Consider the following 144179-nt stretch of genomic DNA (forward strand, 5'->3'; position numbering starts at 1 on the left):
ATTGTCTCGCTTAGATTGGCGGCGAATGTATCTTGCCGAGATTTCATCTGTTTAAACGCGAGATATTTACTCTGCGAGGGGTAACGTCGAAAAATACCCCACGCTCTGATTCGTTTGTTTCTCGATTCAGTGCACTCTTCATTCCACCACGGCTTGGGTCTCCGAGGGAGATGCGTGGAAGTCATAGGAATAGCAAGAGACGCGGCATAGAGAATAGACTCAATTAACAGTTCTGTAACTGGGTCCACCGAGATTTTATCAAATGATGTACATGCAAGCTGCGTTGCCTCGGTAAAAAACAGACCAATCTGCTTCCTCGAACTTCCAACGGGCAGTCTGCATCGGCACGGACTTAGGGGGAAAGTTGTTTTTCAAGAAATTTGGAAAGTGATCGCTTCCATGCGGGGTAGTATCTGCGACCCATGTAAAAGAAGTAAAAATGGAAGCGCTACCGATGGAAAGATCAATACACGAGGATGATAATGAGGATGGGCTAAAATAGGTTGGTTCACCCGTATTAAAATTGCAAAGTGAGTGAGACGTTAAAATTGATTCTATCATTCGACCACGGGCGTCAACGTGGTCGCTACCCCATAGACAGTTGTGGGCATTAAAATCTCCAAGTAAAAGAAAGGGCTCCGGGAGTTGGAGTAAAAGATCATTAAGATCATTTGTCGAAAAGTAAAAGAAGGAGGAATGTACAAGGAACAAACAGTCACTACTTTGTGAAGGAGGAGACGCACCGATACTGCCTGTAGCGCAGTATTAAGAGCGATTTGGGAACAGGGAGGTACTTTGGGACAACCACTGCAACTCCTCCTGCAGAAATACACGCATCCTCTCGGTCTTCTCTAAAAATATGGTAGCGTCTAAGAAAGTTAGTATGCTTTGAACTGAGATGCGTTTCTTGAAAACATAAAGCATGTGGGCGGTGTTGCTCCAGGAGGATCTCGATATCATCGAAGTTCCTCAGTAGACCTCGGCAATTCCACTGGATGATCGCCGTCATTCTTTATAGAAATTTAACTATTAGAGGAGCGATGGAAAAAAAAGGGGTGATGTATGTGATGCTTTATTTAGAAGGGAAAACTGGTGTTTTTCCTTTATGTTTTGGTTTCAGGGTCTGCCACTCGATATCCTCTGGATCTGGCTCTGGGGCAGAAAGGTCGCCTGCCTCTGCAGTTTTTTCTGGTTCTAGGGACTTCTTGGCAGGCCTACCGGAGGCCTTAGAGTTGTCTAGGTATCGTAGGGGCAACCCACGGCCCCTGCATTCACCTCATGGGGCAGCGGTCGACGTGCTAGGTCGACCCACAGTCTCGCCGGTATCGTCTGTTGCACGTGGGACGTGCTGCCTCATAGACGGGGAAGTTCTCCCCAGGGAGGAGGAGCGAGACACTCGCTCCGTTGCCTGAGAGGAGGGACCAGGAGGCAGGGACGAAGGCGTAACCTCCGTCGCTGCTGCGGCACCTATGTGCTTGGTGCGACTAGGTGGATCTGCTGCTTTCGCAGCTGAGATAGAATGCCCAGAAAGCGCAAGCTTCAGCCTAAGCGTAGAGGACTGCAGTGGCTTCCCGTGGTCTGAAAAAGACACCTGGGTTGCCACCGATACCTTAGACTGTGGCGGTCCTCTGCTAGACACAGCCTCGGCAAAGGATCCTCTCTAGAAAGCAGAGAGGCGGCGCTTTGCATCCTGGTAGAAAACGTTTTCTTTCACCTTGAGAGCAAGTATTTCTTTTTCCTGTTTAAAGTGGTTACATGATCGAGAGTAGGCAGGATGGCCGGCGTTGCAGTTTGCCCATTTATAGTCGAGGTTGCAGTCGTCAGCAGTATGGTCAGTGCCGCTGCACCTGGGACAGGTTTCACGACAACGGCAAGCTCGTGAGCCGTGACCGTACCGTTGGCAGCGAAAGCAGCGAAGCGGGTTCGGGACATATGGCCGCACTTTGCAGTTAATGTAACCCGCCTTTACGGTAGGGGGCAACGAGTTTTTCTCGAATGTCAGTATGACATGTTTTGTAGGTCGTTCCTCGCCATCCTTACGGACTTCAATTCATTTTGCGGCCACAACGCCTTGACCGCTTAGACCCTCCACGATTTCCTCTTCGGAATTGGCTATGAGATCATCCTCCGATATCAAACCGCGAATAGTGTTCAGCGTCCGGTGTGCAGATACGGTCACTTCGAGATCATGTGTCATATTCAGATTGAGGAGGGCAGTTGCTTGATACCTTTCATAAATCTCGAGAACAAGGTCGCCGGAAAAAAGCTTTTTCGCTTCATATTTTGCCCCGAGTGTGTTTTGAAGAACTTTAGCAACAAGGAACGGAGACAGTCTTGAGAGCGGCATAGAAGAGTCGTCGGAGTGTAGAACAAAAATCTTGTAAAGTGATCGTTTGAGTTGTCTTGTTTCAGAAATGTGGAAAGTGCTTCGGTCCGGCCTCTCTTCGGAGGCCGATCAGGTTGTTTTTGCTTGGAACCCATAAGGGGGGAATGGTTTTTGGAAACTGTGGTGCACCGCCCACCACCGAGCCCAATAAGCGAATAGGTAGCACTTCATAACAAGAATGGCTTGGCTGACGACGTTACTCTATTAGTGCTGCCCAGTTTCTATAACCGAGTGTGGTTCTGGACAAGGGGTCTGTCGCCACCCAAGGTTAGCCCTTGCCGCCAAAGGAGTTGAAGAAGGAAAAAAGAGAAATGAGAAGAGTGAAAAGAAGGAGAAGACAAAGGTAAAAGATGAGAGGGGATAGTAGAGGAAAAGGCGACTAGACTCTATCATCCTGGCCGGGCCTTGCCAGGACTCCCGTCTACGAGAAGCGGGGGCCGAAGTGGTGTATTGCCTCACCCGGGGGGCCCCGAAGGGTCCAAACCTACCCCGGGCTCGGCTCAACCACCAGGATGCCCTTTTCCCCGGACACGGGAAAGCCACGCACAGCCAGACGTGGGCGGGCGAACCCGCATGGCTCGGGGTCCGTGGAGACGCCACTCCCCAAACACCTGCTTTCACAGGTGCCCCCTGCGGGACCGATAGAGTGCGAAGTGCACCAAAGCGCACAAAAACCTTTTGTGACGTGTGTTTCGTCTGTGGTGTAGCATAAGATACCTTTGTCATGTAACAGGTGCTACATGGGGCAAACAGAAAGATGTTTAAATAATAGATTACGAGAACATTTATATTCGCTCAGAGCCGTGGTTGGCGGGCTTTTGCTAATTCTTGCAGGGGCTGCAAACGCCAGCCTAACATTGGCAGAGTCACACTCCTGGGCGCAAAAAAAGGATAGGATGACGAGAGGGATTATAGAGGCTTTCCACAATTTGTGTCATGGTCATTCATGTGTTAATGAACCATCATTGGCGCCGTCAGCGAAAAAGATAACCTTCATGCGAGGAAAAATGATTCACATAGCGAACGGGTATTTTATTGACACCCTTCACGTCTGGCGAGAGTGGTCCTTTGATTGTAAGCAATATTTCGAGAAACAATGTAGGTTTTTTTTTTCTGTCATCGGTTCCTTTATTAAAATTCTTCAGTCGCGAGTACAACATTGTACTACCGTGTATGTTCCTCTTCATAGTCCCTGTTTTCTGAGCTGTTTTCCCCATCATCTATAATGCCAACCAACTGGCCCAGTTCCCTACATTATTTCACTAATTGTCTTTGCTCGATGAGATTTTTCTTTGTGTGCATGATTTATAATATTTTTTCAGGAATTCAACTATCATGTTTTCTTCAAATGTCACGTTCCTTTCGTATAACAGGCAATTTTTCGGACTGTCAATTTAGCAGTACATTTGAGACTGGTGAGCTGAAGAGGAGGGCCAGCTCTTGATCTATAATTTGTAAATAATATGAAGGGAATATGGCCACTTTCATAACTACATATTTATATGCCGCACACATGGTAGGTCTAGAAACATTGTTTTTTTGTTTTTTTTTTAAATCAACTTAAAAATAAAGGTGTAAGCGTAAATGGCGAGCTTTCTAATAAGTTGTTGGAGGTGTAAGGGTAAGCAATTGATTGCATAAACCTTCTTAATATTTTAATAATTTCATTAATCACAATAAATACTCTAACCTCGATCGGTTGAGTTCCGACTTAGGACAACTCGGATAAGCAAAGAAATGGTAAAAGCCTGGGCCTGCTTGTTAGAAGCAGACTCACAGCTGAGTGTGGTGTAAAGAAAGCACTGTCAGAGACAGCGCACGAGCTGAGCGGAACTCAAAACGCTTCTCCAGACCCTCGGTCGCCCCAGTCTTGTCAATGCTTTTAGAGCGCAGCTCTTAGGGGCCCGTTCCCGACTTGAGCGGCGTCGGCGTCGCCGTCGCCGTCGGCGTAACCAAGGTCATCCCAAGGTCACTTGACCCCCTTGGTCAAGTGACCCCAAGATCACCCTAAGGTCACGTGACCCCTCCCCAAGGGTCACGTGACCCCAAGCTCACGTGACACCCAAGGTCACGTGACCCCTCCCCCAGGGTCGCGTGACCCCTCCCCCAGGGTCGCGTGACCCCTCCCCCAGGGTCACGTGACCCCCAAGGTCACGTGACACCCAAAGTCACGTGGCTCCCCAAGTCACGTGACCCCCGATGACGTCATCAATGACGTCACTGATTACGTCGCCGGCATCCGCATCGTTAGCGTCATCATCACTGATGACGTCATCAGTGAGGTCACTAATGACGTCACCAGCATCCGCATCGTCATCGTCATCATCACTGATGACGTAACCGGCATCCGCATCGTCATTTTCATCATCACTGATGACGTCATCAGTGACGTCACTGATGACGTCACGGGCATCCGCATCGTCATCGTCATCACCACCATCCGCATCGTTATCGTCATCATCGCTGATGACGTCATCAGTGACGTAACTGATTACGTCATCAGTGACGTCACCGGCATCGTCATTGTCACCATCACTGATAACGTCATCAGTGACGTCACTGATGACGTCATCGGTATCCGCACCGTCATCGTTACTGATGACGTCATCGGCATCGTCATCGTCACGTGACCCCCCTAGGTCACGTGACCCCCCCCCCCAGTACCCTTCCCTCCTCCTCCTCAAGAGCTGCGCTCTAATTCGGCGTTACAGGGAGTTGTAAACGGCTTTCACTTTTTTTTTCGCCCAGTTTCCGCTAAGTCGCTGATTCTAGCAAGCCGGACCACGACCGACTTGCTAGAGTCATCGTCGTAACTTAGACCAATACGACAGTCTCTCCTCAGCCCGCCCAGCTATATTTCTGCAAGAGTGGACCATTCATGCAAGATCGCCCGTCTTAAGACCCCTTCAGCAGCCCATCAACATTCGCTCATACCAGAAGCTATTGTGGACCGGAATGGCCTTCCCGATGAGATCGTCACCATCACCGATAACGCGAAATTTAGAACTGTACTAACCAACCACTCCCCTCTATAATGTCCCTTGGGGCCTTGAAGGTGATTGTAAATACAAAAAAAAAAAAAAAAAAAAGAAAGCCTGCCCAACCTGAAGCGCGCGAGCACGTGAGGTTCAACTTCAGGTGCCTCTTCCCTCGAGCTCTTGCTAATGCAGTGTTTATTCTTTCACTCAGTCTCAGCTAAGTCGCTCATACGGTAGTTATTTTCAGCTTAAGTCCAGACGCAGTCGATGATAAAAGCCCGAGCTCTAGGCTTTCAGCGTCCTTGCCAAGCTCAGGCACTCGTGCAGTTTACGAACTCTTCAGGGCCACATGCTCACGCTCGTAGCATCGGCTGCGTCTGTAATTAAGCTAAAACGAAGCATCGCAAGCCGACACAGGTGTCATACCTGCGCCTCTATTGATTATATTTCGCAATATTGTTGTGCCCTAAAATACTAACATTTATTAGATACAAAATAATTAACAAATATTTTGGTGGAAAAGAAATCGTCTAAGTCCTAGCCCTCTACTGGTGAGCGCCATTATTTAAAATGAAAAACACTGTAAAAAAGTTGGTAATCCTTGCTGTGATTAAAGGTTGGAGAGGAAGTGGACCGATCAATCAATATTTATATAGAGGGCCATGAATATTTTAGTTTTGATATTCATAATGGACAAGGGTAAGAGAAAACTGACAGTGACTGAAGTTGAAAAGGTAAGGGAATATAGCAAAGTACAGTGGTATGAGAATGGCCCAGCTAAATTCCAGCACCCGCTTCTCTCTCTTTCAGAACCCTGTGCCCTGCCTCCTACATGGCAACCCGTCTCGGTCGTGCCCGGTTCACAGCTTGCAGTGATAGATCCTGGCGCTCATTTTTGATTTTAACTTTCTTCAATGTATTTTTAATGTATTGACTGTACCATTTACATCGCATACTTTTATATTTACCTGCATGTAATGTTGACTTACGAAGTTTCACATTGATTGGGGCTAGTCCACTGCAGTTTTTGTTTCAGATGTATTTATAGTGTTCTCCTGAGCACTATAAATACATCTGAACTGAAAGCTGCATTCCCGTCAGAATGGCCGCTAAGATGGCTGCCGAAAATAGCACAGCCCGCGGTGAAATCAGATGCCGAAATTAAAAAAGCAAGGATACAAGATTGGAAGCCAATATTTTATTGGCCGATAACTAAACTTTCAAGCAAATATTGGTAATAAGAACTACCGGGTGATTCAAGGAGACGGCAAGCTTTTCAAATCGACCGGAAAATTCGGTTTCTTAACCTATCGCGCTACGACTTTGTGCAGCGTTGCCCGCAGATGATGCTTTTTTTTTTTTGTAAATTTAGCAAAGAGTGAACCTACCTGAGAAAAAGTAAAGAAAGAAAAAGGCTTAGCTCCTATGGAAACGCAGCGACGCCACCGGTCTGCAAACAACACGGCGCCGTTTCGCACGGGATACAAGAGATGGCGCAAGCGGTCGCGACACCAACTGCCGCCAACGAACGAGCAGACGACGCCGAGAGCCGGCGTATTTAGCAGACAGGGAACTGCAGTTCCTTGTTGTTACCGCGCCTGTTCTTGTTTCTGCGACTTCCGCCGCCCGCGGAACGCGCTCCGCTTTTGAGTCGAAAAGATTGTCTGCTAAAGACGCTGGCTCTCGGCGCCGTATGATCGTTCGTTAGCGGCGTTCGTTGCGTCATCTCTTGTGTCCCGTGCGAAACGGCGCCGTGTTCTTGAAGACCAGTAGCGTCGCTGCGTTTCCATAGGAGCTAAGCCTTTTTTTTTCTCACTTTTTCCTCAGGTTAGTTCGCTCTTTGCAAATATTACAAAAAAATGCACCATCTGTGGGCAACGCTGCACAAAGTCGTAGCGCGGTAGGTTAGGAAACCGAATTTCCCGGTCGATTTAAAGTGCCTGCCGTCTCCTTGAATCACTCGGTACAACCAACAAGGTGTCCAAAGATGCCTTAGGTATCGCGTCATTTGGGGTCCGACGTTGACTTAGATGTCCGTGAAAACGCGGTTAAACGATGACATGAATGATGGTTCATTTTTTTTTATTAAACATTGGTTGAATAGTGTTCCAAAATTGGCAATAGGAAATGGATCAACGTGGGATCGGGTAGTACTTTTGAGAAAAGCTTCATTAGGTTAATATTGAAGCCAATTTTCGCCAGTGGTGTTTCGATGGTGGTACATATATGTTGTGCTGCTTGGGTAGTATATTCTAGCTTTTTGCGATATACATTTGGAAAGTACTAGAAGAGCCCAAAATATTAATAAATCTGTTTTAGCGGTTCCTCTGCTCTATACCTTTTTGATCGCAGTCAGAGCACGGTCCGAAGCGGAAGATTAAATGTCAATACGAAAAGACATATGCGTAGTTTAAAGGAGCAAAGATGGAAACGCACGCTGTACGCTTGATTTAACTAGCCTTTAATAACACACATACAAAAAAGGTTTAGGAATGTCATGCAATTTGTCTTCAGCACTGCTTGATTGGCCCTTCAATTCGTAGCGCCAGATGCACTTTGACTTTAGTGAATCGTAATATGAGGGTATTCACTAAACACCTTGATTAGTGTGCGCTGTTAGAATCGCGTTTTCGGAACGAGGAGTGATTAATGGGCTTCCAAGGTCCGCAGTGTCGATAGGGTAGACTTCTCGTTGCAAACGATCTGTGTGAGCTCGCCGTCATCACGCGCTCAGCACTGGCACACACAGCTGTGGCCGCCAAGTATTCCTACCGATGCCGAGAGTAATCTATCTGCTTCTCGCGAATTGGTTGTTGTGACATCAGAACGAGCCGAGTTCTGATTGGTTTCGATTGGAAGGATTATGGGTAGACCTCAATACTCGATGCCTTGCGGTCTACGGCTACTTTTTTTTTCAATCAGGCAATAGGAGTTCGCCGTTCTGGCGTCATCGCAACCCATGTGCAAGAAGGAGACGAACTGGCACTTCGCATAGATGTGAAATGAAAATTACCACATTATGCGGAAGTATTTTTTTTTTAATTTTGAATTCGCGTAATGTTACTTCAAGAAAACGAATTTACATTACGAATAAAACATTAGTGTAAATTTACTACACAATTGTGATTGCATGTTGTGAAAATATTTTTTTTTAGTAATGAGTATGTCAAGTAATATAAAGTGGCGATATAAAAAGTGCCCCCCCCCCCCCAAAAAAAAAAAAGAGAAACAACACATGTACATGGTATTATATCGTTAATATAACCTACATATCGCTGAACGCTTTTTCTGCGCACAAATGTAAAGCTATCGTTCGAAATCAGATGCCAAAGTTTCATAACATAAGCTAATCTTACGGAAACGACACTGTAACCGACATCGTAGCTACACATTTTGAAATTGTCCTCGGACTGCTACGACGTACATACTGGCGGTGGCTGTGCTGAGGCACGTGTTCACGGAGCAAATATTGCGCCTATGCGTGAACCACTCATGCTCCTCTTATTCTTTTATTAAAAGTATTTTGCATATTTATCTTCAACTGATTCGTGAAGAATATATGCCATTATTCTTTAAATTTATCTTGTCATAATAAAAGGTACGTGGTTTTATCGTTTCCTACTCTGACGAAATACATTTGTAGACTGTTGGTAGAAGCATATTAAACTTTTATATGGACGAACATTTTACTGTCTAAATAAGGCTCATAAGAGCAGCATGTAAGCATCCACTTACGTAGCCTAAAGTTTGTGACGCGGCGAGAATAATGCATGCAATATTTGAGGCGCGGCACAAGCAGACGTTAAATCTATGCCGAAATACTTGAATAGAGGAATTTCCTCAACAGGATGAATTTTTGAAAACAAATTTTCTATTTGAAACAGTGTACTTACTGGTGAATATTGTTCTTAAAAACAACATATAAGCCAAACGGCCATTATCTTCGACGCTCTGCACTAAACAATTATTTCTTGAACTGTGTTATCAATTAATGAAACGCGTCTGCTTTCTCTTCAAGTTATTTAATAAAACTTACGACTTAGTTTATCTCTATTCTTGCCCAAATGACTGCCGACCAATGCTGACTTCCGTCGTCTGCTTTCTGAGTTTTAAAACGCTGACGGAGGGTAAATGCTTTCTGGGTCTCTTGCCTGCTCACATACCAAAACAAAAATGGAACGTTGTAGCTCGTCAACGAAGGAACTCTATAATGGTGACATGACTTCAACTGCAACGAAATGGTATTGAATGATCATATTGCGATTAATGCAAAGGCGCAAGCGAGTTGGAGAATAATGACAATACAAATCTAAGGAGAACGGGATCAAAGGGGACAGAGTACAAACACAAATCTCCAAAGGTTCAAAGTTACTGGTGTGCGACCGAAAAAACAATTTCTCTCCTCCCGGTATCGAACAAGTGGCCTCTCAATTTCCAGTGGTGCGCTCAACCAGCTGAGGTAACCAAGAGTTAGAAGGCAGTAGAGCTCTATTGAGGGCTACCCTGGTTAGCTTTGTTGATAAAGGGGGACTATGTTTCTTGCACTTGCACCCCTAAGTCATAGAATGGCTGGCTCCGATGGAGCAGTGATAATGGCGGATGATTACCGTGTAATCATCCGCCATTATCAGCCCTGCCATCAGCCCTGCCATTTAAGCCCTGCCATCAGGAATCTTCGCTGCTAACACAGACTTCCTTCAATGCGACGTTACCGGTGTTCCTTACCGGGTGGAACATTTCGGGGCCCAATTGAACGCTTGGGTGTCATGAAGGAGACTGCTGCGATAGGCGCCTACCTTTTGAATTATCTGTGGAATTTGCCACTTCACTCAGCGGCGGCCATGAAGAGACTATAGTCCAAGCACGAGAGATTACGGTGAAAGACGAAAAATGTATCTTGTGATCGACCCAGACAAGACCGAAGTCAGTCGGAAGTTGCACTGAATGCCATTCGTGGTCCCCGACGACGCCCTGCGCAGGGTCTTCGAACAGTACGGAATACTCCAGGTAACCCGAAACACCTGAAGGGAAGATGGCTCTCAAGCAATGCAATCATCCACCAGGATGGTTCGTCTCGACCTGAAGCGCAGTGTCACCATCGACATCCTTCCACACCATTTCAAGGTATGCGGCGGTATCGTCTTGATCGTGGCTCCCGGGCGTGCACCGCTGTGCTTACGGTGCAAAAGACTGGCCACATCCGAAGGATTGCAAAACACCCCGGTGTCATCAGTGCCGCATATTCGGGCATGTGACCGAAGACTGCGTCCGCACGTATGCCGCCGTCACGGAAGTTACCCATTGAGACGAATCGCAAGACTTCTAGTTGAATGAATACGAGACAGATGCTACGGCACGTAGCGAAGGGCGCGAGGAAGCAGAAGCTCCAACTGGCGACCCGCAGGAGAGCTAAGAAGCCCGCACTGATACCGAGCCGGCCGAAGCCAAGGTTTTGCTCGAGCTACTCCCGGACATCTTGGAGCGAAGAACCAGAGACACGGCACCCGATGCAACTGTCGAATCCCCAGAAGGAGCAACGGAGAACTTCGGCACCGTATCCGCGAACCAGGCTTCACAAGAAGCAAGTGCCCTCGACACCTTGGATCTGTAAAATACGCAAGAACTCCCAGAATTTGCACCCCTTGGCCCCTCTCCTCGGACGGACCCTCAGGGCAAGCCACGCAAAACTGACCAGAATTGGAAGGGAGGACTCTGTAAAATAGGGCCCTTGAGTCCTGTGCCCGCATTCCCACAGACGACCGGCGGCGCCCAGACCCCTCGTAGCCGAAGACCGGAGGATGCACTCCTGGAATGCCAAGTCTCTTACGCATCACCGTGAACTTGACTTCATTGTACTTTCTAATTTTATTTCACCATGTTCTCAAATATGCAGCAAGCTAAAGTTGCACCGTTCAGCTCGGTTAGCTTAATTTCAAGAATAAGAAATCAGTGTCTGTTAAATTTGCTTCTGAAAGAGAACGCGGGCATAGTTTGCTTGCAGGAAACTGAACTTTCTTCCGATGCCCATGCAAATGACATGCAACCTTTCTTTGATAGACACTTATTTTCTTATCATGCGAGGGCGGTGGGGCACAGCAGCTGTATATACGTAAATACGTAAAGACAGAAGCTTCACAGTGTATTCCGAGTGGGAATCTGACAAGAACGAGCGAGTTTACTTGGTGGAAGTTATCTGGCGGCGTGAGTCGTTAAAGTGATATCAGTACACGCCTCCAACAAAGCGTTGGATCGCAATTTTCTTTTCACCAATCTCCTTCACTGTTGGAACACGCCGGTTCAAACAATCGTTGCGGGGTCTTTAACTGCCTTTTTAATACACAGGATTGTTCACGCGGCTCGCAATTTGACTGAAGCCTCGCGAAACTTAAGATATAATTGCCTAACTTCAATCTCGTCGACACAACCTACCGGTGTAAGGGTCTTCTTCCTAAATACACGCATTGGCAAGGTGATTGTCACGCACGACCAGACCGTGTAAATGTGTCCGGTGAGGGAAGCAACTGCGAAAAAAGAAGTTGACGTGATAGTGTGGGAAGCGGTCAAGGAAGCAATAAAACCGCTATGTCTCGAATACAAAAAAAAAAAAAAACAGACCAAAACAGGGCACAATACAAAGTATGCTCACCTACAAGCCCTCGAAACGCTAATTGCCGAAGACAACCTCTGGAGTCTTTAGGGAAAATATACGGTACTTGATAAAGCGTCTGCTTTTCCTAATGGAAAGCGACTTCAAAGGCGCAACGAACAGGTGCCGGCTCCGAGCACCGGAAAGGGAGGAAGATCGTTGCCCAATTTTAAATACCATAGAAAGAACGCAGCCGCAGCGTAGCAGGATAGATTCACCCAGTGTCGACGACAAAGTGCTAACAAAACAATGGGTCATTGTGCATGAACTTGTAAGAGTGTTTCGACAACAATTTCCTAGGAAGGACGTGCCGTGAGACATCCCACTGGATGAGTGATTCAAAGTGATTCCGAAGAGCCCTTCAAGTGTAGGGAAACGCATGAACAAAAATATCACGAAAGCTTTAATTAAAAGGGCTATAAACAATCTACCAACGCGGAAATTCCCCGGGGTGGATGGTCTAGCCTTTGTCTTCTATAAAACGTTTTCTGATATTTTAGCCCCAATGTTATATGACGTGCTTGCAGACATACTTTAAAAAAGAAACCTACGTCCCCCTACTATCCGACAGGCACTAACGCTCCTTATTTAAAAAAAAAAACAACAAAAAAACCCCATGAACTCCGACTCTCTCACATCGAACAATTTAATGCCAATGAGTCTCCTCGCTCTTGATTAGAAGCTATTGGCGAGAATACTAGCCAAGCCTATGGAGATGGGTCTTAAGCTTGTTTTAGGTGACCACCAGGCCTATGGTTTTAAAGGAAGGTCCATCACCTCTAATGTTCACAAATGCGTATACTCACCAAAACCGCTGAAACGACACGTTTATTCGTAGCAGTGATACAAATTGCTTTAAGTTAAGCCTTCAACAGGGTTTCGCATTATTTTCTTTTCAGTATACTCTAGGCCTGTGGTGTCGGGAAAACTATAGCCAAATATATATTAAGCTGAGCTGTAAAGATATATCCACGCGATTATTGATCAATGGAATAGTAACTGAAAATCTAAGAATTCATGCCCCTGTTAAACAAGGCCACACCCTCTCGCCGATACTTTTCTCACTCTATCTTGAGCCTGTGTGCAGAGGAATTATTAACGATAATAGAATTCAGGTAGTCTCCCTTGCCAGAAATGCCACGAACATATTAACATACTCAGACGACGTGACTGTTGTTGCTTCATCCAGACATGAAGTTGTCCTCGCCGTACAACACGTCGATGATTTCTGTTATGTGTCTGGGGCTCTAATAAATCCCGAGAAATCTACAGGCGCGCGGCTAGGAAGTTTTGATGAGAAGCCAGAGCGTTTTATTAATATTACCTGGTGCCATTCTAGGGCACCATGACAAAACAGCACACGACAAACCAGCACGCGACTAAACAGCACGGCCAAAACAGCGCGTGTCAAAACAGCAAGGCCTCTAAAGAGCACAGCGACAGAACAGCATGAGTCAAAACAGCAAGCGTCAAAACAGCACGGCGTCAAAACAGCACCTCGACAGGAGAGCACGTCCCAGAACAGCACAGCGTCAAAACAGCACGTGAGTAAGTGCCTGCTGGTATTCGGTGCTGTTATATCCTGTTACCTATAATGTAAAGCCTTCCAACCCCATGCCAACGGAGCTGAATCCCTTGTCGTTTTCTTGCGATTGATTGTTAGTTCCTTGAAGTTAGCTTATAACTAAAGTTTCGTATTTGCGGTACTTAATTTTCTGCACAATCGGGCGTTATTTCTCTATGTTAAATTTTTGGACCGAATTCGGTGTTTTTTCGGTGTCTATTTCTAATATTACTAATAGACGCGGACCCGCAAATTGGGGTTTTTACCGTATGAGCCCCGATAAACTCACAAAACGGCGTTTATCGGGGCTCATATGGTAGGAGCAAAGGTATATCTGGCGCGCTCTACAAAACATGACGTTATATGCGTTATGTATTACTAAATAAAGAACATAGAAAAAACAATTTCCGAAGAAACGAGCAGCGTCGCTTGCAGTTGAGATCCGCCGGTGCTTAGGTTTGTGGGGACCCGCTCTGCCGCCGCCTGATTGTTACCAGACGCCGGCGCCCGAGGGCGGCTGAAGGGCGAGCCGTCGGCACCCTCCGTGGCCGATCGGAGCTTGTCGTGGCAGGCTGGTGGCGGCGGTGGACGTCCTCGCCCCCCCCCCCCCCCCCCCCCATCTTCAAAGGAGCTCGACCCCCGAGGGCCTGGACGGCGTGATTGGGGAGCCGGCAAGACACCCACGTCGGGATGAAGGCACCCGTCGGCCTAACGCAGGGAAACAAGGGGTGCGAGGGAAAGACCGGCGGTGCTCGCAGGGTCGGTGGGGACGGGGGAGTGGTGCGACGGACTGCAGAGGGGACGAACCTGTGGATATTGTGAGGTATGACTGGTACGGAACTCATGAACGTGAGTCAATTAATGTTTATACCGAGAGTGGTGTTATGTCACTAGGGGTGGAAGGAGCTGGACATGGATAGCCCCACTGTTTGGACACAAAGAAAGGTATTTATAAAAGCTTCCTGCCGTAAAACTGCGGTTTTTCTTTTTCAAAGCAAGCTTAAATGGAATGTTTTTCTGATTTTAACGATTTAAGAAAAAACCGTCTGGAGTTATTTTTCGGTGATTATTGGCATAGGAATAGACTACGGGGGGGGGGGGGGCAGAGCCCGCCCCCCCCCCCCCCCCGTGGTTATGTAACGAGATTCTAGTAGTGGCATGTAACCAAAATAACACCCACGTTGCCTTTATTGACAAAATACATGGGAAAAGGAATCCCAGTGCGCTTTCGTTAGCGTCAATTTCCAGTTCTAGCGAGAAGGTAACGCGGCATCGATCACATTTACGTCTGGTTGGTCTGCTTCCACAGCAGCCTGCTATTTTGCGATGTCCCACCAGAAAAAAATAAATAAATAAAACAACCGGATGTTCATATAGAGGGCGCCTACTCCATCCGGAGCTGTTCCAAAAGTCCGGTTAGTAGCGACTCCGACGGCGTTAGCCGACCCGGAGACGTCGAATCACAACTTAACGCATCCAATAAAGCAATAGATGATTCAGTCGTCCGCGAAGAGCTGCATGCGTCAGAAATATTAGTTGGCGAGTCGTTAATAAAAATTAGAAAAAGAAATGGACCAAGAGCACTGCTGTAACGATGATAGCAGAAGATATGCATACGCTGTAAAATGTACCCCCGAAAATAAACCACTCATAATTGCCGGTGCAAAAAAAAAATTGAGCAAAAAAGCCCCCCCTCCCTCCCCCCCCCCCCCCCCCCTCTGGAGAGTTTCTGACCCTGCCCTGCCCTGCATTCACCCCCCCCCCCCCCCTCCCCCCGCCCTTCCCCCCGAGAAAAGAAAATGAAAAGTCTACGCTGCTGATTATCGGGATATACCGAAAAAGCGGAACCCCATTTATAACCATACAAATGCGGCGCCGTATTTCCCGACTGCAACTGAGAGAAATATTAAAAATCGCAATAGACGAAATTAAAGGAAAACTTGAGAGCGGATTATTTGTCATGCGCTCTTGTTTTACGTAATCTTACACTGAGTAAAAAGACCGACAGCCCAGAAGCGTGTCGATGAGGGGCTGTCGCTCGTGTTGCACGAAGAAGTCTCAATCGCTTACTGTCGAGGTGTTGCGTCTCCAAGTGTCGAGGATGGGCAGCAACTCAATGAAGTGGGGACATCTTGGTAGTGCAAAGGGAATGGTTTTTATGTTTTTGTATTTTATGTCTATATTTCACATACGCAAGAAATTTTATTGAATGGTAATTTTTATTAAAAAAAGAGCACGCCTGCCTTGAACAAGGATTGTTTTAAGTCGCAAAATAGTACGTTTAATAATCTCTATTAAATGGGCAAATTTTAACATGCGCTGAATACCTGCCACGGAACCAAGATATTCGAATGATGTATGTTTATTATATTCACTATATCTATAATGTAGCTTAATCAATTAAATGTAGTATAAAAGAGTTGCAGTGTCCCGTGAGTAAAAAAAAAGTATGTAGATTAATACGTTAATTTATTCAAGTGCATAGGCAATCGAGGGCAGCATCAGCAATCTGCCAAAGATGAAAACGTATGTAGCAGCTTCTCTCATGTAAACAGTAAAGATGACATCTGCCATGTCCAGCGTCAACAATTGAAGAATCAATCGCAAGCAAAGGGCAAGGGATTAAATTCCATTGGAAGGGGGTGGGAAGGTTTTATAGTAATTGGTAGCAAAATATAACGACACCGAAAACCAGCAGGCACTTACGTACGTGATGTTTTGACGTGGTGCTATTTTGGCACGTGCTCTTTTGTCGCTGTGTTGCTTTGACGCCGTGCTGGTTTGACGCGTTCTGTTTGACTTGTGCGGCTCTGTCACTCTGGTGTTTTGACGCCACGCTGTTCTGACGCGCGCTGTTTTGACCATGCTGTTTGGTCGCGTGCTGTTTTGGCGTGTGCTGTTCTGTCACGTTGCCTTATCCTAGAACCTCATTATTTGTGTACTGAAAAGATAGGTGTTCATATCAAGAGTTTGAGGGCTAAAGCGCTCGACTGGCGCGGCAGAAGCCTTTATCTGCTTAACCGTGCCTCTGTGTGAAACTCCGTTTTTTTCTCTGCCATGTGGTATGTGGGTAAAGATCTGCCGTGTCATGCAAGTGAAGTTCATAAGATGCGTCGTTTTTGTGCTAGCTTCGTTTCGAATTCGCTTTGAGCGCATGCGACGCACAAAATTATTCATTACTCAAGCCAAAGTAGGTTGCGGACGACGAAAATAATCCCTGTTGAAGGGGAACAAAAAGTACAAAGGACAAACACATATCTTGTTCTTGTCCAGGTCGCTTGCTACTTTGCATTTATTTGCATTTTAATCCAGGTTTCCGAGTCGTCAATCTTGAGATAAAGCGGACATTTCAAAGGTTTTTATTTTTTCGTGGCCAGCGCAACTCAGTCATAGTGCGATCATTCGTAAAACATGGCGGACGGCTTCTAGCTCCCTGGCTTGGTGCAACCCTAGAAGGAGCGACGTCAGGTGCAGTACTTAGGTTCTATAAATAAAGTGCTGATGCCAAAAACTGTTTTGAAGCGCGCGTCTCACAGCCATACATGAGCAAGTTAAAAAAAAAAAAAAAACGCTCTTGGCCTCGAGATTGACCAAGAGGTGGCGCCACGGTCGCGCTATCACCATCAAAGCGGGGATAGGACAACGGTCGCCCCATAGGCTCTCCACGTTCGCGCGCGAGACGGCGTATATTCTTGCGTTTATTTTGTCGCATACTATAGGTGGGAAAACAATTCTAGCGGAAAAGGATGCGGTACTGTTCGGTGCTTCAGTGAAGATCGAATCGTGTTGCAAGCGTGCGGCCTAAATTTATATAATCGCTTCTTTGGGTGCGTCGTCTGCTCTAGGCAGACGTTGGAAAGCATGGATCACCACGACTGATGCCTGTCTCCGGCTGAACTGGAATATTTATGCTAAATAGTTGTGTTTTTTTTTTCTTAAATGTATGTATTGGTTCATCAACATGGCAATAAAAAAAAACAATAATTCCAACCCAGATAACACAATACTGGTACTGTGGGTTGTGAAATCGCAGTTTCTATGCTTTTTTTTTAACTTCTAGCTTTTGCAGTAATATAAATATTTAGAATGAAGATAAGTTAGCGCTGTATTGGAAATTACCATGCTATTGAGTTCCTCTGCCCTGAGGTTGGTCCAACATTGGCATTCTGGCCAAGCGCAACTTCTTCCAACGTCGGCCCAGCCATTGGCACCAACGTTCGGCCATCGTTCAACCAATGTTCCGGCATCATTGGCACCAACGTTGGGCCATCGTTCAACCAATGTTCCAGCCATCATTGGCACCAACGTTGGGCCATCGTTCAACCAATGTTCCAGTCATCATTGGCACCAACGTTGGGCCATCGTTCAACCAATGTTCCAGCCATCATTGGCACCACTTTTGGGCCGTCGTTAAACCAATATTTCAGCCACCATTGGCATCCACACTATGTCATTGGCTATGCCGACTTTGGTTTTCACACGAATTCAATGGCTATCCCATCACTGGCATACAAGTTCATTCATTGAATAGGCCGTTATTGGCAGTCCACCTAATTCATTGCCATGTCCCAACGCTAATGCCACATCTTTAATGTTGCCTATGCAATGATGGCAATGCGTTTAAATCCTCGTTATTCCAACATTGGGTTTTAGGAACCCCTGGCCTGTTTCGTATTTGCAGCCCACTGCAAAAAAGCATTCTGGGCACAAATGGCAAGGTCCTTCTATGCTTTGTCTATGCACTATTTTATTTGGCATTCAGTTAACTACTTCAAGATCAATTAATACTTTTTTTCGAACTTTTATTGAACGGGTCTAGGGAAGAGGCTCAGCGGGGAGCCAATGCCTGATCCTTGGGAGGGTCCTGGGGAGGGTCCTTGGGAGGGTCCTGGGGCGAGTCCTGGGGCTGGGGGGCCATTACGGCTTCCGAGCGCCTCTTCCTGCCGCCTCTCTTGTCGCAAGACCCTGGCAGCCACTTCACCCCCATTTTTTAAGCTGCCGTTTCTTCCATTTTGAGCTTCGCACTGATGGCATCTACGAAAAGATCCAAAGGTGAAGATCAACGCATTCAAATCCACATTGGTCTTAGTAAAGCACACTCCCAAGCGGCGCGTTGTGAATGGGCCAAGGCTCTACATAAGTTCACTTGGTTCGGTTAGAGTCCCTTCATGTGCGCTTCGCGTAGGGTGATGCCAACTGCCTGTTTCCCTTTCCCACACTCTCTTCCACTGCCATTTTCTTTCTCTCATTGTTTCCCCGTGCGCCGGAAAGTGGCCTTTGTGTCCACCGGTAATCCCATCCGAGGGGGAAAACGCTAATCCTCCCTCCGTGGATTCCACAACGCTGCTCCGAACTTCTGAGATAAGGTGCTTGTTTCCGGGAGGGTTATGAGCCCCACGGATTATCACCGAGGAACAAAATAGCTGCTGGTTTGTCGGCGAGTGGTATTACAAAGGGTGGCATCACTCTAGCAAAGCGCACATGAAGGCTCCCTAGGTTCGGTAGCATCGCGATATTCTGAAGAGCTTGGCTCACAATGGACTAAAAGTTCTTCCGCAACCTCAACCAAGTCGTCGTAAAGTCAAGGATGACTGGCCACCATTAGCTCTTTCTGAACTATGTAACTGAATATATCATGCACAAGCAAATGAACAGACGCGATCAAGCCAGGAAAGGCAGTGCTGGCTCACTTGCTCTAGCAGAAGCCTAACCGCGGCATCCCTCCGCTGGCAGATGCTTGCTGAAATGAATCGCTGTCGAGCAAGCATCTGGCACCCATGCCAATTATTTGTTATCTCTGAATGGGTATCGTCTGGAAGGTTGGATCTCTCAAACTTATTTAAAACGTCCCGAACTGAATTAACCTATATAATACACGAAGGAAACGCATAAAAAAAGTACTTGCGTATGAGTTTGTAAAAGGCAGCAAAACAAACAAAAAATGTTCTCTTCAAATCCCTAGAAGTTTATTATACACAGCATGTTCCGTAGAGAAGTACAAACGTGCAAGCGATCAGCGAAATGTAAAGAGGTACTGCTAAGCTTTTATACAGCTGAAGATCGTGAAGCAAACAGAACCGGGGTAATTCAAGGCCATATTGTGTGTTCTCCCGGCAGCTGTAAAAATATTTTCCCCTAAATTCTCCTGACAGACGCCTATCATTGGCGGTGACATCATTTCATCGAATGACGTTTCATTGAGAGATCGTTTTATTGACACGCAGTTTCATCAGCAGATTGTTTTACAAAATATTATGATTTGCTCTTTTTCTGGTAACAAGTTACCCCAAATTGTCGCCGCTAATGGCATGCAGGCTGGAACACGTGGGTTAACATTCTTGTCATGAACCGTCGCAGAACGTCGCCGCGAAGCTGCGTGGACGGGTCTGCCGGCCGGTGACACACCCGCGAAAAAAGAAAGTGGACATTCTGCCGCCGGCACAATAGCCCGGGGAAAAATGCCGGCAGGCCCCCTATTTGGTCTCGTATAAAACGAATTGTGAAAAAACTCTTTGAGGCTGTAGGGTAACTCCCTGGTAAGATGTCCGTCCCTTATGCGGCGGGACCCTGGTTTAATCGTCAGTTTAGGGTTACTTTTTTTTCTTCTAGGCATTTGGCGATGCCTACGACATTTATCTTTTACAATTAACACTGTAAAAACATTTATGTTTTCAACGAAACTTCGCTGAATTAAATGGTATGAGACTCCCTTTCGGGAGGTGAATGGAGGACAGCGAAGCTTGGACCGCCGGCGGGCCGCTGGGAAGCGGCGTGTACAGGTGGGACAATTGGGTTAATATTTTTCTAATGAACAGCCGCAGACTGTGATACCCGCGCCGTCCGAAACTGGCGGCATTTCGTTTCCCCGGGCTATGTCCTCCGTTCACCCCCGGGAAGGGCGCAGTCCCATACCATTTACTTCAGCGAAGTTTCGTGACCAACATTCGTTTTGTTTTCAGTGTTAATCGTAAAAAAATGATGTTGCAAATATCGTCAAATGCTTATTAAATGTTCGAGAAAAAAAAAATAAGACCACACTGGTGGATTGACTCAGGGTCCCGCTGTGTATGAGATTCGTTTTATACGAGACCCAAAAGGGGACAACTGCCGGCTTTCTTTTCCCGGGCTCCCGGCTGATTATCCACTTCCGCGAGAAAACTTCCCCGCAGCGTGCGATTCGTGTAGAGAGCGCCGGTGATATGTTAGTGTCGACGAAACGTGTCCATGAAACGTGTGTTCATGAAAATTTGTCAATGAAACGTGTTTCCACGAACAGCCGGAAGGACAAGAAAGTCAGTATTCCACCTGGAGTTGCATGATTTCATGCATGCAGCTGGTGGGAGGGGATTCTGGGTAAAATTTGGGACAAATTATTGTCCGGGCTGCCGGGAGAATAGACACTGCCTAATTCTATAGATAATCTGGAAGGGTACCCGTAGAACAGCGATCACTCGTTGCCAACAAGCAGGTTACCGTGCACTTACCGAGGAATTAGCGGACTTGAAAGATGTATTCCGAGATATTTGTCCATATGGGCACTGGAGAACAACCACCTACACACACGGACGAGATGGTAGGGCTCTGTGAAGATTCAACACGATGCGGTATAAGCTGTCATTTGCCGACCTAAACCACATCACGAGAATTTCTGACTTCTTCAAAGAAATCGCTTTTTGCAGATATACGCGTAGGACTTCTCAAACACTGAGCCACACAGGCCGCAGCTAAGACTTCAGTCAGGGCCAGAGAAAGGAATGCGGGCAGGGTGAAGCAGATGGGTTGCTGGAGAGGTGAGGAGGAAACATTCCCGTCCCTCCAGCATTTCGCCTGCATCCTGTTTTTTCAAGGTCCCCAGGCGGGTGCACCCACAAAAGGTTCATCTTCGAGGGTCATCCGAACAATAAACACAGCTAGAGGATTTGTCAGTGGATACTTTTGTGTGTTCGTCCCAAAGTTGATAGCGCAATGGATGCTATGTGAGTCGTCTAGCAAGCAGTGTCCTTCAGGCAGGTGCCGTGCACTGCCTTGTGACCCGCTTGGAGACTATAGTCACGTGAGCGTAACCGGAGACACGCTTGACCTAAAATACGCCTAGAGTCTACTCTGCTGTCAATACCAAGTGAACGGGAAAGCAGCACGACGGCTACTCGGCGACAACTTTTCTTGGCAGTGCAGTGGAAGATACAGGCCCGCGCTCCCTCTCCCAGTTTGAGCGCTGATTAAAGCTGTGCGCGGCTCTCCTCCCCAGGCAGCACACCAATGTTGGACCTACATTAGGCCAACGATGGCAAACATGGGCTCCAGAAGTTGGTCCAACATTGGCATTCTGGCCGAGCGCAACGTCTTCCAATGTTGGCCCAGCCATTGGCACCAACGTTGAGCCATCGTTCAACCAATGTTCCAGCCATCATCGGTACCAACGTTGGGCCATCGTTTAACCAATGTTCCAGCCATCATTGACACCAAAGTTGGGCCATCGTTCAACCAATGTTCCAGCCATCATTGGCACCAACGTTGCGCCATCGTTCTACCAATTTTCTAGCCATCATTGGCATCAATGTAAGGCCATCCTCTAACCAACTTTTCAGCCATCATTGGCATCCACAATTGCCATTGGCTATGCCAATTTTGATTTTCACACTAATCGATGGCTATGCCATCATTGGCATACAAGTTCATTCATTGAAAAGGCCGTGATTGGCAGTCAATCTAATTCATTGCCATGTCCCAATGCTAATACCACATTTTTAATGCTGGCTATGCAATGATGGCAATGCGTTTAAAACCTCGTTATTCTAGCATTGGGTTTTAAAAACCCCTGAACTGTTTTGTATTAGAAGCCCACTGCAAAAAAACATTCTGGGCACAAATGGCAAGGTCCTCCTATGCTTTGTCTGTGCACTATCTTATCTGGCGAGCAAATGACTAATTCAAGATCAATTAATACTTTTTTCGGAACTTTATTGAAAGGGGCAAAGGAGGAGGCTCAGCGGGGGGCCTATGCCTGGTCCTGTGAGGTTTCTGGGGAGGGTCCTGGGGCTGGGGTACCATTACGGCTTCCGAACGCCTCTTCCTGCCGCCTCCGCTGTCGCAAGACCCTGGCAGCCACTTCAGCATCATTTTCTAAGCTTCCGATTCTTCAAATTTTGGCTTCGCACTGATAGCCTCTACGAAAAGATCCAAAGGACGGAAATCAACGCTTTAAAACCCACATTGGTATTAGTAAAGCACACTCCCAAGCAGCGCGTTCTGAATGGGCCAAGGCTCTACATAAGTTCACTTGTTTCTGTAGCATCGCGATGTTCTGAAGAGCTTGGCTCACAATCAGACTTGTACCGTACGCATTACAAGTAATCAAATTACTTGTAATCGATTACTTTTTGGAGTAATTTTGTAATCAGTTGATTACTTTTATTAGGCAGTAATCACAAGAGTAATCTGATTACTTTTTAAAGTAATAAAATTACTTGTAACCGTTACAATTTGTCCACGGGACCCCCCCCCCCCCCCCCCGGGCACACGCCTTTTTTTTTTTATGAAATGACAAAAATAAAATTTGCTTTTTTTTTTCGAACGGAAAAAATAAAGATTTTTGCGGCATTGTAGGAAATGAGGTCAATCTCTTTCTATGTACAGTTTCTGTGGAATGTCCGTTTTTTTTTTTTCTTTCGAGCTGGGACTGGGAGTGGGAAGCCCCAGGAAAGCCACAGTGTGTGACAAAGGTCATTCAGGGCGAAGCTTGAGGAAGCAGAATGTAGCTTTGTGAGTTCTTCGTTCAAACTAGCCCCCTCACGCACCCACACACAGAAATAAAAAAATTAAAAAATCCTGCTTAGGGTACCTACTCGCAGCCCGTAGGAGAACCAGAACCGAAGAATGCCTAAAGCGGATGCAAAATATAACAAAGGCAGTTGAAATATTTTCCCATTTCCCCTACGTGGTCTTTGTGACAAGCAATGTTTCGAGTTGAGAAGTGGTCGGGGCGATCTCTTCCGCTAATGGATACTACACATGATCCGTTTCAAATCCTGGAGCTGCTGCTCTTTTGTATAACATGCGAGCTCATCCACATGTGAATAATACAATGAGCGACGCAAACTTTGAGCGACAACCCTTGCTCAAGCTTAACAAGATCTAGAACCCTCCCCGCTCCCCTCCGCTTCCCCCTCCCCCCCCCTCTCCTCTCCCTCCCCCCCCCCTCCCCCCCCCCACACACACACACTGGCGAACGCCCAAATCATTGAACGTCTTCAAACGAATTCTATGCTTGTGCCCGCATTGTGAAGGTGCAACGACCACGAAGAGGGAGCCAGTTTTTCTTCTTCAATACTTGTGCAAATGTGAAATATAGGTTCGAAGTATAGTTCATTGTTATGAGCGCTAAAGATGTGTCTTCACACAATAAAGTAATCGGAAAAGTAACGATTACTTCTTTAAGTAATGTCCAATTACTTTTGCCGTCGAGTAATCAAGTAATCTAATCGAATACTTTTTAGCCAAGAGTAATAGTAATTGTAATCGATTACTTTTTTTTAGTAACGTGTACAAGACTGCTCACAATGGACTAAAAGTTCTTCCGCAACCTCAACCAAGTCGACGTGAAGTCAAGGATGACTGGCTACCATTAGCTCTTTCTGAACTATGTAACTGACGATAATATGCACAAGCGAATGAACAGCCGCGATCAAGCCACCAAAGGTAGTGCTGGCTCACTTGCTCTAGCAGAAGCCTAGCCGCGGCATCCCTTCGCTGACAAATGCATGCTGAAATGAATCGTTCTCGAGCAAGCATCTGGCACCCATGCGAGTTATTCGTTATCTCTGAATGAGTATCGTCTAGAAGGTTGGATACCTCAAACTTATTTTAAACGTCCCGAACTGAATTACCTATAAAATAAATGAAGGAAAAGTATAAAGAAAAAGTGCTCGCACATGAGTTTGTAAACAGGCAGCAAAACAGACACAAAATATTCTCTTAAAATCTTATAGAAGTTTATTACACAGAGCATGTTCCGCAGAGAAGTATAAACGTGCAAACGATCTGCGAAATGTACCGAGGTACTGCTAAGCTTTGATACGACGGAAAAGATTGCAAAGCAAACTAAACCGGGGTAATTCTAGGCCATATTGTCTGTTCTCCTGGCAGCTGGAAAAATATTTTCCCCGAAGTTCTCCTGATATACGCCTCTCATTGGCGGTGTCAATCATTTCATCGGATGAAGTTTCATTGACAGATCGTTTTATTGACCCGCTGCTTCATTAGCAGATTGTTTTACAAAATAATATGATTAGCTTTTTTTTTTCTTTTTTCCGGGTAACAAATTACCCCAAATTGTCGCCGCAAATGGCATGTAGGGGGGGGGGGGGGAGGGGGACGCGTGGGTTATCGATCTTGTAATGAGCCGTCACAAAACGTCGCCGCGAAGCACAATAGCCCGGGGAAACAAATGCCGGCAGTTGGCCCCTATTGGGTCTCGTATAAAACGAATTGTGAAAACAACTATTTGAAGCTCTGAAGTAACTCTGTGGTAAGGTGTCCGTCTTTTATGCGGCGGAAATCTGGTTTAATCGTCAGTGTGGGATTACTTTTTTTTCTAGGCATATGGCGATACCTACGGCATTTCTTTTTTACGATTAACACTGAAAAAAAAATGTTGTCAAGGAAACTTCGCTCAATGAAATGGTAGGAGACTCCATTTCGGGGTGTGAATTGAGGACAGGGAGGCTCGGGCCGCGGGCAGGCCGCTGGGAATCGGAGTGTACAGGTGGGACAATTGGGTTAATATTTTTCTAATGAGCAGCCGCAGACTGTGATGCACGCGCCGTCCAAGACTGGTGGAATATGTTTTCCCCGGACTATGTCCTCCATTCACTCCCAGGAAGGGCGCAGTCCCATACCATTTAATTCAGCAAAGTTTCGTTCACAGCATTCGTTTTTTTCAGTGTTAATCATTAAAAAAAAAACATGTAAATATCGTCAAATGCTTAAAAAAGTAAGACAAACACCTTACCAGTGAGCTACTCCACAGCTTCAAATAGCTATTTTCACAATTCGTTTCATAGGATACCCAATAGGGGACAACTGCTGGCATTTTTTTCCCAGGCCGGCGGCAGAATATCCACTTCCGCGAAAACCTTTCTACGCAACGTGCGATTCGCGTAGTGAGTGTCAGTGATATGTTAGTGTCAGCGAAACGTGTCCATGAAACGTGTGTCCATAAAAGTTATCTATGAAACGCGTTTCCAAGAACAGCCGGGAGAACAAGAAAGTCAGTATTCCACCTGGAGTTGGATGATTTCAGGCAGCTCATGGGAGGCGACTCTCCGTAGAATTTCGGAAAAAATTATTGTCCCGGCTGCCGGGAGAATAGACACTGCCTAATTTTATAGATAATCTGGAAGAATACCCGTAGAACAGCGGCCACTCGTTGCCAACAAGCAGGTTGCCGTGCACTTACCAAAAAATTAGCGGACTTCAAAGATGTATTCCGAGATATTTGTCGATATGGGCACTGGAGAAGAACCACGTACACACACGAACAAGATGGTAGGACTCCGTGAAGATTCAACACGATGCAGTACAAGTTGTCATTGGCCGAAACAAACCACATCACGAGACTTTTTGTGACTTCTTCGAAGAAATCGCTCGTTGTCGATACACGCGTAGGACTTTTCAAACTTTGAGCCACACAGGCCGCAGCTAAGAGTTCAGTCAGGGCCTGGGAAAGGAGTTCTGGTAGGGGAAGCAGATGGGTTGCTGTAGAGGTGAGGAGGAAACATTCCCCTCCCTCCAGCATTTCGCCTGCATACTGCTTCTGCAATGCCCACAGGCGGGTGCGCCCACATAGGGCTTATCTTCGAGGGTCATTCGAACGTTGAACGCAGCGAGAGGATTTGTCAGTGGATACTTTTGTGAATTCGTCCCAAAGTTGATAGTGCAGTGGATGCTATGTGAGTGGTCTACCAAGCAGTGTCCGTCTGGAACGTGCCGTGCTCTGCCTTGTGACCCGCTTGGAGACTATAGTCACGTGACTGTAACCGGAGACACGCTTGGCCTAAAATACGCATAGAGTGTACTCTGCTGTCAACACCGAGTGAACGGGACAGCAGCACGACGGCTACTTGGCGACAACTTTCTTGGCAATGCAGTGGAAGGCACAGGCCCGCGCTCCCTCACCCATTTTGAGCGCTGAATAAAGCTGTGCGCGGGCTCTCCTCCTTTCCACTGCATTGCCAAGAAAAATTCTTGCCGGGATAGTTTCTGGAGTAGCAAAGCAACTGCCCTTCCCAAATATTAACCAAAAACGGGAGGTATGAAGATGCTATGTTGTACGTCGTAAAACACGCACTCTAAACTAAAATAAAAAAAAAAAACGCGTCGTCTTTCTGCGCACGATGTCCCCAAATAAACTGAAATTACAAAGAAATATATATTACTCAGAAATAAGCTATGCATTATATTTCGCAGCACGCTAATAACAGATCTTTTGTTTCGCGAGCGTTGTGCGCATGTAACAAAAACTGTACCAGTTCTTAGACCGACTGCAACACAGATGCAAAGATCCCCAAGCTGAAGTTACAAAAAAAAAAAAAAAAACGAAAAACGTGAATCTAACAAAACAATGACAACACATGGACGGGTTCTGGGCTCGAAAGTACTAACGACTTATCATATCGCTGAATAATAAGAAAAAAAATATATCAGCAATAGCGTCCGCATATTTGAGGAATCTGCAGCACAGTGAGGTAATAGGATTTCTCTAAGGTGGCAAAAAGTTCACAATTAAGTAATTAAACATTTGTTTCGGGTGTTAAAAAGTGTTTTAATGTATATTTCGTCGTTCTCACCGTGGGCGTCGACGGACATAGCGCCGCTGCTTGCGCCCCTGTCGAGGCGACGACTATTTTTCACACGTTCTAACGACACTATATCGCGCTATAGACTCGTATATTTGGCCCGCATGCAGCCTCAAGCGAGCTGTTTCGAATGTTGAAGCAGCATCGCCACCGTTTTGGCGCCTGATAGGCCAAGAGAGCCCGTAGCATGTGCTGCTGTTCATTCTAGGTTGAAGCAGAGTAGCTGCGAAGTACGTGAACCGTTGCGACTATGCGTGATGTTGAAAAATAAAGAAAGAGAAATTATCTCGCAGGTTTTTCCAGTTTCAGATGTGGCGATTTGAGACATGAATGCTTTAAATATCATGGATGGATCAATTTGTTGACACTATTATTGCGTTCATTCGGCTCGTACTCTACACTAATAAACTGATCTTTTGATTTTCGAGACTTGCGCTTTTCTAGAGAGCTTCGTGACAACGCCAGTCGTTCCTTGGCGCACCGAAACCTGCAAAGGCCAATAAACTACACCCAAAACCACTCCGTTGTAGTTTGGTGGAACCCTGGGGCCAGTGAATACAGTGAAGCGCCACAATATTTTTATATTTTGCTGGCTGCACGCCTGTCTACCCTGGTCGGCTCGGACCAAAAAGAGACAAAAGGCGCTAAGAAAATTCCTTCCCTGGCAGTTCCGTGTAATTCCGGTGCCCGGGAAATGCAGTGAGCCGCCATGCTGGCAGTTCACCAAATTTTATGGGCAGTCCTGCTCCAGTCTACTACGGCCAAGGCCCAATCTTGGCCCCATAGCTACTCTAACCAAGTGTGCTGCCTGGGGTGAACAATGTTGTAAACTCCTTCATTAAGAATCTATTCAAAATACAACTTTCCAATTGACACCTTTGCCCTCAAATATGTATTTATTAAAGTTTTCCAATTAGTTTTAATTCTTGATTAACTTATTTATTTACAGCGTCTTCCTACCAGTCTTTTTGTCAAGACGCCTTCCTACAACAGTGATTTTCATTGCCTAGTGTACCTCATTTGTTTTTAAAGCTCGGTTCCAGAAAACGAGGCACCTTGATACCTTGCGCAACACATTTTAAATGTTGGTATCCCATTGGCTAAGACTGGCCAACGTTGGTCAGCATAAGCCAATCGATTACCAATGATGGGGAGCCATTGGCTAAGACAGGCCACTGTTGGCCAGACTAAGCCAATTAATTACCAACGTTAGTATTCCACTGGCTAAGACAGGCAAATAGTGGCCAGCTTCAACCAATCGATTGCCAACATTGGAAACCCATTGGCTCTATTACAGTTTATATTTCTGCGGGCGTTGTCACTACCGTAGTCATTATTGCAGTGGTCTTGTTTTGTACGCACTATGAAGTCCTTTTGGGGCAAGCAGACATAATGCCCCAGCTTCTCCTGTTATAAGTGGCGTGATAACCGTTCTTTGCAGATTGAAATGTGCATCAACTTATGGCACCTCCAAACTCAGACATAGGGTGTTCGAGATCTTAATTCAACGTGATTTTTTATTCGTGAAGACATGTAATTGCTTAATCAATCACTGGATATTTGTTTAAAGGTTTTATTTTTGATAGAAAATATTAGTGATTTTTATTTATATTTAATTTTGTCCGATTCAGTCTGAATTATAGGCCATGTTTTGCGGCTCACCAAAGCGTGTTGCTTTGAGATTTTCAAGATCACATACACCTGATAATACACCCTGTCGCAGGTACTGGGGAAGCGGGTGGAGCGTTCGGGGTTGAACCCTAACTTCCCCTCCCCCCCTCCCTTCCCCTTGGAAAGGTTTCCCGCTGCGTCGCAAAATGGGCATAAGAGAAGAGGCACTATGCTTTTTGCCGCATAAACCCAGACAGCACACGACGTCGGGCCAACATTGGTACTTAATTGGCAAACAATGGTCCAATATTGGGCTACTGTTGCCAGTGTAGAACCAATATTGGTGGTACACTGGAATATACTGGCCAACGTTGGCCTGACTTGACCCACGGCTCACCAACGTTCGTAATCGATTGGCTTAGGATGGCCAACATTGGCCTACCTCAGCCAATGGCTTACCAACGTTGGCAATCGATTGGTTTAGGCTGGCCAACCTCAGCCAACGGCTTAGCAACGTTGGCATTTGGTTGGCTTAGGTTGGCCAACATTGGCCTGTCTTAGCCAATTGGTTACGAGCATTGGTAATCAATTGGCTTAGGCTGGCCAACATTGGTTTATGTTAGCCTATGAGTTGCCATCACTGGTAATCGATTGGCTAAGACAGGCCAATGTTGGCCAGCTTAAGCCAATCAATTACCGACATTGGGAATCGATTGACTTAGGCTGGGCAACATTGGCCTGTCTTAGCCGGTGGCTTACCAATGTTATATATAATTGGTTTAGTTCTTTTAATGTGCTGATCGTGCACGCTGAGAACAATCTCTAGCTATGCCTCCGGGGGGAACGATTCTTCTGTTTTCACACGCAGAGCAAGTTAGCAACTGAATTAGAACGCTGTATGCATTGCGAGCTTACCGCTCAGTCACACTGGAAGCGGATCCGCGTTCGCAAAGCGGTTGCAAACGCGGTTGTATAAAGATTCATTGCAATTGCACGCGCACTCGATGACATCAGGTGCGCGCGCAATTGTACTGGATCTTTATAAAACCGCGTTCGCAACCGCTTTGCGAACGCGGATCCCCTTCCAGTGTGAATGAGCGGTTAGTCTGGTGTGACGAGCGATCCCGCGACCAGCCGAAGAGGACGAGAAAGAAGAAGACGAGGTGGGGGCATGCGAGGAGCGCGAGAGGGGATTCGGGCGGTTATCAAAGGACGGTGCAGACGCGACCAGGCCGGACCTCCGTCGGCGTGACCAGACGTCAAGAGGCCCGACCCACAACCCACTTCTCACGCAGTCCTGGCGCCAACCTTCCGGAGGTAGACAAGACTGCATGCGTGGCGCAGTTGAACACCCGCTGCCACTCCGTGCCACAGACGTTCTGGGCCTGACTCAAGCCTTCGGCCAACGCCCAACTGCCTCGTCGCTACGTCCTTCGGCCCAGACCTTGGCGGACACCTGGTCATAGGCTGCCACCGGCGTATGGGGCCTGATTCAAGCCTTCGGCCATCGGTCAACCGCCTCGTCACTACGTCCGGACCTCGGCCCTGACGTCGTAGACCCCTGATCATCGGCTACACCGGGTGCTACGCCGCAAGGACTGAAAAGTCGTGAGCGAGGGACTTTTTAGGGGACACTCAAACCTTAACATTTGTTGAAGTGCTGCTTGGGAGTGTGCTTTACTAAGACCAATGTGGGTTTGAAAGCGTTGATCTTTGACCTTTGGATCTTTTCGTAGATGCCGTCAGTGCGAAGCTAACAATTGAAGAATCGGCAGCTTAAAAATGGTGCTGAAGTGGCTGTCAGGGTCTTGCGACAAAGGAGGCTGCAGGAAGAGGCGTTCGGAAGCCGTAATGGCTGCCCAGCCCCAGGACTCGCCCCAGGACCTTCCCCAGGACCAGGCATAGGCTCCCCGCTGAGCTTCGTCCCTAGCCGCTTTCAATAAAAGTTCCGAAAAAGTATTAATTGATCTTGAATTAGTCATTTGCTCGCCAGATAAAATAGTGCACAGACAAAGCATAGGAGGACCTTGCCATTTGTGCCCAGAATATTTTTCTTGCAGTGGGCTGCTAATAAGAAACAGGCCAGGGGTCCTTAAAACCTAATGTTGGAATAACCAGGATTTAAACACATTGGCATCATTGCATAGCCAGCATTAAAGATATGGCATTAACACTGGGACATGCCAATGAATCAGCTTGACTGCCGATAACGGTCTATTCAATGATTGAACTTGTATACCAATGATGGCATAGCCATTGAATTAGTGTAAAAGCCAAAATTGGCATATCCAATGACATAGTGTGGATGCCAATGATGGCTGAAATATTGGTTTAACGATGGCCTAAAAAAGGTGCCAATGATGGCTGGATCATTGGTTGAACGATGGCCCAACGTTGGCGCCAATGACGGCTGGAAGGTTGGTTGAACGATGGCCCAACGTTGGTGCCAATGATGGCTGGAACATTGGTTGAACGATGGCCCAACGTTGGTGCCAATGGCTGGGCCAACATTGGAAGAAGTTGCGCTCGGCCAGAATACCAATGTTGGACAAACCTCCGGAGCCAGCGTTTGCCATTGTTGGCCCAATGTAGGTCCAACATTGGTGTGCTGCCTGGGAACATACACACAAATCGAAGGAAGCGTGCATTTTGTATTTAGTGTGGAATTTACTGAGGATAACTATCAGTTTTAGGATAACGCGCTTTGGTTATAGTCGGTGACAGGTGGTAAAAGCTCCTCGCATCTCTTTCCACTTTTGCAGAGCGAAGGATCGGGAGGAGGCGACCTCCTCCTCAGGGTTTACCTTTAACCTGTCACCGACTACGGCGTTTTTCTTCGTGGACGTTCAAAAATGCTACAGCTCGCAATACATACAGCGTTCTAATTCAGTTGCTAACTTGCTGTGCGAGTGAAAACAGAAGAATCGTTCCCCCAACGCAATAGCTACAAAATGTACTCAGCCTACGCGATCAGGACATTAAAAAAACTAAGCCAATTTACTTATGGCGTTGGTAAGCCGCACCAAGCCAGGCCAATGTTTCCCAGCCTAAGTCAATCGATTACCATTGTTGGTAACACATTGGCTCAGACAGGCCAATGTTGGCCAGCCTAAGCCAGCCGATTACCAATGTTGGCAACTGATTGGCTAACGTAGACCAATGTTGGCCAGACTAAGCCAATTGATACCAAGGTTAGTAACCAGCTGGCTAAGACAGGCCAATGTTGGCCACCCTAAACCAACCGATTGCCAACGTTGGTAAGCCATTGGCTGAGATTGGCCAATATTGGCTGGTCTAAGCCAATCGAGTGCTAACGTTGGTAAGCCATTGCCTGAGATAGGCCAATGTCGGCCAAAATAAGCCAATTGATTGCCAACGTTGGTAAGCCGTTGGTCAAATCAGGCCAATGATCGCCAGTATATACCAGTGTAACACCAACATTGGTAGTACGATGGCCACATTGGTCCAACATTGGACCATTGTTTGCCAATTAATTACCAATGTTGGCCCGACGTCTTGTGCTCTCTGGGTCCTTTCCACTGCATTGCCAAGAAAAGTTCTCGCCGAGATAGTTTTTCGAGTGCCAAAGAAACTGCCCTTCCCAAATGTTAACCAAGAACGTTAGGTATGAAGATGCTATGTTTTACGCCGTAAAACCCAGACTCGTAACTAAACTGCAAAAATAACTGCGTCTTCTTTCCGCGCACGATGTCCCCAAATAAACTGAAATCACAAGGAAAAAAAATTACTCAGAAATAAGCTGTGCCTTATATTTCGCAGCACGCTAATAACAGATTTTTGTGTTTCGCGAGGGTTGGGTAAATGTAACAAAAACTCTACCATTTCTTAAACCATGTATTCATAACTTCAACACGGATGCAAAGATCCCCAAAGTTGAAGTTAAAAAGAAAAAACGCGAACCTAACAAAAGGATGACAACGCATGGAGGGGTTCTGGGCTCGAAAGCGCTAACGACTTATCATATCGCAGAATAGTAAAAAAGAAAAATATCAGGAATAGCGTCTGCATATTTGAGGAGTTTGCTGTACAGTGAGATAATAGGACGTCCCTAAGGTGGCAAAATATTCACGATTAAGTAATTAAATATTTGTTTCGTGTGTTAAAAAGTGTTTTAAATGTATATTTCGACGTTTTCGACGTGGGCGTCGACGGACATAGCGCCGCTGCTTGCGCCTCTGTCGAGGTGAGCACTACTGTTTACACGTTGTAGCGACACTATATCGCGCTATAGACTGGCATATTTGGCCCGCATGCAACCTCGAGCAAGCTGTTTCGAATGTTGGTGCAAGCCAGAGCAACCAAACTGATCTTTTGATTTTCGAGACTTGCAGTTTTCTAGAAAGCTTCGTGACAACGCCTGTTGTTCCTTGGCGCACTGAACCCTGCAAGGCCAATAAACTACACCCAAAACCACTCCGTTGTAGATCTGTGGAATTCTGGGGCCAGTGAATACAGTGAAGCGCCACAAAAGTCATTAATGTCGGTGGCCGCCCGCCTGTCTACTCTGGTCGGCTTGCTCCAAAAAGAGACAAAAGGCGCCAAGAAAATCCCTTTCCTGGCAGTTCCGTGTAATTCCGGTGCCCGGAATATACAGTGAGACGCCATGCTGGCAGTTCTCCGAATTCACTGGGCAGTCCCGGTCCAGATCTACTACGGCCAAGGCCCAATCTTGGCCCCATAGCTAGTCTAAGCAAGTGTGCTACCTGGTGTGTACCATGCTGTAAACGCCTTCATCAAGATTCTACTCAAAATACGACTTTCCGATTGACACCTTTGCCCTCAAATAAGTATTTAATAAAGATTGCCATTTATATTTAATTCATGAATAACTTATTCAATTACATTATCTTTCTAGAAGCCTTTTTATCAAGACGCCTTCTTACAACAGTGATTTTCATTGCCTAGTGTACCTCATTCAATTTTAAAGCTCGGTTCCAGAAAACGAGGTACCCTGATATCTTGCGCCAAAATATTTTCAATGTTTGTAACCCATTTGCTAAGACAGGCCAACGTTGGTCAGCCTAAGCGAATCGATTACCAATGATGGTGAGCCATTGGCTAAGACAGGCCACTGTTGGCCAGACTAAGCCAATCAATTACCAACGTTGTTAAGCCACTGGGGAAAACTGGCAAATGGTGGCCAGCTTAAACCAATCGACTGCTAACGTTGGTAACCCATTGGCTTTATTACAGTTTATATTTCTGCGGGCGTTGTCACTACCGTGGTCATTACTGCAGTCGTCGTATTTTGTACGCACTTTGAAGTCATTTTTTGGCAAGCAGACATATAATGCCCCAGCTTCTTCTGTTATATGTTGCGTGATAACCTTTGTTTACAGATTGAAATGCGCATCAACTTATGTCACCTCCTACCTCAAACATAGGGTGTTCGAGATGTTAATTTAACGTGATTTTTTATTTGTGAAGACGTGTAATTGCTTAACCAGTCACTGGATATTTGACTTAAGGTTGTATTTTTTGCTAAAAAATATTAGTGCTTTTTATTTATTTTCAATCTTGTCCGGTTTGGTCAGAATTATAGGCCGTCTTCTACGGCTCAGCAAAGCGGGTTGCTTTGAGATATTCAAGATCACATACGGCTGACAAAGCACCCGTGTCGTAGATACTGGGGAGGCGCGTGGAGCTTTCGGGGTCGCACCCTGCGTCCCCCCCTACCCGCCCTTGGAAACGTTTCCTGGCTGCGTCGCTAAATGGGCTAAACAGAAGAAGCACTATGCTTTTTTTCTTATAAACATACACACAAATCGAAGGAAGCGTGCGTTTTGTATTTTGTGCGGAATTTGCTGAGCATGACTTTCAGTTTTGGGATGACACGTGTTAGTTATAGTCGGTGACAGGTGGTAAAGGCCCCTCCTATCTCTTTTCACTTTTGCAGAGCGAAGGATCTGCAGGGGGCGATCTCCTTCCCAGCGTTTACTTTTAACCTGTCACCGACTACGGCGTTTTCTTTCGTGGACGTTCAAAATTGCTACAGCTCGCAATGCATACATCGTTCTAATTCAGGCGCTAACTTGCTGTGCGTGTGAAAACAGAAGAATCGTTCCCCCCCAAGGAGCCACATCTACAGACTGTTCTCAGCGCGCGCGATCAGCACATTAAAAAAAACGAAGCCAAATGATTATAACGCTGGTAAGCCACTGGCTAAGACAGCCCAATGTTGGCCAGCCTAAGCCAATCGACTACCAATGCTGGCTACTCATTGGCTAACACAGGCCAATGGCCAACCTAAGCCAATATATTACCAATGTTTGTAACAAATTGGCCAAGACATGCCAATATTGGCCAGCCTAAGCCAACCGATTGCCAAGGTTTGTAAGTCATTGACTGAGATTGTCCAATGTTGGCCAGCCTAAGCCAATCGATTGTCAAAGTTGGTAAGACATTGGCTGAGAGCGGTCAATGTTGGCCAGCCTGAGCCAATCAATTGCCAACGGTGGGAAGTCATTGGTGAAGACAGGCCAATGTTGGCCCGTATATACCAGTGTACCACCAACGTTGGTAGCGCGATGGCCACATTGGCCCAACATTGGACCATTGGTCGCCAATTAAATACCTATGTTGGCCCGACGTCGTGTGCTGCCTGGGTGGCTTGCACGGTAAACCACTTCAGCGTGCTTGTCATTCCACCGAGGGTGATTATACTGTTTAAATAATAAGAAGGCTTCCCGTGGTCATATTTATGTAGGACTCACAACGTGAAGTTTAGAATGGGAATGCAATATGCCACTTATGACAGTAAAACCGGCAAAATATGTGTAGTTTTAACGTTTTTCACGCAATATGACCTGCGAAAAATCAACATACGGATTTATTGATTGATTGGTCCATTAAAGGAAACCGATCAGTCGAGTTAATTTTCTAATCAAACCACAGACCCAGTCAACATTCAATGCTTTATGAAAGCCACAGTTTGTTCGAGAAAAAAAATACGTGGGACCCGCGATTGTATACAAACCAACACACTAAGATTATGGAAGCTTCCGACTTATTAATAATCGCTTTGCTGAATTTCTACGCATGGGAAACGCTACAACACAACCTTTAGTAAGAAGAAACGGCAAGAAAAACAAAACATTTAATAAGGAATGTCAAGCTCAGCCTGAAACGGGCTTGCTTCGTCGAGATCCATGCTTCTAAACGCGCGCCCGTAGCAGACGACGCACGGCGGTATCCCCGCTTTCGCGCGTTTCCAATTTCGGCCGCACGGTGGCAACACGGTTCGATCTCGATGCGAATAATGGGAAACAATAGAAACTGTCTTTCCAGCTTCACTTTACCGCTCCTTCCAAGGTACCAGTAAAGATTCCACAGTCTTTAAGCGCCCCCGGAGTTATCCCATCCAAAAAGCCATAATAGACTTCTGTATTTATTTTCACACCGAGGTACTGACAGTCAAGGCGTGGTAGGAGAAAAAAAAATTTTTGTTCCGTTGAATTTGAACGGCGCACTGTGTCCAACGCTAGAGACTCTCCAGCGTGTCTTATTTTTTTAGCAAATGCAGAACAGTTCTGGGCGGACTTACGCTCTAAAGTGCAACTGGGCTTGTATTTGAGCTTACACAGTGCAGTGTTTTTCGAATTCGGCACTGGCCCTGACAGTAAATGTTATAAAGTATTTACTCTGATCGGGTTGCATGCAATATAGAAATGCAGCACATATCCCCTCTTGATTCTTGAAGGGGGCAAGCCGGCTTGGTGCCACTTTGGAGAATCTTTACGATTACGATCAGACTCCTTGATGCAGTGAATTACTCTGAATAAGATGGAGGGTCTGATTTGGCAGCGCGTCTCAAGGGGCCGAGATCACTTCGAATTCAGAGGTGATGGGTGCTGTTTTGTATCATGTACATGTCAAGTGCGAACGCTGAGCACTGCATGTGTAACTATGTATTTTAACCATGTACATAGCGCCCATTTTATGTGAAAAAAAAAAAAAAGCCGGCAAAACAATTGCTGGTTTGTTGAGTGCTCCACTGGAAATGGAGAGGTCCCTGGTTCGATACCAGGAGCAGGCAGATTTTTTTCGGCCGCGCACCTGTCAGGTAGCTGCGTTTGGATTTTGGTGTTTGTCCCTTTCCCCCATTCTTCTACTTTTCCAGGGATTATTATTATTAAGTTATATAAGTAGGTACCGTATATAAGTAAATTGAAAATTAAATTCTGGAAAATCTGAAAAAGCAATCTTTTCAGTGCAATGTATTTGTGCAATGCCGGTGAAAATGTTATAACGCAGTACGTGTATTTTGAGGACGTTTATGAGAGAATATATGCTGTAAATTATTGAGTGTCTCTGCCTTGTGCGGCATTGCGTATTGTTCATTCCTTTATTCCCGGTGCCTTGGAAGCTTCAATGAAGATTCTCTGCTGAAGTTAATATTCACCCTATTGAAAAAACCAGCAAAAGCTGGTCCCAGCATCCCAGCTTCATGCTGGGTTATCGCTCCAGCATGCCCAGCTTGCCGTGCTGGTCCCAGCACAAGCTGGTCCCAGCACAAGGTGGTCCCAGCATCCCGGCTTCATGCTCGGTTATTGCTCCAGCATGCCCAGCTTGCCGTGCTGGGTGAATGCTGGGCAAATGCTGGGTCATGCTGGGTGAACTACCCATGCTGGTTAGGCTGGTGTACTTCCCCACCATTTTAACCAGTTTAAATGATTACACAGAATAAACAAGCCAAACTCTTCAGAAAAGTCAGCTTGGAATCTAATTTATTATTTTTGTATTCGCGGTCTGCTCGCATGAGCTCAGACGCTACACATCCACTGCGCTGACACAGTACTAACCGGCGGGCAGCTAGTGGTTCTTGGTGCAAAACAAGCAATGCTATTAAAACTAGATTGCTCATCTCTCAAGACGAAAAATACTAGACACCCGCCGAAAAACAGGCAAAAACAATAAAAATACTACACGGATGAGAGAAGCGAACCTGGGTCCCGCCAGTGATGGGGGCGAAGCGGCGTCTTGCGTGGTCGTCAGAGGCGAGGAAATCTGTGTGGCTTGGATGGCATTGGCGATACTCCTCGGCACCACCGTCATTCACGAGCACACACATGTTCGAAGACACGAAATGACTCCTAAGTCAGAGCATTCAACTTCTTTCCGCGCTGAACGGACTGCCGCTCGCTATCTCCTTAAATCCCGCTTCACTTGCACCGCCGTTCAAGTAGTGCCAAACAACGCGCACGCAGCCGTCCCTTCGAAAATCTGCCCAAAGATAGCCAAACGCGTCTCAAATTCTCTGTTCCTACCACTTACTCTCTCTCTTTTCTCGCACGCAAAGGAAGCTCGCAGCGTGGCTGAAGCGCCCGGTCGTCTACCAAAAACGAGAGGACAAAGAAGAGGACGTGGCATCGTCCCCACCCCAGCCCACCTTGGCGCGCGCGCTCCCGGCAATGCCAGTTTGACAAGTTCTCGCCGACCTTGGCGTGCGCGATCCCAGCAAGACCAGCTTGAACCAGCTTGGGTTAGATTCAGAACCAGCTCGAACCAGCATGACAAACTTGAACCAGCTGAAGCACCAGCTTTCCCAACTGCAGTGCCAGCTCGAACCAGCTTGAACCAGCTTGACATGCTTGAACCAGCGTCAGTACCAGCTCGAACCAGCTTGCCCAGCTGCAGTGCCAGCTCGAACCAGCTTGAACAAGCTTGATTATTACCTATACCAGCTCGAACCAGCTCGAACCAACTCGAACCAGCTTAAAAAATTGCTAAACCAGCTTGCCCAGCTTGATATCCTTGCTGGTTTTTTCAATAGGGCAACTAGAAATATCAAGATATATATATCGCAAGTGAAAAAAAGACTTGTTCAAAAATTGCTTAGACGCGTTTGTAACAAGGCGCCCATAAGAATGCACGAGTAATTCATTCACTCATGTTCAATCTGGTGATCAGTTTATTTTAGACTTATTTCTCGAGCACTTTCGCAATTGCCTTCACGTGCTAATATATAAAACTATATAATCTGAAATATTAATATAGACAGAATTACGTGCATATTTAGACTATTCTGATCTCTAAGTTGACCACTAATGATCATGGGACGTTTCCTAACAGGTTTGCTCCTTTTTTTTAATAGCCGTGTATCTGGATTGGCCCATGGTCCACTGACATAAATCAGGTATTCAGCAACTGGCATTGTATTTGACATTCGAATACTTTACAATTAGACAAACAGATTGGTTTTTTATCACAATTATCAACAATTTTTCTGTTTTTGGGGTTATACATATGAGGTTTATATGAAAAAAGAATTATGAAGAAATGTAAACATTTCCGCAGAACTCCACTTGGTGAGGTAAGCAATATTGAAGGGGTATTTAGTAGACACTAACCAATTTCTTCTACGTGCCCGACGTCTCGAAGCCGAATCGGCTCGTTTACAGGTGAATGTATGTGACACCGAAATGTTGCAATTTTCCGTTATCGTCAGTATCGTTTCTTCTTCTTTTTGTCTCTGGGGCATCGTAGTCCATGTATAGAGCTGCCTGGCAGCGTTCCGGTGGATCGGTTCAGGTTGTTGCGCCTATTTGGTATGTTCCAGGATTCCAGAAATAGCCGTTTCTTCCAGTTTCTTTCTCCGTGAATCATAGAACTGCTGTTGAAGGCTATGATGTGGCAATTCTTCTCAGCATATTCCTCCAGCGCGTTGCCTTTAATTACTGTCTTCGCGGCGCGCCGCCAGAACATGCCGAGCAGACCGGCGACGTCATCGCCTCCGGCAGCAGTACCATCCACTACAAAGAAATAAACTGGAGGAAATGGCTCCTCCTAAAATCCCTGGCGCATGTAAATTGCATTCAACAACCTCAACCGACACGGCGGAACGCTGCTAAGACAGTCATTAAAGGCAACGCGCTGGAGGAATATGCTGAGAATAGCCACCTGGGTTACGATGCGCGACCTACAAGAAGCCTTGGTACACTCGAATGCGTTGTCGCGGACGAAATCTCCGGCAGCCCCGCTCTTCACAGCACAGAACACAAAAAACTATGCCGGGATTCAGACATTCCGGGATTTGAAAGATCTACTAAGTCATCCGTGAAACCTTTACCACGTGATCACGCTACTGCCATTACCCGCGCCGACTGCGGCGTCAAGGGATGAAAAGACTCCGATTCATTGGTCCGGCGACCGCGGACCTTCTTCCGCGCTTTCAGCTTAGGGAAAGAAAGAAAAAGAGAGGAATAGGAAAATAGCAGCTCCTTCAAGGCCAAAAGGGGGGTGCCCTCGCTAAGGTTTATCTTCAGGGTTATCCCAACAATGAACACAACGAGAGAATTCGTTCCTTATATTCTCTTGAATGTTCGAAGTTGGACGTCATCAGCGTCGCTGATGACGTCCAACTTGTCATCGTCTACAGCAATGCGGAAGGATGAATAATGTCACACTTACTTCACAGCCTGGTGCACACAAAGCAGGTGACCTTGGTAACTGACGCCAACAGTTCACAAACATTTTCAGATGATGTATCCGGGTGAAGGCGTGTTACAAACAGAGAATTCCGCGGGCGACGAGCACTTGAGATGCTCGACGACTTGCATTTGCCGGCTCTCATGGTGCTCTTCTTCCGTCTAACCTCTTGGAATCCATCGTTGGCTTCACCTGTCGTAGCATCGTTGATTTCGCTCTGTCGGCCCTTCTTGTTGTGGGATGTAGTACTGGCACTGGGAGTCAAAGCTGTCATCGTACCGCTTCCTTGCGCCACGGTCCGTTGTGCAGTACTGGCAAACTCGCCCGGTTCTGCCGATTTTTGCAGAGCGCCGGCGAACGTAGCCTGTTGTTTCTCAGGTGCGGTCACGGTGGGGGGATTTTCGAGCACAGCACGAAGTTGGTTCACGGCGTCCAACGACTTGCTCGTCCTGGCTCGTAGCTCTCCATTTTGATCTCGGAGCGCAGCAATCCCCTGCCCCTGAGATGACACCACCGCTGACAGCTTGTCTTCTCTTGCGAGCAGCAATTCCACGAGGCCGAGAAGCTTGTTCTCGGTATCCGCGTTGTAGGCCACCGCTGGTACCGCTGGTTCCTTGGCGCCAACTTCTTTCGTAAAACGGGGCGTGTCGCTTATCGATTTTCGCCGCCGAGTGCAAGGTTACATTTATATTTGCTCCGTCCACTCGCCATTAGCACATCGTAATCTTCCGCGGTTACGTTGATACATTTACAATGAAACCGTTGGCCACAGTCGCCGCAGCCATCGAGGTTCTGCTGCCTACCGAAGATTTTCCCGGAGAAGTCGGCACACACGTCCTCCGCATTCGCCAAGAAGGGAGGAATCAAAAATATTATTATAGACAGAATTACGTGCATATTTACACTATTCTCATCTCTAAGTTGACTACTAATGATCATAGGACGTTTCCTAACACGTTTGCACCGTTTGCACCAACCGGCCCATGGTCCACTGACTCAAATCAGTTATTTAGCAACTGACATCTTATTGGACATTCGAATACTTTACAATTAGACAAACAGATTGGATTGTTATCACAATTATCAAAACTTTTTCTTTGTTTTTTAGGTTATACATATCAGGTTTATATAAAACAGAATCATGAAGAAATGTAAACATTTCCGCAGAACTCCACCTGGTTAGGTAAGCAATATTGAAGGGGTATATAGACTCTAACCAATTTCTTCGTGCCCGACGTCTCGAAGCCGACTCGGCTCGTTGTTCACAGGTGCATGTCAGTAATATTTCTTCTTCTTATTGTCTCTCGGGGATCGTAGTCCGTGTATAGAGCTGCCAGGCAGCGTTTCGGTGGATCGGTTAAGGTTGTTGCGCCTATTTGGTATGTGCAAGGATTCCAGAAAGAGCCGTTTCTTCCAGTTTCTTCCTCCGTCGATTATAGAACTGCTGTTGAATACTATGATGTGGCAATTCTTCTCAGCATATTCCTCCAGCGCGTTGGCTTTAATGACTTTCTTCGCAGCGCGCCTCCTGAACATGCTGAGAAGACCGGCCACGCCATCGCCTCCGACACCTGGAGGAAATGGCTCCTCCTAGAATCCCTGGCACATATAAATTGCATTCAACATCCTCAACCGATCCGGCGGAACGCTGCTAAGCAGATATATACCCGGGTTACGATGCGCCACACACAAGAAGAAGGAGGAAACAATACTCACATGAAGAAGATAACGACAGATTGCAACTTTGGGCCAACATACAGTCACCCGCGAACAAAAAGCCAAGCCGGCTTCGAAACGTTGGGCACGAAGAAGAAATTGTTTAGCATCTCGTAAGTACACTCTAAAAAACAGGGTGTACTCGGTACGCCAACAGGGGGTGTATGTGCTGCCACGTATACAGCACCCACAAAGGTATAAAAGTACACCCCCAAGACTAGATGCATATATAAACCCTTTTAAAGGGTGCATATGTGCACCCTTTTATACACCTTCAGCATTCGAGGGTGCACAGATACACCCCATATTTGGGTGTGTCACTACTCTTTTCGTTTCACTACTCCTACTGTCGTTTCGGTGTGTATGTACACCCGAATTTGAGGCGTACAAGCATTCTCTTCTCTACACCCACGCATTTTTTGGGGGGAGTAACCATACACCCACCAAGAGGGTTTTCGATTACACCCTTGTTTACACCCACCCCGCTCATAGCGAACAGAGATGCACCTCATTCAATGGTGTATCATTACACCTGTTTGTGCACCCACCTCTAGGAAACCCGTAAAAAATGTACACACCCAGGTGGTTGCAAAAAGGCAGGTAAACAGATAGAAGGGATTGTTTTTAAATCTCCTGGAAGTTTATTAGACAGCCTATTCTGTAAACAAGTACAAGCGTGCAAGCAATCCGTGATATGTGAAGATGTACAACGAAGCTGTTACACAACTAAGAAGATTACTGAGAAAACAAGAACCGCGGTGATTCTTAGGTAGTGTCTATTCTCCCAACAGCCGGCAGAATTATTTACCCAAAATTCTGCCGGCAGTCGCCACTCATTGGCGATACGATCACTTCACGGACACGCGATGTTTCATATATTAGCTCATTTCATTTTTTTTTGTAATGAGTCGCCCCAGATTACATGTGCGAGGTGACATGTACGGGTGGCACAAGTGGGGAAATATTTTTGTAATGAGCCGCCGCAGAGTGTCCCCACGAAGCGACGTGAACGCAAGCGCCTCAGAGACACGCGCGCGACGAAATGTCCCTACAGCGTGCAATTCGAGTTACGAGTGACGATGAAACGTTAGTGTCGACGAAACGTGTATGAACGAAATGGTGTCCATGAAGGGCGTTTTCACAAAACGCCGATAGAATAAGAAAGTCAGTATTTTACCTGCAGCTAACACATGATTGCAGACAGCTAATCGCAGGCGACTGCCGATAGCATTTCGAGGAAATTATACTCCGGGCTCCCAGGAAATTGACACTGCCTAATTTTAGGGGGTAATCCGGAACAAAACAGTTAACTGCTGCAAAGGAGTTTGTAGAACGGACTTAGATGAAAATACCGGACTTGAAATATGTAATCCGAGATATATGCCGACACGGGCACTACAGAATAGCCACACAAAACAAAAACGAAAAAAAGGGGTCTGTGAAGATTCAACATGATGTGAAAGAATCAGTGATTTTCCAAACTGAACACTAAACTCATCACTGAATTCCTTGGGCTTTCTAAAAAAAATCGCTTGTTGCCGATCTACGCGTACTTTTCAAACACTGGAAGCCTTGGTACACTCAAATACGTTCTCGCGGACAAAATCTCCGGCAGCCCCGCTGTTCACAGCACAGCACGCAAGAAACTAGGCCGGGAATCAGACATTCCGGGATCGGAAAGAGCTACTAAGTCATCCGTGAAACCTTTACCACATGATCACGCTACTTCCATTACCCGCGCCGTCTGCGGAGCCAAAAGATAAAAAAGGCTCCGGTTCATTGGTCCGGCGACTGCGCACCTCCTTCGCCGCATTCAGCTTAGGGAAAGAAAGAAAAAGAGAGGAGTAGGAAAATAACAGCTCCTTCAAGGCCAAAAGGGGGGTGCCCTCGCAAAGCTTTATCTTCAGGGTTACCCGAACAATGAACACAACGAGATAATTCGTTCCTTACATCCTCTTGAAAGTTCGAACCAAAGTTAATAGTGCAGTGGATGCTACCCGTAGCCTTGGCCTTCAGGCAGGTGCCGTGCTCTGCCTTATCTCTAGCTTGGAGGCAGTAGTCAAGTGATCCTACCGGGAAACCCGATTAGCCTACAAAGAGCATAGCGTCTACCCTACTGTCAATACTGAGTGGACAGAACAGCTCCATACTTCCTAAGAAACTGCCCAACCCAAAAAGTGACCCCCAAGGGGGAATCCATGCACAACCTTATCGGGGCGGGTGGCTGGCGTGGCGGTGCACTGATACACCGAGAGGTTTTTAAGGGAAAGGAGGGTGTTCATAGTCGGTGTACAAGTACCCTGGCTGGGCAACGGAAGGTGCATCTTTCAGGAAAATGGTGCATGTGCGCCTGATACACCCGACTACACTCTTTTTTTCTTAGAGTGTAGCAATTCCAAACAACAACGAAGAATAGCAATACCTACTTTGCGATTTAAGGTTTCGGGGCAGTACGCCCTGGCCTCTGATCCTATAACCTCTATATTCATTGGAACTCAATGAAAAAAGAGAGACCCAATACATTCAAGGAGCTCAAAGCGAGTAAATCTTTACAACGCCCGGCATCTTACACAATAAACAAAAGGGCCACTCTGCAGTTCACAGAGTGCTAGTTCCAAACCTCATAACCTCATAAGGAACTCCAAAATTCCATACCTGCAGTATAGTTGATCAATATTACGTATCAGCTTCAGGCCTTCTCTGAGGTAGCGGTCAGAAGACGTGCAACGCATAACGTACCTAGGCAGAAGCTCAAGCCAAGGAGCTGTGAAGAGCGCGCAACTGCCCCGTCTATTTCCAAGTAACAGTCCTGTCGTTCCGAATAGTTCCGAATAAAACATTTATTTTATACATTAAAACTTCGCAAGCAAGGTCCCTCCAAGTGTTTATCTTTCTTTTCTGTGACGGAAGGCAATAAAATTTCACATTTTAGAAATTGATAGGCGACTCGGGGCTCATATAAACGAGCCGAAAAAGGCTTTGACATAACTAATCGTAATACTTTCCATAGGTAATAAATTTGGGTTGTGTGGCTTTATTGCTTATATTTATTCTCCGGCCGTCTCGTTCCCCATCCAATTTTTACTGCAATCGTTAAGTGTTACGAGCTGAGGCACGCTGCGTTCCTTGTGGGTTTTAAGTTCACGGTGACATTTATATGTTTTACTTCTGGAGGAGTGCGTGACAGTTCTAAAAGAATACTTTTTACAAGAATGATTCGGTCTGGCGCAACATCAATCTAGAAAGTTGACATGTTTCTTCCACGCTTTAAACATTCTAAGGGTACCTCAAGGGCATCAAGAAACTTTGGCGAACGTCTGAAATCCCTTAGACCTTTAAAGGGTACGTCAAAACAATCGTCAAATTTTGATGCACGTTTGTTTAGATAGCCGCTTGAACTTTAGAATTAAACTTGAACACGAAGAAAGGAATGGAGAGGAGAAACAGCAGGCTCCTGACGGTGTTTTTTTTTTTGTAAACTTCTTCCTTGCGCGTTTACTGCGTCATTTAGAGTCAAAAGTAGAGCACGCCCTACTGAAAAAAAAATGGAAATTCAAACTGGTCGACCCGCTTGAAGTAAACGGGTGGCAAACTTGTCGATCTGTTAAGATTAAACGGGATTATGAGATACGGGTACCCGTCTGAAACGGCACCCGTTTAATACGGGTGCCCGTTCGACCAGCCACGTGACCGCACATTTGAACGCGCCATTCGGAGAGGCAAATTATTTGCTAACCCTAAATGGGTACCGTCCGGAAGGTTGGTTATCTTAAACTTATTTAAGACATCCCGAAACTCACAAGCCTATTTATATCAGGGAGGAAACACTTAGAAAAAATGTGCTCGCGCTGGTGCCTTCAATAGGGCAGGACAACAGTCACAAAAAAATGATTTCATTTCTCATAAAAGTGTATTACAGCCTATTCTGTAGACAAGTACAAACGTGCGAGCGACCTGTAAGATGTGAATAGGTATCTAAGATTTTATTCAACTGAGCAGATTGCAAAGCAAACAAGAACCGAAGAATTCTAGACTATAATGGCAGACTTTCGGAAAAATTACACTCCCGGCTGCCGCGAGAGCAGACGGTGCATATTTCTATAGAAAATCTCGGCGTATTCCCGTAGAAGAACGGCCAATCGTTGCCAACAACTAGATAGGAATGCACTTACCATAATAACAGCGGACTTGAAAGATGTAATCCAAGAGAAATGTCGACATGGTCAAAGCAGGACGAGCACACAAACAGTAAAACGAGAAAGAAGGCTCTTTGAAGTTTCAACACGATGCAGCGCACAAGCAGTCATATGCCGGTCCCAGCCAAACCGCAAGAATTCCTGACTTATTTGAAGAATCGCTTGTTGCCGATATACACGTAGGACTTTTCGAACATTTGGTGTACATCCCATACGTTGTCCAGAGACATCCTAATGACCGCAGGGAAAGGCGGCAGATCGAAGCCGGCAGGACAAACGAAGTTGCAACGGACAACAAGTAGACAAGAAAAAAGCGACTGCCAATGCGCGCGCCGCCGGATTTGACTGTGCTTACCAGGATGGATGGATGGATGAATACGGCTGAGCCCTTTGGATCGGGCGGTAGCTTACGCCACCTAGCCATTTTGTTTTACCATTTAAGCTTAAAATATTTAAATGTGAAATCTATATTCACTCCGTGAATATAGAAAGTGAGGCTATGAAACCCCCTTGCCATCAGTGGATAAGAAAATACCTAGTTTTCTCTCGATTTCTGCCACCATTCACTTAATCTTTGCTTGGTAATCTCTACAGTCTTGAAATCCACTCTCCCTTCGCTGTCTCTAAAACCCAATGACTTTATTAAATCTATGTTGTCTTCGGTAGGCATAGGGTGAAGCCCTTTACAGTAGAGTATCAAGTGCTCAGCCGTCTCGTCCTCCTCTCCACAAGCAGTACACACTGTATCAATTTCCTGGTACTTCACTCTGTATGTGTAACGTGGGCACGTTACACCAGCGTGTAGCGTGCCCTCCCCTCTCTCGGGTCACGTGACAGAACTGACCAGAGTGGAGGAAAGGGGCGACGGCGAGGTCAAGGTGCAGGACACCGGGACCTCCCCCCAACCTCTCCTCATCCATTCTATAAAAAAACAAAAAGGAAACTTGCGGTTGATTTTTTTTTGGCAATGCAGTCAATGCTTGGGGAGAGGGTGCACCAACCGCTTTACACGCGGTTTCTCCTATTTTCGAAATGCCACAGCGCGTCACGTCTGCAGCCTCGGAAAGCAGGCCAAACGCTCGCGTTTCAGCACGCTCGAACGCTGGAAATGGCGTCGGTCAGAAGCTCGGCTTGCCTATGAGCCAGAAAAGCAACCAGCGCGAGCTCGTAATTTGAGTGCTGCAACGTCGGGCTTGCTCTCGCAATGCTCGATGTTCTTGCAGTTACTTTGTTCGCGCGGTGTCTTCGTTGAGTCTTGAATTGAGGTGAGATGGAGTCGAGAAATATATTCTTTCACGCGGTCGCGTCCTCTGCGCGAGAGATTCGAGCTGAATAATTAAATTGAGGCAACAAAGAAGGCCACATTTTTTAAGTTTTCTCAAACATAACGGCTCGCCTACGTTGCACGTTTACGTTTTAAAAGAGTCGCTTATTGCTGTTGCAGTATAAGCGACCATCAGCGCAATCAAAATATAAATTTCTTTACTTGCATTACTCGGACGATTCTAAACCAATTACCCGGCGCTCCCGCGGCTTTCCGGAAACAGGCTGCAACGGCTGAAATAGGCGCGTCCATGCAGCCGATCGGTACTTTCAGTATCAAGCTGGCTCGGGAGAGCCCGCTCAGGGCTTTGCTTAAATATTTGTTGATATTTGTTGATGATGCTTAAATATTTGTTGTTGATGCCTGAAACTTCTGAAGTGAACTACAGAGAACAGATTTTGCCTGGATACCCTAGTTTTTATTTTTTTATTTTTAAATAAAAACATTTTCAGGTTTTTTCCGCCTCTTAACTCGTTCATCGTTTTGCGGGTCACGTGTGCCGTGACGTTGATGGGGTAGGCGCGGGGTTCCGGTAAAGTTCTCTCTTTAGAGCCACCAGTGAGCAGCGAGAACTCATCCGCTCCTGACCACGTGACCACGTGCTGGCGGGCGCCGCGCGAACAATATGGTGAAAGTAGGCTAGTCTCATTAGGATCCGGCCATACCCGTCCGGACCTGTCCCCTCCCCCTCCAGCTTTTGGCGGCTGTTCGCGGTGGCAGATCATAGAGTTATTATAATGTACGCTAGAGGTTCAACTGGCGCTAGTGTCTATGCGACTTCCGGGAAGCAAATTGAAGCAGACAGCAACCAGTCAACATTTGCGGCGCTCCTGTGCATTCCTATGGGAAAACGCGCGTGAATTTTGTCCCTTTGCCGGAAAATAACATAAATAACTTTTATTATTTCGGTTGTACCGGATAGTATGTACCTTTATTATTATTGTAAAAGTGTAATTGCTTTAATTACAACATCTTTCTTTACCATTGAACGATGTTACGCTTCGCAGTATTTCAGGCCCAAACCTCTGTTCCATGGCAGGTAAGTAAAAACGAGCGACGATTCTGAGCTAACTAACGATCGAAAGGAATGTAGAGTGTGTTCAAGGTTCGCTAGCATTCCGGTGGCGCTTATATATTGCTGATATTCCCGTCCTGTCACTCTATGAAAATGACTCCGTCGTGCATCTATACGTTCGGTTAAAGAACGTTCGAATGTAAAAAAAAATAAATAAAGTACGTGGGCCACGAAAGGTGTGTCTTTTTATTATTTCCTATGTCAGGCAGTTTTTATCGGGCACCTGTTCTCTGACTTCTTCCTATTTGTAAAGATTTGGAGCGTGATGTTGATAATTTGAACCCAGAATATGCATCTTCGCACATATTCACGGGCAGAAAAAATAAAGCAGTATTGCAAATCGGACTATATTACGTGGCTTTCAATTTATTTTGATTGCCCGCATGCACAAAAAAGTTATTTATCCAGTGTTACTGCGTAGTTTTTGTCGTCTCTCTTGGTTTTCCACATGTCCTTCGTTTGTCTGACATCCCCCATGGCGGAAAGAGCCGACGCCGTGTTCGCGCTAAAAGTGTCCCACAGTGCACACAAATACATGTACGAAACGGTTTTAGCACCGTTTTTCATGCCACGAATTTCAAGTAAAAATGCCGTAACTGACCAATTATTTCGTCTGCGTGACTAAGAAATGTTCCAATGTGCCTAGTTCGTACAAAATATTCGTGATATTTGCTCTTGTAATCGAGCTCAGCGAGAAAATGCACCCGCTTTTTCCCATAGAAAAGCATTAACGGAAGTCAATTTCCGAATGGTTGCTGTCTGCTTCAATTTGCAGGAGCACACTAGCGCCAGTTGAACCTCTTGCGTACATTATAATAACTCTATGTGGCAGATAGAGCTGACGGTTTTGTGGACCTAGGATAGATGGCGCCTGCAAAACTCTGTATAATAAAAGTTTTGTCGATGATACCAGGTTTTTGATGCATTTATAAATATGTTGGAACGACAATATTTAGAGAAAAGTCACCTTTTATCAAGCAGGTGTTCGCACAACTTGCTATCTTTCTACAAGATTCCCCATTGACATCATGCCGCGTGTTTTTCAAGGCCGCCGCTCGCGGCTGCAGGTCGGGGAATATTCTTAAGTTTTGCCTCGCTATTACGCGGCGCAATTGCAACATTTTCATGAAAGGACGCGTGCTTTCTGTCATTCGTGACAAGATGAGCAATATCAAAAGCAGAAGATGCCAATTCTTTCAACGTTAAAATTGTTGCACAGCTCCTTTAGACCGGTACAGTTTGCCGGTCACCGGTCACCCGTCTGTGCAACACGGTCGCCGGTTTGAGCAAACGTGCGCCGACTTTGCTCAAACGAGTGGCCCATTTGACCAGGCAAGTGACTCCTTTGCCAAAGGAGGGACCTGTTTGCCCAAATAGGTGACCGTTATGGCTCATACCGGGAACCCCTTTGAGCCATACGGGGGACCCCTTTAACAAACTGGTGACCGGTATAGCTAAACTGTTACCGGTATGAACCCGTTTACTTTCGTATAGGCAGCAAATGTTGTTTCTTTTTTTTTAAGTAGGACTTTAAACCTATTACATAAATAAACATATTGCACTAACAAATGTCACTATTGATGTTTACACTTATAAAAATTATACAAAACAATTACAGAGAATTCCCTAAAAATATTGTTTTTAAACTAAACCGCGACAAGTTCGTGCTGTTGTTGTTCAGAGCATGACATTTCATAGGTATTGTCTTACTTTTTTGTGAACGGTGATTGATGGGGTGCTGACGCAAACTTTCGTGCGTTCCTCGATGGCGATCGCCTCGAGCATCTTACGTGAATTATGATTTTCGTTACAGACAAGAATGCTAGTACTGTTAAATTGGTTGTGTTGTTAAAAACGGTTGGGCTGTTAAAATGGCTGTATTGTGCTCTCTTGTCCTCTCTTTCATCGTGTTCAAATTTATTTCTAAAGTTCAAGCTGATACATTTCCAAGTATGTGCCAACAAGCTCACCTCTTAACCGTTATTCAGTTCCTGCTGCGCCCCGTGGACGTTGTAACACGATAGCATTTAGGAGCTCGTGTTACGGAAGATGCGGCGTCGGTGGGACCAAAACATATCATGATGGAGCGCGCGGAGCCACGTGTGATGTCAAGGAGGGAAAGTCACATTTGGCTTTGCCGGCATAAACCCATCGACTCACTACGTTTGGCGGGATCATCTTTGGCTAAATTTAGCGGAAAATGTTCTTCCATATTTAGCGCTAATGTTTTCTGCCAGGCTACATGCAGTGCATCTGCGCTCCGAATTTAGCGGAAGATGTTTTCGCAAAAGTTAGTGAGTCAATAGGGTTGTGACGTCGCAGCCACATGTGACGCCATGCGTCACGTGACTTTACGTAACACGTGATGTCATGGCGGTCACGTGACACATGACGCTGCCGACTTGACCACGTGAACAAGCTTGCAAGGATAGGGCCAGCTTAAACTCGGGAAACAAAAAAAGGTTGTTTCTTCTCTCAAGTTCAAGCTGGCCCTATCCGAGTAATTCACGAACTAGCTCAACTCAGTTCCGTAACGCGAGCAAGGCTTGGGAACAAGCGTGGGTTTGTATGAGAAGACTTTCCGAATGGGGCCCGATAACGCTATCGCGTTCTATATTCAAAGGCGAAACTTAAGCGTCTCCTAAGTTTTTAAATGGGGTTCGCACAAGGTTTTGCAGAGGATTCAGTCTTGTACAATTCGCTGAGGTCATTCAATAATCAGAAATTGATGCAGAAGTCAGGAATCACCAAACTAAACGCTGAAAAGAAAACAGATAAACTATATACTAATTGACGCACCTTCACATCCCAATTATTGATTAAGAGGGGATACGGCTGGTAGTAGCCCATACCTAAAAAATGATAAATGCAGTATGCTTGCATTGTATAAAGTGCTTGAGAGTTCCCAGATAATGTCTATATAATCAAACAAGTACGAAATTTTGGAAACGAAAACTCAGTCGGCTCACCTAAAGTTTTTTTTAACTCAGCCCAAATGAAATGTTTAAAACAAAAGAGCCATACCTCACTTCATGTACCGCATGTAGGCTCAAAAAATCTAATTTAATACAATATCTAAAAATTTTCCCCGTTTAATTTAGGTGGTAGTTCAACTCCCACTCATATAAACACTGAGTGAAACAACAGCCGAGCCTCTTCGATATAATACTGGGTACTTGAAATGTGCTGAGCTAGTACTACACAAATTTACTGCGAAAAAATGCAATAAAAACAGGCAGAAAGGTACTAATTCCCACGTGGATCGCGGCTTACACCTTAATTTTATTTGAAAAACAACCAAGGATATTACCCTATTGAAAATGTTTCTAAAGGGACCGTTAGCCTTGAAGGATTATGGGACCTCACAGGCCTTCAAAGCCCTTCAAAAATACCCTACAGAAAAACCCTTCAAGAATACCCCATAGAAAAACCCTCTAGCCCCACAGCCCTTCAACCCGTTAGACCCTTTAGCCCATCAACCCTTTAGACGCCCAAATGACAGTGAACCATAGACGAAAATGCAGTTCAAAACATTATTGAAAATTTATTGCCGACATTTAATTTTACATGCATATTATAACTCAAGAAGGTGATAAAAAGCAACGCTTGTTCAAACCCGGCGCAAGGAGCTGTAGACGAAAGAGATCACATCAAACAGGGACAACTGACTTCTTTATCACAAAGAAAAATATTTTTAAAAGTACTCACAATGCCGCTGGGTATATTCCTGATGTACGGTGGTTCAGCTAATAAAACCGAGCAGGTGCACCTCACGGACATATACAAAGTCTCAGTAAGCACGTTTAGCGAAAACCACGAACTCGTAAGCAGCACCCGCCGCAGTTGAGAAATCCCGAGCACAGTCACGGTTTCGTCCATGATGACACCGCGCCGGCGTCTTAGGCGTGTTTTTCGCTCAGTGGTCTGAAGTCGGACAGACGAGGAGGCGCAAGGAACAAGTCCGGACAGCGGCCGTCATCCACCGTCTCCACACCCACAGTGCCATAATCCCGGTGCGCAGGCACAACATGCGGTGGGACGCTGACCCCGACTGCCAGGCTTTGCAGCGAGTAGGCCGACACCGGCCACCATCTTCTTGAATGCGCTGAACACGATGGCGCTCGAGCGGTGCTGGAGGCGGCCTGCACCGAACTATGGTTCACCTGCGGTTTTCACAAAACGCCAAGAGAATAAGTAAGTCAGTATTCTACCTGCAGCTAACAGATGATTGCAGACAGCTAATGGCAGGCGACTGCCAATAGCATTTCGAGGAAATTATTCTCCCGGCTCCTAGGAAATTGACTCTGCCTAATTTTAGGGGGTAATCCGGAACAAAACAGTCAACTGCTGGAAGGGAGTAGGTAGCAGCGAACTTACGATGAAAATACCGACCTTCAAATATGTATTCCGAGATATATGCCGACATGGGCACTACAGAATAACCACACAAAACAAAAACGAAAAGAAAGGGGTCTGTGAAGATTCAACACGATGTGAAAAAAGCTGTGATTTTCCAAACCGAACACTAAACTCATCACATGAATCCCTTGGGCTTTCTCAAAGAAATCGCTTGTTCCCGATCTACGCGTACTTTTCAAACACTGGAAGCCTTGGTACACTCGAATACGTTGTCGCGGACAAAATCTCCGGCAGCCCCGCTGGTCACAGCACAGCACGCAATAAACTAGGCCGAGAATTACACATTTCGGGATTGGAAAGGGCTACTAAGTCATCCGTGAAACCTTCACCACATGATCACGCTACTGCCATTACCCGCGCCGACTGCGGAGCCAAAGGATAAAAAAGGCTCCGGTTTATTGGTCCGGCGACTGCGCACCTTCTTTCACGCTTTCAGCTTAGGGAAAGAAAGGAAAAGAGTTGAATAGGAAAATAGCAGCGCCTTCAAGGCCAAAAGCCGGGTGCCCTCGCAAAGCCTTAACTTCAGGGTTACCCAAACAATGAACACAACGAGAGAATTCGTTCCTTACATCCTCTTGAAAGTTCGAACCAAAGTTAATAGTGCAGTGGATGCTACCCGTGGCCTTGGCCTTCAGGCAGGTGCCGTGCTCTGCCTTATCTCTAGCTTGGAGGCTGTAGTCAAGTGATCCTACCCGGGACCCGATTGACCTAAAAAGAGCATAGCGTCTACTCTACTGTCAATACCGAGTGAACAGAACAGCTCCATACTTCCGAAGCATCTGCCCAACCCAAAAGTGACCCACAAGTGGGAATACAAGCACAAGCTTATCGGGGCGCGTGGCTGGCGTGGTGGTGCACTGATACACCTAGAGGTTTTTAAGGGAAAGGAGGATGCTCATTGTCGGTGTACAAGTGCACTGGCTTGTCAACGGAAGGTGCATCTTTCAGGAAAAGGGTGCATTTGCGCCTGATACACCCGACTACACCCTTTTTTTCCTAGAGTGTACCCCTTCTAATCAACTAGGAAGAAGAGCAATACTATCAGTGCGATTTAAGGTTTCGGGGCAGTACGCCCTGGACTCTGATCCTATAACATCTACATTTATCGGAACTCCATGAAAATAGAGAGACCCAATACATTCAAGGAGCTCAAAGCAAGTAAATCCTTATTACGCCACCCATCTTACACAATCAACAAAAGGGGCCACTCTGCAGCTCGCAGAGCGCCAGTTCGAACTCTCATGACCCATTACCTTAAACAGTACTTCAGCGGTGCAGAAGGAACTCCAAAATACCATACCTGCAGTATAGTTGATCAATATTACGTATGAGCTTCAGGTCTTCTTTGAGGTAGCGGTCAGAAAACGTGCAACAGAGAAAGTATCCCGGCAGAAGCTCAAGCCAAGGAGCTGCGAAGAGCGCGCCACTGCCCCCCCCCCCCCCCCCCCCCCATTTCAAAGTAATAGTCCTGTCGGTCTTTGTTAAAGATGGCGAATAAGTGTTTGGAAATGAGATATGAAGACTCAGGACGTATTTTAGTTCCGAATAAAACCTTTATTTTATACATCAAACTTCGCAAGCAAGGTCCCTCCAAGTGTTTATCTTTGTTTTCTTTGACCGGAACGCAATAAAATTTCGCATTTTCAAAATAGATAGGCGACTCGGAGCTCATATAAACGAACCAAAAAAGGCTTTGAGATAACTAATCGTAATATTTTCGATAGGTAATAAATTTGGGTTGTGTGGCTTTATTTCTTATATTTATTCTCCGGCCATCTCGTTTCCTATCCAGTTTTTACTGCCTTTGTTAAATGTTACGAGCTGAGGCACGCGGCGTACTTGTAGGTTTTAAGTTCATGGTGACATTGATATGTTTACTTCTGAAGGTGTACGTGACGGGGCTAAAAGAATTCTTGTTACAAGAATGATTCGGACTGACGCAACAACAATCTAGAAAGTTGACATGTTTCTTGCACACTTTAAACTATTCTAAGGGTACGTCAAGGGCATCAGAAAACTTTGACGAACGTCTGAAATCCCTTAGACCTTTAAAGGGTACGTCAAAACAATTCTCGAATTCTGATGTACCTTTGTTTAGATATCCGCTTGAACTTTAGAATTAAACTCGAGCACGCAGAGGGACTGGAGAGAACAGACAGCAGGCTCCTGGTGGTGTTTTTTGTAAACTTCTTCCTTGCGCGTTTGCTGCTTCATTTAGAGCCTTCAGTAAAGCACGCCCTACTGAAAAAAAAAATTTGAAATTCAAACTGGTAACATGCTGGTCGACCCGTTTGAAGTAAACGGGTGGCAAACTTGTCGATCTGATTGGATCAAACGGGATTATGGGATACGGGTACCCGTCTGAAACGGCACCCGTTTTATACGGGCGCCCGTTCAACCAGCCACGTGACCACACATTTGAAAGCGCCATTCGGATAGGCAAGTTATTGGCTAGCCCTAAATGGGTATCGTCCGGAAGGTTGGTTATCTTAAACTTATTTAAGACATCCCGAAACTCACAAGCCTATTTATATCAGGGAGGAAACACGTAGAAAAATGTGTTCGCGCAGGTGCTTGCAAATGGGCAGGAAAAAACACTCAAAAAATTGATTTCAATTCTCATAAATGTTTATTACAGCCTATTCTGTAGACAAGCACCAACGTGCAAGCGATTTGCAAGATGCGAAGTGGCACTCTAAGATTTTATTCAACTGAGCAGATTGCAAAGCAAACAAGAACCGAAAAATTCTAGACTATAATGGCAGACTTTCGGAAAAATTACACTCCAGGCTGCCGCGAGAGCCCAGACGTTGCATAATTCTATAGATAATCTTGACGTGTACCCGTAGAAGAACAGCCAATCGTTGCCAACAGTAGGTTGGAATGCACTTACCATAATAACAGCGGACTTGAAAGATGTAATCCAAGATAAATGTCGACACGGTCAAAGCAGGACGACCACACAAACATTAAAACGAGAAGGAAGGCTCTTTGAAGTTTCAACACGATTCAGCGCACAAGCTGTCATTTGCCGAACCCTGCCAAACCGGAAGAATTCCTGACTTATTTGAAGAGTCGCTCCTGTTGGTGTACACTCCATACGGTACACATTTGGTGTACATCCCATACTTTGCCCAGAGACATCCAAATGACCGCAGGGAAAGGCAGCAGATCGAAGCCGGCAGGAAAAACGAAGTTGCAATGGACAACAAGCAGACGAAAAAAAAGCGACTGCCAATGCGCGCGCCGCCGGATTTGACTATGCTTATCAGCGTGTAGCGTGCCCTCTCCTCTCTCGGGTCACGTGACAGAACTGACCAGAGTGGAGGAAGGGGGCGACGGCGAGGTCAAGGTGCAGGACACCGGGACCTCCCCCCAACCCTCTCCTCATGTATTCTATAAAAAAGAAAAAGAAAACTTGCGGTTGGTTTTTTTTGGTAATGCAGTCAATGCTTGGGGAGAGGATGCACCAACCGCTGTACACGCGGTTTCTCCTATCTTCGAAATGCCGCAGCGCGTCACGGTTGCAGCCTTGGAAAGCAGGCCAAACGCGCGCATTTCAGCACGCTGCAACGCTGGAAATGGCGTGGGCCGGAAGCTCGGCTTGCGCCCGAGCCAGAAAAGCAACCAGCGCGAGCTGGTAATTTGAGTGCTGCAACGTCGGGCTTGCTCTCGCAATGCTTGATGTTCTTGCAGTCACTTTGTTCGCGCGGTGTCTTCGTTGAGTTTTGAATTGAGGTGAGATGGAGTCGAGAAATATACTCTTTCACGCGGTCGCGTCCTCTGCGCGAGAGATTTGAGCTGAATAATTCAATTGAGGCAACAAAGAACGCCACATTTTTAAAGTCTTGTCAAAAATATCGGCACGCCAACGTCGCACGTTTACGCTTTAAAAGAGTCGCTTATTGCTGTTGCAGTATAAGCGACCATTAGCGCAATCAAAATATAAATTTCTTTACTTGCATTACTCGGACGATTCTAAACCAATTAACCGGCGCTCCCGCGGCTTTCCGGAAACAGGCTGCAACGGCTGAAATAGGCGCGTCCATGCCGCCGATCGCTACGTTCAGTATCAAGCTGGCTCCGGAGAGCTCGCTCAGGACTTTGCTTAAATATTTGTTTGAGTTGAATTCTGAAGCTTCTGAAGTGAACTACAGAGAACAGATTTTGCCTGGATACCATTTTTTTATTTTTTTTAAATAAAAAAAATCCAGGTTTTTGCAGCCTCTCAACTCGTTCATCGTCTTCCGGGTCCCGTGTGCAGTGACGTTGATAGGGTAGGCCCAGGGTTCCGGTAAAGTTCTCTCTTTAGAGCCACCAGTGAGCAGCGAGAACTCATCCGCTCGCGACCACGTGACCACGTGCTGGCGGGCGCCGCGCGAACAATATGGTGAAAGTAGGAACGTCTCATCCGGGACCGGCCATACCCGTCCGGCCCTGTCCCCTCCAGCTTCTGGCAGCTGTTCGCGGTGGCAGATAGAGCTGGCGGTTCTGTGGACCTAGGATAGATGGCGCCACTAAAACTTTGTATAATAAAAGTTATGTCCATGATACCAGGTTTTTGATGCATTTATAGATATGTTGGAACGACAATATTTAGAGGAAAGTCACCTTTTATCACGCAGGTATTCGCACAACTTGCTATCTTTCTACAAGATTCCCCATTGACATCATGCCGCGTGTTTGTCAAGGCCGCCGCTCGCGGCTGCAGGTCGGGGAATATTCTTAAGTTTTGCCTCGCTATTGCGCGGCGCAATTGCAACATTTCCATGAAAGAACGCGTACTTTCTGTCATTCGTGACAAGATGAGCAATATCAAAAGCAGAAGATGCCAATTCTTTCAACGTTAAAATCGTTGCACAGCTCCTATAGACCGGTACAGTTTGCCGGACACCGGTCACCCGTCTGTGCAACACGGTCGCCGGTTTGAGCAAACGTGCGCCAACTTTGCTCAAACAAGTGGCCCATTTGGCCAGACGAGTGACCCGTTTGCCAAAGGAGTGAGCTGTCTGCCCAAATAGGTGACCGTTATGGCTCATACAGGGGACCGCTTTGAGCCATACAGGGGACCCCTTTGACAAACTGGTGACCGGTATAGCTAAACTGTTACCGGTATGAACCCGTTTACTTTCATATAGGCACCATATGTTGTTTCTTTTTTAGAGCGCAGCTCTTAGGGGCCCGTTTTCAGCCTGAGCGGCGTCGGCGTAACCGGGGGGTGTTCACGTGACCCCCCCCCCCCCGCGAGCTCACGTGACCCCTCCCAGGTAGATGACCCCCCCCCCCCCCGAGGTCACGTGACCCCCCGAGGTCACGTGACCTACCCCGAGGTCACGTGACCCCCCTCCCCCGAGATCACGTGACTACCCGCAGGTGACGTGACCCCCCTCAGTACCCTTCCCTACTCCTCCTCAAGAGCTGCGCTCCATTTCGGCGTTACAGGGATTTGTAAACGGCTTTCATTTTTTTAAGTAGGACGATAAACCTATTACATAAATAAACATATTGCACTAAGAAATGTCACTATTGATGTTTACACTTATACAAATTATACAAAACAATTACACAGAATTCCCTAAAAATATTGTTTTTAAACTAAACCGCGACAAGTTCATGCGGTTGTTGTTCAGAGCATGACATTTCGTAGGTATTGTGTTACATTTTTGTGAACGGTGATTGATAGGGTGCTGACGCAAACTTTCGTGTGTTCCTCGATGGCGATCGCCTCGAGCATCTTACGTGAACTATGTTTTGCCTTACAGGCAAGAATGCTAGTACTGTTAAATTGGTTGTGTCGTTAAAAACGGTTTGGCTGTTAAAATGGCTCTGTTGTGCACCCTTGTCCTCTCTTTCATCGTGTTCAAATTTATTTCTAAAGTTCAAGCTGATATATTTCCAAGTATGTGCCAACAAGCTCAGCTCTTAAGCGTTATTCAGTTCCTGCTGCGCCCCATAGACGTTGTAACACGATAGCGTTTAGGAGCTCGTGTTACGGAAGAAGCGGCGTCGGTGGGAAAAAAACATATGATGGAGCGCGCGGAGCCACGTGTGACGTCAAGGAGGGAAAGTCACATGTGGCTTTGCCGTCATAAACCTATCGACTCGATAAGTTTGGCGGGATCATCTTTCGCTAAATTTAGCGGAAAATGTTCTTCCATATTTAGCGCAAATATGTTCTGCCAGGCTAAGCAATGCATCTGCGCGCCAAATTTAGCGGAAGATGTTTTTGCAAAATTTAGTGAGTCAATAAGGTTGTGACGTCGCAGCCACATGTGACGTCATGTGTCACGTGACTTTACGTAACACGTGATGTAATGGCGCTCACGCGACACATGACGCTGCCGACTTGACCACGTGAACAAGCTTGCAAGTATAGGGCCAGCTTTAACTCGGGAAACGAAAAAATGTATTTCTTCTCTCAAGTCCAAGCTGGCCCTATCCTAGTAATTCACGAACTAGCTCAACTCAGTTCCGTAACGCGAGCAAGGCTTGGGAACAAGCGTGGGTTTGTTTGAGAAGGCTGTCCGAATGGGGCCCGATAACGCTATCGTGTTCTATATTCAAAGGCAAAACTTAAGCGTCTCCCAAATTTTTAAATGGGGTTCCCACAAGGTTTTGCAGAGGATTCAGTCTTGTACAATTCGCTGAGCTCATTCAATAATCAGACATTGCTACAGAAGTCAGGAATCACCAAACTAAACGCTTAAAAGAAAACAGATAAACTATATACTAATTCACGCACCTTCAGATCCCAATTATTGATTAAGAGGGGATACGGCTGGTAGTAGCCCATACCTAAAAAATGATAAATGCAGTATGCTTGCATTGTATAAAGTGCTTGAGAGTTCCCAGATAATGTCTATGTAATTAACCAGGTACGAAATTTTCGAAACGAAAAATCAGTCGGCTTACCTAAAGTTTTTTGACTCAGCCCAAATGAAATGTTTAAAACAAAAGAGCCATACCTCACTTCATGTACCGCATGTAGGCTCAAAAAATCTAATTTAATACAATATCTAAAAATTTTCACCATTTAATTTAGCTGGTAGCTCAACTCACACTCATACAAACACTGAGTGAAACAACAGCCGAACCTCTTCGATATAATACTGGGTACTGGAAATGTGCTGAGATTTACTGCGATTTACTGCGAAAAACGAACAGATTTACTGCGATTTACTGCGAACAGATTTACTGCGAAAAAATGTAACCAAAAGATTCAGAAAGGTACAAATTCCCACATGGATTGCGGCTGACACCTCAATTTTATTTGAAAAACAACCAAGGTTATTATGGAAACTGCATTATCACTAACTTGAAATTAATCTGAATATGATTTGTGATAAAACGAGGGACTACGCACTGATGAAAATCCCAAGATTTTTTTTTATTTAGTACAGGATCACACATACACATTCACAGTTCCTGAAGGAGGCCACTTTACAAAAACTCATGCTCTCGCACATTTTTATTCATGCTTCTACCTTTCTGCACTCTGTATAATCACCCGGAATCGTAGACTACCAACAGTGTGCAACATACATATTGTGGGTGTGTATGTTTGGTGCACACCATGTTCTTGCACCAATTCGTGTTTACTCGGGTATAATCTAGGTAGTTTTTATTGGGCTTTAAACTCAACGGGAACAACAATGTGACTGGCAATCTTTTGAATATCGTGTGTGAATCAAATAATACAGGAGAATACATACACATGGCATTAAGAAAGATTCATAAATGAGAGAGTGCGAGAGCATCACCTTTCTGTTACGCGGTCTCCTCTTGGGAACTTCCCTCTCCACTGTGCACGTATCTTTGTTATCTTGTGCTAAATAAAACACACATTTTAGGCATGTATATAACTAATATTCGAGTGCACTAATTTAGCGAACAGAACACCACCTTAGCGATTTCGCTGCCATAACATAGCTAAGTTTATAGCGCACCCTATCGAGTGCGTAGCATTTGCATCAGTCGAACTGACCAATGGAGCCAGTGTGTTTAGAAGAATCATTTTTTTCACGGACCGGAGCTCAGTACAATCAGAAATTGGAATTCCTTGAAGCAACCTATGTTTACTTCGAAATAAGAGAAAGAACAGAACGCGCAATTATGCACCGAGCTTAACTATTTGGGCAGAGCACAAAAGTCGAGGTCACTTGAAAAGTAACAACAAATTGACTAGCTGAAAAAAACGCACTAATTATTCAGGGGAAATTTTCGCATAAGGAGGAGCAGGAAGAGGGGCGGAGGAGGGGAGGAAGAAAGTAGGTGTAGGAGGAGGAAAGAAGGGGAGGAACGGGAGGAACGGGAGGAGGAAAGGAGGAGTGTAGGTTACCGAGGAGGGAAGGATGAGGATAGGAGGAAACTTAGGGGAGGAGAAGGCTAGAATGAATGAGCGGAGGGACACACAGAGAACGTGGGTTCGCGTGAAACGGGGCCACATTACAAGTGAAGGAATAGGAGACGACGTGGGCGGTCTTCTCAATTTCCAACTCACGCAACCACGTACTGAATGCGAGAAGATGCAGAAAGAGCTGTTTTCTCCAAGGGAAAATAATGAGAAGATCGACAAGCCCAACTGAGGACACCGTGGTGACAATTTTTAGTTGTTTTGAGTGCATTTGATTGCTTACCGGATTGGGTATATTGGGCGAAGCAGCTCGCTATCTCCCACACCCACGCTTCTACTACTGGAACCGGCAAGAACGGTGGTCCTCGACCTCCAATCGCCAACAGCGCATTTCGTTTTAGTACCAAGTGCGACCTTCGACATGCGGATTGCCAAGGCGATGGCTATTTGGTCGGCAGCACCTACGTAGCTGTGATCGTCCTCTGTTCGAGCATACGTGTGAATACTCGCTTCGACTGACAGAAAACAAGACGGACCACTTCCTCTTCCATGTGATTGACAGGGAGCGAAACTATTGACCAGCGGAACGGGGTGTTCTCGCTACGCAATGCACCTTTCGTCGTGATCCGCTGAGTTTGGACCGTGTAGAACCTTGGATTAGGAATCGCCGTCAATGTCATCGTGTACGCCATGGCGGTCGGCCTGAAACGCGTTGTACAGCGCTATTGGTAAGGGGTTTTTATTCTAAAAGGCTATGGGAGACGTGCTGATCGCTTAGTTTTGTGTTCAAAACCATTCAAATTAACTTTACTTCTTCAGATAGGGTGTCTTCTTGGCGGGAGATATGTGGTCTTGTTAAGTCTTCCAAGTATGACTAAAGCCGAATACAACAAAAATTCCGAGTAGTGGTTATTTTTCAATATTCTTTTTTTGGGTGGGAGTGAAGTGTCAACTCTGTTTCCGCGTTATGTGAGTGTTCTTGCAATTGTCTTTGCTCGACAATCTTTTTTCTTCTTTGCGTCAAATCTTCTTTTCTTTATGAATTCAAGTGTGATGTTCTCTTCAACTATTAAGTTCCTTCCGTATAAAACGAAATTAATTGTAGTGTTCATTTAGCAGTATACTTCACACTGTTGAGCTGAAGAGGTAGGCCAGTTCTTTGATTTATGACTTGTAAATAATAATGTAAAGGCAATATGGGCACATTTATAACTACATATTTTTGTGCAGCGAACACGGTAGGTCTTGAAACAGGTCGTTGTTCAAATTAATGTAGGAATTTAGGTGTGAACATAAATGGCGAGTTTGTATCTTACGTGTTGCTCTCGAAAAACAAAGCCATTGATTGAAAAAAAAAACTTTCTACTATTTAGTTACTTTCTTTATACACTATCAGTAGTTTTACCTCATCGGTTGAGTTTTGAGTTAGGACAAGTCGGGTTAACAAAGAAACAATTAACGCCAGGCCGGCTTGCCAGAAGTAGACTCTTAGCTAAGAGTGTTGGAAAGAAAGCCCTACCAAAGACAGCGCACGAGCTGAGCGGGACCAAAACGCTTCTGCAAACCCACGATCGCCCCAGCCTTGGCAATGCTTACTTTCGCCCAGTTCCCGGTAAGCCGCTGATTCTAGCAAGCCGGACCACCACTGAATTGCTAGAATCATCGTCGTAACTTAGACTGTAAAAAAAAAACCTGCCCAGCCTGATGCGCGCGAGCACTTGAGGTTCGATTTCAGGTGCCTCTTCCCTCGTGCTCTGGCTAATGCAGTGTTTATTCTTTCACTCAGTCTCAGCTAACCCGCTCATTCGGTAGTTCTTTTAGCTTAAGTCCAGACGCAGCCGAAGATAAAAGCGCGAGCTCTAGGCTTTCAGCGTCCTTGCCAAGCACACGCACTCGTACAGTTTACGAACTCTTCAGGGCCACATGCTCACGCTCGTAGCATCGGCTGCGCCTGTACTTAAGCTAAAACGAAGCATCGCAAGCCCGACACAAGTGTCATACCCGCGCCTTTATTGATTTTATTTCGCAATATTGTTGTTTCCTAGAATCCTAAAATGTATTAGATACAAAATCGGCAACATATATTTTGGTGGAAAAGAAATCGTCTAAATTCCTAGCCCTCTATTGGTGGAGCACCATTATTTAAAAGAAAATACTAAACAAATTTGGTAGTCCTTGCTGTGACTTAAACTTGGAGAGGAAGTGGACTGATCAATCAATATTTATATAGAGGGCGATGAATCTTTATTTTATTTTGACATTCATTATGGAGAAGCGTAAGACAGCTGACAGTGACTGAAGATGAAGAGGTAGCGGGATATAGCAAAGTACATTGGCATGGAGAGGGCATAGCGAAATTCTGGCTTCCGCTTCTCTCTCTATCAGAAGCCTGTGTCCTGCGCCCTCCATCGCAACCCGTCACGGGCGTGCCCGGTTCACAGCTTGCAGTGATAGATCCTGGCGCTGATTTTTTATTTCTATTTTTTTCGATATATTTTTCGTAAATGTATTGACTGTACAATTTACAACGCATACTTTTATATTTACCTGCATGTAATATTGACTTACGAAGTTTGACATTGAATGGAGGTAGTTCACTGTAGTTTTTGTTCCAGATGTATTAATACTGTTACCCTGAGCACTATAAATACATCTGAAGTGAAAGCTGCATTGCCGTCAAAATGATCGCTAAGATGGCTGCCGAAAACAGTAGCGCCCACGGTGAAATCAGATGCCGAAATTGAAAAAAGCCAGAGGACTAGATTGGAAGCCGATATTTTATTCGCCGATGACTAAACTTTAAAGCAAATATTGGTAGTAAGAACTACAACCAACAGGTTGTCCAATGATGACTTAGGAATCGGATCATTTGGGGCCCAACGTTGGCTTAGATGTCCGTGAAAACGCGGTTAAACGATGTCATAAATGATGCTTGATTTTTTTTATTAGACATTGGTTGAATAGTGGTCCGAAATTGGCAATAGGAAATGTTCGAACGTGGGATCGGGTAGTACTTTCGAGAAAACCTTCATTAGCTTAATACTGAAGCCAATTTTTGCCAGTGGTGTTTCGATAATGGTACATATATGATGTGCTGCTTGAGTAGTATATTCCAGCTCTTCATGATATACATTTGGAAAGAACTAGAAGAGCCCAAAATATTAATATATCTGTTTTTGAACTTCCTCTGCTGTATACCCTTTATCCGCAGTTAGAACGCGGGGCGAAGCAGAAGCTTAAATGTCAATACGAAAAGACATACGCGTAGTTTAAAAGAGCAAAGATGGAAACGCACGCTCTACGCTTGATTTAACTGGCCTTTAATAACATACATACAAAAAAGGTTTGTTTTTAGCACTGCTTGATTGGCCCTTCAGTTCGTAGCGTCAGATGGACTTTGACTTTACTCAATCGTAATATGAGGGTATTCACTGGACGCCTTAATTATTGTGCACAGTTATAATCGCGTTCTCGGGACGAAGAGTGATTAATGGGCTTCTGAGGTCCGCAGTCTCGATAGAGTAGACTTCACGTTACAAAAGATCTGTGTGAGCTCGCCGTCCTCACGCGCTCAGCACTGGCACACATAGCTATGGCCGCCAAGTATTACTACCAATGAGGAGAGCAAGTTGCCTGCTTCTCGCGAAGTGATTACGGTGACGTCAGAACATCGCCGAGTTCTGATAGGTTTCGATTCGAAGGATTATGGGTAGACCTCAATGCTCGATGACTTGCGTCTACCGACTAGTTTTCTTTTTTTTTTTTTTTAATCAGGCAACAGGAGTTTGGCGTTCTCGCATCATCGCAACCCTTGTGCAAGAAGGACAAGAACTGGCACTTCGCCTTTGTGTGGAATGAAAATTGCAGCATTATACGGATGTATTTTTTTTAATTTTTAATCCGCTTGATGTTTCTCTAAGTAAATGAATTTATATTACGAATAAAATAGTATTGTAAATTCACTATATATTTGTGATTGCATGTTGTGAAATGTTTCTTTTTAGTAGTGAGTATGTCAAGTAATATAAATACGTCAATTGCCATATAAAACAAAACAACCCCCCCCCCCCCCACACACACACACAAAGAAACAAAACAACACGAGACAACAACATATGTACATGGTTTTTATCGTTAATATAACCTACATATAACTGAACGCTCTTTCTGCGCACAAATGTAAATCTATCGTTCGAAACCACATGTCAAAGTTTCATAACATACACTAATCTTACGAAAACGACCCTGTAACCGGCTTCGTAGCTATAGATATTGAAGTGGTCCTCGGACTGCTGCGACGTAAATATTGCCGGTGGCTGTGCTGAGGCACGTGTTCACGGTGCAAGTATTGTGCCTATGCGTGAACCACTCATGCTGCTCTTATTTTTTTATTAAGAGTATTTTGCCAATTTATCTTCTGTTCATTCATGAAGAATATATGCCCTATTTTTTAAACTTATCTTGTAATATAAAAGGGTACGTGGTTCCCGAATCTGACGAAATCCGGTTCCAGACTGATCGTACAAACATAATGAAGTTTTATAGGGACGAACATTTTACAGTATAAATAAGGCTCAGAAGAGCAGTATGTAAGCATCTACTTACGCAGCCTAAAATTTGTGACGCAGCGAGAATACTGCATGCAATAATTGAGGCGCGGCACAAGTCAAACGTTAAATCTACGCCGAAATACATGAATAGAGGAATATCCTCAACAAGATGAATATTAAAACGAATTTTCTATGTAACAAAAACTTACGTCTTAGTTTATCTCTATTCTTGCCCAAATGACTGCCAACCAAGACATACTTCCGTCGTCTGTTTTCTGAGTTTTAAAAAGCTGACGGAGGGTAAATGCTTTTTGGCTCTCTTGTCTGCTCACATACCAAAACAAAAATAGAATGTGGAAGCTGGTCAACAAAGGAATTTTATAATGGTGACATGACTTCAACTGCAACGACAAGGTATTTGATGACTATAATGCGATTAATACAAAGGCGCAAGCGAGCTGGACAATAATCACAATACAAATCTGTGGAGAAAGAGATCAAAGGGGACAGTGTACAAGCACAAAGCTCCAAAGGTACAAAGTGACTGCTGGACGACCGAAAAAAAAAATTTCTCTCTTCCCGGTATCGAACCATTGGCCTCTCCATTTCCAGTCGTGCGCTCAACCATCTGAGGTAACCAAGAGTTAGACTGCAGTAGAGCTCTATTAAAGGATACCCTGGTTAGCTTTGTTGATAGAGGGGGATTATGCTACTTGCACTTGCACCCCTAAGTCATAGAATGGCTGGCACCGATGGAGCAGTGAAAACGGCCAGCTCTGGCTGCGGCCTATTTCTGTTTTCGTCGACGGATGACTAACGTGTAGTTTTTCCAGCCCTGCCATCAGAAATCTTCGCCGCCAAAACAGACTTCCTTGAATGCGACGTTACCGGTCGTCCTTATCAGGTGGAACATTCCAGGGCCGAATCGAACGCTTGAGCTTCATGAAGGAGACTCCTGCGACAGGCGCCTACCTCTTGAATCATCTGTGGAATTCGTCACTTCACTCAGCGGCGGCCATGAAGAGACTAGTCGAAGCACAAGAGATTACGGTGAAAGACAAAACAAAAAAAGTGAAAGCCGTTTACAGCTTCCTGTAACGCCGAATTGGAGTGCAGCTCTTGAGGAGGAGGAGGGAAGGGTACTGAGGGGAGGGTAGACACCTCCTCCTCCTCCTCCTCCTTCTCCTCCTCGTCTTCTCATTCTTGAATATGATCCGGGGGGTCACCTGACCTCGGGGGGACGGGGTCACGTGACCTTGGGGAGGGAGGTCACGTGACCCCCGGGGGGTGGTCACGTGACTTGGGGAGTCACGTGACCTTGAGGGGTCACGTGACCATGGGGGAGGGGTCACGCGCCCTTGGGGGGTCACGTTGGCGTGACCTTGGGGGGTCACGTGACCTCGCGGTTACGCCGACGCCGACGCCGCTCAAGCCGGAAACGGGCGCCTTAGAGCTGCGCTCTAAAAGTATCTTGTGATCGACCCAGACAAGACCGAAATCAGTCGGAAGTTGCACTGAATGCCTCTCGTGGTCCCCGACGACGCCCTGCGCAGGATCTTCGAACAGTGCGGAATAGTGCAGGCAGGACACCTGAAGGGAAGATGGCTTTCAAGGAATACAATCATCCACCAGGATGGTTCGTCTCGACCTGAAGCACAATGTCACCATCGACATCCTTCCATACCATCTCAAGGTATGCGGCGGTAGCGTCTTGATCGTGGCTCCCGGGCGTGCACCGCTGTGCCTACGGTGCAAAAGACTGGCCACATCCGGAGGATCGCAGAACACCCCGGTGTCAGCAATGCCGCATATTCGGGCATGTGACCGAAGACTTCTTCCGCACGTATGCCGCCGTCACGAATGTTACCCATCGAGACGAATCGCAAGACTTCGAGATGAATGGATATCAGACAGAAGCCACGGCACGTAGCGAAGGGCGCGAGGAAACAGAAGCTCCAACTGGCGACCCGCAGGAGAGCTAAGAAGCCCGCCCTGATAAGGAGCCGGCCGAAGCCAAGGTTTTGCCCGAGGTACTCCCGGTCATCTTGGAGCGAAGAACCCAAGACACGAAGACAACTCTTGAATCCGCAGAAGAAGCGGCGGAGAGCTCCGGAACAGTATCCGTGAACTAGGCTCCACAAGAATTAACTGCCGTCGATTCCTTCGATCTGTAAACGACGCACGAACTCCCAGAATTCGCACTCCTTGGCCCCTATCCTCGGACGGACCCTCAGGGCAAGCCACACAAAGCATACCAGGAGTGTAAGGGAGGACTGTAAAATAGGGCGCTTGAGTCCTTTGCCCGCATTCCCACAGACGACCGGCGGCGTCAAGATCCCTCGTAGCCGAAGGCCAGAGGATGCACTCCTGGAATGCTAAGTCTCTCTCGCATAACGGTGAACTTGACTTCATTCTACTTTACAATTTTATTTCATCATGTTCTGAAATATAAAGCGAGCTATAGTTGCACCATTCAGCTCGGTTAGCTTAATTTCGAGAATGAGAAATCAGTGTCTGTTAAAGTTGCTTCTGGAAGGAACGCGGACATAGTTTGCTCGCAGGAAACTAAACCTTCTTCTGGTGCCCATGCAAATGACGTGCAGCTTTTATTTGATAGACACTTATTTTGCTATCATGCGAGGACGGTGGGGCACAGCAGCTGTATCCATATCTTGATACGTAAAGACAGAAGCTTACAGTGTATTCCGAATGGGAATCTGACAAAAACGGGCGAGTTTACTTGGTGGAAGTTATATGGCGGCGTGAGTCGTTAAAGTGATATCAGTATACGCCCCCAGCAAAGCGTTGGATCGCAATTTTATTTTCACCTATCTCCTTCACTATTGGGACAAGCCGGTTAAAACAATCGTTGCGGGGTCTTTTACTGCTTCTTAAATACACAGGATTGTTCACGCGGCTCGCAATTTGAGTGAAGCCTCGCGCAACTTACGAAATTATTCTCTACTTTCAATCTCGTCGATACAACCTACGGGTGTAAAGGTTTTCTTCCTGGATACACGCATTGGCAAGGTGATTGTCACGCACGACGAGACCTTGTAAATGTGTCCGGTGAGGAAAACAACCGCGAAAAAAAAAAAGTTGACGTGGTAGTGCGGGAAGCGGTCAAGGAAACAATTATACCGCTATGTCTCGAATACGGAAAAACACAGACCAAAACAGGGTACAAAACAAAGTATGCTCAACTACAAGCCCTCAAAACGCTAATTGCCGAAGAAGACAACCCCTGGAGTGTTTAGGGAAAATATACGGTACTGCAAAAAGCGTCCATTGAAAGAACGCAACCACAGCGTAGCAGGATAGACGCACCCAGTGTCGACGACAAAGTGCTAAACACAATATAAGTCATTGTGCACGAACTTGTAAGAGTGTTCCGACCACAATTTCCTAAGAAGGACGTGCCGTCAGACATCCCGCCGGATGAGTGATTCAAAGTAATTCCATAGAGCCCTTCAAGTGTAGGGAAACGCATGAACAAAAAGATCACGAAAACTGAAATTAAAAGGGCTATAAACCATCTACCAACACGAAAATTCTTCTTGGTGGATGGTCTAGCCTTAGTCTTCTTAAAAAATGTTCTGATGTTTTAGCCCCAATGTTATGTGACGTGTTTGAAGACATACATTAAAGGAACCTAGTTCCCCCTACTGTCCGACAGGCACTAACGGTTCTTATTTCAAAACAACATGGCATCCGACTCTCTCACATCGAGCAATTTAATGGCAATGAGTCTCCTCACCATTGATTCCAAGCTACTGGCGAGAATAATAGCCAAGCTCATGGATATGGGTCTTAAGCTTGTTTTAGGTGACCACCAGGCCTATAGTTTTAATAGAAGGTCTATCACCTCTAATGTTCACGCTGTAGCAGTGCTACAGTGTGAGCATGTGGTAGCAGTGCTGAAAATCGCTTTAAGTTAAGCTTTCAACAGGGTTTCGCATTGTCTTCTGTTCAGTATACTCGAGGCCCGTGGTGTCGGTACAACTATACACAAATATATTAAACTGTGCTATAAAGATGTATCCACACGAATACTGATCAATGGAATGGTAGCTGAAAAGGCCGCAGTTCATGCCCCTGTTAGGCAAGGCCACCCCCTCTCCCCGATACTTTTCTCACTCTATCTTGAGCCTGTGTGCAGAAGAATTATTAACGATAATAGAATTCATGGAGTCTCCCTTGCCAGAAATGCCAGAAATATTAGCATACGCAGATCACGTGACTGTTGTTGCTTCATCCAGACATGAGGTTGTCCTCCCCGTACAAGTACGCGCTGATTTCTGTCAAGTGTCTGGAGCGCAAATGAATCCCGAGAAATATACAGGCGCGCGGCTAGGAAGTTTTGATGTAAAGCCAGTTCGTTTTATAAATATTACCTGGAGCTCAAGAATTCAAAACTGGATTGGTGTTATCCTAGGACCTCACTGTTTGAGTACTGGCAAGAGTGGAGTTCGTCTTAACAGTTGGAGGGCCAAAACGCTCGACTGGCTTGGAAGAAGCCTTTATCTGCTTAACCGTGTTTTAGAGCGCAGCTCTTAGGGGCCCGTTTCCGGCTTGAGCGGCGTCGCCGTCGGCGTCGCCGTCGGCGTAACCGCGCGGTGCATCATGGGAAATGTCCCATAATGCACCGCGCGAGCCCCCCACCGGGGTCACGTGACCTCGTGGGGGGTCACGTGACCCCCCGAAGTCACGTGACCCCCTCCTCGAGGTCACGTGACCCCCCGAGGTCACGTGACCCCCGCCGATGTCGCGTGACCCCCCGATGACGTCATCGTCACTGATGACGTCACCGGCATCCACATCGTCATCGTCATCATCACTGATGACGTCATCGGCATCCACATCGTCATCGTCATCATCACTGATGACGTCACCGGCATTCACATTGTCATCGTCATCATCACTGATGACGTCACCGGCATCCGCATTGTCATCGTCATCATCACTGATGACGTCACCGGCATCCACATCGTCATCGTCATCATCACTGATGACGTCACCGGCATCCACATCGTCATCGTCATCATCACTAATAACGTCACCGGCACCCACATCGTCATCGTCATCATCACTGATGACGTCACCGGCATCCACATCGTCATCGTCATCATCACTGATGACGTCACCGGCATCCACATCGTCATCGTCATCATCACTGATGACGTCACCGGCATCCACATCGTCATCGTCATCATCACTGATGACGTCACCGGCATCCACATCGTCATCGTCATCATCACTGATGACGTCACCGGCATCCGCATCGTCATCGTCATCATCACTGATGACGTTACCGACATCTGCATCGTCATCGTCATCATCACTGATGACGTCATCAGTGACGTCACTGATGTCGTCACCGGCATCCGCATCGTCATCGTCATCATCACTGATGACGTCATCAGCGACGTCACTGATGACGTCACCGACAATCGCATCGTCATCGTCACTGGTGAAGTCATCAGTGACGTCACTAATGACGTCATCGGTACCCGCATCGTCATCGTCACTGATGACGTCATCAGTGACGTCAGTGATGACATCGTCGGTACCCGCATCGTCATCGTCACTGATGACGTCATCAGTGACGTCAGTGATGACATCATCGGCATTGGGGGTCACGTGACCCCCAAGGTCACGTGACCCCCCCCCCCCCCCGTTGGTTAGTTTAACCCCCCCCCCCCCCCAGTGGCCTTCCCTCCTCCTCCTCAAGAGCTGCGCTCCAATTCGGCGTTACAGGGAGTTGTAAGCGGCTTTCATTTTTTTCTTCTGAAACTCCGTTTTTTTCTTTCTCTGCCGTATGGACTGTGGCTTTAGCTATGCCGTGTCATCCAAGTGAAGTTCGTGAGATGCATGTTTTTTTTTAAATCTTCGTTTCGAACTCTAGTTTTGAGCGGTTGCGACCCACAAACGTATTTATTACTCAAGCCAAGGTAGGTTTCGGACGACGAAAATAATCCCTGTAGAAGGGGAACAAGAAGGACAAAGACAAACACAAATCTTGCTCTTTTCCAGTTCGCTTGCTGCTTTGCACCAAACTGCAGTTTAATCCAGGTTTCGAAGTCGTCAATCTTGAGATAATGCGGACATTTCAAAGGCTTTTATTTTTTCCTGACCAACGCAACTCAGTCATAGTGCGATCATTCGTAAAACCTGGCGGACAGCTTCTAGCCCCCTGGCTTGGTGCAGACCTAGAAGAAGCGACGTCAGGTGCGGTACTGAGGTTCTATAAATAAATCGCTGATGCCATAAACTGTTTTGAAGCGCGCTTCTCTGCGCTATACATGAGGAAGGTAAAGAAAGGGATATTTTTTGGGGGGACGGGACACTACAGAAACTGTCTTTCCACCGTCACTTTATCCCTCCTTTCCAGGTACCAGTAGATAATCTACAGTCTTTAAGCGCCCCTTGAATTATCCTATCCGAAAAGCCGCCATGGATTCTCTACTTCCTTTCACACCGAGGTACTGACAGTGAAGACGTGGCAGGAGAACAATTTTTTTTGTCCCTTTGAATTGGAACGTCGCGCTGTCTCCAACGTCTGATTTTTTGCGCAAATGCAGAACTGTTCTTGGCGGACTTATGCTCTAATCTGCAACTAGATTTGTACATGGACTGACACAGTGCAAGGTTTTTCGAATTCGGCACTGTTCCTGACAGTAAATGTTATGAAGAATTTACTTTGATCGGGTTGCATGCAATATAGATATCCAGCACATATCACCTCTTGATTCTTGAAGGGATAGAGCCGGCATGGTGCCAATTTGAAGAAGCTCAATTACTACGACCAGACTCCTTGATGCAGTGAATTACTCTGAATAAGATGGAGGGTCTGATTTGGCAGCGCGTCTCAAAGCGCCGAGATCACTTCGATGTCAGAGGTGGTGGGTGCTGTTTTGTATCATGTATATGTCAAGTGCGAACGCTGAGCACTGCATCTGTAACTATGTATTTTAACCAAGTACATAGCGCCCATTTTACGCAAATAAAAAAGAAAAATCGGCAAAAAAATGCTGGTTTGTTGAGCGCTCCACTGGATATGGAGGGGTCCCTTGTTCGATACCTGAAGCAGGCAGATTTTTTTCGGTGGCGCAACTGTCACATAGTTGCGTTTGGATTTTTGTGATTAGCACTTGCCCCTATTGTTCTACTTTTCCAGTGATTATTATCGTTAAGGTATATAAGTAGGTATTATATATATGTAAATTGAAAATTAAATTGTGGAAAATCTTAAAAAGAAACTTTTCAATGCAATATTTTTGTGCAATGCCAGTCAAGCTGTTATAACGCAGAACGTGTATATTGAGGACGCTTATGAGAGAATATATGCTGTAAATTAATGAGTGTCTCTGCCTTGTGCGGCATTGCGTGTTGTTCATTTGTTCATTCCCGGTTACTTCGAAGCTTCAATGAAGATTCTCGGCTGAAATTAATATTCAACTAGAAATATCAATATATATATATATCGTAACTTAAAAAAAATCTCTTTCAAAAATTGCTTAGACGGGTTTGTAACAAGGTGCCCTAAAAATGCACGAGTAATTCTTTCACACATGTTGAATCTGGTGATCAGTTTATTTTAGCCTTATTTAGACTATTCTCATCTCTAAGTTGACTACTAATGATCATAGGACATTTCCTAACACGTTTGCACCTTTTTTATACCCGTCTTTCTGGATCGGCCCATATATTAGCATTCATATATGGATATGATGGATTCATAATATTTATATATTAGCTCATTTCTTTCTTTTTTTTGTAATGAGTCGCCCCAGATTATGTGCGAGGTGACATGTACAGGTGGCACAAGTGGGGAAATATTTTTGTAATGAGCCGCCGCAGACTGTCCCCACGAAGCGACGTGAACACACGCGCCTCAGAGACACGCGGGCGATGAAATGTCCCTACAGCGTGCATTTCGCATTACGAGTCACGATGAAACGTTAGTGTCGACGAAACGTGTATGAAAAAAATGGTGTCCATGAAGCGCGTTTTCACAAAACGCCGAGAGAATAAGTAAGTCAGTATTCTACCTGCAGCTAACACATGAGTGCAGACAGCTAATGGCAGGCGGCTACCGATAGCATTTCGAGGAAATTATTCTCCCGGCTCCTAGGAAATTGACACTGCCTAATTTTAGGGGGTAATCCGGAACAAAACAGTTAACTTCTGCAGAGGAGTAGGTAACAGCGGACTTACGATGAAAATACCGGACTTGAAAAATGTAATCCGAGATATATGCCGACACGGGCACTACAGAATAACCACACAAAACAAGAACGAAAAGAAAGGGGTCTGTGAAGATTCAACACGATGCGAAAAAAAAACAGTTATTTTCCAAACCGAACACTAAACTCATCACATGAATCCCTTGGGCTTTCTCAAAGAAATCGCTTGTTCCCGATCTACGCGTACTTTTCAAACACAGGAAGCCTTGGCACACTCGAATACGTTGTCGCGGACAAAATCTCCGGCAGCCCCGCTAGTCACAGCACAGCACGCCAGAAAATAGGCAGGGAATCAGACCTTCCGGGATTGGAAAGGGCTACTAAGTCATCCGTGAAACCTTCACCACATGATCACGCTACTGCCATTACCCGCGCCGACTGCGGAGCCAAAGGATAAAAAAGGCTCCGGTTTATTGGTCCGGCGACTGCGCACCTTCTTTCACGCTTTCAGCTTAGGGAAAGAAAGGAAAAGAGTTGAATAGGAAAATAGCAGCGCCTTCAATGCCAAAAGCGGGGTGCCCTCGCAAAGCCTTAAAGGGGCACTGACACATCAAAATCATATTTTTTTTTATTATCCGAAACGATTGAAAACGATGCCGGGACATTACCCTCGAAATTTAAGATTTGGGAATTCAGTATTCGTGAAGTAAAAAAACAATTTCCAAATGCCGAATTCGAAGTTCCCGCGCGATCGGCACCGGTGCCTTGACGTCAAAAATTGAGGAGACCTGAGAGTCCACTGTCCTGTCACCACTCCCTGCTGTTGCCATGGCGACCCAAAGCGAGGAGGATAGGAGCGAGCGCCGGCTAGCGCCGGCGTTGCGGCGGACCGGTTTTGAGCGGTGTCGCCTGTTTTCCGTTGGAGGATACAAATCCAGGAGACGGCACCACAACGAACTCCCGATTTTTGGTATTTCAAAAAGAAGGGCCGTAGTGCGTTCGCAATTGCGTTAAAAAACATGTTTTAAGATTGCCGTAATTAAATGTTATAGAGATGTCGCCTACAAAGCTTCTAAATTTCCTGATTTTTGACGTCACCGATCAAAGGAGCGAGGAGGCGAGAGGCGGGAAAATCAAACGCCAAAAATAAAAAGGCGCGCGCGCGCGCGGGAAAATTTTTTTTCGCGATGCGTTTTTTTTTTGCGTGTCTATGACTACAACTTGCATCGTTTTAGACAATAAAAATAAATACGACCTTTGGGGTGTCAGTGCCCCTTTAAGAGGATATCTCAGTAGAATTTCATCTCCGATAGGAACTTTTTCAGAATCCAGATGGCTCTGGGGAGGACGCCCTTCCACTCAACTGCTTACGCGATATAATGCTGCTTCCAAATAAAAATGAAGAAAAAGCTCGACTTTTTGTTCCGGGTTTCAGCGGACGGCTTGACCCTGAAAGCCCCCCACCCCACCCATCCTGTCCCACCACCCTGCGAGCTGCGAGAATGGCTTTGTTTTTTTGTCGGAGTGTTGTGGGCCTCCGAGGCCATCGCCAAGGGGGCCCTTTGTCCTATTCTTACCGGATTAGGAAGAAGAAGAAAAAAAAAAAACGCTGTTAGAGAACGCCTCATTTAGCTGCCTGATACTTTGGATTCATTTGGCTCGGTTCTTCGCGTTCCGAGATTTTTCGTACGATACAATTTCCATATCATATGTAAACTGTCGATATCGTCATTACGAAACGAAATGCGCCATGTGTCGTGTCATAATTTTGCGAAATAGTCTACCACAAGTCAGAATGGCGTTGCGTCCTAAATAGCGGCCCCTCAGAGCCTTCTTTTCATTACTGCGAAGCAGTGCTTAGAAAAATAAAGCTACTTACTCTAAAACGTGTCTGATCGCCTTGTGTGAAAAAAGAAACGAAATGAACCAGTTCCCGATACCATCAGTAGCCATTAGAGTCCCAACGTTTTTTCTAGAGCACCGGATTTCAGCGGTCACCCCGATTCCTAAATCGGTGTGCATTTTCGAAGTGGCACGGTATCAGAACTATGTTGTACTGCCGAAATGCCAAAAAAATTAATAACCACAAGTTTAGATAGTGTTGTGTCTAATATCCGTACTGATCAAAGCGTAGTTCTAGAGTCACAAAGCTTTGCTCTAAAAAAATATTAAAACAATAACTTCCATGATTACGTGTTCCGATTAATCACTTCGCAAAAGTGAATTGCCACTAAGGCTCTAGCATGTTTTATCGAGCACCGCACTCGTTCTTGTTTTGTTTTGTTCGCCTGGACAAAACGCCGCCACCGCAAATCACTCAAATAAGTAAACGTTGTTGCACACAGTAAAAGAGTGAAAGTGCGCTGGTTGATTTTCGAGTCATGTGATTATATTTTTTACAAAATTATAAATATATATATATATATATTTTTTTTTTTTTGAAATGAGCCAATTCTATGTCAAGCGAAACTGAGATAAAGTCGAATGTTTGCGTATCAGTGAGCCATGTACTGCGGCCACCTCCGCAGTGGTCTTCGTCGCATACTATGACCCATTCAAGTTTAAAAACATGAGATCGGTGCACCGACGGGTATAGTTTTTGTTTCAGCAGAAGATACCTTATTTCGGTTCCTAGATTCACCCAATTTAGAAGAAAATAGAAGGTCGGCGTCGCAGGCGTCGATGTCGGCGAAACAGCAGGATAGGGACTGACTCCGGCTCTCCACGCGGAGCTCGTTACGTACACGCGTGGGCTTCTGGAACAACCGGCGTAGAAGGTTCGGCGCGCAGAACGTTCTAACCTCGAATAAGCAACAGGGTTCTGGAATTCACCAGAACGCAACATTACAGAATCAATAAAAAAAAGGTGTATCCGCGGCTAGGCATCGAACCTCGGCTACTTGCGTGGAAGATAAGCACGGTAACCGTTAGGCCACGGGCGCGCTGCCCAGTTGGCGAGCCGCGCACGCGGTAATATTATGTTCTTTTTTTTTCTTTTGCTTTGTAGTAAACAATGACTTCCTTCGGTTACGAGGCCTAAGACGAACTTGATACCTTTTGGGGGCCAGGAGTCGTTGGGTGCCGAGACGGGGGTCACATTGTTTCGGAAATTAAAAACAGCGCGGTAAGACGAGGACCAGACAAAGAAGTGACACGGACGTAGCGCTGACTTACAACTGAGTTTATTGAACGCAAACTCGCAATATTTATTTGCGGTGTCACGAACAAAAGAACATAAAAAATTCAGCCCATGTGATGTGTAACCAATAAAAATAAAACAATGATAAAAACATTGAAAAAACATTGAAAAATAATAATGAAAAACGTCATGACACAGCCGTACAGAGTATGTGCTAAAAATCTTGCAAGTCACGGAACCAGAAAATTCATCTCTTTGCCTGATAGGGCCACAGAAGGACTGCTTACACATGCTGCACCCAACCTCGCTATCTCAACAGCCTCTAGAATTTTCCGAGTAAGCTGGTCCCTATGACGCTTAACAACCTCACACCGTTGGAAGTCGGGTTGTTAAGGTTGTTAAGCGTCATAGGGACCAGCTTACTCGGGAAATTCTAGAGGCTGTTGAGATAGCGAGGTTGGGTGCAGCATGTGTAAGCAGTCCTTCTGTGGCCCTATCAGGCAAAGAGATGAATTTTCTGGTTCCGTGACTTGCAAGATTTTTAGCACATACTCTGTACGGCTGTGTCATGGCGCTTTTCATTATTATTTTTTCAATGTTTTTTCAATGTTTTTATCATTGTTTTATTTTTATTGGTGACACATCACATGGGCTGAATTTTTTATGTTCTTTTGTTCGTGACACCGCAAATAAATATTGCGAGTTTGCGTTCAATAAACTCAGTTGTAAGTCAGCGCTACGTCCGTGTCACTTCTTTGTCTGGTCCTCGTCTTTCCGCGCTGTTTTTAATTTCCGAAGTATGTACCAACTCGCCCAAGCCTCAACTTTAGCGTCACATTGTTGCTTTTCGTAGTACACAACTTTGAGGCAATGTCCTATCTCCACGTAAAAGTTATAAAAAAAAAAAAAGCGTTCCCCACTTTTTCACGCGTTCGCATTCTGCAAAACTGTAGATTCGTCTGCCTCTTCCCCATTTTTCTTAGAAAATAAGTTGTTCTTGTGGGGCTGAACGAGAACACTTGGTTTTACAAATATACGAACGCGCAAAAAGCGGGCGAGCGCTGAGCAAAGTGCGGACGTGAGTTTTAAATATAAACACCGCAGTGCGAACAGTAATAAAATATTTCGTAAATGAGCTTTTCTTTGCATTTGTCGATTTTACAGTGAGCATTTCACTAGTGAGCTTCTCTCCGGTGAGCTTGTCTCCGCCGCCCGTTGTCCGGTGAGATATTTTGTCCGCCGCTCAATAGTAACAGCCGACCAAGGGCTCATCGCAGCGAAAACAGTGCAATCGACGAACACCATAATAAAAGGCTTGCGGGTTCTAGTCTAATACATTTGCCTCTATTTCATAAAATACTGAATCAAGAGTGTGTTGGTTCGAGTCAAACAAAGAATCTTCAGCGCGACTTTCACAACTTCCAATTTGCAACATGTCACGCCTACTTCCAAAATGCTTGTTCTGTTTTAGCCTCACTGAATTTGTTTCGTAATGTTTGTTTTCTTTGGGTAGAAATCCGCCTCCACAAGCTGACATGCAAAGCGAATATCGACAAACTCACGTATGTCTCTTCCACATTTAAAATGGGTAAACATTTTAAATGCATCTCTGCAGAATATTTGAAATCGCCAGATCAAATCACCTATCCTATTTCGAACAGAAAGAAGTGGTAAGACAGTATCTACTCTTTGACCCTTCGGTAGCTTTTGTCTGCCGCATTTGCTAACTTCAGTTTTCATGCAAGAACCGCTTGAAGCGTGAAATCTTTCACTCCCATTTTCTTGACCCAAAATGCCAACAAAGAATGGAACATCCTCCCAATAACGCGCTTTGGCGATTGAAAACTGATGACTCTCGAGTCTCACCCACCCGCTAAATATCTCCGCCGCCAAACAAAAAAAAAAAAAGAAAAGAGAACAACAAGAAACTTTTTACTTCCATTTGTGCGACCCCAAAACACCAACAAAGAACGGAACATGCTCCCAAGGACGCACCCGGGTGATGTACAACCTATTACTCACTATCGCGATAACCCGCAACATATCTTCGCCCCCCAAACAAAAAAGAAAAAAAAAGAAAAAAAAAAAAGAAACAAAGAAAAGAAAAACAAATCTGTTTTGAGAGGCACTCTTCCTCAAAATCCCGACTGTCAACCCAAGGACCTTGAAGATGCAAGTAGTCCGGGGCGCAATAACACATTGTGCATTTTCAAGAGCAAGTTTCGCGGACTCACTCATAGATGGCGCCACCTGACAGCTGAATTTTTTGTCGTTTTGATAGGCTACAAACTTAGTTGAAATTTATTACAACGATAATCTCTGGAAAAAATATCTTGTAAGAGATATATTCAGAAAGTCCTGGTCTTGAATATTGTGGAGCTTAAATTTGTATTTAGGTCGCGGTTTATTTTTAAATGTGTATGAAGCACGGAACGAGAAAAAAAGGTTTTTTCAGTCATCTTTAAGTTCCTGTAAAACACTTTAAGTTTAAAAATCGAAAAATGTAGCGCCACAGTATTACTCAGTTTTTTATTATCTTTCTAATAAAACCAATCCCAAGCCAATCCGTTCGGTGGTTCTTGAGAAAAAATACTAACAATTTTCCATTGGAATTGCATAGGGCTCGGTAGGTGCGATATCCTCTTAACTTCAGGGTTACCCCAACAATGAACACAACGAGAGAATTCGTTCCTTACATCATCTTGAAAGTTCGAACCAAAGTTAATAGTGCAGTAGATGCTTCCCGTGGCCTTGGCCTTCAGGCAGGTGCCGTGCTCTGCCTTATCTCTAGCTTGGAGGCTGTAGTCAAGTGATCCTACCCGGAGACCCGATTGGCCTACAAAGAGCATAGCGTCTACCCTACTGTCAATACCAAGTGAACAGAACAGCTCCATACTTCCTAAGAAACTGCCCAACCCAAAAAGTGACCCCAAGGGGGAATCCATGCACTAGCTCATCGGGGCGGGTGGCTGGCGTGGCGGTGCTCTGATACACCTAGAGGTATTTAAGGGAAAGGAGGATGCTCATTGTCTGTGTACAAGTACCCTTGCTGGGCAACGGAAGGAGAAGCTTTCAGGAAATTGGTGCATGTGCGCTTATACACCCGACTACACTCTTTTTTTCTTAGAGTGTAGCACTTCCAAACAACAAGGAAGAATAGCAATACCTACTGTGCGATTTAAGGTTTCGGGGCAGTACACCCTGGCCTTTGATCCTATAACCTCTAAATTCATTGGAACTCTATGAAAAAAGAGAGACCCAATACAATCATGGAGCTCAAAGCGAGTAAATCTTTACTACGCCCGGCATCTTACACAATAAACAAAAGGGCCACTCTGCAGTTCACAGAGTGCTAGTTCCAAACCTCATAACCTCATAAGGAACTCCAAAATTCCATACCTGCAGTATAGTTGATCAATATTACGTATCAGCTTCAGGTCTCCTCTGAGGTAGCGGTCAGAAGACGTGCAACGCAGAGACTACCTAGGCAGAAGCTCAAGCCAAGGAGCTGCGAAGAGCGCGCCACCAGGGTGTCGAACCGAAATTTTTATCGGTTCGGTTCCGGTTCGGGTTCACGGCTTTCGGTTCGGTTCCGGTTCAGTTCCGGGGAACCAAAGATAACGGTTCAAACCGGTTCGAACCGGTTCGAACCGGTGTGAACCGCTAAATTGAGAACATATTTTCCGCGTTCTTTTCGCAATATACACTATTTTCGTTGTGAAACGATTAACTATATAGTTTCTTCGATCGTCCGTGCAATTTACTTTTGTTCTTAGGTACCAAAAATATTAAATTCATTTATTTAATTTTGACGCAAGAGTAGAAGAAAATCTACATTAACATACATAACGTCGTGTTCATACGACTGAATATCTATTTGTTTACGAGTAAAATATATTTTGCCTGAGTAAAAATGTTTAAGTACAAGAGTAAAGAGTTGAGCTTGTTGGTACATACCTGTAAATAGATCAGCTTCTAATTTAGAACTATACTGTATTTTCTTGTCCTTTCTTCGTGTTAAAGCAAAATTCTAAAGGTCAAGCTGATCTATTTACATGGTATAAAACGTTGTCGCGAAGTGTGGTAGGTCGTCTAAAATAACCGTGATTGGTACAACTTTGCGTACGTCAGTATTAAAAGTGAAATCGTGTCATTGAACTAAGCAATTCATTACATCACATAAAAATATGAAATGAGCATGCACCTCGCGGCCATATATCATGAAATAAGGTTTACGAAATACACTTTACAATATATAAATATATATATATATATGATGACGACGACCCAACTGAGCTAAAAGCAATGAAATTTTCGAAATGTAACAAAGTTTTAGGATAACTCCTTTCAGTCTATCTTTTATAGAAACACCGAGCGGCAATCCAAATGCCTGTTGTTCTAACCAAACATTGTTTACTCTCAGCACCGCACGCATGCGACTAATCGTGGAGCAAGGAGTAATTGCAAATGTTCACTCTAATATATACGTACCTTCGCACTCAGGGCGAATCTGGCCCAAAATAGCACTTGTCTAAGTGAACATTTTCTTAAACAGAATAAGCTGGCATAGCCTGGCTGTTGAGGTTTGTTGTTGACAAGATGCCGGACAATTTAATTTGCAAATGAGCATCACCCTTGCTAATTGATGATTTTAACACGATAGCGTTAACGAGCTCATGTCGCAGAAAAACCGATGTCGGTAGCGTGACTGGAAAATCCTGATGGGTCATGACATCAGAGCTACATAGCCTAGCGCAAGAATTTCAAACAACCCACAATGCTTACGTGAAACGTGATATCACGCGTGGAATGAGGGTGATTAGAACATGATATCTATGCGAAATAAAGGTCACCGTATGTTTCAAATTATTTCACTTTTGAAAGTAATTCCTTTGCCTTAAAGAAAAAATTAAATATTTTAGGCAGGATTCGAACCCACAACCCTTTAGTTGCGAGTCAGACGCTTTTCACTAGACCACGCGAGGCACGCTTGCGCGGCAAATGAGAATGCGATGCAAACGAGGCCCGTTGACGCGATCGCGTTCCACTTTTAAAGGCGAAGCTTAAGCGTCCTTCATACTTCTTTTTTGTTTATGTAAACGAAGTAGTATTTCACGTTCTACTCGACAAGGCAGCTACTTAATTGGACACTTTCTGAAGGTTTGCGTGCGTAATCATCATAGTTCCACCGCGCGCCCCTGTTCACTTTCTTTTCGTCCAGCCCCACAGACACATAAAACTAATGTTCACCAGGTAAAAAAGGCAATAACAGACTTGTATATGTTTGAGAAGTTATATGCGTGAGGAACACATAGTTATTTAAATTAGCTTCAACATCAGAAATGTATGTAAGGCCGTCCCATATCACTTACAACGTGCCTGTCGAGGATAAAAACGCCGGAAGAGATTGGCAGAACCGCTTTCAACTAATTTGGGGGGCATTGTAATTAAATATATTTTATATTGATAAAAAAAATTTTACTTTATAAAGTTCACATCACCGCTTGAGACCGACACGGAAGGACGATACTCGAAACTACGCGAGCTGTGGAGTCTACGTAAAAGTGTTTTTCTGTTTGCTGATTGGCAGTGTGAAACATCGGGTTGCAGGGTACGCTAAAATGATTCTATGCTCACGTGATGAATTGGAAGTCAAATACACGAAATGTTCAAAAAGAGAGAAATAATTCATGTTATGTTTTCCAAATAATCCCTTCCAGAACGCCTTACTGCAAAAAGAGATGCGTAAAGATGCACGCAATGATATTCATGATTTAACATAAATAGCGCGAAGGACAGACAAAGATTCTTGAAATCTTAGTATATTACATATCATCAGCTTGCATGAGCTCGAAACTTCCGAAATACTGCCTCGGGAGGCAAATGTTATATTCGGTTTTACCTGCACTTGTTTTGGGCCCTCACTTTACAGCGCTATGCTAGAATAGTGATACGTTCTAACATTTCTCTAGGCTGCCATATATCATCGCGAGACTGCTATAAATACTTCACGAATTTACAATTAGGACATCTATGGCTAGTGTTGCGAACATCATATTTTACCAGAAAGCTGAACTATTTAGCATGGTATGCACGTGACGTTATCACACTATAGGCTGGTGGTCATTCTGATTCCTTCTTGCTGAGAAAGTCGAATTCGACGGTGCGAAAGGCGCGCTACAGGAGGTGCAAGCTCAGTGAAAGCATAGTATTTGAAAGGCTAGTAATATATTATTCTATAGTGCATCGTCGTGAGGAACGGCGCCAGCGTCTGGCACGACAAAAACGTGCTTTTTGGCAAGAGCGCTTTTCCAATCAAAGTAGTTTCCAGGGCCACGCTTTTTGGTCTGCGCCAAAGATGCAGGGAAGAGGAACCTTTACAACACAGTAGTGTTTCTAAAACTCCCCCTTCCTCCCCCCCCGGCCCCACACACAGACGCACTTCTTTATACAGTGGTGCTGTTAAGGGCTAGTCATGCGTTACCGCGATCTATAAATGGCGACGGCAACCAGACAGCCGGCTTGCCAGTTTGGTTGCCACCGTCGTTCATAAATGGCGGCAACACCTCCAGCCTTTCCAGTCTGGCTTGCTGACTTGCGGCCGGCCTTTACTTCATTCCCACCATAGTACAGCATTTCTGGCCTTCCTTGTTCACTAGAGTGGAAAGACTGAAAGTATTCCTGAGGAAATGCCTCCTTCGTTTGTGTCTGTTAATTCGACAATTTTATTTGACACTTGTTAACCGCAACCTTTCATTGCTTTTATTTTGCACCCCGTGAAGTTTAAAGGGGTCATGAAACGATATCGTGTTGGAATGTGCATGAATTTTCCGAGGCATACTGGTCCCCTGGTCCAAGTGTACTCGCACTGATTCAGAAGCTTCTTTGTCGCGGTGAAATTGCGAGGATTGAACGAGACTATTTCTTTTAGTCTTGCCTTCTCAAATATTTATGTCGTAATTGTGGGATCAAAACCACCCGCCTGTCGACAGTCGAGCGCGACTCATGGATTGGGCAGGAGAACTGTGTGAGCACCGTACATCGGCTCGTAACAATCAATGCCTCGGCGGACACTTGGGTAGTGGCTCGTGTCCAACCACTGTGGTGATGAGAATAGTCGAACTCTAACAATGCCTGGAGCTCCAGCACGCGTTTTCTTCCTTTAAAACTCCAGCGCGGGGGTATGATTAACGTTGGCGGCATAAGATAGGCACCAGGCCACGTGGCCGCTTCTGGCTCCGAGTTGAGGAGATGAACGATGCTCATATTTCTCTCATTTTTTCGGCGACTACCATTGCCTAGAAAAAAGAGCAAAGCCAAGTTCAATCAGTTATTAACGTTAGGGACTGATCCTGAGTAGTATTTAGTAATGTATATAAATATGTTATAGCTCATTTAAACAAAATACAGAGGGGTCGTAACTTGGGCAATAACTTGAGAACGACGCTCGTGTGAGACTTACAGCGACTGCCAACGTTCGGCTGTTCCTCTCACGTCACTAAAATATCTTCTTCTTTTAGGTATTCCTTCCGTACACACGTGTAGTTCTATGTAACGTCATATTAATAGGTCGCATTTAGTCATTTCAAAACTTCTATTCTCAAGGACATCTTTCGGATATACTTCAGCAACAACGAAAAAATGTTTCAATGCCTCAATAATGTAAAATTGGTCTTGCAAAATTTTTTTTTGTACTTAAAATAAATAGTGTTAAGAAATAACCCGTGACGTTGATAGGTTGCGGAAACATCCATTAGTTTTCCCCTAATAACAGATGCAGAAAAAATAAAGGACAGAGGCAGCTGTCGATATCTCCTCAACTCGCAATTGGAACAAGCGGCCACGTGATCTGACCCTAATTATATACCGCCAGTGTTCATCACAGTCATGCCCTAGGCTGCTAGGGTTTGCAAAGCAAAAGCTTGGGCTGAGCTTCAGATATTGTTAGTGTTGGGCTTTTGATTACCATATCTAATTGACATGAGCCGTTACCTGAATGTTTGGCCGTGCTGATTGTCATGAACCCGAGCACTCGACTAGGGGTTATGAAAATCGCTTACGTCAAGGTGTCACGTGACTCTCGGTGTGAAATCGTGATGTCATGTTACGTCATGCTGTAACAAGGTTAATACATCTAGTGACTTCCTCAAATTAAATCGATTTAACGCAGTGAGTTACGTGACGTCACGAGGCCACGTGACATTACTTGACAACATGTATTGACACCATGACGTCACGTGACAACTTGATACATGTTAATCATAGTGCCAACAAAGGTGCCATGAAAACCCACAATTTATCCTACGTTGCAATTATGTATAGGACGATTCGATCAACAGATAGAAATACAGCCGCCAATTGTTTATTCCCATATGTTCATTTTGTGATACTGGCAAAGAAGAAAAAAAATATTACCTTGAACTGTTTTGAACCGGTTACCGTTATATATTTTTTTTTTTTGGTTCGGTTCCGGTTCAGTTTTAAGATGGCGGCGAAGATTTCGGTTCGGTTCAGTTCCGGTTCGGCTAAAAATAACGGTTCTGTTCCGGTTTTCGGTTCGGTTCGGTTCCGGTTCGACCCCCTGCGCGCCACTGCCCCCCCCCCCCCCCCCCCCTATTTCAAAGTAATAGTCCTGTCGTTCCGAATAGTTCCAAATAAAACATTTATTTCATACGTCAAAACTTCGCAAGCAAGGTCCCTCCATGTGTTTATCTTTCTTTTCTGTGACGGAACGCAATACAATTTCCCATTTTAGAAATAGATAGGCGACTCGGGGCTCATATAAACGAGCCGAAAAAGGCTTTGAGATAACTAATCGTAACACTTTCCATAGGTAATAAATTCAGGTTGTGTGACTTTATTACTTATATTTATTCTCCGGCCGTCTCGTTTCCCATCCAATTTTTACTGCAATCGTTAAATGTTACGAGCTGAGGCACTCTGCGTGCCTTGTGGGTTTTAAGTTCATGGTGACATTTATATGTTTACTTCTGAAGGTGTGTGTGACAGTTCTAAAAGAATACTTTTTTACAGGAATGATTCGGTCTGGCGCAACATCAATCTAGAAAGTTGACATGTTTCTTCCACGCTTTAAACATTCCAAGGGTACCTCAAGGGCATCAGGAAACTTTGGCGAACGTCTGAAATCCCTTAGACCTTTAAAGGGTACGTCAAAACAATCCTCAAATTTTGATGTACGTTTGTTTAGATAGCCGCTTGAACTTTAGAATTAAACTTGAACACGAAGAAAGGAATGGAGAGGAGAAACAGCAGGCTCCTGACGGTGTTTTTTGTAAACTTCTTCCTTGAGCGTTTGCTGCTTCATTTAGAGTCAAAAGTAGAGCACGCGCTACTGAAAAAAAAAAAAAAAAAATTGAAATTCAAACTGGTCGACCTGTTTGAAGTAAACGGGTGGCAAACTTGTCGAACTGTTAGGATTAAACGGGATTATGGGATACGGGTACCCGTCTGAAACGGCACCCGTTCAATAGGGGTGCCCGTTCGACCAGCCACGTGACCCCACACTTGAATGCGCCATTCGGATAGGCAAATTAATTGCTAGCCCTAAATGGGTATCGTCCGAAAGGTTGGTTTTCTTAAACTTATTTAAGACATCCCGAAACACACAAGCCTATTTATATCATGAAGGAAACACGTAGAAATATGTGCTCGCGCAGGTGCTTGCAAATGGGCAGGACAACAGACACAATAAATGATTTCAATTCCCATAAAAGTTTATTACAGCCTATTCTGTAGACAAGTACAAACGTGCATGCGATCTGTAAGATGTGAATAGGTATCTAAGTTTTTATTCAACTTAGCAGTCGAACAAGTAGGTAGGAATGTACTTACCATAATAACAGCGGCCTTGAAAGATGTAATCCAAGATAAATGTCGACACGGTCAAAGCAGGACGACCACAGAAACAGTGAAACGAGAAAGAAGGCTCTTTGAAGTTTCAACGCGATGCAGCGCACAAGCTGTCATTTGCCGGTCCTACCCGAACCGCAAAAATTCCTCATTTATATGAAGAATCGCTTGTTGCCGATATACACGTAGGACTTTTCGAACATTTGGTGTACATCCCATATGTTTTCCAGAGACATCCTAATGACCGCAGGGAAAGGCGGCAGATCGAAGCCGGCAGGACAAACGAAGTTGCAACGGACAACAAGCAGACAAAAAAAAAAAAAAAAGCGACTGCGAACGCGCGCGCCGCCGGATTTTGGCTATGCTTACCAGCGTGTACCGTGCCCTCCCCTCTTTCGGGTCACGTGACAGAGCTGACCAGAAAGGAGGAAGGGGGCGACGGCGAGGTCAAGGTGTATGACTCCGGGACACCTCCCCCCCCCCCCCCCCCCCCAACCCTCTCCTTATGCATTCTATATATAAAAAAAAAAAAGAAAACTTGCAGTATTTTTTTTTTTTTTTTTGGCAATGCAGTCAATGCTTGGGGAGAGGGTGCACCAACCGCTCTACACGTCGTTTCTCGCATCTTCTAATTGCCACAGCGCGTCACGTTTGCAGCCTCGGAAAACAGGGCGAACGCGCGCGTTTCAGCACGCTGGAACACTGTAAATGGTGTCGGCCAGAAGCTCGGCTTGCCTCCGAGCCAGAAAAGCAACCAGCGCGAGCTCGTAATTTGAGTGCAGCAACGTCGGGCTTGCTCTCGCAATGCTCGATGTTCTTGCAGCCACGTGTACGCGCTGTGTCTTCGTTGAGTCTTGAATTGAGGTGAGATGGAGTCTAGAAATATATTCTTTCACGCGGTCGCGTCCTCTGCGCGAGAGATAAGAGCTGAATAAGTAAATTTAGGCATCAAATAACGCCACATTTTTAAAGTTTTGTCAAATATCTCGGCTCGCCAACGTCGCACGTTTTCGTATAAAAAGAATCGCTTATTGTTGTATCAGTATACGCGACCATCAGCGCAATCAAAATATAAATATCATTACTTGCATTACTCGGACGATTCTAAAGCAATTAACCGGCGCTCCCGCGGCTTTCCGGAAACAGGCTTCAACGGCTGAAATAGGCGGCGCGTCCATGCCGCCGATCGGTACGTTCAGTATCAAGCTGGCTCCGGAGAGCCCGTTCAGGGCTTCGCTTAAATATTTGTGGAAGTTGATGCCTGACACCTCTGAAGTGAACTACAGAAAACCAATTTCGCCTGGATACCCTAATTTTTATATAAAAAAATGAAAAATATCCAGGTTTTTGCCACCTCACATCTCGTACCTCTTCTTCCCGGTCACGTGCGCGGTGGCGTTGATGGGGTAGGGCGCGGGGTTCCGGCAAAGTTCTCTCTTTAGAGCCACTAGTGAGCAGCGAGATCTCATCCGCTCGCGACCACGTGACCACGTGCTGGCGGGCGCCGCGCGAACAATATGGTGAATGTAGGAAAGTCTCGTCCGGGACCGGCCATACCCGTCCGGCCCTGTCCCCTCCAGCTTCAGGCGGCTGTTCGCGGTGGCAGATAGAGCTGACGGTTTTGTGGACCTAGGATAGGTGCGCCACTAAAACTTTGTATTATAAAAGTTTTGTCGATGATACCAGGTCGATGATACCAGGATGATACGACAATATTTAGAGAAAAGTCACCTTTTATCAAGTAGGTATTCGCACAACTTGCTATCTTTCTACAAGATTCCCCATTGACAGCATGCCGCGTGTTTGTCAAGGCCGCCGCTCGCGACTTCAGGTCGGGGAATATTCTTAAGTTTTGCCTCGCTATTACGCGGCGCAATTGCAACATTTCGATGAAAGGACGCGTACTTTCTGTCATTCGTGACAAGGTGAACAATATCAAAAGCAGAAGATGCCAATTTTTTCAACGCTAAAATCGTTGCACAGCTCCTTTAGATTCGTACAGTTTGCCGGTCACCGGTCACCCGTCTCTGCAACATGGTCGCCGGTTTGAGCAAACGTGCGCCGACTTTGCTCAAACGAGTGACCCATTTGACCAGACGAGTGACCCGTTTGCCAAAGGAGTGACCTGTTGGCCCAAATAGGTGACCGTTATGGCTCATACGGGGGACCTCTTTGACAAATAGGTGACCGGTATAGCTAAACTGTTACCGGTATGAACCCGTTTACTTTCATATAGGCACCAAATGTTGTTTCTTTTTTTAAGTAGGACCATAAACCGATTACATGAATAAACATATTGCACTAACAAATCTCACTATTGATATTTACACTTATACAAATTATACAAAAGAATTACAGAGAATTCCCTAAAAATATTGTTTTTAAACTAAACCGCGACAAGTTCGTGCGGTTGTTCTTCAGAGCATGACATTTCGTAGGTATTGTGTTACACTTTTGTGAACGGTGATTGATGGGGCGCTGCCGCAAACTTTCGTGTGTTCCTCGATGGCGATCGCCTCGAGTATCTTACGTGAATTATGATTTTCGTTACAGGCAAGAATGCTAGTACTGTTAAATTGGTTGTGTTGTTAAAAACGGTTGGGCTGTTAAAGTGGCTGTGTTGTGCTCTCTTTTCCTCTCTTTCCTCGTGTTCAAATTTATTTATAAAGTTCAAGCTGATATATTTACAAGAATGTGCCAACAAGCTCAGCTCTTAAATGTTATTAAGTTCCTGCTGTGCCCCATAGACGTTGTAACACGATAGCGTTTAGGAGCTCGTGTTACGGAAGAAGCGGCGTCGGTGGGAAAAAAACATATGATGGAGCGCGCGGAGCCACGTGTGACGTCAAGGAGGGAAAGTCACATGTGGCTTTTCCGTCATAAACCTATCGGCTCACTAAGTTTGCCGGGATCATCTTTTGCTAAATTTAGCGGAAAATGTTCTTCCATATTTAGCGCAAATGTTTTCTACAAGGCTAAGCAGTGCATCTGCGCGCCGAATTTAGCGGAAGATGTTTTCGCAAAATTTAGCGAGTGAATAGGGTTGTGACGTCGCAGCCACATGTGACGCCATGCGTCACGTGACTTTACGTAACACGTGATGTCATGGCGGTCACGTGACACATGACGCTGCCGACTTGACCACGTGAACAAGCTTGTAAGGATAGGGCCAGCTTAAACTTGGGAAACGAAAAAAGGTTGTTTCTTCTCTCATGTTCAAGCTGGCGCTATCTTAGCAATTCACGAACTAGCTCAACTGAGTTTCGTAACGCTAGCAAGGCTTGGGAACAAGCGTGGGTTTGGATGAGAAGGCTTTGCGAATGGGGCCCGATAACGTTACCGCGTTCCACTTTCAAAGGAAAAACTTAAGCGTCTCCGAAGTTTTTAAATAAGGTTTCCAAAAAGGTTATGCAGAGGTTTCAGTCTTGTGCAATTCGCTGAAGTCATTCAATAATCAAACATTGCTACAGAAATCAGGAATCACCAAACTAAACGCTGAAAAGGAAAGAGATAATTTATATACTAATTCACGCACCTTCACATCCCAATGATTGGTTGAGAGGGGAGGCGGCTGTACTAGCCCATACCTAAAAAAATTATAACCACAGTTTGCTTGAACTTTATAAAGTGCTTGAGAGTTCCCAGATAATGTCCATATAATGAAACAAGTACGAAATTTTGAAAACGAAAAATCAGTCGGCTCACCAAAATGTTTTCGAACTCAGCCCAAATAAAATGTTTCAGACAAAGGAGCCATACCTCACTTCATAAACCACATGTAGGCTTCAGAAATCTACTTTAGTACAATATCTACATTTTTTCCACGTTTAATTTAGCTGGTAGTTCACCACATTCTCATAAAAACACTGAGTGAAACAACAGCCGAGCCTCTTCGATATAATAATGGGTACTTGAAATGAGCTAAGGTTACACCAAACAATTGTACTACGTAAAAATGCAAACAAAAGAGGCAGAAAAGTACTAGCTCCCACGTGGTTCGCGGCTTACACCTTAAATTTATTTGAAAAACAACCAACGATATTATAGAAACTACATTATCACTAACTTGAAATGAATCTGAATTTGTTTTGTGATAAAACCTATGACTACGCACTGATAAACCTCCAAAGTTTTTTGTTTTATTTAGCGCAGGATCACAGATACACATACACAGTTCCTAAAAGAGGCCACTTTACAAAAAGTCATGCTCTCGCACGTTTTTAATAATGCTTTAACCTTTCTGCACTATGTATGATCACCCACATTTCGTTGACTACCAAGAGCGTGCAACCTAGATATTTTGGGTGTGTACGTTTGGTGCACACGATGTTCTTGCACCAATTCGTGTTCACTCTTCGGTATAATCGAGGTAGTTTTTGTTGTGCTGTAAGTTCAACGGGAACAACAATGTGACCGACAATCTTTTGAAAATCGTGTGCCAATCAAATAATACAGGAAACTACGTACATATTGCATTAAGAACGATTCATAAATGAGATAGCAGGATAGCACCACCTCTCTGTAACGCGGTCACCTCTTGAGAACTTCGCTCTCCACTGTGCACGTATCTATGTTATCTTGTGCCAAATAAAACACACAATTTAGGCATGTATATAACTAATATTAGACTGCACTACTTCAGCGAACAGAACCCCACCATAGCAAATTTGCTGCCATAACATAGCTAAGTTAATAGCGCACCTTATCAAGCGCGGTGCATTTGCGTCAGTCCAACTGACCAACGGAGCCAGTATGTTTAGAAGAATCATTTTTATAAGGACCGGAGCTCAGTAGAATCAGAAATTGGAATTTCTTGAAGTAGCGCATGTTTCCTCCGAAATAAGAAAAGAACAGCAACGCGCAATTTTGCGCCAAGCTTAACTATTTGGGCACAGCAAAAAAGTCGAAATCACTTGAAAAGTAACAACCAATTGACTAGGGGAAACATAACGCGCTAAATTTAGAGCGGAATTTTTTTCAAAAGGAGGAGCAGGAAGAGGGTTGAAGGCGGGGAGGATGAAAGTAGGTGTATGAGGAGGAAAGAAGGGGAGGAAAGGGCGGAGGAAAGGAGGAATGTAGGATGAGGAGGAGGGAAGGATGAGGGCGCGCGGCTAGGAAGTTTTGATGTAAAGCCAGAGCGTTTTTTAAATATTACCTGGAGCTGAAGAATCCAAAACTACATTGGTGTTATCCTAGATCCTCACGGTTTTAGTACTGGCAAGGGAGGAGTTAGTGTAAACAGTTTCAGAGCCAAAGCGCTCGACTGGCGCGGAAGAAGCCTTTATCTGCTTGACCGTGCATTTCTTTTTAAACTCCGTTTTTTCTTTTCTCCCTCTGCCGTATGGAATGCGGCTTAAGTGTTGCGCCGTGTCATGCTAGGGAAGTTTATGAGATGCATGGTTTTTGTGATACCTTTGTTTTGAACTCTAATTTTGAGCGGACGCGACTCACAAACTTATTTATTATTCAATTCAAAATAGGTTTAGGACGACGAGAATAATCCCTGTAGAAGGGGAACAAGAAAGACAAAAGACAAACATAAATCTTTCTCTTGTCCAGGTCGCTTACTGCTTTGCATTTATTTGCATTTTAATCCAGGTTTCATAGTTGTCAATCTTGAGATAAAGAGGACATTTCAAAGGTTTCTATTTTTTCCTTGGCAGCGCAACTCAGTCATAGTGCGATCATTCGTAAAACATGGTGGACGGCTTCTAGCCCCCTGGCTTGGTGCAACCCTACAAGGAGCGACGTCAGGTGCAGTACTGAGGCTCTGTAAATAAATCGCTGATGCCATAAATTGTTTTGAAGCGCGCTTCTCTGGGCAATGCATGAGCAAGGTCGAAAATGGGCTATATTGGGACACAATAGAAACTGTCTTTCTAGCGTCACTTTATAGCTCCTTTCAAGGCACCAGTAGAGGATCTACAGTCTTTAAGCGCTCCTTGAATTATCCCATCCGAAAAGCCACAATGGACATCTTTATTTGCTTTCACACCGATGTACTGACAGTAAAAACGTGGCAGAAGAAAAAACATTTTTTTTTGTTCCGCTGAATTTATACGGCGCACTGTCTCCAACGCCAGAGACTCTTGAGCATGTCTTATTTTCTGCGTAAATGCAGAATTGTTCTGGGCGCACTTACGCTCTGAACTGCGACTGGATTTTTACATGGACTGACACAGTGCAATGCTTTTTTTTAATTCGGCACTGGCCCTGACAGTAAATGTTATGAAGTATTTACTCTGATCGGATGTCATGCAATATATATATCCAGCAGATACCACCCCTTGATTCTTAAAGGGGGTAAGCCGGCGTGGTGCCAATTTCAAGAAGCTTTATGATTACGACCAGACCCCTTGATGCAGTGAATTACTCTGAATAAGATGGCGGGTCTGATTTGGCAGCGCGTCTCAAAGCGCCGAGATCACTTCGAAGTCAGGGGTGATGGGTGCTGTTTTGTATCATGTATATGTCAAATGCGAACGCTTAGCACTGCATATGTAACTATGTATATTAACCATGTACGAAGCGGCCATTTCATAAAAATAAAAAAACAAAGTCGGCAAAAAAAAATGCTGGTTTGTTGAGCGCTCCACTGGAAATGGAGAGTTCCCTGGTTTGATACCAGGAGCAGGCAGATATTTTTCGGCCGCACACCTGTCACCTAGCTGCGTTTGGAATTTTGTGTTTGTCACTTCTCCCCAATTTTCAACTTTTCTAGGGATTAATATTGTTAAGGTACATATGTAGGTATCATATATAAGTAAATTGAAAATTAAATGGTGGTATATTCGAAAAAGCAAACTTTTCAATGCAATATTTTTGATGAATGTCGGTCAAACTGTTATAACGCAGGACGTATTTTTTTGAGGACGCTTATGAGAGAATATATACTGTAAATTAATGAGTGTCTCTGCCTTGTGCGGTATTGCGTGCTGTTCATTCGTTTATTCCCGGTGCCTTCGAAGCTTCAATGAAGATTCTCTGCTGAAATTAATATTCAACTAGAAATATCATGAAATATATCGTAGGTGAATGAAAGATTTGTTAAGAAATTGCTTATACGAGTTTATAACAAGGTGCCCATAACAATGCACGAGTCATTCTTTCACTCATGTGGAACCTGGGCTTCAGTTTAGTTCAGCCATATTTCTTGAGCACCTTCCTAATTGTCTTCACGCGCTAATATATAAAACTATATCATTAAAAATAGTATTATAAAAAGAATTACGTGTATTTTTAGACCATCCTGATCTCTGAGTTGACTATTAATGATCATAGGATGTTTCCTAACACGTTTTCACCTTCTTTTAATAACCGTCTTTCTGAATCGGCCCATAGCGAACTAACTCAGATCATATTTGCGGCAACTGACATCGTATTGGACATTCGAATACTTTACAACTAGTCAAACAGATTGGTTTGTTATCACAATTATCAAGACTGTTTTTTTTGTTGTTTAGGTTATACTTATCAGGTTTACATGAAACACAATTATGAAGAAATGTAAACATTTCCGCAGAACTCCACCTGGTTAGGTAACCAATATGGAAGGGGTATTTAGTAGACACTAACCAATTTCTTCTTCGTACCCGACGTCTCGAAGCCGGCTGGGCTCGTTGTTCACGGGTGAATGTATCTGGCCCCAAAATGTTGCAATTTGCCGTTATCTTACTCTTCCTGTCAGAATTGTTTCTTCTTCTTTTTGTCTCTGGCGCACCGAAGTCCATGTATAGAGCTGCCTGAGAGCGTTCCGGTGGATTGGGCCAAGTTGTTGCGCCTATTTTTTTCTGTTCCAGGATTCCAGAAAGAGACATTTCCTCCAGTTTCTCTCTCCGTCGAGTATAAAACTGCTGTTGAAGGCTATGATGTGGGTATTGTTCTCAGCATGTTCCTCCAGCACGTTGCCTTTAATGACTTTCTTCGCAGTGCGCCGGCGGAACATGCTGAGAAATAAACTGGAGGAAATGGCTCCTCCTAGAATCTCTGTCGGATATAAATTGCATTCAACAACCTCAACCGATCCGGCGGAACGCTGCTAAGCAGATATATACCCGAGTTACGATGCGCCGCACACAAGAAGAAGTAGGCAGTACTCACTTGAAGATAACGACAGATTGCAACATTTGGGCCCATGAACAGTCATCCGCGAAAAACAAGCCAAGCCGGCTTCGAAACGTTGGACACGAAGAAGAAATTTGTTAGCATCTAGTAAGTACCCATTCCATACAAGTAGGAATAAGAAGAGCTGTACCGAATGTGCACTTTAATGTTTTGGGCAGTATGCCTTGGCTCCTGATCTCATAATCTCTGCATTTATTGGAACTCTATGAAAAAAGAGAGACCCAATACTTTCAAGGAGCTCAAAGCAAGTAAATCCTTACTACGCCACCCATCTTACACAATAAACAAAAGAGACCCCGCTGCAGTTCGCAGGGCGCTAGTTCAAACCCTCACAACCCAGCACCTTAAACAGTACTTCAGCGGTGCAGAAGGAACACCACAATTGGAGACCTGCAGTATAGTTTATCAATATTACGTATCAGCTTCAGTTCTCCTCTGAGGTAGCGGTATGAAGACGTACAAAACAGAAAGTACTTCGGGAGAAGCTAAAGCCCAGCTGCTCCAAAGATCGCGCCTCTGCCCCCTGCATTTCGAAGTAATAGTCCTGCCGCTCCTAGTTAAAAATGACAAATAAGTGCTTGGAAATGAGAAGTGAGATATCAAGACTCAAAACGTATTTTGGGTGAGAATAAAATGCTTTTTATACATCAAAGCATCGCAAGCAAGGAACCTCCAAGTATTTATCTTTCTCTTCTGTGACGGAAAGCAATAAAAGTTTACATCTTAGAAATATATAGGCGACTCGGAGCTCATATAAAGGAACCAAAAGAGGGCTTTGAAATTACAAATCGTAATATTTTCTATAGGGAGTAACCTTGGGTTGTGTGGCTTTATTTCTTATATGTATTCTCCCTGTCGTTTCCATCCAATTTTACTGCCTTTGTTAAATGTTACGAGCTGAGGCACGCTGCGTGCGTTGTGGGTTTTAAGTTCAAGGTGACTTTCATATGTTTACTTCTGAAGCTGTACGTGACAGTGCTAAAATAATTCTTTTTACACGAATGATTCGGACTGACTCCACATCTCTCTAGAAAGCTGACATGTTTCTTGCACCCTTTAAACATTTCTAAGGGTACGTCAAGCCAACCAGAAAACTTCGACGCACGTCAGAAATCCCTAAGACCTTTAAAGGGTACGTCAAAACAGTTCTCAAATTCTGACATACCTTTGTTTATATATCAGCTTGAAGTTTAGAATTAAACTTGGACACGAAGAAAGGTCTGGAGAGAACAAACAGCAGGCTCCTAACGGCGTCTAGTATAGGCTTCTTCCTTGCACGTTTGCTGCTTTATTTAGAGTCCAAAGTAGAGCACAATAAACATATTTCCCTAACAAATATCACTGCCGATATCTACACTTATACAAATATACAAAACAACTACACAGAAGTCCCTAAAAATGTTGTTTTAAACAAAACCGCGACATGACATTTCGTAGGTATGACATTTCGTAGGTATCTTCTTAGTTTGTTTGAACGGTGATTGATGGAGTGCTGACGCAAACTTTCGCGTGTTCCTTGATAGCGATCGCCTCGAGCATCTTACGTGAATGACGATTTTCATTACTGGCAAGAATGGTAGTACTGTTAAAATGGTTCTGTTGTTAAAAATGTTTGGGCTGTTAAAATGGCTATGTTGTGCTCTCTTGTCCTCTCTTTCGTCGTGCTCAACTTTATTTCTGAAGTTCAAGCTGATATATTTACAAGTATGTCCCAACAGGCTCGGCTCTTAACCGTTATTCAGTTCCTGCTGTGCCCCATAGACGTTATAACACGATAGCGTTTAGGAGCTCATGTTAAGGAAGATGTGGCGTCGGTGGGACCAAAACATATCATGATGGAGCGCGCGGAGCCACGTGTGACGTCAAGGAGGGAAAGTCACATGTGGCTTTGCCGTCATGAACCTATCGACTCACTAAGTTTGGCGGGATCATCTCTCGCTAAATTTAGCGGAAAATGTTCCTCTATATTTAGCGCCAATGTTTCATGCCAGGGTAAGCAGAGAATTTGCGCGCCAGATTTAGCGGAAGGTGTTTTCGCAAGATTTAGCTAGTCAATAGGGTTGTGAGTCATAGCCACATGTGACGTCATGCGTCACGGGACTTTAAGTAACAGGTGATGTCATGGGCTCTCAAGTGGCACATGAAGCTGCCGACTTGATCATGTGGACAAGCTTGCAAGGATATGGCCAGCTTGAACTTGGGAGACGAAAAAAGGTTTTGTTCTTCCCTCAAGTTCAAGCTGGCCATATCCTAGTAATTCACGGCTCGTTCCCCTCTTCCAGGGATTATTAGCGTCATTCTTGTCCATCTCGATTGCACCTTTGCACTTAATTGTATTATAATTATAACATTAAATTGCAAGCTTCACCCTTGTTGGTGTTGGACTGGTGCAGCTCATAAAATCCGTTTGCTCTACTGACGTCTAACCCCTGGTTAGTTCAGTTGGTAGAGCGCTCCATATGTAATGGAGAGGTCCCGGGTTCGATACCCAGACTAGGCGGATTTTTTCGGTCGCTCACTAGTCACCTAGCTGTGTTTGGAGATTTGTGTTTGTTCTTCGTCCCTCTTGTTCCCCTTCTCCAGGGATTATTATCGTCAGCTCAACTGAATTCGAAAACACTGGCATGGCTTGGGAACAAGCGTGGGTTCGTATGAGAAGGCTTTGCGAGTGGGGCACAATAACGTTATCGCGTTCCACTATCAACGGCGGAACTTACGCGTCTCCCAAGTTTTTAAATAGGGTTCCCACCAGGTTTTGCAAAGGATTCAGTCTCGTACAATTCGTTGCGGTCATTCAAATATCGAACATTCGTACATTGATCAGGAATCACCAAACTGAACGCTTAAAAGAAAAGAGATAAACTATATACTAATTCACAAACCATCACATTCTAATGATTGGTTGAGAGCGGGTACGGCTCTACTAGCCCATACCTTAAAATGATAAGCACAGTATGCTTGCATTGTATAAAGTGCTTGGGAGTTCCCTGATAATGTCTATATGATCAAACAAGTACGAAATTTCGGAAACGAAAAATCAGTCGGCTTATTAAAAGTTTTCCGAACAGAGCCCAAGTACAATGTTACAGACAAAAGAGCCATATACCTTACTTCGTGTACCGCACGTAGGCTCAAGTAATCTAACTTATTAAAATATCTACAAATTTTCCCCGTTTAACTCAGCTGGTAGTTCGGCTCACCCTCATACAAACATTGAGTGCAAGAACAGCCGCGCCTCTTCAGTTTAATACTGGGTACTGGAAATGTGTTAAGATAATACTAAACAAATTTAATACGTAAAAGTGCAACCAAAAGTGGGAGAAATGTACGAATTCCTACGTGGATCGCGGCTTACACCTTCAATTTTTTTAAAAAGAAAAAACAGCCGATTATTATATAAACTACATTATTACTAACTCGAAATTAGTCTGAATTCCCTTTGTGATGAACCGTGTGACTACTCACTGATGAACCTCCCAAGCCCTTCGTTTTATTTAGTACAGGATCACACATACACATACGAAATTCCTGAAAGAGAGCATTTTACAAAAAGCCATGCTCTCGCATGCTCTTATTATTGCTTCCACCTTTCTGCACTATGTGTAATCACCCAAAATTCGTAGACTACCAAGGGTGTGTAACCTACCGATTTCGGTGCGTACGTTTGGTGCACACCATGTTCTTTCACTCATTCGTGTTCACTCTTGGGTATAATCTAGGTAGTTTTTATTGTGCTGTAGATTCAACGGGAACAACAATCTGACCGGCAATTTTTTGAAAACCGTGCGTCAATCAAATAATAAAGGGAAATACATACATATGACATTAAGAAAGATTCATAAATGAGAAAGTGCGAGTGCATCACCTCTCCGTTACGCGGTCTCCTCTTGGGAACTTCGCTCTCCACTGTGCACGCATCTATGTTATCTTCTGCTAAATGAAACACAGATTTGAGGCACGTATATAACTAATATACGAGTGCACCACATTAGCGAACAGAAGACTACATTATGGAATTTGCTGCCGCATAATAGGTAAGTTTATAGCGGAGCTTATTAAGTGTGGTGCATTTACGTCAGTCTAACTGACCAATGAAGCGAAAAATAGGGACTCTAACCAATAATTTAATAAACATTTACCCGACGTTTCGGGACCGGTTCGGTTCCTTGTTCACGGGTGAGTGACGAAAAAAAAAAGAACACGTGTCGCCAAAGTGCACATACGGATGTAGGGGGCTTTCCTCACATCACGCACTCCCGAGACGTAGCTGCTGGGCAGGGAACCGAAGAACGGCTCACGTTCCCTTTTGTGTGCTGGATAAACCAGGACTCAACTAAGAGCCGCTTTCGCCATTTCTTCTCCAAGGCCAGCTCGGTGCTTCCCTCGAAGTCGACAATGTGGCCTGCTGCTTCTGCGTGCTCCGCGAGGGCGCTCGCCTCCACATCCTTCTTCCGGACATCATATTTGTGTCGCATAAGCCTCTCTGTGAAGTTTTTACTTTCGCCAACGTATGAGACCGGGCAAACCTTTCATGGTATGCGGTAGACCAAGCCTTGGGCCCTTTCTTTGGGGGGCCGATCCTTCGGGAGGGGGAGGCGATGACCGATCGTCGACACGGGCTTATGAGTCACCGCAATCCCGTAGCAACCGAGGATGCGGGAAAGGGTCTCGCTGGTGCGGCTAATGTAGGGGACACAGACGCGATCGGAAGGGGGACTGCTGCGCCCTAGGGCTGGACGCCTTGATTTATCGAGTATCCGATGAATAAACCGTTTAGGGTAGCCGTTCTTGCGGAGATCCGATGTAACGACCTTGATTTCCTCCTGGAGGTTTTTCTTTGTGGAGCAGGTGGCGAAGGCGCGCCTGAAGAGTGCAGAGGCCACCGACGCTTTATGACATGGGGGGTGGTGGGAGTCGAACCCCAGGTATCTGCCAGTATGAGTTGGCTTCCTGTAAACAGAGAAGCTTAGCCCACTGCTACTCCTGGTTACCAGTACACGCAGATAGGGAAGGGAAACTTTGTCTTCGCGTTCAACCTTGAATTGTAGCGACTCGTCCATGATTTCAGGTGCTTTAGAAGACGATCCATCTCGCTGGTTTTAACGACGCAGAAACAGTCGTCCACCTAACGCAGGAACATTCTGGGTTTAGGCTCGAAAGTGTCGAGAGCCTGGCGTTCGATGCCTTCTATTGTGAGGTTTGCCATTGTCACAGATATGGCTGCCCCCATGGCTGTGCTACTGGTTTTATTGTAGTCCCTATTGAAAATTCCATCAAGGTACGTAATTTGGGACACTGACTGCCAGTCAGCAGCCTTGGTGGAACGTGATGGACCATCAGACGTCATCTGATGGTCCATCAGATGACGTCTGACTGCCACTGCCAAGGGAATTTCATCAACAAGGGCAGCATTTATATAAGAGTAAAGCTATACGCACTCATAAATGTGGCCAAATGCCTCAATAAAACAAAATGTTCAAAAAAAGAAAAAAAAAAAAAAAAAAAAAAACTGGTCCACCGCCCATCGAACCCGCGACCACTTGCATACAAATCGGGCATCTTAACCACAATGCTATGCCTCCGCTTTGGAAAATCGATTTGACTATTTGATTTATACGAGATGCTTCGGCTACAAATGCAGTTAAGTCGTCAGCGTGTTATGCAAAGCACTCGTACATCACTCGCCGTACTTCAGTTCTACTCACCTGCCGTGTAGAGTACTTTCGCGTCGTAGAGCGATCCTTTTGTTCGCGCGTCACCGGCCCAGTAGACCTGGTACACCTTGTCGTCTTCAACTACACCGCTAAAGTCCCTTACATCGTCGGAACTCACAACAGGCTGGGTATTGTCGAGTAGAAATTCTACTAAAACATAAGACATTGTAGAGCCCGGGCAGGATCGACAGGTTAAAGCAAGCGGGCAAACAAAACGAGTCGAGAGCGATCGTTCATGAAAGCTCGGCGACCTCTCTATGGGCGAAGCGAAGTCGGCAAAGTGTCGTGTTCGGCGCTTCGGCGGGCTTCTGACCAAGTTTGTCGGTCCGCTGCGTGTCATATCTCTAACGTCAGCGGTTTTATGGGCTCACGTCCCGAAATCGTTTTCTCGTGCATAGATTACTTTTCGTATTCATAGATTTGACGAAATAGTGGCTTTCGAACGAACTTTACGTCCTTGAACCGTACGTCTGTCTGCACGTCAAAGCTTTTTGACGTACAGTCAGAGACAATCGATGTACAGTCAGAATCGCCACCAAGACATCCTGATGGCATTTCGCGGCGGCCGACTGCCACCAGGAAACCATCAGAAAGCTGACAAGTGGAATCTGACTGGAGTTTGACTGTAGGTCAGAGTAACTTGTTGGCCAATCAGACATGCTTGACGTACAGTCAGGCACAGTCAGCGGTCCACTAGAAAACATTGACTGCCAAACAGCGTTAGATTGATGGATTTTTCCTTCGGGGTACTTCCCGTTGAATGAGAAGTATGTGCTGTTCAGGCAGAGCTCTGGTAGTCGGAAGATCTCGTCAACCAATAGGCACGTTTTCTCCGGGAGTTTTTCGTCTGCCGAGAGAGCACTTCTTGCAACAGATACCGCCAATGGCACCGGGATGCTGGTGAACAAAGGCACCACGTCAAAAGAGACGAGGCTCTCGTCACCACGTAGCTCTAAATCGGAGAAAAGCTGTATGAAGTTACCAGAGTTTTGCACTTGTTTGTTTCCGATTTAGAGCTACGTGACGACGAGAGGTTCGTCTCTTTTGACGTGGTGTCTTTGTTCACCAGCATCGAGGTGCCATTGGCGGTATCTGTTGCAAGAAGTGCTCTCTCGGCAGACTAAAAACTCCCCGAGAGAACGTGCCTATCGGTTGACGAGATCTGCCGACTACTAGAGCTCTGCCTGAACAGCACATACTTCTCATTCAACGGGAAGTACTACAAGCAAACCAGCGGCACAACCATGGGGGCAGCCATATCGGTGACAATCGAAAACCTCACAATGGAGGCCATCGAACGCCAGGCTCTCGACATTTTCAAGCCTAAACCCAGAACGTTTCTGCGTTTCGTGGACGACTGTTTCTGCGTCGTTAAAACCAGCGAGGTGAATCGTCTTCTAAAGCACCTGAACTCGGGGGACGAGTCGGTACAATTCAAGGTTGAACGCGAAGACAAAGGTTCCCTTCGCTATCTGGATGTACTGGTAACCAGGAGTGGCAGTGGGCTAAGCTTCTCTGTTTACAGGAAGCCAACTCATAGTGGCAGATACCTGGGGTTTGACTCCCATTACCTCCCATGTCACAAAGCCTCGGTGGCCTCTGCACTCTTCAGGCGCGCCTTCGCCACCTGCTCCACAAAGAAAAACCTCCAGGAGGAAATCAAGGTCGTTACATCGGATCTCGCGCAAGAACGGCTACCCTAAACGGTTTATTCGTCCGATACTCAATAAATCAAGGCGTCCAGCCCTAGGGCGCAGCAGTCCCCCTTCCGATCGCGTCTGTGCCCCCTACATTAGCCGCACCAGCGAGACCCTTTCCCGCGTCCTCGGTCCCTACGGGATTGCGGTAACTCATAAGCTCGTGTCGACGATCGGTCATCACCTCCCCCTCCCGAAGGATCGGCCTTCCAAAGAAAGGGCCCAAGGCTTGGTCTACCGCATACAATGCAAGGATTGCCCGGCCTCATACGTTGGCGAAAGTAAGAACTTCACAGAGAGGCTTAAACGACAAAAATATGATATCCAGAAGAAGGATGTGGAGGCGAGCGCCCTCGCGGAGCACGGAGAAGCAGTTGGCCACACTGTCGACTTCGAGGGAAGCACCGTTCTGGCTTTGGAGAAGAATTGGCGAAAGCGGCTCTTCGTTGAGTCCTGGTTTATCCAGCACACAAATGGGAACGTGAACCGCTCTTCGGGCTCCCTGCCCAGCAGCTACGTCTCGGGACCGCGTGGCGTGAGCAAAGGCCCCTACATCCGTATCTGCACTTAGGCGACACGTGTTCTTTTCTTTTTGTCACTCACCCGTGAAAGAGGGACCGAACTGGTCCCGAAACGTCGGGTTAATGTTTATTAAATTTTTGGTTAGAGTCCCTATTTTTCGCTTCATGTCTACTCCTAAGCAGGCAGAGGGCTGCCGAACGTTTACCTTTAACTGACCGATGGTGCCAGTGTGTTTGGACGAATCATTTTTATAAGGACCGGAGTTCAGTAGAACCAGCAATTGAAATTCCTTGAAGTAATGGATGTTTCCTTCGAAATAAGAAATAGAACAGCAACAAGCTTAAATATTGGGACAGAGCATAAAAGTCGAGGTCACTTGAAATATAGCAACCATTGACTAGGGGAAACATAACGCGCTAAATTTAGAGAGGAAAATTTTGCAAAAGGAAGAGCAGGAAGGGGGGAGGAGGAGGAGGGGAGGATAAAAGTAGGTGTATGAGGAGGAAAGAAGGGGAGGAAATGAGGAATGTAATATTAGGAGGAGGGAAGGATGAGGGCAGGAGGAGAGTTAGGGGAGGAGAAGGCTACAAGGAATGAGGGGAGGGACACACAGAGAACTTGGGTTAGTGTGAAACAAGGCCACACGGCAAGTGAAGGAATAGAAGACGGCGTGGACGGTCTTCTGAATTTCCAACACAAGCAACCATCTACTGAATGCGAGAAGATGCAGAAAGAGCTCTTTTCTCCAAGGGAAAATAACGAGAAGATCGACAAGCGCAACTGAGGACACTGTGGTGGCAAATATTAGTTGTTTGAGTGCATTTGATTGCTTAGCGGATTGGCTATATCGGCCAAAGCGGCTCGCTGTCTCCGACAGTCACACTTCTACTACTGGAACCGGCAAGAACGGTTGATCTAGAGCTCCGATTACCAGCACTGCATTTCGTTTTAATACCAAGTGCGACCATCGACATGCGGATTGCCAAGGCCATGGCTATTTTGTCGGCAGCACCTACCCACTAGTGATCTTCCTCTGGTTGGGCATACGGTGAATACTTGCTTTGACTGACACAAGACAGGACGGACAACCTCTTCTTCCATGTTAGTGAAAGGGAGCGAACCTATTGACCAGGGGAACGAGGTGTTCTTGCTACACAATGCAGCTTTCGTCATGATCCGGTGAGTTTGGACCGTGTAAAACGTGGGATTAGGAATCGCCTACAATGTCATCGTGTAATCTGCGGCGATCGGCCCGACAAGCCTTGTACAGCGCTATTGGTAAGTGGTTATTTTTATTCTAAAAGACCGTGGGAGACGCTCTGATTGGTTAGTTTTGTGTTCAAAGTCATTCTAATTAATTTTACTTCTTAAAATATCCCTCTCTTCTTGGCGGGAGATCTGTGGTTTTGTTAAGTCTTCCAAGTATGTCTAAAGCCGAATACAAAAGAAATGCTCAGTACTCGTTATTTTTTAAGATTCGTTTTTTTTTTTTTGGGGTGACAGTGAAGTGTCAGTTATGTTTCCGCGTTATGTGAGTGGATTTGCAATCGTCTTTGTTCGACAAACTTCTTTTTTCGGTGTGTGAAATATTTTTTTTTTCTTGATGAATTCAATTGTGATGTTCTCTACAATTATTAAGTTCCTTCAGTATAACACGAAATTAATTGTAGTGTTCATTTAGCAGTACGCTTGACACTGTTGAGCTGAAGTGGCAGGCCAGGTCTTTGATTTACGACTTCTAAATAATATAAAGGCAATACCGGCACGTTTATAACTACATGTCTTTGTGCAGCGAACACGGTAGGTCTTGAAACAGGTCTTTGTTCAAATTAATGTAGGAATTTAGGTGTGAACATAAATTGCGAGGTTGTATGTAACATGTAGCAAGCATAAAACTAAGCAATTGATTGAAAAAAGAAAACCTTCCTACTATTTAATTACTTTCTTCAATCACTATCAGTACTTTAACCTCAATCGGTTGAGTTCTGAGTTAGGACAAGTCGGGTTAACGGAGAAACTGTAAACGCCAGGGCCGGCTTGCTAGAAGTAGACTCTTAGCTGAGTGTGGTGGAAAGAAAGCACTGTGAAAGACAGCGCACGAGCTGAGCGGGACTCAAAACGCCTCTCAAGACGCTCGCGCGCCCCAGTCTTTGCAGTGCTTTCTTTCTTCTTGTCTCGGCTAAGATGCTAATTCTAGAAAGCCGGACCACGAACGGCTTGATAGAATAAGCGTCTTAGCTCAGGCTGTGAAAGGAAGCCTGCCAAGCTGGGGCACGCGAGCACTTGAGTCTCGGCTTCAGGTGCCTCTTCCCTCGTGCTCTGGCTTCTCCAGTGCTTGTTCTTTCACTCAGTCTCAACTAAGTCGCTCATTTTATAGTTCTATTCAGCTTAAGTCCATATGCAGCCGATCCAGTAAGCGCGATCTCTAGGCTTTCAGCGTCCCTGTAAGCACACGCGCACGTGCAGTTTAATCGCTCTTCAGGCCATATGGTCGTGTTCGTAGCATCGGCTGCATCTTGACTTCTGCTGAAACAAAGTAGAGCAAGCCGACTCATGTGTTTTACCTGCGTCACTATTTATTTTACAATGCAGTACGGTTGTGTCTTAGAATACTAAAGTTTGTAATACAAAATAACGGACGAATATTTTGATGGAAGTGGAAGATTCCTAAGTCCTAGTTGTATTCGGGGAGCGCCAGATTATAAACGTAAGTGTAAAACAAAAATACTGCAAGTCCTGCTGTGACTTTATACTTGGAGAGCAACTAAAAAGATCACTTTTTTTAATTAAAGGGCGATGAAACTGCGTTTGATCTTGGTTTTCCTTACTGAGAAACGTAAGAGAGAACTGAGAATGACTGAAGGGTAAAAATATAAAGTAATATTTCAAGGTACATTGTTATGAGAAGGGCCTTTTTCTAACTGGTAGAGGTCTCGCCTCTGAAATACTTCACCTATATTCAGGCCCTTTTTCTTTCACTTTCGGAACACTGTGGCCGGAAACCTGCATAGGAATCCATCGTGCTCATGCCCTGTTCGCAGATTATAATGATGGGTCCTGCCGCTCATTTTTGTGTTTAATGTTCTTCAATGGAAATTTTCTAATAATTGTTTGGAATATGCTATTAGTATTGCATACGTTTATATTTACGTGTATGCAATATTGACTTGCGTTTTTTCATAGAGGGTATGGCTTCTCCACTGCAGATTTCTTTTCAGATGTATTTATTGGGTTCTACTGAACACGATAAGTTTGTGTGAATTGAAGGCTGCATGGCCGCCACAATGCCCCCTAAAATAGCTGCCGGAAATTGTAAAGCCCGTGGTAAAAATCAGATGCCGAAATATAAATAGACAACGTATAATGTTGGGACCCAATTTCGGGTAAGCCGATGGATGAACTGTGTGGGGATTCTCGTGGTCTCCCTTCCCTGATGGCTGTGATAACGGCCGCAGGTTGGAACGCTCGGCCGCCATCGCCGTAAGCTCCGACCTGTTCGTGAAGCGAAGGGTGCCTTGTCTTGGAGCGCCCTCCCCTCACTCTCTTCCGGGAGGACCTCTTTCCGTCCCCTGCTCGAATGGGAATTACTGCTGACAGGCGAGGATGCTTTCGCCTCGACGTTTCCCGCTTTCGGGAGGGCGACTCGCCAAGTGACCGCGAATGAGATAGGACGTGTGTCGGCGACTTCTCCGATGCTTCCCCGGTTTTGGCTCTCCGGAACCTCGCGCCTGGCAGTTAAGCACGTTTTCTTACCTTGCCGGCGCGGGGGCATTTTGTATTGGGCCATAGTAGTTCATTTTAAAAGTGTTATAATGAATACTCTTGGACTCTGTTCTTACTCTGGTACGTGCGTCTTCTGAACTATATTCGAAAGAGTGAGGCAAGGCAGACGATCATTGGCACCAACGGAGGTAATTAATCGAACCGACCAGCGGTAATGTAGCCCTAAACGTCGACTATATTGCCGCGGAGATGTGGGGACCGCGCTACTATAGTTTGACGTCTCCTTTGAGATCGCCGCCGCTGTTGAGGAAACCCTTTGGTTACTCTATTGGTACCTGTGTTGGTAGGTAAATGCAGAAGTCCCGCAACTGTAACGCCTAAATTCGTTGTAAGAACTACAACAAACACTTGTCCAATGACTACTTAGGTATTGGTTAAACTCGGGCCCAACGTTGGCTTATATGTTGATCAAAAGGCTGTTGAACGATTTAATGAATGATTGTTCATTGCTGGATTAAATATTGGTTGAAGCGCGGTTGAACTTTGGCATTATTGAACTATCCAGCAATAGATCGACTTATGTTTTCGAGAAAACCAACGTTAGGCCGACATTAGAGCTAATTTTTGCCAGTGTTGTTACGATGGTAGTGCAAGACTGGTGTGCTGCCTGGTAGTATATCCCAGCTTTTCGTGATAAATCTTTTGGAAACGACTAAAAGAGCCTAAAATATTATTACATTTGTATTCCTTAGGCCCTATAGCTGTTATTCGCAGTCAAACCTCGGTGCAAAGCTGAAGCTTAAATGTCAATACAAAGAGACATACGCGTAGTTTCAAAGAGCAAAGGTGAAACGCACGTCTACGCTCGATTGTACGAGCGTTTGAACACATACACACAAAAAGATTAGGAATGTCATAACGATTTGTTTTCAGCACTGCTTGCCTGGCCCTATCAGTTCGTAGCGTTTGATGCACTTTGACTTTTGTCGAGTGTAGTTTAGGGGTATTCAATTGACGCCTTGATTAGTGTACGCTGTTTAAATCGGGTTCTCAGAACGATATGAGATTAACAGGCGTCTAAATCTAGCAGTTCTGATAGAGTAGACTGCACGTTGCAAAGGAACTGTGGAAACTCGCCGTCAGTACGCGCTCAGCACTGGCGCTATATATTCGACAGTTAGATCTACCGATGCTTAGAGCAAGTCGTCTGCTTCTCGTGCCAGGGTTGTGGTGACGTGTGCACGACGCCCAGCTGTGATTGGTTTTAATTGGAAGGATAGGCGGTACACCTCAACGCTCGATGCCTTGAGGTCTACCGGCTATTTATGTTTTAATCGTAAAAATAAGAGCTCGGCGTTTTGCCATCATAGCAACGCCTGTACAACAAGGCGACGAACTTCCACTCCGCATAAGATGTGGAAAAAAGCCACAGCTTACGGAAGTTAAGACTTTGCATGTAATGAAACTTCAAGCCAATAAAAGCACATGATGAACAAGACATCATTATGCATTTACTTGATATTTGTGGTGGCGAGTTTTGAAAACCAAATGTTTTGGTACTGAGTATGTTAAGTAATAGGAATACCTCAATTGAAATATAAAACGCTTCCCCACCACTCAAAAATAAAAAAAAAACTAAACAACAAATGCACTGAATTTTTTAACGTAAATATAACCTACACATCGCTGACCGGTCGTTCTGCGCCCAAGTGTAAAGTGATTATTAGGAACCAGATGCCGAAGTGACAGGTAATGACGAAGCGCAGAACAAGTCAGACGTGAACTCTATGCCAAAATACTTGAATGGGAAAATATCTTCAATAGGCTGGGACAAAAACTATTGTTTAAACAGCGAACGTACAGGTGAATTGTCATCTTAAATGCGGCATATAAGCGAAAGTCCGTGGTTTTCGGCGCTCTACTCTAAAAAAAATGTTATTGAATTGAGGGGGACATAATATTGACTAACAGGCGTCGGCCCTTGGGTCAAGTTATTTAGTGGAACTTACCTCTCAATTTATCTCTACTCTTGCTCAAGTGATGTGCCATCTTTCCGTCATCTGCTTTCCGAGTTTAGAAACGCTGACGGCGGTTCAACGTTTTCGGTGTATCCCGTCTGCTCACACATAAAAACAATACAGAACGCGGTAGCTCGTCAACGACGGAAGTTGATAATGGTGATAAACATTTCCCTGTAACGACGAGGTATTTAAGTAGGTAAAATATATAATAACTTTAATATATATATATATATATATATATATATATATATATATATATATATAGTATGTCCAAAAATGCAAATTTTGAGGTGCAATATTTTTTTTCTGCAATGCCGTCCCAGAAGTAATAATGAATCGCGTGTATTTTGAAGATGCTCATGAGAAAATAGTTGCCGTAAATTAAGAAGTTTATTTCTGCCTTGTACGGTATTGCTTGCTGTTTCTCCATTCCTTCGCGCTGCCATTGAAGCTTCCTTAAACTTTCGCTGCTAAAATTAATATTCAACTAGAAATGTCGTAGTATATAGATCGTTACTTAAGAAAACATGTTTTTTCACAACTAACAAAACCTTTGCGATTCATTTCATGCCGCCGCTGTCTCTACTCCCGCCTGTCTCGCCTACCTCGCCTAAAGATTTCGCCCAAGTGATCTGTGTTTCCTGTTTATTCTGGTTATTGAGTGGGACTTCCTGAAGTGAAGTAGTGCGCGTGTTTAGCAGCTGTCGCAGGGGTTAGTGATAGGAAGCGACGCACGGATTTGGCTTGCATAATGTGGTGTGTAATTTTCGTTTTCAGGGGGGGGGGGGGGGGGGGGGGGAAGGGGTTGTCCTTATTTTCGGAGCGCATTTTCCTTGCTTTCTGTGCTTGCGTTTTTTTTGTTTTTTTTGTTTTTTCATAGCGCGTTTTGTATTTGTTTTTTTTTTTTCTTAGCGTGCTCTTCTGTTATGCTTGCGCGTGCGAATGACAAACTTTCGGAGATGTCAATTCCTTTAAAGCGGCTCCATTGTTCTGCAAAGTGCTGCCACATTAGTGATCGCGATAGAGAGTCTTCCAGCACTCATGTAGCCCCCAAAGTTTACACGATGAATTCTATTTGGATGGATGCAATCGGGCGTTCGCGTAGCGACGAACATGTGCACGTATGTTCTCGTGATTTCGCTAAAGAGGCCTTCAAGATTAGCGCCGGGTGCACCGAACGTCCGCAACTGAGACACAAGGCGGTCCCGACGCTTTTCCTACCGAGCGCGCCGAAGGCTCGGGAGGATCGGGCGGTGCGCCGTCTCCGTTGATGGGAGCCGTCCTCTGCGGCGCATTTTCGCGTGGCCAAAGACCCAGTTGCTCGCAGCCGCCAAAAAGCTGACGCTTCCATTACGGGTTTCTTTTAAGCACACTTCGCACAGAACACAGAATCTACAAAAGGCTGCGGTACCCAAACAAGACGCAAAAAGAATCGAGACGTCGTTCCAATTCCGCAGCCAAGGCAATCCGAAAGAAAATTCCAAGAGCAAGAGCTGTTTAAAACCACTCTTTTTTCTTTAGAGTTACCTTTTATTGAGCACGCTTCATCCTTGTGCAACTGGACGCAAGCAATTATTGTGCCTCAACAAATAATTTGTTTTGCTCTTTAGCGCGCGAACCAGCACCTTCCGCTCAGTCTTAAATTTGACCTATCATTGCAAGGTGGTGAAGCGGGACACCGCCATAACCTGCCTGAAAACGGCCTTGGTTAAATCATGTCCACATTAAATGAGGTTTAGTTTTTTAATCGAAGGTAAAAGTGAAACTATGGGAGTATCTGCACAACCTTCTCTTGGATGTGCCAGAGAGTCTCATCAAGGCACTAATACATCGGGATATATGTGGTAGTATAAAACCAAAATTAAGGCGAGTGGTTCTACAATACATATAAAAGGTGAGGCATAGGCTGAAGAAAGTGGCGCAGAAACACAACGCCCTGGTGGTGTTTTCAGACCCAGGTAGCACACTTGCTTGGTTTGGCTGCGGCCAGGATTTGCACTTAGTTGTGATAGCTTGGTCACGACTGCCCAGCTATTTACATCTGTATGCCAGCCTGGCATTTCACAGTCTTTCCTTGCTCCGGAAAGCCACGGAACTACAAGGGAACGTCTTTCCTCGTTAACCAATCAATTCCTTTGGTTATTGATGGCCAGGGTAAACAAGGTGTTGCCAGTATTTGATGTACCATGGCTGTCGTCTGTTGATTTTCTTCGGTCAGAGATGGCCAAAATAGCAATGCCTCTGACAAGCTTTGAGGTTCCATGGTAATTCATAAGAATTCCCTGGTCCACTCAAAACAGGCAACAGCCAGTTTTCGGGTATATTGCGAGATCGAAGGTAGGGCGAGCAAATGAATGGCAGAGAATTGCCGCCATGCATTGTTCCTTGGCTGAAGCTCGTATTTTATTGGACCCAGAATTCCCGCTGACCCCCACTGTTACTCGACAGTTTGTTCAACTTTTTTTTTTCTTTTTTTTTCGTATGAGCGTTCTCCTAACATATTTTTGGTGCTTTGTGGCACGAGCTCTCGCAATAGAAAGCAACGATTAAGTGAAAGAAGTTTGTTTTAGCGGGACATAAATAAGAACACGTTTTTGTCATCGAAAAAAGGAAACGATTTGAAAACAGTCTGGATATGAACAGGCCAAACCAGAAATGAACAGGTTGGAGTGGAATTGTACCGGGCAAATTGGAAATCAAACTTTCGAAATTGGTCGAACTTGGAAATGGATCTGGCCAAGGTGCCAGCTCAGTTGGCTGAACTGTCCATTGTGGAGTTCAAACTGGCAGTTAACATAGCAAAACTGGTAGCCCGAACTGACGTCACTGGTGTCATAATGTTCAAGCTGTCAGCCAAGCAGTTTGAACTGGCAGTCGAGCTGTTCCAACTGGCAGTCAAATATTTTCTATTGGCAATGAAACTGGTCTCACGGTATATAAACAGGTCACACCAGCGGAACAGGAGAAAGTGCTCGTTGTACAGGTCAAGCTATTAGTATGCCCAGTATAAAAAAATAATAACCATTGAAATCGATCCAATTGACCTTTTTCATTCGGATCGGGTTCGTTTCACTTTTTCTAATTTAACTCCCAAGTTGGAAAACCACATTAATCACATGTTTTTCCATGAACGCATTGTGCATTTACACTCCAAAATGCTCACAATATACACAAAAAACAAGTTGACAAAACAATTTTACCAATTTAGACAAAGATGTCTTTCTGGAATGAATCATGCCACAGCTAGAAGAGGAAATGACTGGCTTTTACAGTACATTTCTTTTATGCAGATGTCGCATCACAGATTAGTAGAGCAAATAAAAGCTTTATTTTGACGCATGTAGAGTTGTACCTAACTTGCAACAATAGTTTGTGACAGGTAAAGAATTCAGTCATGCAATCGGCTCCTAGGAGTTCATATCCCTCTCCCAGTAAATCGTTCCCACTTGAACTTTATGACGTTATGGCTTGCACCGAGAAGCCGCTTCCAGCGCAAGTGCCTCAGGCGGGGAGCCTCCCACGTGATGTCAAAAAAGCGCGGCAAAAAGCCCGCACCCGCGGATCAGTCAGGTGCTTGGAATGCACCAGTGCCTCGAGACCGGAGATGATGCAGTGTCCCTGCGCGCAGCGCCGATGCCTTCAAAGGGGAGAGCTGCTCACGTGCCAGGACAGGGAGCGCGCGTGCCAATCAGCGCGGCCCTCGCGCCCGCTCGATGCGCAGGTTTGAGTCGGCGGCGGCGGCAGTTCCGGGAACCAAAAAAAAAAGAAAAAAAGAACGGATCATGGCGACGGTTGAGCCTTCTTTGTTTGAGCTGCTGTTCTGCTTGGGAAGGTTTCAAGTTGTCTTTAATCTGTGTTTGCATAAGATAGTTTGCCGGAGCCTTGAGTATTGCCTCTGCCGATGGTTCCTGTGGCTGATGACGTCCGCCGCCTGAGTTCCACTCGCTCGCGGGCGAAATGGCTGCATACCAGAATGGCCTGTTCGAAATTCGCTCCGTCCTCATTGCAGCGCGGTGACTACCCCCGAAGCGCTCAAGTTTCGCCGCTGACTATAGCGCCATTCCAGCCCCTGAAGGGACGTCCCAATCCGAGTATCTAGTTTTTCGCCTCGCTTCTCCGCCATAGGCGGTGGGGTACGCTAGACAGTAATATTAAATGCGATAAAGAAGATATAGAAGCCCGGTTAGCACAAATATTGTGTTGTTGATTGCAGTAACAACCTCCGATATTGTTGTAGTCAGTCCTTAAAATTCTACCACTTCCCTGAAAAGCCGTACGAGACTCGAACGGCGCCAAGCCTGAACCACGGAAGTGCTCCAAGAAAAAAAAAGTATCTCGTTCGTTGGAAGATCAGTTTTGCTAATTACGCCTGAAAAATGGAATGTAATCGGTGTCAGAACAATAACAGCATCATGGATGAAGAAAGAATAAAACAATTAAAACAGGGACAACACAACCACATCTTTCACAAAGATGTGGTTGTGTTGTCCCTGTTTTAATTGTTTTATTCTTTCTTCATCCATGACCAAAACCAACACGCTCTTCTCCCAAGAATAACAGCATGACAACCGAAGGCGGGAAAGTCAGTTGGCAGTGCCTGCGCGAAGGAATATTTCATTTGCGTGAGCGTCTGTCGCTTCCCTTGAAGTGTTTCACGGGGTCTCGATCATTGTGTTCGATCCCTTTAACACTAATTTTTGAACTATGATTACCGTCAGGCAGAAGAGACGCCCTGCCGTTCTGACTTCGTCAGCAGACTTGTAGCTAGGGGAGGGGCTTTTGGGAGTGCAAGTACTGCTTTGTCCTGCCGTGTGTGTTTTTAAATCATCGCTGTTCCAGTTTTTTAGCTGTTTATAGCCATCATGTACGACCCTATATTATGCACATGCATTCCCCCCCCCCCCCCCCCCCCTCCCAAACAACACACACTAGAAATGCTCATCCAAAAAAAAAAAAAGAAAAAACAAATTCACGACGTTTTTACTTCTTGGGGACAATAATAGTTATTAATATTTCGTGTCGATTTACCGCTGATCACACGAGAGATCTTATATTATTGACCTATTTTTCAGTGGGGGCGGTTCAGTTTTGATTCCGCCAACGTCAGCGAGGATCTGTAGCGTGCACTTCGTGAACACCTGCAAGGACAACGCTGAGGCTCATAATGCAACAAGTTACTAGACGATATTGCAGGGAACCTACCAATCCTGTAACTGCTCGTGAAAGATTCTTAGTCAATTTAAATTGGTTTTCACACCCTCGCTCGAATATACAGGTGATCTTTTCTCGTCTATCTTGCATTCTCTACATGTGCCCGGTTCTTAGCCAGCTAAAAGTAGGGTTTAGTTGATTAGTAACTTCTGTAATCTCATCTGTCTTCGAGTTACAAGTTTTGGTTCAGTCTGTAAACCAAGATTCAGTATAGCTTGGCTAAAGATAGATAAGCCTAGGTGATGACTGCTTTCTCACGAACTGGGAGACATCTTTCGTGAGATTCGGAATACCATGAACAGATGATCTGCCGTGCAAGGTCCCTGAAATAGTCGGGGTTCTCGGCCCTACAATTTCTTTGACAGTCCTTGATTCTTTCACATGTGTACATCATCTGCATCTGTCCTGCCGGGCATACTTCGAATCTGCGCCAATGTCACCGTGCTAGGAGCATGGGAAGAATTTTTATATTGTCACAACTTTGTGTGTGTTTACCTACTCGCGGCTGTGATAGAACTCAGTAAAAAATCTTTTCCATTGTTAACAAAACATCTCTGAAAGCGTTGCATGATGCTTCCGTACTCTATTTTCCAGACTATAGTCCACGGGAGTAAATTTGGGGTAAAAATAAGAATATTTTGCTTGAATTGTCCACATACGTTACATTGTCCGCACCTGGTGCTTCGTCATCACGAATACCTTCTCATGGACGGCACAGCTTGAGAAATGTCTGCTTTCTTAGCTAAAAAAAAAGCCTATAATATACAGAAATCTTTATCATACTCTTTCATTTACAAAATCTGCCTCGTCTCGTCATAATCAGCAGTATTGAAGAACAAATATCCTGTGTAGTCCGCATAGCCTAAAATTTCAACGTTTAAAGTATATAGCCCGGAAAATATGGTACATTGCTGGAAACGCTTAACAACATGCAACGTTTTTGTTTTATTAATTTATGTGTCCACGAAATATTACGAAACAAATTTTATTCAGTGAAGCGGCAATTAAGCACTGACAGGCATGGATTATTTTTTCAGAAAATAAAAATTGTTCTAATAATGACAACCTATCTTGTGTCACTGGTGTTTTCTTTACTACACAACATTTTCCCCCTAAAATGTTCCACACAGGAAAGTATGAATTAAGCCCCCACCCTATATTTGAAAATCTTGCATGTGGATTGGACATCATCAACCTTAAAAAGGAATGAAGTTTTCTTTATAAATCCATCCAACTGTACATTGTCATAGAAATTCGAGTAAAATTATGTGTAGTCATTTGCATAGGAGACATTTATGCGGGAGATTCAGTCTAGGCTAGCCTCTTTTCGTTTTCAACTGTTGTACCCCTTTGTCTGACAATCTCGCGGCACATTCTTGTTCAAACTCGCAGAAAAAGTAGCATTAATCAGCAGGAGCAGGTCTCAGCACCTGCAACCTACTGCCTCGGTGAAGTGGAACAAAAATAATTGGTAATAAATCCACAATGCCTTTGTTAGGGTTGAGCCGCGGCGTTTTAGTTCCCTACTGCTGAGGCAGACTGATGCCAGAACCGTGTTCAGCAATACTAATAAAATTCAGATCATGAGCACAATGCTCGCAGCGGCCCGCGACTCCAGCCCAGCGAGAAACTGTAGTCGCAACTGTACGCGAGGGTCTTATCTCAGAATTATCAACCTATGTCCGCACGATCGCCGACACGTTCATATCTATTTCTTCGACGTGTACGAGCCCGAAAAGCGATCCCACTCGTAGCCTTTAGTGCCAGAACGTAGTCGGCCGGTGGTTCAACGACCGAAAAATAGTATCCCGACGTCGTCTAACAGGACTCACGAGAACAGTGGTTCATTGTGATTAGTAATATTTCAAGGTACGATGTTATTACAGCGAAAAAATAAAACAAGTGACGCTCACCTGTGAAGTTATCTCGTTGACGCCGCTCGGCCGTACTTGCGAGGCGGACCCGACTCGTTGGCGGAGAAATCAACCGCTTTCTCGGCAGAAGGTGTGCGTTATTGAAGGTTCTCTATCGTTTCCTGACTCACCATGTAAAATAATTCTCGCCCGCTCTATCCTTCTCTAAATCTTCAGCGTACACTCAAACCACCTGCGACTCCAATGCAACGGTACGAACACGACCGACGCGACACGACCATGTGTTGTACTGCGGTGGCGCTACCATCGCAATTTCGAAGCGCCACCTGGTTGGGCGAATCGATTCTATGGCTGTCTCTGTCTCCGCGCCAGCGAGCTAGGTAAGCAGGCTGGACCATTTGGATTCATTTTCCATAATCAGGTGCATGTGAAACTGAACCTTTCTGCCACCCGAACGTATCGCAGGAAGGAGGTAGCAACAGCAGGATCTTTTCATTCCTAGTCGTTGCTTCGCGTAAAGGCGGAACCGCATCTTAGTCATTAAGCGAGCGACCAGCGGCGGAGATTTCCCCCGGTCACTCGTCGCGTCTCTCGGTTTTTGGATTTCTAAAAATCGTCGCTCATCGCCTTGTGTTTTGCTCCCGTCGCTTTCATGCGCTTATACTTAATTGCCGCGAGTCTGGCACCACATGTGCGATTGGCTCACACTTCCATATTCCCCCTAATACTGTTTATGATCGTGCGTATTTTTTTTTATTCGTGGCATTATTTACATACTCTTTTAGAAGGAACGGGTGCAAATAAATCTGCCATGCTTCTACTTACTGATGTTTCTTATTATTTCAGGCGTCTTGGAGTACTACGTTAGCCACCACCGGAACCCCGACACTCTACAGGATGTGGACAATCTCGCCAACCGGCTTGGGCATATGAATAATATCATGGCAATTTTTTTTTTGCATTGTAAAATGTTTTTATATTTATTTTTTGCGATCTGCACTATGTATAATTTTAAGTTAAGTGAATTTTATTAGTTTACGACCTGTGTTGTCAATATGACCAGTTAAACTGGTTTAACTTCAGGGAGTGGACCAGTCTACACAGTGTACAATATTACCAGTATACATATTTTCGCAGTAACACCGGTACGCAACGTTTCATAGTAAGACCAGCATACACAGTATCGGTTTGTCCATTACAGCCAATTTAACCAGTGGCAATAATTCTGTCTGAACTGGGCCAGTTTGCAAATTTTTCAAGAGGGCCGGTCACTGTCCTGCTAATCCGGGTTGAATTTCTATTGTTTAGCCAAGCTTGGCTGACCACTTGGCCACTAACCTGGCCCATGCTGTATATCCAATAAACAGCCAAGCTTGGGGTACTACTAAGCTTACCGCCATGCCTAGGCCATAATTCCAGCGGTGAGCCAGTCCATGGCCATACAGGGAACTGCCGGTGGTCGCCAGACTGATATTGCAGGATGGGGCTGCCTAGCGCCATGGGCCAAAACAATCTAGGCCCAATGGAACTTCCCCGGCTGCCCAGTCTGGCTCAAGCTTGAGCCGGTCGCAATGTGCTCCTTGGGGCCCTATCAAAGTTGGGAAGGTTATCCTCGAGAGCAGATCGTGGTACACGGAGGAGTCAGGCATTCACAAATAAAGAACACAGTTTGTACAGTGTAGGAAGAATGTAGTTTATCCTATACCCCTATCATGCAACAGAATGTAAATACATCGGCCAGAGAGGGCGATGTATAAAACATAGGCTAAAAGAGCACGCGCTAGATGAGGTCATCGCCTTTGGGGAATCTCGCTATTCATTGTGGCAGATGTGGGTGTGAACCGATGTTAGAAGACACAGTCATCCGGGGGGTTATAAACAGCAAAAAACAAGGGAGATGGCCGAGGCGTACCTCACCTCCCGACGTGGAACTGACGTGTGCGTAAGTGCGCCCTCGATCGCTGTTTGATAAAGAGCTGGCGTTCCTGGGGCACGCGTCTTTCGTCTTGCTGTCCTTCGTCGTTTTGGCGCTTTTTTTTAATTCTTCAATATTGACTTGAACTCGGGCAGAATTCGTATTCCTGCAATTTACATGTGTTTTATTTGTGAACTTCTTCCGCGCCGCAGGGTGCTACAAAGAGCGACTCTACTCCAAATAAAATATAAATTGAGCACCGTAGTTACAGACATATTCACAATGCTTATTTCAACAGGTCACACCACCTTGCCGAATTGTCTCGAACCCCTGTAACTTTGTTTGCCTTTTTAATCACATTCTTTTGAGCTGATAATTTCGTATTTAGCACATTGTGTTCTTTAGAAAACCACAATCAGACACCAACACCATTATTTTCAGCACCACCAAAAAAAAAAAATACAAAAAAAAACTTTATTGTATTATTATACTGGAAAATAAAAAAAGCTAAACCTGAGATGCTGGAGCTTGCAGAGGACTGCTGTAATTTGCAGTCCTCTCGAGTGCATTTACATTGCCGTTATTTCGGTATTTTGATATCAATGAGTGTATAACCGGGTGGATCCGGGTGGGAAAGGGTTTTATGCAAGGCCAGAAATTTAAATGACTCCTGGTAATAAAGAAAAAATACCTTAAAAATTTAATTCAGCAAAATTGTTTTTGAAAATAAATTACGCTGCCTTATCCTCGAACGGAGAAGATGGAAAAGTAGCCTCTGTACAGCCCCTGCACTTCCGCTTATACGGTCTCATCATACAAAATATTCAAGGTCTGAAAAAAGTAAAAGCCATATGATGATCAAAAAAACTTTCCTGATTAGGGGTTATAAAAAAGAGCTGCCGCTGCAAGAAATAAAATGGCGATTCTTAAACTAACAAACCAGAGCACTACTGGCCAGACTTCGCTATAATGGTTCAATAGTGGAACCGACGGCCTTTTGGTTTTATTAAAGATAAAATAACAATTACCACAAAATTGAGTCCACCGCTTCCTTCTGTCACAAATATTGGTGTAAATTCCGCGCCATTCTTCAATACCTTTGGAGAGGCATTACTTCTTTTGTAAATTAGCGGCAGTGAAAGCACTTAAAATTTATCTGGAGGAGATTTACATTTAAAAAAACACTTTAAGAATTTTACATAAAATGTTATATGCCTTACTCTCATTAAAAAAATGCTATGTCCTATAAAATCGTAACAAATTTAACCTGGTAAAATTAATATAACCTACAATTTCAATTTTAAAGTAAATAAACTGCTTGGAGCGCTGTGGATATATTTTCTTTAACGACTGTGTATTTCAATAGATTGACCCCGTAACAGATATAACTTGGCGAGATGGGTGACTTGGTTGGTGACTCAAGATAATAAAATGGCGAAACAAAAGATCGAAGATAAAGCAAAATGAATCGTCGCTTGTCCTGAGCGCACATTTGGCATGTCTTCGTTTCATTATGTTCATTTTCGTGAAACGTTAGACATAAGAGGCGTTGAGAACTGTCTTGAGAATAAGGTATGTTTTTCAAAGATAACTCACCGTCCAGGACACTGAGCTATCTTTGTATCTCAATCACACCTAAGAAGGTAATATACGCCTATGCAGCTTGCAAACCTAAATCAGACGAGTTGTGCGCTACTTCACTGGAAGCAATACGCATTGTTGTTGATTTGTGAGGGAATATCTATAGTTTCTAATTTTCATAAAAAACCTGTTTGGCAAGGGGCAAAAATTCATTGAATCGACTAGGACGCTTGTAAGCGTTTTTTCTCTCACTAGGGAAAGGTACTTCAGTGAAAATATTGGGAATAAAATAACTGCACAGCTTATATGGCTTATTTTTAAACGAACCCATTGAGTCTATCTAGTGGGCCAACACGACAATATGAATTGTGAAGGTGCATGAAATTAATATTTGTTTTAAATTATTGCCTTTATGTATGCTTTTGAACTTGTAAAAAAACTGCTGCCAATTGCGTTTATCCAAATAAATGCAAAATCTTTATCCTTCCACTAAAAGTGTGAATAATATTTACTTAGGCCCAATTTAATACACTGCAATTTTCATAACCTAGTTTAAGTTTGTACTGTTGTACTTCCGGGCAAAAGTTTGAGAATTTATAACAGAGCTTGAACTTTCACGTGGCTGGTTTATTTTAGGATAATATTTTACGTTCATTCGATTTGGAATCACCACTTCGGGACAAACTTTAAAGAAATCAGGCTACTTGTCGTACACCACATCATAAATGTATCTCCAAAAGTGAAACATCATCGTTCCCGTTGAGTTACACATTAAACTCTCTCTATGAAAATAACCCCTCAGCCCTGATGTGTTATAAAAAAAAATATCAGCCATTCTTACGCCTTCGGCCGATCAGACCCTCAGCCCCTTCCACCCTTCAGCCCTATAATTCCTACATCTCTTCTGATTCTTTAGTCCTTCAGACGATCCGACCTTTCACACCACCTGAACTTTTCAACGATTTAGACGCACAAAATACTGTGAAACACACTCTACAAGTTAAAGGACACATGCAAAGGAAAAAAACATTTTTTTTAAACAGCTTAGATGAAAAAAGGATGTCATAAAACGATTTTAAAACGAAGAAAAAAATTTTTTAGAGCTATATTTACGGCGCTATACGAATTTGTAGTTGGCGCTCGCGGGAGCCGCCGCTGGTCACGTGGTAGGCCCGCGCGCCGCCGCGCTGCGTCGCCGCCGCACGCTGAGCGTTCTGCGAACGCCGCTTCAACGCGTTTCTCCACGCCGCCGTCGCCGCCGCCGCACAAGTTCGTCTGCTTCGGGGCGCCGCCGCCGTCGTCTGGCCGGCGCACAGGTCTATCACGTCTGCTTGCGCTTTTTCAGGAGTTTCCTTTGGGCTTTAAAAGATACTTATTCACCTTAGTTTTTTGTTATACTTCAAACAAAGATGAATAAGTTACTTTTAGAGGCCATAGGAAGCTTCCGAAAGAACGCACGCACCACGTGATAAATAAAGACCAGTCACGTGACAAATACAGACCACTTTTCCGCGGTGCCCGCGGGCGCCAACTACAAATTCGTTTTGCGCCGTAAATATAGCTCTAAAAATTTTTTTTCTTCGTTGTAAAATCGTTTTATGGCGTCCTTTTTCCATCTAAGCCGTTTAAAAAAAATGTTTTTTTCCTTTGCATGTGTCCTTTAAGCTGTTTATAACTAAAATTGATGTTTTTTTTTTATATTAAAGTTTATGCACAGTTCAATCCCAGAAATGCAATAAAAACCACCGAGTTCAAAAACCCGACCGCAAAAAGCTGTAGAAAGAAGCAATCAGACCGATTACCGTTGACCGAGTTCTTTGTTGCAAAAAATACATTTGGAGGCACTAACAATGCTGCAGGTAAATTTGTGGAATGAACGGAACATTAACTAATTCGACCAACTGGGTGCACAACACACAGCAACGCGCAAGTACGCGTACACGCACCTACTCTTGCACGCTCGCACACTCGCACGCTCACTGGCAGTAAACCCTTTAGTGAAAACCACCGACGAGTAACCAACACCTGCTGGCGTAGAGCGCGGTCAACATGTCATTCGTGGTGCCGTCGCTGTGGCGTCATAGGCGTACTTCTCGCATAATGGAGGAGCTTTTGAAGCAGGGCGTAAAAATAGGACGAAGAAACATGGCACTGAGATACTTTGTCCGTTGTCTGCAAATTACGCTACTTGGAAAAAAAATCCCAATCGTGGAACGGGAAGTTGACATTAAGCTACCGTTCGTTGCAACTGCTCCTTACAAAATGACCAAGAGGTTTACAAACGTATATATCCTGATATTCTAACATGATTTGCTCCACTGACCCGTTAATGCTATTGTGATGGGTTAAGTGCTTTCGCGGGAAAGATGTCGCGGGCGTCTCAGAAAGCTAAGAGGTGAATTTTTGTACCTTTATATATCATTTAAGGGCACGTCGAGGCACTTCAGAAAACTATGACGGACTTCTAAGAAGTCTCGGAAATTATTAAATGGTACGTCAAACATTTCGATAATTATGTTGGGACGCACAGACGGCTTTTCAATACGGTCACGATGCATTAAAAACGTTTATTTTAACACTAGTTTTCCCACTATCGCCATATCTTTCAATAAGCAAATATTGAAAAGTTTGCGGTGATAAATAGATATAGAATCCTGGATGCGCGAAGTTCCAGATGTTTTGTCTTGTGGGATGCTCTTTTGTCACGGTGTGATTTCCCTCCAGAATGGTTAAGAGACACAATCAGGCAAACTTATTTAGGGCGACGAACCAAGAGATGAAAGCGAGCCCACCTGACCAACATCTCATTGCACGCTCTCTGAACACTCCTGGCCTGACATTACGGGTATTGTGAGATGACTGCGGCCACACACTGTTGATTCGAGTTAATTTTGGCGCGCTTCCTAAAGGGTCGATTAATATTCCCTACTTTACGCTGTTCAACAATACTCACCCAATACCCAGGCTGCACCAGAGGTCGAGATGACTTCGAAATACGGTCCTAGATGTTGGGCGACGTTGAAGTCCTTAACAAACTTTTTATCGACGGCATTGGAACGTCCACATGAGAGGTTATGACTACGTCAAACTCGTGACGTAGTAACGACGTCCTAAGCTTCACCTGGATGTCTTCAACAGTAATCAACGTCTGCTCGACATCTTGAATGAGAAGTTCTTTAAACGTCGAGCACGATGCGTCATAACGATGTCCTGAGCAACACCTTGACGTCATCGACATTACTCAATGTCAGTTCTACGTTTTTTTTTTTTCTTTGGGACGCCCTTTGAGCTTTGAACGCGAGACGTCCCAACAATGTCACTGCGAAAACCTTGATCACCTGAACAAGCCCCTTATAGAGCTCAATGTGCTGTCATATCACTTTTAAAATTTCTCGTCAATGTCTGCATTTTTGATGCTGCGCATGCAATAAACCTTTCAACCAGGCTTAGATGTAGAAATCTCTTACAATATGATAATTCTCGTGATTGTTGTTAAAGCAGGAATCGCTTAAAACTCCGAGAATTCACAACAGCAAAAAACAGAATTTAGCTCGGAGTCAGCGGGGCTGTTTATAGCATTTTTAGCGTTTCTAACTTTAGCGTAACTAACAGATTTCTGCAGCTGAGCCATGTTGAAGGTTTAACAGCATGCAGAGTACCGAAACCGCTTTCATTGACGAGAAATCTTAAAAGTGATATGACAGTAATTGGGAACTTTAGGACGCTTGTTTAGAGTGACTCCGAATTGCATCCAAAATATGTAACCATGGAAGTGGCCGAAATTAGCGATGACTAGGGAGATGAAGGAGCACCGTTCCCATGATTCCTGGGGTGCGGTCCCGGGCAATTGGGGGATTCAACAGATGGTCTATGCTGACCGAGTATGCTATGCTGACCCCATGAGCTGCATGCATCAATGAGTGCTTGTCAAACGACGACCAACTGTGTCAGGCGGCGTTTTCTGTTACTCAGAAATTCCGCGTTTTACTTTTTGCTTTTACTTCTTTGCGGCGATATTGAATTGAACCCTGGCCCTCAGGTGCAGCTAAAGGAACTGCTGGATGGGCAACAGCGTCTAATGGCCAAATTAAATCAAATCGAAGCAAACCAGGCATCGGCCGATTCCAGACTGAATGACGCGTGCAACCGTAGGGGAAGCGAAAATTGATAAACTTGACAATATACAGACTGTTCTTCAAGAGTACAAAGAAAAATGTGGCGCACAACTTACGCAGATACAAGCTCTGTCATCCCGGGTAGAAACTCTCGAAAATCGTAGCCGCCGCAGCAATCTGATTTTTTATGGATTCCCTGAATCAAATGCGAAAGAAACCGCCGCTGCTTGTGAAGAACTTGTTAGAAACCTGTGCCACACTAGTTTAGGCGTAGATGACATTCTTATCGAAAAGGCATACCGGCTAGGCAAGCAGTCTACTGATCGTAACCGACCAATCTTTGCAAGTTTTCGTTTTCTGAAAGATAAGGAAAGAATCATGTTTAATGCTCGCAAACTAAACGGTACAAATTAAAGCATCTCAGATGACCTCTCCGAATCTGTTCGTGTTGTAAGAAAGCAATTATGGGAATACGCGAAGGCTCACCGTCGACCGGATAGCAAAGTTGTGCTAAAACAGGACTGCTTGCTCCTAGACGGGGTCAAATTCACTTGGAATGATGAGGCAAAGCTGGTGATTCAGCATTGACTACCTAATAACCGCAAAGAATGTCCAATAAACATAACCCCTGTCAACTGTAGAAGTGCGAAAAATAAAGTAGATGAGCTATGGCAGCTTGTAAACATGACTCAGTCACAGGTTGTAATCGGGACGGAGTCGTGGCTGGACGAAAACGTTCTCGATCGAGAGGTTTTCCCTGACAATTACTTATGTTATAGAAAAGATAGAAATTCCCACGGAGGGGGTGTTTTTATTCTTGTTTATGAAAGTGTTGTTTCCAAAGAAATGCCGATTGAAACTGAAAACGTTGAAAACGTTTGGTGCGAACTTTCCTTGGGTAATGGTAAACGGCTGGCCGTTGGTGCCTTTTACAGGCCACCAGGTACACAGCCGAGCGTTTTAAGTTCACTATCTGAAATTGTTTCTACTATTAGATACTCTAAAATTATAATTGGAGGTGACTTTCATCTACCTGCAATTAACTGGAAGGCGAATAATCACAGGACTGGTGCAGGAGGAGAGTTATACAACGAGTTTTTCAGTCTCATGGACCTGTGTTCACTTGAACAGCACGTACTTGAGCCAACGCGAGACGATAAAACAGGCCACATTCTAGATTTACTTTTATCCAATACGCCAGACATTATCTCAACTACGCAAGTCATCACTGGCATCAGCGATCATAAAGTAGTTGTGGCAGATGTTAACCTTGCAAATACCAATGTAGGTCGGTCAAAACCGCGGAAGGTGTTTTTATACAACAAAGCAGATTATGATAGCATGTCAGCTGCACTTGATTCGTATTTTCCAACCTTTGAAACGTTGGCTGAGGAACTGAGTATAGAGGATCTCTGGCGTGTTTTAAGAACAAAATAACTGAATTAACGAACTGCTTTGTTCCTTCTGCTATGCTTACTTCGAAGCGTGCACGTGACAAACTTTGGGTATCTCGCCAGCTCCGTAGCCTTATTCAAAAGAAGCGAAGGGCGTTCCCCAAGTACCGTAGCACTCAACTTGCAGCCCATCTTGCCAAGCTGAGCGAACTAACTGCACACGTAAAAACCAGCATTCATACAGCCAAACAACAATATTTCCGGGCATTTGAAGAGAGGGTGAAGAATAATCTAAAGGCGTTCTGGAGATACGTGCGCAGCAATGCCAAGAGTGATATCTCCGTTCCGCCGCTTAATCACGATGACAGTGTTGTACAAAGTGATACCGATAAGGCCCAGCTTTTGAATTCATTTTTTTATTCCGTGTTTAACCCGCCTGCACAGCGGGATGTTTCTTTCGATGCGCGCTTTGTGACTAATGAGATGCCTCCGATCACACTCTAAGTGGAAGGGATTAGAAAGCTTTTAAATGAACTTGATGTAAGCAAGGCAACAGGCCCCGACAACATTTCTCCTTGTATTCTGAGGTCATGCTCTGGTGTAGTCTGCCTGTATTTTTATGTTCTTTTTGAAAAATCTTTAGATACATCATCATTGCCGTCAGATTGGAAGCTTGGTCGGGTGGTCCCGATACACAAGGGTTGCCCAAGGAACGTGGTCACAAATTACCGTCCGATTTCACTAACTAGCATCGCTTGTAAGGTAATTGAGCACGTTTTATATACGGGCATAATCCATCATGTAAAAGCCTCGGGAATACTACATTCCTCTCAGCACGGCTTTCGTCAAGGCTACTCGTGTGTGACACAGCTAACAGAGTTTGTACATGAATTGGCAGGTGCTCTTGATGGCCGTGATAGCGTTGACTGCATTTTTCTTGATTTCAGCAAGGCGTTTGATGTTGTCTCCCATGACTTGTTAATTGCAAAACTTCACGGTTATAAAATTGATAAGAAAGTGGTATATTGGATACGCGAATATTTGTTTCTCCGTAAACAATATGTTGTGCTAAATGGTTGCCAGTCCGAATTTGCTGACGTGACATCAGGAGTCCCGCAAGGGTCCGTCCTTGGGCCGCTGTTGTTTATGCTGTACTTGAATGATATCGTGGGTGTTGTGTCATCACCAATCCGTCTCTTTGCAGACGATTGTGTTGTTTATCAAAAAATACGAGCGAGTGATGACGTCGACATTCTACAGGCAGACATAAAGGCAATTAGCGATTGGTGCAAACTGTGGGAAATGAATATTAATTTTAAGAAAACTGTCCACATCCCATTTACGAGACGGCGTGTTCCGTCTTCAGTACTTATACCATTAATGACGAGCCACTCACTGTTGCCTACGAATACAAATATCTTGGTGTATTCCTAACCTCGACCCTGAGTTGGAATAAGCACATTGACTATACTGTCTCTAAAGCCTCGAGAATGCTTGGCTTTCTCGCTCGTAATTTTAAGCCTGTACCACGTTCCTTGAAAGAAAGACTTTATTTTCGCATGTCCGCTCAGTTTTAGAATATGCCTGCACTATATGGGATCCTCACACTGCTGTCCAGATAATCAAACTTGAAAAAGTACAAAACCGGGCTGCCCGTTTTGTTTTAAACAATTACGACAGGCGACTTAGTATGACTCGTGCGAAACAGAGCCTAGGATGGAAGAAGTTAAGCTTTAGAAGGAAGAACCTTCGACTGAAATTTTTTAATAACATATTTCACTGTAGGACTGGGATAGATAGAAATGCGTACCTTCACCCGCCAGATTACATATCGCAACGAAAAGATCATGTGTATAAGGTCAAGGAATTCCGCTGTAAAAGTGACGTCTCTATGAAGTCTTTTTTTCCTAAAACAATACGGGATTGGAACGGTTTGCCAGCCTCGGTGGTCAACATTGTTCCTAATGATATGTTTTATTCAACACTAACCTCGTAGTGTCTACCTAGTAGTTGAGTAACGTTCGTAGTGTTTAGTAGACCGCATTTTTATTTTTTATGTAGCCTGCACTTTGTTGTGATACTGAAAGATTTATGGCTTGTGAATATTGCTCTTTTAACTTTTGTATAACTATTCATGTTCTTCATTTCCAACTTATCCCCCCCCCCCTACTGTAATGCCCCATGGCGCTGTAGGTATCTGAATAAATAAATAAATAAAGATACATGCTTGCAGCAACGTACATTTGAGCGACGTAGCCAAATCCAGTGGACTCTAATGTTCCACGGTGACCCAGGTCGAGACCGTTATCAATTGACATCCCGTTCAGTCTAGACCTATGCTCGACTTTTCATGGTCGTTAAATGGGACGTCATTTCAACGTTGACATAACGTTATCACGGACGTGCGCTCGACATGTTATGTCGCTAAATGAGACGCTCTGATATCTTTAATACAATGTTCTCAATTGACATCCCGTTCAGTTTAGACATATACTCGACGTTATATGGCCGTTAAATATGACATTGTGTGAATGTTGATATAATGCTATCACTCGACTTCCCGTCCAATTCAGACGTGCACTCGACGTCCCAATGCCGTTAAGTGGGACGTTATGTCGACGTAAAATCCAGGCTTTTTTGCAGATATTAGCCTTCCTTATTACCTCAAAGGGACCTGACGTTAAGACTTTCGACGTTCTTTCGCCATGTGGTTCTTGACGTCATCGACGTTCTTTCGATGTCTCTTCAACGTGTCTGTGCTGCCTGGGTAATAGATAGATAGATAGATAGTTTGTTTAGTGCCGGTCAACAGCCGTGAGGCCTACAGGACAGTACACTTTGTCATGTTTCGCACAGTGGAGTTAATAATAAAAAGGGTATTACATAGGACAGTGTGGTGGCCGAGGAGCACAATAGAAATCAGTCTAACGCGTCATCAAATCCTAGTTAGTTAAAAATAAAAGTGGTTGCCACGGGCACACTAAGATAAAGTCAAGTGAATATGTCATCTTGTAAAAACATTGAATTGTATGTATCTTGTAACCGAGTCATTGGACACTTTGAATGAACATCTGTATAAAATGTGTGAATACATTTACACGCCTTCCCAGATGGGACACGGAAGCACAATGATGACAACAACTCGTCGCAATGAAGAGTGCCATGCACAACTTTTCTCAAAAAGTTCATATCATGTGCAAGCCTCCTGTCGTGAAGAGACTGGAGGCCTATGTCTGCTAATACCGAGCTATAGCTGTAAAAACGCCGACGACCAATGTGCCTATCGTATACAATACGAATATATTTCCGCTGTACCTCTTCGATTAGATTGCTGTGGCCGAGAGAAACAGAGTTCCATATCACGGATGCGAACTCTAAACGCGGCCGGACAAGTGAACAATATAAAGAGAGAACACAATGAGGGCTTCTAAATTTTCTAGTTATCCGTGACACCGCACCAAGACGTCGCAGGCTTCTATCTGTCTGTGACACATGTTGATGAAAAAACAGCCTGGAGTCCACTTGAACTTCAAGATCCCGTACAAGAGATACACGCTTTATGTGCCCTCCGGAAAGGTTGTAGCTGAACACTACGCTCTCGTGTTTCCTGCTGATTGACATGACAGAAGTCTTCTTGAGATTAAGTTGTAGTCTATTTGTTATGCACCACTGCTCAACTGAAAATACGTCGTTTTGTAACAACAGACAATCCTGTACATTCTCTACCCTCCTGAACAGCTTCAAGTCATCTGCGTACAATAATGCTTTGGAGTGCAGCACCTGCGACGGCAAGTAGTTGATGAACACTAAAAATAACAACGGCCCAAGGTTAGAGCACTGGGGCACACCAGATAATGATAAAAACGGCCCGGACAAACAATCTGAGAAACTGACTTGGATCTGGCGGTTTCCCAGGTAGCTGGAAAACCATGAACAGTAAGTAGGGCATAAGCCATATTTTTTTTTTTTAATTTTGACAAAAATATGTTGTGCGAAACCCTGTCGAAAGCCTTTGACATGTCAAAATAAATAGTGTCTACTTGACCACGGTTTGCTACTGAAGGGCCGGTATATCCAAGGAAGACACTCATATTAGTTTCGATCGATCTACCTTTCAGGAAGCCATGCTGTAATGGTGATATTTTTCGTCTAAAATAAAAATAGAGACGTTCATAAATAACCATTTCGAAAACTTTTGAAAAACCACACAACAGTGACACTGGGCGAAAGTTGCTGACATTGCAGGGGTCGCCAGATTTGAATATTGTACGACCACAGACATTTTCCATCGAGAAGGAAACTCCGCGCGCCCTAGCGACAAATTGTACACATGAGTTAAAGCGGGAACAAGGTATTCACCGCATCCCTTGATAATAAAATTTGGAATACCATCACAGCCTGTGGATAGTTTTGACTTGAGCCTACGTACAGGGAGTAATACCTCATCTTCTGTTATACTTTCATAAGCTAAACCATCAAAACCCTCTTCGATGTTAAAAACCGGAGGCGTGCACGCTATCCGATTGCAGAAAAGTTGAACTGAAATGCCGAGCGAACATCGCGGATACTTCTTGCGGTGTGCAACAAAGCTTGCCGTCCGCTTTTAGCACCGATGCGCTGACATTGTCTTTACTTGTTCGCACGTAACGCCAAAAACGATGCGGTTTTCTTTTGAAGTCATGTTCCAGATGATCCTGGTAAAGCCTTTTGTCTCGAGCAAGAAGTTTTTCACTATTGCTCTACAGATTGAGAATCTGTAGTACCAATACTCGCAATTTAGTTTCTTATAGAGATTATGGTAACGTCGCTTCTTGCTTATGTAATATTTCAAATCTGCAAAAAACCAATTGGGTAATTTTGACCTTTTTGGGCAACTTTTGTGTATAAATTCATTCATAGCATCCTGGAGAATCGCGGTCAGCATGTCGGCGCAAGAGTCGACGTTCGTAATGCTGAAGAAGCCAGACCGGTCATGGCTGAGCAGACGACCGTACAACCCCTCGTAATCCCCATAAGCATATCTGAACTTCGCCACTGGTTGTGTGTTGTGCACTTGGAATGACAGGAAAAAATGTAGGGAAAGCGGTGGGTGAAACTTGTCGGCTGGCACAAGCGTGTCGCATGCCTGATCGATATCGAACACAGGAGCATTTGTTATTATCAAATCTAAAATGTTTCCGGACACATTTCTTATCGTATTATGCTGAAAGAGTTGATTGAAATTGATAAACTCAAATAGTCGTTGTGCCTTATCATGAATGCCAGTACAGTCACTCTGGATTAAGTCAGCTGACCAATCGACCTTCGGAAGATTGAAGTCGCCATAAATATGTACCTTGTGGTTAGAAAAGTCAACCTTGCTGTCAAGATCTGTGAAATGCTCTACAAAAACGCGAGTATCAGAATTAGGCGGGAAGTAGTAACAGCCAAGAAGGCAATTCGAGCCATCAGACGCTGGAACCTCAACCCAGACACAGTCTTCATACGTTTCAAGGTCTCCCCTTCTGACCGCCCGAAATGAAGATTTAAACGCTATGAGGACACCGCCTCCATTTTTAATCTTCTCTGTGTAACTCCGGTCCTTCCTGAAAACGGAATACTGATTTGACAAGTATGACTGATTAGTGCAGGAGGCATTTAACCAGGTTTCAGTCAAGCAGATTACATCATATTCGAATTCGCAAACATTAGCAAAGAACGCCTCACTTTTCGCTCTGAGGCCCCTCGTGTTTTGGTAATAAAGGTTAGTTTTCCGCGACATCATTGGTAGTGGTTAGGGTGACGTCAGACTCTTCGAAAAACCGCGAGGGCGACAGGCTACCGCTCACTCGGGCTCAGATAAAGCGAAACGCGCTTATCAGTTTGTGCCGAGTCCCGAGTCAGCGTCCTCCCCTCGAAGCAGAATGAAACTGCCCGGAGCGCTCGCAGCGCCCCCGCCAGCCACCGCCTCGGCCACGCGCTCCCAGTGGGTCTTTCATATCGCCGGAGACTTTACGAGTGATGCCTTGTCTTCAGTCTCGTTCACGTCACCGTTCTGGCCCCAACGAGCCCCGCCAGCAGTTCCTGCACGTCGGACGCCTTGGTGCTGGGAGCCAGACGAGAAATGAAAAGGCCTCTGGCCGCCAGCGATTTTGGCGCGACCTGGAGCGTGCATTATTTAGCAGTACCGAACGTGGCTGGGCGCCTCGCTGGATTGCTCACCGGATTTGCTGAGGGGTGGGTCACAGCGACGCAGGCGAAGCTTTGCGCTGGCGGTGCCAGCGCTGCCGGCTGTTTGGCGTAGCGGAGCGGCGGAAAATCCGATTGCCCCACCACACACTCGCGCAAATCGCGCATTCCTACACGGAGGGTCACATTTTCGGTCCGTAGCTGTCGCACTTCAAACGTCAGAGCGTCTATCTGAACTGCCATCTTTTGCATTAACGGCATGGCGTTCGGAGATACGGAGCCGCAGGCACTGCCTGCAAGCTCCGAGAAAGCCTCGGGTCCCTCAGGGGGTGTGTCCGCAGTGTCGACAGCTGAAGCAAGCTGGACTGTCGACGGGTCGGGTCGTTTCACACACTTCACACATTTGTAGCTGCTGGACCCAGACTGCATGAGGAAATTGTATTCCTCGGACCGTATGCCCAAGCATTTGCAGTGGAACCGCTGCCCACAGGACACGCATGGCAAAAATTGCTGTCTGCCACGAATAGGCTCGGAGCAGCGCGCACAGGCGTCCTCCTGCGCCGCCATCTTGCCTGAGATGGCGGCGCAGGCAAGATGGCGGCGCAGTAAGTACTTTACATGGGTAATAACCCATGTAAAGTACTTAATGCCATTGAGCATAATCTTGATATGTGTTTTATTCATAGAAAATGCGGGCTTTATCAAACGTAAATATTTCCTCACCTGTGGCATTTGATGAGCAAGATACAAAATGTTTTCTGAAACAAAGATGCACCCGAAAGGGTTGGTTGTAATGGAGGTAGTTATTTTTATTTTGTCTTGAAACATATTTTATAAGAGAATATTTTTTTCTTTTAATGTCTCTTGACTAGCGTTTTGTTCAGTAAACCATCTTTAAACAAGCTAATTGGCCAAAGTCTTGTGACTGGGAGCTCAACTTCAATCAAAGTAGTCTTAAAAGCAAAGTTTCACGCCCTTTTTTTGAAGATCACCACTCGTACTCAAATGTTAAGGACGCCGCACGTTCACGTTTTTCAAATGTTACGGTATAGGCTATCGGATATGCGAGGATGAGTTTTAAGCTTGGGATTTTCTAACCTTTAATTCAACTATTGGTTACTTTAAAACTGTGAAGTGGTTTTCGAACACAGTATAACAAACCATCTGTTCTTAAAAAGTACCTTTGTTATACATGTTTTTTTAAAGATTGCTCCTCGCCAGCATTGGCAGCAGCGTTGAACGAATGAAAGTAGTTCAAGCTAAGAGACGGCTCAAGTGAATTTCGAATGTCGCAAAATAGAGAAAGGTATGATAGGACGCGCAATACACGCGCCAGTTTTTCTTCTCGCAGCTTTGAGGCTAGTGGTGCACGCCGTCGCAACTTATACAAACTGCCAGATTCGGTCCTCAAAAAAAACACGAAAACACTGGAGTTATGTTATAAAGACTCATTCTGATGCTCCACTGCTAATAGCAGGTGCTTCGTCCGTTGCGACAGAGGGCGCTAAATTCATTGAGGCACAAGGTGCGCGGGATAAATAAATAAATATATATATATATATATATATATATATATATATATATATATATATATATATATATAAGATAAACAGTAGAGGTTTTTAACACTAGAAAAAAGTTGAGTAAATGAAAACATGGTCAAAAAACAACGTGGAATGTTAAAGCTTTCATGCTTTATTTCCTAACAGTTTCGCCGACTGGACCCGTTATATATTACTGATCGTCGAATTATGGATCTTCACGCACCGAGTCGTGCAAGCTCCTGAGCTTTATATCTTGATTTCCGCGTTCATACATTTTATTAGGTGTTTATATATAAAAGAGAACTAAATGAATGACCGAATTCACGAAAACATATATCACCAAATATATATATATATATATATATATATACATACAAATGAACAAGTACAGGATTTGTCACAGTTTCGCTAACTTTATGCAATCCTTGCTGATTTTAATTTGGCACCTTTTTAAGCACTATGTATGTTTTCTCCGCGGTATATAATCCTTATTTATGACTTTGGAGTGGATGATACTCTTCAACAAAAAAGTTAACGGTCTTGAATTTACTGTTTGACGAACATTTGCCAGATGTTTCACTTTATGTTGGATGATGTTGATGGCTCCATCATGTCTTTTTGCACGATCTACTGCGCTTTCCTTGGTTTCTTTGGACGTGCTTATGAACTATGTCTGTCGCGTGCATCTCAAAAGTTGCGGCTTTGGGCATTCATATAAAGGCGGGTGCACTCAAATTCTAAAGCGTATAAAAGTAAATTATAATTGGTGATAAATTCACCAAATGTATATTTATTATATGCTATAGGCTCAATAATTGGGAAATGTCCCTCTTCGTCGTAGCGAAAGCATCGAGCGGTGAGAAGTTTGGAATGTGTCAATAAATTAGGGATGTCGAAATGTGCGGAGTGCAAAGAAAGTGCATTTGCGGGTATTTAAAACAGGATTACAGGACTTGTGGTGCCTTAATACGTCTTGTCTTCTAATATGAATTTCATTTATGCAATATTTTTAAACGAATTGTGGCATTTCCATAGGAGTGCATCATAAGCATTTTTCCTCCGGCGGACTATGCTTCCCATGATCTCCACAAATTAGCGAAAACTTCTTTTGCATTTCAAAGCAATGCCTAAAGTTGTAGTGATTATACAGCTGAACCTGGGTTTTGAGTGTAAGTGCTCAGTGTAGTGGAACATTTCGCAATGCTGTATTGACATACTTTGGTTTTAACGACGGTGCTAATGTTGCCCTAGATGCATTTTTCCTTGCATGGGTAGAGACCCCATTGAAGGGTTCTTTTATCATTAGCTTAAGTCACCAGCCGTATTGTCCGAATCTCTGACAAAATATATGAATTAGAAATGTGTAAAGTCGAAAGGAAGAACATTATATTTTATAGAGCACGCAAAAAATTAATACGAAACTGATGCAAGATATCAAATAATAAAGTTCAAAATAGTGACATCAGCAAGAGGGTGGTTGCACTAACAGAATAAACGTACAGTGATAGACATAGTTTGCAGTCTACGGCCAAAATAGCATGTAATATATTATTTTATTGAAAACAATGAAGCATATGCAGATGAATGAAATCTACTTATCAAATTGCATCGTTTTTACGAAGCCGCCTAAGTTAAAGTTTTAGGCTGCACATTGATTCGTGCTGCGGAACTTCTAATTAGCAAAGAGGCATGTTAAGCAGAAGGAGACCCGTCATTTCAACGCCTCCGCCACTTTAAAGCTTGTCTTTTGGTGGTATCGCAATAATTTTTCAATCCGGTCGCTGCGTGTCATGTATTTGTATATGTTCGTATATTTAACCGTTATAGACAACGTAAGAAAATAAAACTTGGTATTACATTTCCATAAGAAGTAGAGTGACGATTAAAATGATCAGTGCACGCATTTTCGGTTGACTTTGAGATAGCGCTTCCCTAAATCTTTATTTGCACGCTACAGTATTCCAAGCCCTCTGCATCATGTTTCTACACTGCTGGAACAATAGCGCGAAGCAGCAATATGGCGCCAGCTTGAGAACATCCAAAAGCTATGTTGACAAAACAATAAACAATGTTTTAAGCCTTTGATGTCCAGCTTTGCACCGAAGAAAGAAATAAAATAAAGAAGTATATATATATATAAATATATATATAATTCTTTATTTATTTCAACGGTTCAAAGCTGGACATCAAAGGCTTAAATCATTGTTTATTGTTTTGTCAACATAGTTTTTGGATTACAGGAGTACAGGAGTTACAGGATTACAATATATATATATATATATATATATTAAAACTAGTAAATAATTCTATTCAATGTGAACCCAGGGAATATTTATTTATGGTATCAAACCAAAGTATTTTCATTTAAAATAAATTTATTTATACTACAGTTTTATCCGGTGACCGAGTCACCACTTTTATTTTTATAACTGTGGACCTTTACTGTGCAACGCGTGGTCGTATTGACATTTACAGCGAGGAAAGAACGACATAACACCTGCCAATGGTTCGCTCTTGTAGCCGTCCGAACCAGCTCCTAAGCGTTGAGGCATATGGGTCAGCAGCTGCAGCGACTCCGTGATGTTGCGCAGTGAAATTCGACCTTAAACAACGGCAATAATCTTTCGACAATTTTTTTTTTTTATTTTGACCCACTTGAATTGGCTTTCTTCTAATCGAACAACAAGCAGCTTACTTAATATATACTGAGAAACCAGAGACTGAAAGAGATAAATAGCAAAGAAGTACACAAACCATATCTAGTTCCCTTACTTCTGTCAGAAAGAATAAAAAAAGGGTACGAGACTGTCGGGAAGATTCTTTCCACTCACAGCATGGTATACTTCCATGACGTATAATATCCGGTTCTCGACGCTGTTTAGAATTTAAAAAAACGAATTGTAACAAAATTGGATGTGCACAAGTTGGTACGTAATTAATGCGTAAAAGCTCCAAAAAGAAAACGAGGCCAAAATTAAAAATGAGTAAAAACTGGAAGCGAGTCTGACAACGAAACTTTATTTGGAGCACACAAACATATATACACATTTGAATATGCTTCACTTGAAATAAATCTGAATTCCTTATCTGATCAAACCAGCTGCGACGCATTGATGGAGTCCGTCGTACCCAATTCAAGGGCAGAAACTGTGCAGGCGAGCACATCAATATCTCATCTTAGAAACAAGGAAAAACTAAAAAAGAAACGAAGTATGATCTGTTTCACAGCGAAGCTGCATATGACTTACAGATCGGATTTCTGAAACTTCTTCGAGTCGTCGCGCTCTTGAAAAGAACAAACTCAAGCGAATGGTGCATATAACGCCTACAACATACGGTACAGCATTTGCTCCGATAAACAACAGGCACAGAGCAAGCATTCGAAGCAGATAATTGATGGTCAGGCGCTCCATATAACAATGCGAAGCATGTAGCGCTCACCGTATACGTTTCGAGGTAAGGATTATTGTTGCGCAAGCTGCCGCGGTGACGGCAGATTGCGACGCGGAGAGTGACATCACTAACCTTCCCCATAAAAAAATGATTTGGTAAAGTGTGGTCTCTTTTTTTTTTGTTAATCATTCAGTATAGACCCTTTTGCTGTTGGCAAACATGACCTACCGCTCGAGTCCACGCGAATTCAGTCGCACCATCTTTGAAAACATGTTGAACTTGCTTAAGTCACCAGTGCTACAAAGCATAAATGCTACAAGGACAACAAAGTTGGAGATTTAACGAGTGCCTTCGGTTGTAAAATATTACATCCCGGAGGAGGAAAGTTGGTTTACAAGGACACTTGAAATATTTTAACAGATCTAGCACTTCTTCCCTCTTTTGGCGTTTCACTTTCATTGATGAACTGTGTACCACTGTTTACGCTATGTGCTGTTTGCGGACACAACAAAATAAAGATTATGATTATATTATTATTATTACATTGGAAATTGGAGTCTAAACTCTCATGCTGTTTCCAAGAAGCGGTGTTAAAGTGGCGTTTTTTTTTTTCTTTTTTTTTTATAAACCAGGAGTTTTAAGGATGTGAAGGAGTGGAGCTCCACCTGGCATTATTTGCCATAAAAAGGGTCTATAGGGTAATGTGCCATGGTTGCAAATGATACAACAGCTTCGCTGTCCAACCACCTTGAAACCATAAATTTAAGTTCCAACTTTTTTTTTCGTCCTTTGTTTTGATTTTTTTCCCTTTGATAATACCCATTTGCTTTATTTCAAACGCGGAAAGCAGTATTTCTCTCGGTCGGTTTTATGCATGCTCAAAATATGTGTTTTAACATCTGCAAGACCAGATGCACATATATCACGGTCTATGACCGTATTCCTTAAAAAATAGCGCTTTACAAAGGTTTCATGGTCTTGCTCACTTTGATTACAGCATCTTTCTTCCTGACATAGGTGCAACCGCCATTACTTCGTTTTCGTAGACTACCGACATGGGGTATTTTATATATTCTGTTAGCATGTATCTTCGTGCAAATCTTTTCATGCCCAAATTCTTGTTTACATTTGTGGACTCACTTTATCTCTTTATTGTTGGTGTGGACAGCGCGAGAATGATGAAGTGACGGCTATCTTCTGGATATTGTGAGAGAACCTGTGAATATAAGGCGATATATCAATTTCTGTTTTCTTTCATTGTTTGTGAGACATCTGATAAATATTGTAACTTTAAATTTTGACCCGAAATTTTCACAACCGCTACAAGATTGTTTTCAAGATACCGGGATACCAAATACAAGCAGAAACTGAGGGGAAAACTCGAGAGAGGGAAGAGAGAAGGAAGCGGTGAGCCAACGGCCTCGGAACGGGATACGAAAATCGTTAGGCCATAGAGGAAGGCTTCCTTCACGGATAGCCCAATTTCTCCTTCGGAAATAGCTAACGAGAGTGGTATGACAGAACAGTTCTACTCACGCTTCCCCCACACATTATTTTTTTGTTCTTTAGCGAGGAGGAGTGGGCATTCTCGGTCGCCCCAGAATGCCTGGTCGTCACCCCGTGTGTTGACAGTACGGCAGGAGCTACAGGCACGCCGAACTAATCAACCGCCTCCCATTCATCACCTGACCTGTTTTGTGCACGTGGATACTGGGCGGATTGTGATCACATGATTAAAGATTGACGTACAATTGGTCCAACGAGCATCTTCGCTTCCACCGCAGTATCTATTTAACGTGATGGGAGTATAGTCCAGTCCGTGAAAGGCTACCAAAAACATACATGTACAAGTATGGTAGAAGTTAAGAAGTAATTAAGCTAAGTAACTGAGTATCGGAATCAAAAGTATTATGATCAGGTAAGAAACTACTCAAATGTGAAGTAATTGTGTAAACAACTAACTAACGTAAAATGTAACCAACTGCTTTTGAAATCCTGTTATTATTTTTTTATTTGAAGAGGAGAGGAGGTGGGACTGAATGCGTTAGTGAAATTGGGTAACACAATTTAAAGCGATTTTCTGACTTGCTAACTTGCGATGATCTTCCATTGATAATTCTGCTTTATCATGTCTCGTTTTGTACTTTTGTCGTCTTTGTTAATGATGTACTTCCGATATTTAATTTCACAATGAAGTTTTGTAGCGTCTGAGCTTAATTTTTTTATTCGGTGCTTGCTCGTTTATTATTGGCTTTAGGTAACAAAAGTTACAGGTATTACTAAGGTTTGCTCAAACGATATTTTAGTTCGACAAAACCTCTATATTCGGATTACTGGGAATGAGTAGTATTCCGAAAATGCCACCTTAAAAAAAGATATTCACAAAATGCCCCTTGCGGTCGCACACCCTAGATTTCATCGTGCTATCAAGGTTATCCATCTTTGTTCAAAAACGTTTGTGTGTTCTCTGGTACCTCGCTATCATTACACCCGTCCGTCATCGGCGCAAGCAAGCTCGTCGCAATGCTGAAATATTTTACTATTTTCCCCGAAATTGGTTGCGGTCACAGTAAATTCATACGCAAATACCAAACCGGAACCATGTGTTCTTTGCTGCCGACCACCCAACTTTCCTAAATACGAGGACGGGTTTGTTGAGCCGGTAGTTAACCGCACTCGGGGATCACTTGGAGAGCACTATTTATAGAAACTGCTTTATAATGGGGATTTTTTGCGCAACGCTCTCACATAGCTGGAGTGCGTTACAGCAATGTGCGTTAAATGAATCAGTGCAACAGAAAGATTACAGAAACCAGTACTATGACACATTGTATCTAAAAAACGAGATTACATTGATTCTTATTTTGCAATTGTTGAGTTTTGTTTATGCAACGTAAACATTCCTGCCTACAGAGAGTACAGCATAGAATTCAGTGTACGTTTCTGACACGTACCAAAAGCGGCGGCTCCCAGTGCTTGTTACTCAAAGTGTGGAATAAAAATATTGTGTCATGCGGAAAGGTCACTAACAAAAGATTATTTTCTGCAGATGATTGCAAAGTTCAAAAATCCTGGTTATTTGTAAATATGTCTATGAATATGTTTATTCTAAAGGGATTGTTGCTAAATGTAGTTAGAAATATATGAAAAAAAAATTGTCGGTTAGTGCAAAATGTCACTTGGCTACAGAGATATGTTCTGAATGTATTTCTAGACTTTCAAAACTCGACTAAAGTTATGTTTCCGGATGTTTGAAAAATAGTGTATACACCGTTGTTTGCTGGACTCCGAAATAACATGTTTTCTTGACTTTCGAGAAATATGACAAGTGCTGAATGTCATCAATCAATCAAAACCTGTTTTGACAAAACAACGGGAGGCATATGACAGCGCCAAACTATGGACTTTGTTTACAAGTTTTCTGAGGAACAGCAGCTGTTCCCCTCGATGCGAATGGTATAAATATGCTCCTCAACCTCACCATTAAGGCATAAATTCTGCTACAAGCCCATAAGAAATCTGCAAGAACACACGTGCTTGATCCTGAAGAATTCTTGAGATCTTGAGATGGCAGGAAAATTAAATTTGATAATGCTCGTGTTCATCGGGCTCCTGATTGCTCAAAAGTAAGTAATGCTAAACATTTAGTAAAATCGCATTAGATCAAGTAGCGCTTTCTTGCAATTGTCTTCTTTTACCAAGACGGCTTTGACCTCGATACAGGCAAAAAAACTATATTAATCACGAGCTCGTTTGCCATATAAAGTACATGAACAACTACTACATATAGCCAGAGCAGTTATACTGAACCTGACACCATAGTAAGGATTTAGTTGATTAGAGGGGAACCAAAGAAGTTTCTGTGATCGTCTGTTCTCGGTCATTACTAATACTTTAATGCCAAAGCACCTTACAAATAAAAAAAAAAAATTACAATCACGCGACGTCGACTTTTCTATTAAAAACAGAATAAAATGTCGTCACACATTCCCCTGTGAGCGGATATTTCCGCTAGAATTGTGAGCCGCCACTCCGAGTGAGGCGGCTTGCAATATGCCGACGAGCGTCCACGTCACCACACTACCACCGCTGCCGAAGTATGCCACGTTTTTCCTTGGTGCAAAAATCGCTAAGAAAGGGATATGTCCCAACCTTTTATCACGTTTTTAATAGGCAAATAGGCGTCGCCTGAGTGTAGTCTTTTTTTTTTAATTCTGGGTGCTGAGGGCCCGTAGAATCAGTTACGATTAGCGACAGACGATCGCCGCATCTTCTTTAATGCGTCAATAATACCTTGTTTAAGGAAAATATTAAAAGTAAAACTTTACGAAATACTTTTTTTTTTGTGGAGGCAAAATAAACGAGTGCAGTGCGAAAGTAAATTATACTTTTTCGGCAAATATTAGATATGTATCAAAATTAAAAAGAAATCAATTAATTAAAGCAATTATTAATCGCTGTGGGAATTAACCTTAGAATGCGTGAGCCTGCTCCGGACAGATGTTCGCTCAAGAAGCAGTGATATTTTACTTCGATAAAACCACAAAAGCACCTCATGTGCACGTCAAATGGCAGTCTGTGCTTGATTTTATATTTTCAGACCTACATAATAAAAAAGAGTGTGCGAGGTCACTTTCGTTCCTAGTAAAACACCCTTTATAGGCCTAATATGGGATTTTTTATAGATTGTGAGTTTTGTTATAGGAAATAGGGGGGGGGATCCCGTATGTGTATAGGGGAGCCATCATGATCCATGCCCACGTAGACGACCATGCGTATTTATAGAGGATCCCATATTATTAGGTATACAGGAGCCATAGGCGCAAACATGTCCTTTACCTGGGCTCATACCTGAATGCAGGATCTTGTATAGACGCTCTGACCTTCAAATCATCTCCCCACCTGCTTACGGCATGGCCTGAATGAGCAGAGTGCTCTTCCAAAGGTAAAGCGCACTACAAAGCGGGAACAAAAGTGCGTGTTTCAGCGGAAGTATACAAAGCGAAATTTTCAGTTTTGAATACGACGGTCGCCTGAAAACATGAAGGCAATTAAAATACATTTCTAGGAGGAAAATGACAAGCAGCGGTGGTGGAGGTAATTCGGCAACAGGTGTACTACGGACGCTGAAAGTGCCTCTGCTGCCGAAAAAATGAGCGCTGTCTGCTCCGCGAAATGGCAACATCGGCAACGTCGAGCAGTTCCAGGAAATAACGGTAGGCGCGTTGCTCGGTGCCGATCGATCGGAACGACATCGCCACGATGCCTGCCCCGTGCAGCTGTAGCCTCCCCTGTTGTAGCAAAAAAAAAAAAAAAATAGCGACATGAAGCGTGGCGTCATAATGGAGAACTTGCTACACAGTAAATATAAATGAATAATCTTACAAATCTGTACAGGTTTTTTCTTGTTTTTTTACCGCAAAAAAACAACAAAAAGACTAGGCATTGCCGAACGCTCATTTTCCGCGCAAAGGTAGTACTAGAGGTCACAACCAGATGCAAAAGTATCAGCACGATCTATTGCATTATTCAAACGCTATAAAAGATTTTCTGACATTTTCAATGCGAAAATGGAGCCTATTTTGGCCTGTTTTCGGTTTCTGGTGCCATAGAGTCCCCCATGCATTCGTAAACTCCATCGGTTGCCATTTTCCCGTTCACATTTGTTTATTTTCGCGGTAAAAACAAACGCGATTTTTTTATTTTTTTAGGGACTCTGCGTTTTTTTTTTTTATTTGGCGGACATAAAATTCGTTCTTTTTTAGAGTGGAGCTGTTAAGGGCTAGTTCACCCAGGATCGTGTCCGTCAGCAAACATATGACGACACACAACTCTGGAGAGCTACAGACATCTGTGAGCGACGGCGGCGACCTGACAACAGGCTTGCGTTTGTTTGGTTACCGCCGTCGCTCATAGATGGCTCCAACGTTTCAACCCTTTCCGCTCTGGCTTGCCGACTTGCGGCCGACCATTACTTCATTCCCACCATAATACAGCTTTGCTGGTGCTCCTTCTTCACCAGGGTGGAAGGGATGAAAGTTGCTTTAATTAAGCTAATTGAAATATTATTATTTTGTGCGCCATAGAGTACTATAGCAGAGAATGAAAGCGTTAAAAGTGATTACGTCGTTATATCCAGCAAAAAAATGCAATTTCATACAGGGTAATGTAAAAACACCGTACCAATAATCCTACATCTTGGGAAAGAACAGTGGCAAAAGAAAAAAAAACTTTCACAAATGTAGGAAAACACAAACTGTTAATACACAAAAAAGCAAGGAAGGAAACGAGAGACATCTTAAGCCGACAAAATACACACCACACACGCGCCAACCAAGCAGTACATTATGTCAAGGTAGGACATATCAGTGGCTACGTAACGCCCTTCATAGTTGATCGAAAGTACGGATTTTTTTTTGTATGTAAAGACATTGGCGGTTCCACGACGCACGTCCCGCCATGTTCTATAGGTCATGCCACTCAAAAGATTAGAAAAATGAGCATTGCGGATTCTCGTCTTGGGTCCGCCCTAAAAAAATGTAGTGCCTCCAATTGATGAAGGGCAGTTTTTAACGGGTAGGTTAAAGGACAGAAGCGGTCAGGGTTTCCATCTGCCCTTTTGACTGAGTTTGCTAGTTCCCTTATCAAAAATAATAACGGGTTGGAGAGGATTTAGTCTGATGTCGGCCAAAGAAGAATTTTATAACCTTATGCAAGTCGGAGGTCTCTATGGTGTCCCGGTGGAATTCTCTGCCCCACAAAACATGAGTCAGTATGTGCAAAGGATGGTGCTATCGCCGAAAAGCATTCGATAAAGGAAGATACCAGACATCACGTAGTACGGTTTATGGCTTGTGTGCGTGGCGTTCAGGCACATAGCCAGGATCTTGTTCCGCCGGGGGAGGGGGGGGGGGGCGCTCGTGACAAAATGTTGTATGAGGGGAGGGGGGAGAGGAGGCCCCAGCAAAATGGGAGATTTCGGGGGGGGGGGGGGGGCGGGCCCCATGGGCCACCCTCCTGGCTACGTGCCTGCTGCCGTTGTTTATACTGTCCCCATGTCGTGTGGCAATGTGCTTGTTGGACAGACGGGCCGCTATTCAAATGTCAGACTTAGAAAACATTCGTATTCACTCAAAGCCACTTTTGTGGGTTCCTACCTTTACACTATAAAGACTGCAAGTGCCAGCCTAATTTTAGTGAAATCAATGTTTTCAGTAAACATACAGACAAAGTGACAAGGTTAATTGTCGAGGCTTTTTTATCTCTGAATTTGGCAGGAGATGCGTCAAGGCACCTTCAGTGACTTTACCTGAAAACTGATTCCGATACATTCAATCAACTATGAACAGCATTATGTAACCCCTGATAAGGCCTATCATGATATATTATGTTGCTTGGTTGGCGTGCGTGTGGTTTCTATTTATTTCTGATCGAGGTGCTTCTTGCTTTCTTCCTTCCTTTCTTGTGCATTAAACAACAGTTGTTAGTTGAGCGTCATCGTGTCGGGTTCGTTTCTTTACCCCTGTCCAAGATGTTTGCCTGTGTTCCTTCCTAAGGCGTTCTACTCAAACCAACTAGCCCAGCACGTCACAATGTTGCAATCCTACAAGACCGTGAAAAATTAGCAAAAAAAAAAAAAGGTGTGAGGAAACAGAGGAGACAAACTGAGGAAAAGTTCATATTCGCAGTAAACCAAATAAGCACTGCTCAATTTCACTTTCAGGGAAAGTAGATAGTTGCATGTCTAAAGAAGTTTTCTAGCTGTCCTGATGATTAGGGGTGTTTAGGTTGAGTGGACAATAGAGGATTGCCAGAATAGTGAGGACCAAGCCTAGAAGGAAGGTCGTTGTTCTAATGTAGGGAGCG

The sequence above is a fragment of the Ixodes scapularis genome, unplaced genomic scaffold (assembly GCF_016920785.2).
Source record: "Ixodes scapularis isolate PalLabHiFi unplaced genomic scaffold, ASM1692078v2 PGA_scaffold4__175_contigs__length_147842914, whole genome shotgun sequence".
Lineage (NCBI taxonomy): Eukaryota > Metazoa > Arthropoda > Arachnida > Ixodida > Ixodidae > Ixodes > Ixodes scapularis.